Source organism: Nothobranchius furzeri, chromosome 13 (assembly GCF_043380555.1).
Source record: "Nothobranchius furzeri strain GRZ-AD chromosome 13, NfurGRZ-RIMD1, whole genome shotgun sequence".
NCBI lineage: Eukaryota > Metazoa > Chordata > Actinopteri > Cyprinodontiformes > Nothobranchiidae > Nothobranchius > Nothobranchius furzeri.
In genome coordinates, this window is record NC_091753.1 from 41,331,382 (window position 1) to 41,475,213 (window position 143,832).

At 41.7% G+C, this 143,832-nt stretch overlaps 7 protein-coding genes across 15 annotated transcripts; 2 read left to right on the top strand and 5 right to left on the bottom strand.

Moving 5' to 3' along the window:
• Nucleotides 1-17,325: 17,325 nt before the first annotated feature.
• Nucleotides 17,326-24,337, bottom strand: rhoub (ras homolog family member Ub). Its single transcript, XM_015951470.3, has 3 exons — nucleotides 23,923-24,337; nucleotides 22,590-22,648; nucleotides 17,326-19,205 (listed from the first exon to the last, which is right to left on the bottom strand). Exons 1-3 carry the CDS (start codon nucleotides 24,143-24,145, stop codon nucleotides 18,750-18,752), a joined length of 738 nt encoding a protein of 245 aa, XP_015806956.1. The 5' UTR covers nucleotides 24,146-24,337; the 3' UTR covers nucleotides 17,326-18,749.
• Nucleotides 24,338-25,603: 1,266 nt separating this feature from the next.
• Nucleotides 25,604-35,441, bottom strand: rtn2a (reticulon 2a). Of its 2 annotated transcripts, XM_015951467.3 has the most exons (10): nucleotides 35,338-35,441; nucleotides 34,640-34,693; nucleotides 33,640-34,185; nucleotides 32,929-33,126; nucleotides 29,946-30,153; nucleotides 28,830-28,968; nucleotides 28,154-28,223; nucleotides 28,008-28,054; nucleotides 27,859-27,917; nucleotides 25,604-27,713 (listed from the first exon to the last, which is right to left on the bottom strand). In XM_015951467.3, exons 1-10 carry the CDS (start codon nucleotides 35,366-35,368, stop codon nucleotides 27,608-27,610), a joined length of 1,458 nt encoding a protein of 485 aa, XP_015806953.1. In that variant the 5' UTR covers nucleotides 35,369-35,441; the 3' UTR covers nucleotides 25,604-27,607. The 2 variants fall into 2 exon arrangements, with proteins under 2 accessions (XP_015806953.1, XP_054599348.1); XM_054743373.2 differs by lacking the exons at nucleotides 32,929-33,126; nucleotides 33,640-34,185; nucleotides 34,640-34,693; nucleotides 35,338-35,441 and adding an exon at nucleotides 32,033-32,161.
• A 1,485-nt stretch (nucleotides 35,442-36,926) lies between these two features.
• On the top strand, nucleotides 36,927-43,097 carry ppm1na (protein phosphatase, Mg2+/Mn2+ dependent, 1Na (putative)). Of its 5 annotated transcripts, none has more exons than XM_054743371.1 (8): nucleotides 37,293-37,382; nucleotides 38,584-38,772; nucleotides 38,875-39,405; nucleotides 39,560-40,131; nucleotides 42,375-42,492; nucleotides 42,572-42,686; nucleotides 42,755-42,818; nucleotides 42,908-43,097. In XM_054743371.1, exons 3-8 carry the CDS (start codon nucleotides 39,000-39,002, stop codon nucleotides 42,938-42,940), a joined length of 1,308 nt encoding a protein of 435 aa, XP_054599346.1. In that variant the 5' UTR covers nucleotides 37,293-37,382; nucleotides 38,584-38,772; nucleotides 38,875-38,999; the 3' UTR covers nucleotides 42,941-43,097. The 5 variants fall into 5 exon arrangements, with proteins under 5 accessions (XP_054599344.1, XP_054599346.1, XP_054599345.1 ...); XM_054743370.1 differs by having other exon boundaries at nucleotides 38,584-38,759; XM_054743369.2 differs by lacking the exon at nucleotides 38,584-38,772 and having other exon boundaries at nucleotides 36,927-37,382.
• Nucleotides 43,098-49,792: 6,695 nt separating this feature from the next.
• On the top strand, nucleotides 49,793-52,943 carry LOC107380294 (amino acid transporter heavy chain SLC3A2). 2 transcript variants are annotated; one of them, XM_054743374.2, is made up of 8 exons: nucleotides 49,793-50,261; nucleotides 50,937-51,101; nucleotides 51,225-51,325; nucleotides 51,400-51,477; nucleotides 51,561-51,616; nucleotides 51,701-51,890; nucleotides 52,264-52,371; nucleotides 52,457-52,943. In XM_054743374.2, the coding sequence occupies exons 1-8, from the start codon at nucleotides 49,922-49,924 to the stop codon at nucleotides 52,841-52,843; spliced, it is 1,425 nt and encodes a 474-aa protein (XP_054599349.1). In that variant the 5' UTR covers nucleotides 49,793-49,921; the 3' UTR covers nucleotides 52,844-52,943. The 2 variants fall into 2 exon arrangements, with proteins under 2 accessions (XP_054599349.1, XP_015806951.1); XM_015951465.3 differs by having other exon boundaries at nucleotides 50,940-51,101.
• Nucleotides 52,944-54,200: 1,257 nt separating this feature from the next.
• ptgir (prostaglandin I2 receptor) lies at nucleotides 54,201-114,215 on the bottom strand. 3 transcript variants are annotated; one of them, XM_054743376.2, is made up of 4 exons: nucleotides 113,910-114,215; nucleotides 112,749-113,785; nucleotides 67,946-68,243; nucleotides 54,201-57,156 (listed from the first exon to the last, which is right to left on the bottom strand). In XM_054743376.2, exons 2-3 carry the CDS (start codon nucleotides 113,580-113,582, stop codon nucleotides 67,998-68,000), a joined length of 1,080 nt encoding a protein of 359 aa, XP_054599351.1. In that variant the 5' UTR covers nucleotides 113,583-113,785; nucleotides 113,910-114,215; the 3' UTR covers nucleotides 54,201-57,156; nucleotides 67,946-67,997. The 3 variants fall into 3 exon arrangements, with proteins under 3 accessions (XP_054599351.1, XP_070399634.1, XP_054599350.1); XM_070543533.1 differs by lacking the exons at nucleotides 54,201-57,156; nucleotides 67,946-68,243 and having other exon boundaries at nucleotides 99,675-113,547; nucleotides 113,632-113,785; XM_054743375.2 differs by lacking the exons at nucleotides 54,201-57,156; nucleotides 67,946-68,243 and having other exon boundaries at nucleotides 99,675-113,785.
• Nucleotides 114,216-132,315: 18,100 nt separating this feature from the next.
• Nucleotides 132,316-138,729, bottom strand: calm3a (calmodulin 3a (phosphorylase kinase, delta)). The gene is made up of 6 exons (XM_015951461.3): nucleotides 138,520-138,729; nucleotides 135,273-135,303; nucleotides 134,619-134,762; nucleotides 134,294-134,400; nucleotides 133,073-133,208; nucleotides 132,316-132,996 (listed from the first exon to the last, which is right to left on the bottom strand). The coding sequence occupies exons 1-6, from the start codon at nucleotides 138,520-138,522 to the stop codon at nucleotides 132,968-132,970; spliced, it is 450 nt and encodes a 149-aa protein (XP_015806947.1). The 5' UTR covers nucleotides 138,523-138,729; the 3' UTR covers nucleotides 132,316-132,967.
• A 2,122-nt stretch (nucleotides 138,730-140,851) lies between these two features.
• On the bottom strand, nucleotides 140,852-142,273 carry gemin7 (gem (nuclear organelle) associated protein 7). Its single transcript, XM_015951459.3, has 2 exons — nucleotides 142,191-142,273; nucleotides 140,852-141,483 (listed from the first exon to the last, which is right to left on the bottom strand). Exon 2 carries the CDS (start codon nucleotides 141,462-141,464, stop codon nucleotides 141,081-141,083), a length of 384 nt encoding a protein of 127 aa, XP_015806945.1. The 5' UTR covers nucleotides 141,465-141,483; nucleotides 142,191-142,273; the 3' UTR covers nucleotides 140,852-141,080.
• Nucleotides 142,274-143,832: the final 1,559 nt, after the last annotated feature.

A 143,832-nucleotide genomic window follows, 5' to 3' on the forward strand; every position in this document is an offset into this window, starting at 1 on the left:
CTGTTGGACAAAAATAGTATTACTTACAATTCCAGAAGCAACAAAGCTAGGTCACCATCAGTCCGAGATGTTGTAGCCTTCTTTAGCTCCCTCATACTAATGTAGGCCACGCCGATGTTCATTGGTTTTAGCTTTTTGCTTTGCCTCTAAAGACGTTACTCTCTTACTTTCACTTCCAGGCTCCACCATGATGCCAACAAAAAACTGAATTCTTAATTATTAATAAGATTATTTTAGTTTCAGACACGTAAGGTCGTGTTGTGAGTTCTTATTTTACGTTGACGCGTTTCGACCGAAACCCGTGAAGATAAAATATGAACTCACAACAAGACTTTATTTGCCTGAAACTAAAACAATCTTATTATTTTTCTAAGAAGAGGACATAATTAACGTTGTAAAGTATTTACAAGAAAGTTTGGGAACCCCAGACTGCTGTGGCCCCTAGACTCTGGAACTCTCTCCCCCTGAGCCTGAGATCAGTGGACTCAGTGGTCTCCTTTAGAAAACAGCTGAAAACTCACCTGTTCAAGCTGGCTTTTGCGTGACCTTCATCACCACCATCTCATTTTTCTGTTCTCATTCTGCCTTTCCCGGGATCCACTGATTTCCCTCTTTCCTATTCATTTTCTCTCTCCCTTTCCTTACATTTTTTAATGACAATATATATTATTATATATTATATATATTTTTTATTTTTATTTTATTCTCATTTATTGTAGTTGTTGTATGTTTTAGAGAGCGAACATCTACCGAAGCTAAATTCCTTGTAAATGTAATTTTACTTGGCCAATAAATCTGAAATCTGAATCTGAACCTGAAAATCTGAATATATGTTTCCGTTTAAACATATTTTTAATCATTTTTGAAATCTTTTTATACTTTAATTTTTTTGTTTTGTTTTTGTGAAGTGCCTCGTGATTTTTATCTTGATAGGCGCTATATAAAAGATTGTTTTCTTTCTTTCAAAAGTCTTCTTTGGCGAGCTAAAAAAGCTAACTGCTAGCATAACAGATAGTGCGCCCCTAGAACAACTACATGAAACTGTTGAGTGCAGTATCTGGCCAGCCAAGGGCTGCAGAGTGGTGTCAAATTTGAAACTGGTCAAGTCTCTAACTCAGCCATCACCGAGAGCAATGTTAAAGATCTAGCTTAAAGTAAAAAAAATTATTTAGTGCTACTTAAATTAAACAACACATAAACATATGTGGAAGAACAGGTGGGATCAGGTCAGCGGTCAAGTAAATGAGATGAAATCAGCACAGTCGTTTGCCCTTAATACATAAATAACTAGGTCACAAAAATTTTAATTAGCTTAGATCCACAAGAAGTCAAATTTAAAAGTTTCCCTTTGAACAATTATCTGAACAACTTCTATTCTCTCTTGTCAGGTTCTGCCTTCAGTTTCCCATCAGTCGGATCCAGACACTCAGTCTGGACAGTGTCTGGGGTCAAGGCCCCCATACCGAGCTCCTCTCTGAGGTCACATCCTGTCCAAATGGAGAGCAAAAGAGAACTCCTCCTGCCGTGGGAGGTGGGAGGCTGGAGGTCAGAGTTCAGGGCTACATTCTCAGGTTTCAAAGTTAGCTGCAGGCCTGGGGTCGCGGGGTCACTCTGGGAGGTAGTTCAGCTCTAGTTAGAGCCACTGTCTCGTGGATCACAGTAATGGTTTCCGCAATTAAACACTAAAAATGGAAGCATTTGTGTCCTTTTGTTGACGGAAGGGGACTGTCGGGTTATTTTGGTCCGTCCTGTGATTTGTCTCCGGGGTCTCTTTTCCTGTTGAGCATTGCAGAGCAAACAATGATTTTTATTTTGTGTTGTTTTTGTGGGATTATTGAGCAATCAATCATCAGGCGTTTGAATTCAGTGGACAAACACAGCCTTCAGTGTGAGCTCACTTTGGAGAATAAAGGGCTACGTCAGGCGGAATAAGGAGTGTGTCCATGCATGAGTGAAGGGGCTTATGGGAGGTCAGTACCTGAAAGCGTCTCAGTTCTAGTGGATTATTTGAGTAAAAACAAAAGCGATAATACGAGAAATAACTTTTATGAACTTGGAGGAGAAGAAGCAAAGCAAATGTTTACATGGAAGAGCCGAGAGAGAGGAGAAGGTAAAGGTCATCCTGCTGGTCCGTGGCTGATGAATGGGGCATTGTTTTTGCTTTTTCAATTGGAAAAAAAAATCAATGCAGATATTCACGAGTGGGACAAAGGACAACTCTGGAGGAAGAGTTGAAATGTGGGAGGAAAAGAACATGGAGAAAGAAGAGAATGTGCATCATGGTACAAAGAGTACAAGTCAAAGAACTTGCAACAAAGCGTGTGAAAGAAACAGCAGCAAAGTACAAAAAGTACGTCAAAAGCACAAGTCAAATCCTGCTGCTGTTTCCAGCGAGCTGTGAAAGTCTGCAGCACAGGGACAGAGAAGTGGAGCACTTCTGCAGGTGTTATCTCAGTTGCTGATAAAAAGCTTTAAGCACAGCGTGGCACAAGGAAAGAAATGCTCGGCTGCATGGGGAGAAAGGGACGAGCTTACGTAAGCAGTCCCACATAACTGCCAACAGCTGGATTGGTCCGAGCTTGCCGCCATAAAGCCCACATGGGTCCTGATCCAGATCTCGTGTTGTATCAGTAAGTTCCTTTTTTCCGCTCTAACGCTAGAGCGGAAAAAAGGAACAGAGCGTCCATGGCCGTGAGAGGTTCTGTTTCCCATCAAGATGAATCTCCTTGGGCTGAGCGGGACAGCATATGTGTTGATCGGATGCCAAACACTTGAAGAAGAGATCACAGTTGCTTTAGATACGCTCATATCCACTTATTCATTTTAAACAGCTGGAGGGCTGTTTCAGCCTCAGGTCCTGATTAAACACAGAAAAATGCAACTTCAGATAAACTGTATATCTTTGGTGATTTACTGCAGAAATGGGGATGTGAGCTAAGCTGGAAGGAGGAAAGGACTCTTAAAAATCGACCGTTCAGTAACTCGGCGATTACGCCCTGTTTAACCGTAGAGCTCATTTAGTCATAGTTTGAATTTCTTCGGCTAAATTTAGACCAAAATCTTTATGAGTAATTTACATTCTACACCAAGTCCCAATGCTGGAGGAAATGGTAGATGCTCACATTTAAATGTTTGAAACCAACCACAAAGTTCACATAAATCATTGCCCTGAAGGGAAGGTCAAAGCACTAGCAGCAGTCCTTAAAGCTTCAACATTTGCACCAATTCCAGAACTTCTGAGAATGACAACGTCTTTGTTTTCCACAAACTTTCATGACAATCTTTTGATTTTCTAGTCAAGACAAACTCAAGACCAACATTGTCATGCTTAAAGAGCAAGTCACCCCCAAATCAACGTTTTTTTGCTGATAAACTATATAAATGAGTGTCTAATCGTGCTGTAGACATGTGTAGTCAATAATTTGGCACTTTAGTGCATCTTAGTTAAAATTTAAACATTCTTCCTAAAACTGTCAGTGTTGTGCCGTCGTCAGGTAAAAACTCTGCACGACATTTCAATTTAAATCTGCCACCGCTATTAGCTAAGAGGTGCACAATGATGTTGGCTGGTACGTCATGATGTCACAATGCTGCTGTGAGCCTGTCTGTGTGTATAAACCCTTTTACTGTTTGTAAACAATATGACGTCAGCGAGAATGCGCGCGCAGCTTGGCAACAGAGAATGGCGTTGTTTCAGGCTTTATCAAGCTACGCTGCGGGGTTATCACCGGCAAATCTTGAATGTTATATTATTAAACTCACTTTAACGAATGGCAACAGACTCCCGGATCGCTGTGGCATTACGGAATGGGTGGAAGATGTAGGTGCGTGGCCAGATATCCAGTGGCCCGATATATATACGTTTTTAGTGGAGAGGCCCAGTAAGTACACACGTGAGAAGCTACGGGCATACAAATCGTTAGATGCATACAACTATGTTGTCTGTGGCCACGTACAGAAAGTAAAATATCACGACATAAACTCTGAGTTTTGCGTCTTGAAGGCAGAAGTTCTTCCTAGCCAAAGACAAGGACACAAGACTGCTGTGTACGAGGCTTGGGTCATAGTAAACAAACCAGAGAACTACGTCTTCACAGCCAACTGTACCTGCATGGCAGGGTGAGTATAGCATAGGTTTCTTTTTTTAGCGTGCTCAGAGTACAATCGTGTTAATTTTAGAGAAATATAGTTTATACTAATATGCAGTGGGGAAATACAGATGAATTAGAATGAAATGTTAATTTGAAGCATGAAATAAAGCGTATAAATTTATATGTAATCTTAGTACATAATTACCTTACCTGATATAAAATGGGCGCTACAAACTCGAGCATTTCGGATCGTGTTTTCAGTCCAGTTTTCATCAACCCTTTTGATGGCCTGCAGCCACAGACGCCTCCGATTTTGTTGAAATGGATGTGCTCCCTTTGGAATTCTGTAAAGCTTCAGTCCACTGCTTGAAGAGAATCGATTCTGGCATCCATACACGCAACAACCCGACATTTTTATGTGCTCAGAACTTCAAAACAAAGGGTTTAAAACGCTGTTTTAGTATCGAGTGTGAATGAGGAAGCCTTCACTCTCGTTGCCAGGCTGCGCGCGCAACTTTTGATGACATAGGTAGTAAAAGGGTCTATTTGTTAGCGGCTCCGCCCTCTCGGTCTGCCAGGCAATGGCATTTGTTGCATTTTTCAAACATGAAGCGGGAGTAGAGCAAGTTTCTTGTAGGGGGTGACTTGCTCTTTAACACTAAAACTCCCAGAGAGCCGCCATTTGGCACTGTTGTTTTCACCTAGCATTCTTAATCACTTATGAACGTTTGCCTTTGTTCTGTAAATCGCTTCAGGAGATGCTGGTGCTCCCCTCACCTCCCCCTCTTGCCTGTTTTTTTTTTTTAGCAGTCAGGTAAAGAGGCTGCTAGAGAAAAACCAGAGACACAAAACTACTCAACAAGAGTGTCTTCAGTCAGAGGCTACATGCAGGATATAATGACAGAGCATACAGGCATCTGTAAAACGTGATTTTTTTTATTACTATGTTTGTAGCCTTTATAGCTTATGTTGCATTCACAACTTGTGTGCTTCTCTGAAGTCTTCACAAAGTCAGTCATAAATAATTTTGGATGGGCAAGTTGACCAGATTCAACAGAAGCCCTTTTTACAAAAGGGCCACAAAATGCTCAGGCAATCCAAGAAAGCATTATCGTTTTATTAGAACAACAAACCTTCAAACTCACAAGCCTTTTGTGAATGTTTTGTATTGCAACTCAAACAATTTGGGGGGAATAATGCAGGTTATCCAATGCAAGCTTCGATTGTCCAGGTTCCAAAAGAAGGTTCATAGCAGCTGTGATGAAGCTGCTTTTCAGGTGTTGAAAACAAGCCAGACTCTTGAAAAGGCTTCAGATGATCAGCTAAATCTGAATAGAATTGATTTTTCAGGTTACCTGGCTGCAATTGCATGTAAAAAGAAACAGTGAAAAGTGAAACGTCTTCAATCCTTTGAGTTTTGACGTTCTCTGTCTCTGCTGAAGCCACGCTCCTTGAGTTTTTTTAGACAAACCCTCAAAGAGGTGGCGTCCGTCACAGTTCCTGAGAATTGTCTGGCTACTTCTGCCTCTGCTCGTAAAGACAGAAGTTCACAGATCTCATTGTCACTCCAATTAGCCATGTCTGCTGGTTGTTTATTAACTTTCCAATGTTTACGTGGTTTATATACTCTTTCCGGTCGGGGGTCGCCGCACATTTGCTACGTCATTTGACATCTTCCTCTGTTGTGCCAAGGCGCAATCGCTGTCTATTGGACAGACAACTACAGCAATATTACTAGCAAGCGAGGTGCAACAAATGCAGCAAAATTCGCATTCGTTTTATAAAACACACTGTTGCTGTAGAGCTACGCTGATTTGCCGGCACAGTGTGTCTTGTAAAAAGGGCTTGTGAGTCATTTTCTACCAGGGCTAAAGAGGCAAACAAAATGAGGCCAACCTAAATGACTGAAGTCTAAGGAGCTTTGAAAGAAAAGCGGTTGGACTTCTTTAGAGTTGCTTGAAGACGTTTCACCTCTCATCCGAGAGGCTTCTTCAGTTCTAAGTTGAATAGGACCCACACCCACCCTCACACCTTGGCTCATGTGTTTATGTAGAAGATCATCAGGGGGTCTTTTGTTCCCTCTTCGGGGGGAAACTCCCACGGGGTTTAAATCTGGGACTCTCCACCATTTGACCTTAGAACTGAAGAAGCCTCTCGGATGAGAGGAGAAACGTCTTCAAGCAACTCAAAGTCCAGACGCTTTTCTTTCAAAGCTCCTTAGACTACAATGACCTGGATGACTGAGAACCTTCACAGACCTAAATGACTGAAAATTTTCAAGTTCCCCAACATTCCTCCACATTCCAGTGGGATAATGGTTACATTTACAAATGAAAGGCAGCTAATCGTCAGTGATTGAGTTGTGATTTTCAAACCAAGGAGCCATTTGGCTACCTCTGGTAGAGCTGAGGGGGTCAGAAAATCCTGGTAGTTCTAGTGTTAAAGGTGAGGTTCCTTTGTGTAATCAATACATTTCAATTTGGTCTCTGGTAGGAAGGAATGCTTTGCAAGCTGCACTCGGGGGAAAAAAGCCCAGAAACACTTGGATCAGCACAGACAAGTCTGCTGCTGCAGAGAGTGGCACAACAACACAGGATTTGAAGTTCTATTTCCTGATATTTGGACATCTCCCCTCGGATTGGATAACAGCAACGTGACTCTACCACTGACTTGCAACATGGATGTTTTATCTCCACAAATAACACAAACCTGGAGGAGTTCTCCTGTGTGGTGAAGTTGCTAATGCTAACAATTAGCTTCTACAAGTTGGGATGATGTCTGCTGATTCTTGAACGTTTAAACAACAACAGCCTTCCGCCACACAAGCCAAGATGGCTTTGAAAGTTAAGTGACAGAGTGACGTCGATGAAGCTAATGCAGCAGATAGGTGTAAAAGATACAGTCCCATAGTCATCAAACACTGGTGAAATCCATCTCTGCATTTGACTCATCCCCGTGGGGAGAGGTGAGCTGCAGCTGTGGCTGCATTCAGGAACTATTTGGTGGTATTCCGGTCTAGCACGCTGGTCCAGAATCCATTTAACATTTAATGCTGGACTAGCATTGCATGATGGACCAGTATACCAGCATCCAAAACACAACATATGCTGGTCATGTCAGCAGGGGAGGCCCCCATATTTAAGAAACAGTTGGATTTGCGGACATTTGGTAATTTTTGTGCTCCATCCAAAGGGATGAGTTTATAGAATAAACCTACTGCTCATTAACGGTTCCATCATGAATGCACATTTTTATTACTGAACATGAAAAAGAAGTAAACATTTATTCCTCATGTAAAATGTTGATATTTTACTTAATCAACCAATAACTTTCATTTAAAAAGCAAAAGTTTGAATCTTTTGCCTTGCGGCTCAGCTGCAGTGATTTTTCCTCACGAAAACACATTCAGTGTACAAAGTCATGAGCACAACCTCAGTCCTGCATATATGGAACAACTCTGTCCATGTTTGCCTGGCAACAAGGAGCACTTTGGTCCAGCTGAGCCACTAATGAGTCACAGAGGCAGGTAAATATTCCACTTGTAAATAATCAGTGACCACCATTTGTTTATTCTGAAAGCAAAATTGCACACGTCTTTTTAATGATCATTTCGATTTCGGAAATGTCTGATAAGGTTGTGTGATCATTATAAATTGATCTGATGTTATCAAGCATGGAAATGGTCTCACCAATTGAACCAGTGGAAAATCACAATAAACACCAAGGCCAGAGAAAATAGGCCATAAATGTGTGTAAAACAAAACACAGATGTGTAGTTCTCTTATCTGTCCCACATGAGAGATCAAAGCGCCACAGGCTGTCAGCGCTCAAGCAGCGAAGGAGAAAATGGGCTGATAAGAACATAGTAGAAGCAAGAGATAGATGGAGGAAGCAGAGGATGAAGTGATACAAACAAAAGACAAGGGAAGAAGAGATAGAGGCATATTCACTCATGTCCTGGAGGAAAGGAGGTCGATACACCCATGAGCCATTTGTACACACAGAAAACAATGTGTGTGTCATTAGAGTCCAATCAGATAACACCAGCTGAGTGGGCTGCAGCTGTGCGCCAATCCCAGCCACTGTCAGTGGCATCAGCTGGATTCAAACTGGGAACATGATCGACTGAGAAAAACTGTTTCTCTTGGAAAACTCGAGCTTATTGAATTAAACCTCCAAAGTCCGAACGCCGGCGCTCAACTTTCATCGGCAGTATCACATTCACTGTAGGACTACTTTTCATGCCCCAGATAAAATTTGGCACTAAGCGCCGAAACCGAGTACAGCAGGAAACTTGAGACACTCAGAGAGCAGCAGATGTTCTGCTCATAAAGAAGCATCTGGTTAGTGTCTGAACTGCAGAGGACACAAATCCAAAATGTTTGTCTCTGAGCTTTTCTGTGACGACAAACGAAGCTCTGACATAACTCGAGTCATTTATTAACTGCAGCCCTTTGATGAGAGAAGCTTCCAGAAGAGCAGATAAGGAACAGATCGCCTCATCTTATCTGAAACTGGTTAATTATCTTCTCAACGATGCATTCAAGCATATACATTCAAATGACACAACCATCTTCTCTCTTCAAGAGGCGTTTTATTGCAGCGGACACGTGATGGCTGTTAACATTTATAATACTGGCAACAATAATGCTGAATGATGTCATCAAACTTTGGAGAGTTATAAAAACAATTTTTTTGAGGACTTTGACCCCAAGTGTGACCCAAAACTGTCAAGAGCTCATAAATAGTAATTCTCTTAAAAATATTTCAAGGCAAATATTTCTACGAAATTCTGTATAAATTACATTAATGTCATTCCCACCGTGTCACCTGCACACATTATTGATGTTTGTGTATGCTTAAAGCCACAGTGTGTAATATTTTTACTTGTTTTCTCTAAAAATCTGTGTATCCATTCACAAATTTGTCCTTTTTCAATGTCCAATCAAAGCATTCCTATTAGCTTGAAATTTTACATTTTTATAAACATAAACTGTTGTCGACCTTCCATTGTCGGGCCCGTGTTGTAAAACCCTTGCTGTTTAGGGACACAAGATATAATTCTCTGCCTTTTGCTCCTCGACTCTCCTCATCTCCTCTTGAAAATGCAGATCTTCAAGAAGTCATAGCGGTTCTCCTTCTCTCGCTGAACATTGTAGGGGATGGTGCCGGGTCTGTCCGAGGCAGCCTTGCTGGTTTAGGGGAAATTTAGCTCCTTCCACATAGAAAAGTACACAAAAATACAAACCGGATCGCTGGATAGAAAGATGGATGTTGTTTTGCCTTTTGGATGTATGTGAGCTACCATAGTTGCAATACCTACTCTGAACAGTGCTATCTGAAATCTGCTAAAGAGTGAAAAGATTTCACACGCTGGGTCTTTAGAATAACTGAAAGTATTAGACGGCTAATATTTAAACCTAAAGCAGTAAAGCAAGAAACTTGCAAATCAAATGAACTAAAAACCTGGAAAAAAAACAATCGAAAGTACATTATTAGTTTAATTCAGAACTAATGAACAATTATAACTTCTTAGTGGCTTAGTGGTAGAGTGTCTGCCCTGGGACTGGGAGACTGGGGTTCAAAAATGGTCAGTTCATACCAAAATACCTTCAAAATGGGACCAAATGCCTTTATACTTTACACTCAGCTTTAAGGGGTTGGATGGGGGGTTAAACCACCAAATCGACCCCGAGTACAGCCACCGTTGCAGCGCACCGCTTCCTAAGGGGATGGGTCAAATGCGGAAATGCAATTTAACCATTGACTACGTTTACATGCAGCCAATATCCGGGTTATGATCAGGTTAAGGTCGGTATTCGGGTTTCTGAGTTGATCAGAATAACCTGTTTACAAGAATAAATAGAAAGAGTTACCCCTAACTTGCATAACCTGATGTAAATGCGGACGTTGGGGTAGCGTCAGGACGTATGGACTACATCCAGACGCAATATGCGTCATTTCCAGTTCTTCTCGTTCCGGTATCCGTGAAAACAACAACATGTTTCCCAGTTCGGAAGAGATAGCGACCGTGTTTGTTTGCGCTTTAGTTTCCTCGTCACTCCAAAAGTGTGGTGCTGTGCCGCGACTCGCCATGTTGCTCCCAACTTGTTGTTTACTTCTGGTGTTCTGGCGCATACAAGACGTCTCGCTACTCAAAAGACCAAGATTCCTTGCGAACAGAGCATGCGCAGAACACACGCTTTGATGGGGATATCCCGATATGCGTTTACACGACCAAACATTCGGGTTAGAAAAGGGTTACCCCAGGTGTAGTAACCGGGTTTTTAAAACCCAGGTTATGAGCATATCCGGGCTTTTGGCGGTGTTTACATGGACCTGCGGAACCGGGTTATTGTGAATATTCGGGGTTTAAAAGGGTTACTGGCTGCATGTAAACGCACTCATAGTGTGATCATGACTAATGGGACTTAGGTGTGGCTCCATTTCTAAGGTCGAAAAATACTCTTCGGGGCGGGACTTCAACACCGTTGTGCAGTCAGCCACTGGGGGGCTTTCAATCTTACATGTTGATGGTAGAAACCAAAACTGCTTGGTGAGTGGGATTTTTAGCCTAGGAGCTGAAACTCAAACCTAGCTGCTGACATATTTCAATGTGACATTTCATGCTGGTAGCTTGGCTAAAACAAGAACATAAACAAACACAAAGTAGAAGATCAAAACACAAGTGAGTCATGAAGAGAAGAGAGACTCAAGGACAAGGAGCTAAGACATGGCTGCAATAATCAGTCTTCGTTGAAGCAATCAGTGATTTTTTTGTATCTCATTCATCAGCAGCAGGTGAAGCACCTTTTAGTCTGTTTCCACAGTGAAAGTGCACAAATCCAAGAGGTTTGCCACAGAGTTACTCACACATGTTACTCAGAACCACAGGACAGATGTTTTAGCACCAGAGCTGGGCCCCTTCATAGCAAAAGAGCGAGCTGTTCAAAGAGGCCCCGCTGACCCTGGGACAGAGCAACTCAATTAGCTTCCCATAATGAGACTGCACTGTGGGGGGTGTTTATATAAGCTTATTAAAACATAATCCTGCTTGTGCTGTCATACTGTAACATGCCAGACGGGCCACCCCTGCAACCTCAGAGTTAGCTAACAGCAGGTTGTGGCTTCAGTCCATTAAAGCTGCAGTGAGAGATTACGTCCTTTTTTCTTTTTTTCCATAAATCTGCACCCATTTTATCCGTTGCTGCATGTGTTCTGCATGTTGTGTAAGAATCCTATTTATGGGATTTAGTAACTATATAAGTGATGTTTTTCCAGCGTTGATTTTTTTTGCAAAGATTTGGCAAAACAATCACTTGCTGGAGCATTGCAGAGCAACAGTTAAAAATATGCATTTTAAGATTTGAATTAAAGGCAACAGATGATTGTTTTTACCTGTTTAGATCTTTGCAAAAGGAACGAAAAGCTGTTGAACATGTGAGAAAGGACATTTTAGTGTATATTTACAAACTTTAAATGAGGTTTACCTCTCTAGCTGCACTGCACTAAAAGCAAACCGAAACTTCTTGGGTTCAGTGACATTTAAGAGAAATAGCAGCAACATCATTTGTTAAATCAATGAGTAAAACAAATCTTAAAAGTTTTGCTTTTGGGTTCAACTCTCATGGGTTCGTTTATCATCATTTTCGTGTTTTTGTAAGGGTCACCCTCCACCTCCATCTGTGGTTTTTATGGACAAAGTCACTGAAAAGCATCAAAGACATTGTGATTGCTTTTAAACACGTTTTATGAATGTAGCACCACAAGTATTCTTCCTACAGCTCACTAAACAGGCTGATGTTTGACCTGGATTTGCATGAATTAATAAAACGTCAGAGTAGGCAGAAAGAAAATGTCCTCAACTTTATGACTTTAAATGGAGGACACACTTCCTTATCTACAGCCTGGAGGACTTTACACAAGGCAAAGATTTCAGGAGCGTTATTGAGCGAAACAGAAATCTCACAGACTTCCTCATTGAATAAAATGTTACATGTGATTTTGTTTGTTCCACTATATTGTTAAACATTGAGATTCCTTAAAAAATATCTCATTTCAAGTCAATTAAAGGCCAACTTTACTCATATTTTAACACGTTTGCAGTGGTCTCTGGTAGAAATGAATGCCAAGTTGTTGGTAACAAAGCTCAGATGCTCCTGTTTGAGGACATAGATGTCAGCCAGAGGAGAAAGCAGCTTCAGATGGCAGGATTATTTCCCGATATTTGGACATCTATCCTCTGATTGGCTTACAGCAATGCGACTCCACCACTGACTCTGTTTGCTTCGCAACGTTGATGTTTCAACTGCACAAATAACACAAGCCTGAAAGAGTTCTGCTGTGCGGTGAAGTTGCTAATGCTAACAGTTACCTTCTATGTTCTTTCCTGGATGCTCAACCAACAACCTTCCCCGTCGTGAGTCAAAACGGGCGAGTCCGTGAATGTTAGTGACAGTGAGATGTAGATCTGTCAGGCTTTTTTAATCCTAGTGTTTCACTGGAGTAATGCAGGAGAAAGGTGGAGATTATTTTTATGTTCAGCCTGCATTAAAAAACGCAGCGACTGATTATTTAAAAAATAAATAAATAAAAGTCGAATCTGGTTTTTCTGTGAACCCGCTCCTTAAGCAAACACTCACTGCCACATTTGTTTTATCTTTGTTTCATGAATAAAAATCAGACTCCTTCATCCGAATTCTTTGATATCTTAATATTTAGTTGGCAAATTCTGTAAGGAATAAAGAATAGTAATTCATAAATGTATGGATGCCTCCTAACCAGGCCATCAGACAAACTGCATTGTGTTACAAGATTTTCAGCAACTCTTAATCCCTGAGATTATGTACAAAGTGGACCACAAGTCCGCTGGTTGGATCCCTCGCCGACCCACAGGTCCGGTTAGCACAGTTTAACGTTTGCCAGTAATCCCACCCCGAGGGCCGAGCTCAGAGTCATTACGCTGGTAATTATCTGGCGGGTGCCAGAAAAATCCTTCATCAACTTCAAGACATCAAAACTGACTTCAGCAGCACGCTTTCATGTGGGGTCAGAGGCCATTTGTTACCTAAAATGATTTTCAGACGTTATGTAACAAAGTGTTTATAGGACTGGAAAGTTCAATAACCACTGGATATTTTACAGATAAAAAGGCTGCAGCTGACTGGACCACCCACTTCTCAGCATAATCTCACTATCAAGCATTCAGACGAGTAGCTGCAACAATTAGTTTTACTTTTATTTTAAAAGGTTTATGGAGTACATTTTTATTAATAAAATGTTGTTTTTGTATATTTTTTCTTAGGTTCTTGTGGTTTTGTAGAGAAGGAAATCCTCCACCTGAATGACTCTAAAACAGAAGTAATCGTTTTTAGTCCCGACAATGTTCGAGCAACCCAGCAACCTGACCTCCGCTATCTGTCTCCCAATGTCACTTCTGCTGTTCCCAACCTTAAATAGACCCGGTTCTGAAGATGGATGCTCAGGTCAATAGCACAGTCAGGTCCTGCTTTTACCACCTCAGGCGAATTTCTAAACTAAAGCCCATCCCGAGTGTCCGTCTTCTACAATCTGTGATTCACACCTTCATCGCTTCTCGGCTTGATTATTCCAACTCTTGCTTGTACGGCATCAGTAAAGCTGCTCTTTCCAGAATTCAGCAGCAAGGTTCCTGACTGGAGCTGACAGAAGACAACACATTACATCACTCCACTGGTTGTCTGTTCAGTTCAGGATCAATTTCAAAATTCTGCTTCTCGCATTCAAATCTTTGAACAGTCAGGCACCTCCCTATCTGTGTGAACTCCTCCATTACTACCACCCTCCTCGTGCTCTTAGGTCTGAGGATCAGCTCTTCCTAACTGTCCCTGAGGCACGTTTGAAGACCCGCGGGGAAAGGACTTTTTCTGTCTGTGCCCCAAAATTGTGGAACTCATTACCTCTTCAGGTTAGGCAAGCACCCTCTATTGCCGTTTTTAAATCCCGCTTGAAAACCCACGACTTCTCCCTGGCCTTCAGCTCCCAAACAATAAAGCTCATCCTTAGTTTTTCCACCTTCTTTGTTCGATTTTAAATTTGTGTTTTTATATTCTGGTTTTACTTGTTCTATTGGTTTTAGTATGTTGTTCTTTTAACTCTTTTATCTTTTTTACTTCATATAATATACAAGACTATTTCAGCTTGTGTTTTTTATTATTTGTTTTTATGTGCAGCGCTTTGGTCGGTTGTACTGCCGTGTTGAAAGCGCTCTACAAATAAAGTGGTATGGTATATGGTAAGGAATTGGAGAAAATGCCTGAATTAGATTCAAACATTCTATCAAACCAACTATTTTCCTTTTATTTTACTGAAACACTAGAAAATAAAATGTCACATTTTTATTGTAAAGACAATTCATACAGCATTAAGATTAGTAGAGCTCTGAGTTTTATTGGCGCGGGCTAGAGACGTTATATAAGATTAATTAGAATTTTAGACATTTGCCAGCTTTTACATGTAAGTAACAAAAAGAGAGGGTTGGTTGGTTTGATTCAGATCTTCTGGTGTCTTTCTGTGAAAAGGGTATGCATCATTGTTATGTTACCAACCGATGCTAGAACCCAGTTTGGAGAAGCAGATGTGACCGGACTGATGAGCTAACGGCTAGTCTAAGGGTGGTGTTTCTGTGGAGCTAGCTCTAATAGCACTTCTGACAAGATGTTGATTACAATTCTGGAAGGAGGTTAAAGGTGTGGAACACTGAAACCAAAAACAGTTTTTAACGGTTATCCCTGATAATAATCAGTGATTCTGAGTTTTTCATGCAGCTGAACATGAAAACAATCTCCTACACATATATCTCCTGCATTAGCTTCTGATTGAAGACAGACATTCAAACTCTAGGGTTTGAAAAGTCTGACTGATGTATGTCAAGAGATTGCATGGACTCACCCGTTTTGACTCGTGACTGGGAAGGCTTTTGTTTTAGCATCCAGGAACAGCAGAGAACATCTTGGCTAGCAAAAACTAACTGTTAGCAACCACATGACAGAAGCTCCTCCAAACTTATGTTATTTGTGGAGATAAAACATTCATGTCGCCGAGCAAACAGAGTCGGTGATAGAGCTGGCGTTGTTGTTATCCAATCAGAGGCAAAATGTCCAAATATCAGGACATAAGACTCTGTGTTTTGCCCCTCTCTGCTGCAGTAGACTTGTCCATGCTGATCCAGCTACTTCAGGGCATTTTTGACCCGATTATGGCTTTAAAGGCATTCTTACCAGAGACCAATGCAAATGTATTGAATAAATGAGTGAACAACACCTTTAACATATGACATTTTGGATCATATAAATGTTATGAAATATTGTTTGCACTAGGCTAGTGCTAGGCTAGGAATACTTGAGTGACTGGCCTTATTGTGATTAGATTTTAGGTAGCTTTTTAGATCACAGCTAATCCCTAGTCTAATCTATAAACTAATCTCCTGGAGCTGTCTGCAGTAGGTGAGATATTAGTTGAACGACGCCCGAAGGCTCTATGGAGTTTATAATACACAAATCCAAACACGTGGAATAACTTCTTAACTTCAGGGACAGTTTTGATTATTTTTGGGTGATTCAAAATCTAAAGCAACAAGAAGGCTTTGAACTGGAGACTGAGTGACATCAATCTTCCTAAACGTGAAAGATCTGTGGACCACTGATGCCAATACGCATCCTGTTTGTTAGTTTCATGTCTGACAAACGAGGATTTCGACCAGACAGTAACGTGCACTACTAGCAGACAGGCAGGTATTACAGTCAATCACACAAACCACAATACTAAATCACAGGGCATTTGGCAAGATGGCAGCCCTGCCAAGACACAACAATGGGGTTTTCTGCTAAAACATTTGTGGAAAGTGGAGTCAGCTAGACTCATAATTAAACCACTTGGCAAGGCTCACACCTTAGTTTCATCCACTCTGGGGCTGGACAGGACATCCCGCCAGGCAGCCAGACACTAGACATCTAACTTATTATTAGTGCTGCTAAACAATAACACAAGCTGACTGTAGCTCTCAGCCTTTTGTTTGTATACCACAGTGTCGACGTGCAGCTATGAAAAGGAAAAGACCCTATTTTGAGCAATTACAATCATCTGATCTGACACAAGCCTAGGGGCCGATGAGTGGACATCACGTTTAACTGTAACTTGACCAGAATGTGGATTTTAGGTTTTTCTTTAAAGGGATAATCCACCACAAGCTGAAAGTCTGTTGACATTTTCCCAGAGTTAGATAAGTGGGGAAAAGCATTTTGTTACCAGCCAAGTCATTCTCTTAATCTGGCAGTATTCTGTTAGCTTTAGCTTAGCATAAATAATGTGAGTGAATGGTAACAACTAGTATTTCATACAAAAATCAAGAAAATTATTCAGTAATGATCCAGATTTTTCTCGGTGACCTCAATAATCACATCAATGCAAATTAAAATAACAATAAACACGGAGGAAGTACAGGAGTTGATTCTGACTTGGGACTTCATTACAACAAAGCACCACTGCACTCCATTGCTGCAAGGCATAAAGACATGACGCAACGGCCGCAAAACTCGCCATTTGCTATCATTAGGGTGAAATATTGCAAATGTTATACAGTAAACTCGGAAGTAACAAATCGTGCTAGACATCACGCTGGTGTGTCACGTCTTTGTGCCTTGCAGAACCATTCACTTACATTGTTTATGCTAAGCTAAAGCTAACAGAATACTGCCAGATTAGGAGAATTACTAGGCTGGTTACAAAATGCTTTTCCCCACTTTTCCAAATCGGAGGAAGCGGCATTGGACTAAATTCCACTTTGGGGTGGAAACATTTTTACTTTCAAATTTGTAAAATAATTTCTTCAGTGTTTTAGAAACCTGTTGATCAACCATAGAGTCAAACGTGCTGAGAGACATCTAAAACATGCGGCATGCCACAGATTTAGTTCTCACCTGCAAGATCAGCGGTACAGCGTTTCTCCATGCAAAAAAAAAAAAAAAAAAAAAAAAAAAAAAACTAAGAAGTTATAGCAGGTTTTTTTTTACTTAGTAACAGTTACATTTGTTCAATTTAGCAATTTAGGCTCTAGATTACCATTTAAAAATGCTGAATTAAATATGTAAATGTGTAAATTAAACGTATGCTACATATTAACAGAAGTGAAACCTACAACACATTCCCTATGTCTTTAGTAAAATATCTTTATTAAATAAACAGAATAAAACAAATGTAATATTTCACATTTGATTTATTTTCACTCGTTCACCTTAAAAACTTCTCTCATGCCATAACTGGACACTGAAACTGCTCAGTACCTTTTAGTTTGATCGAGCCACTTCTGTACACAGATCTATCATGGTGACATCATAATCATCTGCAACATACATAAGATTGGTTTTTATTTGTAATCAAACGTCTCCTCTGTGCCGGGGTGGATCTGTTTTTGGCCTTGATGAGGGGAACAAGAGCTTCTGAAAAATAAGAAGCAATCAAAGTCTCTTTGGTTATTTTACCCATCTGTTGTGTTTAAACTCAAAAGAGGAGGAGCGATAATTCTGCTCTTCTAAACACACTTCATCTGCTCTCACGCTCACGTTTGTTAAAGGATTTAGGTCCAAAGGTGGAACCTCAGAATCGACTTTGGATGGTGACATGAGCTCCACCTGTGTGTTCCTGCTGTGGAGCTACAGCAATAAAAAACACACACAGGTCAAGTCAATCACTGAAACGTCTTAGAAAACAAGAATTTCAACTTAAGATTTCTGACTCCAAAAACGTTGAGGGTCAATAAAGAAGCCATAAAAACTTTGAACTGTAGAAACATGACTGTGTCACAATGAGGCATATTAACACTCATACATTTGATTGGAAATATGATTAACCAGTGTAATTCTGGTACCACTAGAATAAAACTACCTTTATAAATCATTAGTTTATAAACCATTAATAACCATTTAAAATCTATTAAATATAAAAGGACAATAACCCATTAGCTAAACATGATATCTGCTTAAAATGTTTATTATAAACACTTATTAATGCTTTATAAAGCTATAAACTTCAATATCAACAGATCCTTTATAAGGGTAGTCCTATTGTAAAGTGGTACCAGTTTCTGTTTATTTTTGGACTTTGATTAAACTAAAAGTGTGCAAATTTTTCTCTTTTAACATGAAAATATTTCAACGTTTGATTCTAAGTCTAACATTTGCATCAACTTCCTGTTTTGTGGAAATATAAATTGGTCATCTTAGCTGTGGACAGGAGTTGAACACATGGACCATATAGATTTTATAAAAAGAAATCAGAGTAGATTAAATGAAAGGAGGAACACCTCGTCTCCTCCTTAAGTTGGCTCAAATTCCTTTGGATGATTCCAGTTTGATCTCCAGTCCGTGTGCCGCATCAGCACCAGTGGTTTTGGTTAAATGCTGGTCTCAGTCTTTTTATAGAAGCAGATGCTGGTGATGACCTTGTGCTGTCTTTAAGCATCAACAACGACCTTTTTTTTGGTCAAACTCAACCTGAATCAACCTCCTCTAACCGCTTTCTCCAACTTATTAGTCTTTCACACCAGCTCGTCTGAATTAGTCCATCTGGGTGTAAAAATCTATGATGTCCTCAAAATCGAGTTCAGGATGTTTTGTCTACTCCTTACTGGACGCACACATACTTCTTCCACCAGGACTTTGACAGCATCTTCATCTTGTCGGCCGTGCTGCGGACCTTCCTCTCCCGGCGCGCCCTCCTGTCGGAGTGCCGCAGCCCCATGGAGATGGCTGCATCGAACACCTCCTTCAGGTTCTTCTGTGTCAGAGCCGAGCACTCCACATACGTGACGGCCCCGACCTTTTCCGCCAGTGCTCGGGCGTCCTCCTCGGGGACAGGTCTCTCCCTCCTCCTCGCCAGCTCGATCAACACTTTGACGTCCTGTCGCAGGTCGCACTGCGTGCCCACAAGGAGGACCGGGGTGAGGGGGCAGCGGCGGCGGATTTCGGGAACCCACTTCTCCCAGACGTTCTGGAAGGAGGCGGGGCTGACCACGCTGAAGCAGAGCAGCAAGGCGTCGGTGCGGCTGTAGCAGAAGTGTCGGAGTTTGTCGAACTCATCCTGATGGAGACAGTTTGGGTTTAATATACAACACAGACTAATCCTGCCATCTCATAAATATCATCCACAGGCAGTCTATGAAAGTAGCACGCTGGAGACACACAGCTCTGACAGACAGGGCCCTCCCTCACCCCTGAGTACAGGAACCTGATCCTTAACCAACTTCATCTAATATCCAAACCCAGCAGAGATCCGCACACACCAAAGCTGTGGATGAGAATCTGATGACGTGAGCAGAACATACAGAAACATCAACGCTGTCATCATCCACCTTCTCATCTCGGCGTCGTTGGCACACCCCTATTTCTGGCACCCACCTGTCCCCACCACCAGCACCACCTCAGGAAAGTTGCATCAGTGTTTGTCGATGCTGATCTAACCTCATGTGCCCCAGCTTGCCTGCGTGTGAAGCTTTAACGCCGCGTACAGCTCGCAGCATACCGTGAGGTTTTACACGTATTTAGGGTTTTCATTCCAAGAGCCAAAATGACTGCGAGTCTGTGTAAAGAACTGGCGGCGCCCTCGCAGTTTTTCTGAATGTCAAATGTGCTGCTCACAGGGCGGGGTGCTTAGGAAAAAAAACAACACACACCCCAGAAATTAAAAAATTATGTTTTACAACCTCTGGTACCTGGAGAACTTTGTGCAGGTTTATGTTCTTTACCGGTGAGTAAACTGATTTATGTGTTTGGAGGCCAGAAACTTAAACTGCTTCTTTTATGACATCAACTCTCAACTAAAATGTCCTAAACAGCTAAACACCTTCTATATGTTGGTTATTTTAGACCAAATTTTGGCTAACAGTAAAAGTTTAGAAGATTTCTAAGTACAGACCTAACGGGAGGTCTATAATTCAACAGTTTTATTGAAAACATTTGAGAAGAACCCAGGTTCAAGCACCACAGATGAAACGGGACTTCTAAATGACAGAAGTCCATAAATGGTTTGCTAAAATATGTCCAAGTTTATTTATTTATTTCATTTTTTATATACAAATGTCTTCGCATTTCCAACTATATCATCTCTTTTCATTTTTTTTAATGAAGAAAAAGATCAAATTTGAGTTTTTGGAACACACTAACATTTAAACCAATGTATGTTTTAGTGTCCAATTGTTTATTTTTCAAGCATGTGATCAATTTTCTGGTTTCTTTGAATTCCCATTTTCCTCCTCAGATGGATGCTTGCGTATTATAATGTACCATTCAGAAAAGTAAAGAACCATTAATATGTTACCAGTCGTGCTCGGCCGACTTGTTCCACAAGCTAACATGTAGCCCGAGCTGGGCAAAGAACAAAAACATGCCACATTTTAAAGATCTTACAACGATTCATGCAAACTCTATTTCCTTGACATTGCAACTATTTTAGCATTGAGGTGCAGCCTGGAGCATCTATAACTGTGTAACAAACTGGTTTGAATGTAAAGGTTGATAAAACAGAGGTTGCATAAACTGCTGAATTTCTTTTTACTAACAGCCCCATTAGTACACTTTAAGAAAGGAAATGTTCAATTTACTTAACCAAGATATGTCAACTGGTTCCAGTAAACCAATTTTCTTAATTATAACGAGTAATATCAATTTTGGTACTCCCATACCTTACGTATTGTGTTGAAGTGTGGGGGAGTACTAACCATAACACACTACATTCTCTGATCATATTACAGAAAAGAACAGTGCGAATCATCCACAAGGTTGGGTTTCTAGAACACACCCATAAGCTGTTTACGCAAATATAATACATCAATCATTCTATACAAAGCATTCAATGAATTATTACCACCCAACCTACAACGTTTCTTTTTAATTCCTGAACGTGTTCATAACTTAAGAGGTTTTGGATAATTTTCATTGCCAAGAGTTCAAACTACTCGTAAATATTTCTGTATGTCGGTATGTGGAGTGAAACTTTGGAACAAACTGGACTTACAATACAAGCAATGCCAAGCAATTAATTGATTTAAACCGTTATACTAACATAAGTTCTGGATAAAGTATAGAGATGAGAATCCCTAATTTAATTTATTCTGTTGTTTTACTCTGTCTTATTGCATAAACATTCCTTGTTGATATTTTTCCTTTACCATCGTTGTTAATCTGTAAAAACTTTACGGTTGCCTGTGGTTACGCCATCACTCTTTTATACAGGAAAAGAATGCCTGAATAATCAACAGTGAAGCTCGAGGTTTACTCACTGAATGGGGATCTGGGGTGGGATTATATAAGTTTTCTTCTTCCCACTCCTTTTCAGGCAGAATTGCATGACCATTTATGTATATTCCTTTGCACTAAATGACTTATATGATTTAACTAATTGTTACCTTGTTTAATTGACTGTGCCATTGCCTGAAATAAAGACAAAAATGAAAAAAAAAAACATTTATTTTGAAAGGAATGCATTACTTGTTTAATCCATACATTTGCAGTGGTAAGGAATGAATGCCTTGCAGGCAGCACTCAGGGCTCAGAAAAGCCCACAAACCCCTGGCTCAGCAGGCGACATCACAGCTGAGCTTCAGACACAGGTTTTGGAGTCTTATTTCCTAAAATTTGAACATCTTGCCCCAGATTGGATAACAGCAATGCAACTCTACCACTGACTCCACAAATAATACAAGCTTGTAAGACTTCTGTCATGAAGCTGCTAATGCTAACAGTTAGCTTAAACTAGCCGGGATGTTCGCTCCCGATACTCAAGACATTAAAACAACAACAGCCTTCCCACTTGTGAGTCAAGTTGGGTGAGTCCATGAATGGTAATTAGTGTGACATAGATCTGCGAGGATGTTCAAATCCTAGATTTTCACCGCCTATTTTCTATCAGAAGCTAATGCAGGAGATACGTGTAGGAGGCAGTTTTCATGCTCAGCCTGCATGAAAAACACAGCGAAACTGATTATAATCAGAAAAAAAAAACATTTTAAAAAGATGTTTTTTTCAGTCAACCACACCTTTAACATGACAAAATATAACAATGCTTATTAGTCTTTACATTTAAGCTACTAGGTTTAGTGGAACCAGTTGACATTTCCTGGTTAAGTAAATTCAACATTTTCTTTCTTACAGTGTAAACTAGATTCAAACATTGTTTCTCCAAGCTGAAGTCATTCAAAGTCCCACCTAGGACAGGTAAGATGCTAAGTGTTCATAAACTTTACACTCACGCTAAATAATCTTAAACTTAGTTTATGACAACAATACTTCATCAGCAGCCAAACACGCCCACTTTAACCCATCTGAGGGTTTACACTCTGATCCAGATTAAAGGTAACCTAATATGTGTGTGTGTGTGTGTGTGTGTGTGTGTGTGTGTGTGTGTGTGTGTGTGTGTGTGTGTGTGTGTGTGCGTGCGTGCATGTGTGTGTGTGTGTGCAGTGCTCACCTGTCCTGCAGTGTCACACAGCTGTAGTCTCACTGGGCTCCCATCCACCTGAACCACAGCTGCAGAAACACAGACACACAGCTTCCATCTGAGCGTGTAACCAACACCTACATTCTTCTCTACAGTAAACCAAAGACAGACGGTTAAAAACACAGAGAGACCCCCTGCTCTGCCTTCCACCCAGCCGACAGACATGCTCTGCCTCGCCCACCCACCCTGCCCATTACTGTTGAGGCCATATAACACTTGACTTTGTTCTCTGTGTTTGGGCAGATTCCTCCATCAGAGGAGAGTAAAAGCAAAGCAGATTTTGTTTATCCAGACACTCTTCTTCAATAGGCCTCATTTCCAGATTGGAAAAGTGGATGAGTCATCTTACAGCCAGCTTCATTACAGGGCCATTTATTCTTTTCAGATGACTGAACACGAAAAGCAAAGCAGCGGGCACATGGAAGCGTTTACAGCACGTCCAGAAAAAAGAGAGAGGGATCCACCTGATCAAAAAGTTTGCTGGAAACATTTCATGCAGTAGGACAGCTCCCTGTTCTCAGTGAGAACATGAAGGAGAAAAAAGCCTGGGGTGGGGGGTGTAATCATTTTCTAATACCTAACATATGATACTCCTTTGATTTTCTGAAGCAGGAACACCCACCCCCCTTTCTGTCCTGCATCCCTGCCACCTGTGGGATTGCGTAACCTCTCAGAAGTCTGCTTTCAAGCTCTGATTCCTGGCACTGAGAAATTACATCACTATCAAGGGCCCCAACTGCACAATCACTCTCTGTCAGTCCCAGGGAGAGAGACAATCTCTGCCTCAGATGTGTCCATTCCAGAGTGGGGATGATGAGGACTCATGGGTCATGGCTGACAACAATGGGCTGAGTTGTGCAGCTGAAAACCTCTGACCCACAGCAGCAGCTCTCCGAGGGCGGTGTGTGGATGAGATTTCTACAAGCTTGAGGGAAGTTATTTTGCAAAAATGCGCCAGTCAGATAATTCAGCATATATTTTTTGCAAACAGCAGTGTCAGTTTGCACATGTGCTCATGAGTCAATGCAAGGTGGAGGCTCTGGTCTGGTGTTTCCATGCATGCACTGATAAGTGTAGGAGTGCATAAACAAGAGCTAGCAGTGGCTAGTCAGCCAAATGGGAACCTGGCTACTCCAGGGAGGATACCTTTCAACATTAGATAACAGGAAACACGTCAGAGGAATGATGGAGAGGATTTGGGTGGTGTGGAAAGAAACTGGAGTTTATTCTAAGAGGCTCAGTTAAAAACAAAACAAGCAAAAAAAAAACAAAAAACAAAAAACAGAAATCTTCATGATCTTACCTGAAAAGTTATCAAAAGCGGTGGGGACATATTTGGTTGGGTATCCGTTGGTGGTGTAGCTGACCACCAGGCTGGTTTTACCCACCGCTCCGTCACCGAGCAGGATGCACTTCAGCAGCCGCTCCTGCGTCTGTCCCGGCCGTGCTGGTTGGGGCTTGTGAGGCGGCACCGGAGGGGCCATGATGATCGTCCGTCCGTGATCCATCGAGTCTGCGGGAGACATTCAAACAAGCGCGCCGGCCACCGCCACCTCATCCAGGTCAAAGGGCAGATCAAAGCGAACCAGCATTAGAACTCCTGGTCGGGAATCGAACCTGCAACCTTCATGCGCTGTTGTCAAATCCAGTATCAGAGCACCGTTCCTACATCCTGCAGCCTTCGACCGCTCAGAGGCTGGGTCACTAATCATTTATACTCCCATGTACTTGACTAACCCCACCCACTACACCTCCCAGAGACCTCCTGACTTATTTTGACCTGAGATCTGAGCCTAGGAGGAGCGGTCTGACTATAATTAAACATACAGTTAAGCAGAAAACTACGCAAGTATTTAACTGTTTATATTATAAATAAATTAGCCCTCGAATAAGTAAATGAGACCTAAAAACTGCCTTCATATGATTTTTCTAATGAAATTTGACCTTGTTCGCCACCTTGTGGTGGCAGAAGAAATAACATCACAACTCCTCCAAACCAAAAGGTGGTGTTTTCAACAGCAGCTCATACGAAACTTTTAGCCAAAACCTACTAAAGAAAAGCTAATAAAGCACAAAAACATGTTTCTGTAAATAATTGGAGGTTTACAAAAAACGTGATTTCCTTTTATAATGATTTAAAAGCCACGAATAGATGACCAACTTTATTCAGCTCAAACAGAATGTGTCTATTTAGGGATTTTGTCATGTGCAGAGAGCAGGTTTGTGGAATCTTTTGGAAATTTTCAGTTTTTAGGGCAGCAGTAGCTCAGCAGGTGGAGCAGGTTGTCCAGCAATCACAAGGTTGCAGGTTCGATCACTGGCTCCCACCAGAGAATGTTGTGTCCTTGGGCAAGACACTTAATCCGCCTTGCCTGGTGGTCAGAGGAACCGGTGGAGCCAATGTATGGCAGGCCTCACCTCTGTCGGTGCACCCCAGGGCAGCTGCAGCTCATCATCACCAGCGTGTGAATGAGTGGTTGACTGATTGTGAAGCGCCTTGGAGGGCTGTAGAATCCTAAGAAGGCGCTATACACATGCAGGCCATTTACTATTTATCTGCTATACACTCAGATCTAATCCTAAATCCAGGATGGTTTTCCACTATTATGTAGACTGAGAATTTCCGAATGTGGGATTTTTGCAATAAATTATGGAGGTTTCTTTCTTTCTTTCTTTCTTTCTTTCTTTCTTTCTTTCTTTCTTTCTTTCTTTCTTTCTTTCTTTCTTTCAAGAAAACAGGATTGTATCCTTTAACCCTCTGGAGGCAGGCGTTGCAGATTTGCAACGTTAAAACCTACCTGGTTACTCCACATACATATTTCATGAGCATTTTTTAACTCAGAATACCCCTGAAGGACTTAGTTGTTCGTCCTTTTATCAAAACTCATTTTGAGCCTGAGAGGGTTAATAATCCAAAACATTAATTTAAACAAATAAAAAAATTAAGCTTTTAGTGTAAATGTTTACAAAAACACACCAAACACTTATTTTGCCATCATTTATTTTTCTTCCAAGGATAAAAGTCTAGCTGCTTTCAGGAATATAAAATAATTGGTGTTCCACTATAATGCATACAACACTGCAGGTTTTAAAGGGCCAATAAGTCACTTCCAAAAAAAGTAGCATGGTCAATATAAACAGATTTTGTGTTTGGTTTCAAATAATAAAAAAACAAACAAATGAAATGTAAAAATGATTGTCTTTCATTCTTTTTATTACATGCTCATTTTGAATTGGATGGCAGCAACAGAAAGCTGCAGTAACACTTTTGAAAACCCAGCGTCAGTGAACGCATCACACTGCTGCACCAAAAAATAAAAGCACTTTAAAATAGGACAAAATCAATAAAAGCAACACAAAAATGATGCAATCTTCTTGAATCCTTTAAGGGGGAAACGTGTTTTTTAATAAAAGGCATTGTTAACTCCTGACACCGATGGGTCTGACGTGTTTTGGAAAAATCCATGCCACAAAAAATGCAATCTAAAACTGTTCAACAGCTGAGATTTTATCCACCAATAGATCACATTTTGTTTTTAAATATACAAATGAGTTTTTCTAAATAAGATCAGACCTTAATCCGTGACCCACTTTTTTGGAAACATATTGTCGTCATCTGATTTCAAATAAAGAATTTTTCAGTTTTAAACATTTTCTTTCAATTATTCTTACTTATTAACAGGGCTTGGCAGATTTGGAATATGTTATTCTTTTTTCATTTTCATACAGAGATGGGGTTTGTCCTTACAGCGATTATAAAAAGACCCTAAATACCCGATAGTCTAGAGTTATTAATACAAGATGAGTCTGATTTACCAGCAGCAGAGTTTAAATACAACATTACATACAGATGCTAAAGAATGCATGCCGATCCATGTTGATACGTTAAATATGGTTAGAAATGTCTCCGTTCTCCTCAGTGAAACTCAATATTCTGGTTAGTAGGAATAAAAATAAGCACGTAAAGGCTTTGTGCAGCAACTGAGAGTCCATAAAAGGCATCACAATAACATCTGAGGCTAACATGCCGTCATGATTATGGTTTAGAAGTTGGTCAACAGTAGGGCATGGGAACAAAACAGCTGAAAGCATGACAGGAAGTTAAAAATCTGAAGGATCCTGAATTATTTAATCATTCCTGAAACTGATTTACTTACAATTATCTATAAGATACCTTGTTCACATGTACCGTACACACAGAAGTCATCGTTCTCCGGTGAGATGAAGGTCAGGTAAGAGTCAGGAGTGGTGCGTTCAGGGACGAGAAGAGACTACAGCGAATCGGACCGTCCACTTTAACCTGCAGTTAGAAAGGCACCTGCTGGATCTCAGTTTTCCCACAGCTGGAGATAAAAAAATAACTTAGACGAAATTTGTCCCACTACAATGCATCCTATCAGAGCTTATGGTCCATCCATCGCTTTCTGATCTTATTGCAGGACTATTCAGCCTTTATTAATTATTTACACCCTAAAAGGAGGGAAAGCAGCATCTGTTCGTGAATTTAAATCAAACTAATGTGTGAAGAAGAATGTGTGACAGCTGGGATAAAGGTAGAAGTTTTGGTGTCACACACACACGCACGCACGCACACACACACACACGCACGCATGCACACATACACACACGCGCATGCACACACACACACTCGAGCGCACGCACACACATTCCTGTCCTCCCACCTGTTGAGTCCCCATCAGTGAGAGACATTACCGCTATGAGGCTTGGACCACGTTTGGACTACAGCTCAATCTAAGACGCTGTGAGTTTTATGTTTAACACATTTAAATAATAACTTTAATGATGATGTTCCCATCTGACATCAGCACCAAGAGTCTCCAGTCATCCTTTAACTTCAGTGCATTTGGTGTAAACATGCATAAGCCTCATCATAACTTCCCTTTAACTCTCTGGTGTCTGTGTCTGCACGTGTCTCCGAGGACAGACTGCTGCTGTGTGAGACACCCGAGTGTCCCTCCGTAACTCTGCTAGCTTCTCTTTGAGTTGTCATCAAGTGTGCACTGGGCTTTGGGTTTGGCCCCACCGGGAGTTGGATCAGCAGGAGGGCCTCCGCCCTGGATAAGTCTCTGCAGACTGCACGAGGAGGACAAAGATGGGTCAGAAACGCTGCAATTTTAACAAACGGGGTTGTGTTGCAGCAAAAATCAGTTTTGAGCTAAATCATTGGTAGAAATACTGTTAGTGTCAATAATGAGAAGCTAGGTGGCGCCACACTCACAAATCCTTAATGCTGTCAACCCGAGCCTGGATCTTTGCAATAAAGCCATCCACCTCCTCCTGTGAAGTCACATCCAGGACACAGACATGCTTTTATTTTTCTTAGAGAATTCGTTAATTAGTTGACGTGGACATTTAAAACATCTTTACCTGATGTTGTTTGTAGAAAAGGGGCAAAGAAAAGACAGCAATCAGAGCTGGAGAGGGACAAAAACGAGAGAAGGAGCGATTGATCGGTAAAACAAACCACATATGTAGATTTCACATATCTGCTGTTGTTGCTTTTTGTCTCTTACAGATGATGAGAAGAGTAAGGCCATTGCTCAGGTCTCCCAGGTATGTCACCAGGTACATCAGAAACAGGAACTAAGACCAGAAATACACAAGCATGGAGACAACTCCATTAAACTTCAATAAAACCATTTCCTAATGTAGTTTAAATTGCTTTTAGGAAGCCGTCCATGAATGTGATGTCTGTTAGCGTCTCAGATGCTCTAAATGAGCAGCTGCCCTGACATGAGATGCCTTTTTCTCAGATGGAAAAAGACCCCTGCTCATCCTGGTTGTTATGAGCAACGAGGTCAGGGTTGGTTCTGTCTGTGATTCATAATCTAGGGAGGAAATGGCTACAACTACTATTTCATATGATCATTTGTGTAATTTATGAGCAAAACTGGAAAAGCCACAGGCTCTAGACCCTGACATGGATAATAAACGGCCACAAGTTTAATTAAAGCAGAAGGAAATGTATCTTTGGTATGAATGCTGTATCACATTCTTGGTTTAATCGAAGCATCAGTAAAGAAAAGCGACCAGAGCGCTGCAAGAAGCTGCAGAACTTTACCACAAAGCGGGGTTAAACCATGGGAGGAAAATACAAAAGCAGATTCAGACCCCGGTCAATGAACAAAAGAAAGAAGCTCTAAAAAACAAACACATTCATTCAAACACAAGCTAACACAGTTAGCTTACCTTAAGAGATTCAAAAAGGTTTCCTACAAAAAAGAGCCTCTTCAGAGATTCAGCAGCAGACAGAGTCATAACGATGACCCACTGCATGAAAAGGTCAGCCTGTTCTCCGCCGAAGCTGATGTCCTGCTGCAGGTAGGATCTGACGAAGCACAAAAACAAGAAAGAAGAGGTTCAAACTCTTAGACATGACTTAAGACACAGAAACACTCCTCAGCTGGTTCCAGCCGGCTCAACCAGCAGAGAGCAAACATGGATGAAGCTTTAATGCTCGGACTTTCTGATTTTCGGGTTTAAAACTTTACCAAGTCAGCAATCGAGATACAACCAGTCAGAGAAAAATATTCTAGAATAGATTTTATTTTCTGTTGCTGAAATAAAACAAAGCCGATTTATTTCAAATTTCTATTGTAAGGCCACATTTTTCACCCGCTTAGCAAAGTGCACCAAGCTACAAGAGGGTTTTTGCTACACGCAGCTCCCATCTGCTGGAGCTTCAGCTCTTGTTGGATGTGTGGACGGGACAGAAAAGTGCAGAGAACGGAGACGTGTTGGCTGAATATAGTATAAAACCAAGAATAAAGAAGAATAAATAATAGTGCATGTTGCTGTTTCTCATGCAAAATCATGTCATTTAAAGTTGTTTAAATGTTTAAGAAACATTTAAACAACTTTTTTTATTCTGTGGGAATAAAAATGTATGCATGTTTCTTCTGTGGCAAGAGCTGCAGCAGCAGCTGCAACACATCTGGTGCACCCCGGTGGTACCAGGAGGTGTAAAGGTTTACAAAGTAGATTTTGCACGAATCACATTTTGAGGCTGGAGTTGTTTCAGGCATCCATTGTGGTCCTGTCAGAACTAATCCCTGCTTCCTCAAACTCAGACCGTTCAAAGGGAAATCAATAAATAGGATTTTAATCGTTCATAAACATCCCACAGAAACCCACTTCAGGATATTTCCTGGCTCTTTAGAACAGTTTTCTTAAAAATCCATCTTAACTTATCAGAATTTACATCACATTACAATGTTACACTGATGTCTCATTATTCGTGAAGATGTGAAAAATGCAGAACAAAAGAAATCTGACTCCAGAAAACATGGAACAGAAGCCTCTTACTTGAAGGGATGTTCTCCATCACCCCAGCTGAGGATGTAGAGGAACTGGTAGTAGACGCGGACTGAGATGGTGAAGCACATGACAGCCAGGGAGACCGTGGAGATGACGGTGATGATGCTGAGCTGGAAAAGGGACAACAAGCCCACTACTAGTCCAGTGAGCACCATGCCGGTCCGCTCTGTGTCCTTCCAGTAGATTAGATCTATCACTGAAGAGAAGGTGGACAAAACAGTGGAGCAAATAGTGAAATTATGAAAATGTTTATGATTTTATAGGTTAGAAAACTTTTTGCAGGCTAGAAATTACTTTTTAGATTTCTGCACACAGCAGCAGCTGATGAGTCACTCTAACTCACCGGCTACGATATTTTAGAGAAGTGTGTGGAGTCAGGAAGAAAATAACATTCAGAGGTTGTGCTGTGGGGTTTAGGATGAAAACGAGAGTCCAGCGAGGAGGAAGTTCGAGTGGAAAGAAGGGATTTCCAACGTCAAGTCTGAGAGGTCAGAGGCCACAAGGATGTGTCAGGCTCCGGCCTCGGCTAAACTTAGCCCGTGGATGAAAGACTCTAAACACAGCCTTCAGCAGCACCTGCTGTCAGACATCAGGCTGTCAGCAGACATTTCTCCACACAACGCTGGTTTCCTCTTGGCCGCCTGGAGATGGAGGCGTCCTCAGAGGCTGGTTTAAACACACTCAGTTTAATATTTACCAAACACTGAAAGAGTCCATGAATGACTAAACTGCTCTTCAGTGTTAAGACCCAAGCACCTTTTCATCACAGGGAAGCCTTTCTGATCAGTTATTTAAAAGCATCGTTGGGTAACACCCACCTGTCTGGGTTTATTTGTGCCACAGCCGTTGTTAGACGGGAATCCTCGGCACGCGGACGCTCAGCAGGTGACCAGTTTAATTTAAAAAAGCAGCAGCGCTTAAATGCTGGAAGCATTCATATTCAGTGCTTCGTTTCAGGGCAAAGTGTGACATTTTAGGGAAGAAATCCAGAAAGCAGATCTGCAGAGACCAGCTGTGGTTTATTTTAGCTCCTGTTCAAAGGTGAAAGGTGACAGAAATCCTGCCTTTTAAAGCTTGTTAGGATATGGTGTCTAGTTTGTATTATCTGCACAAACATGATGCAGGAGTCCTGATCTGCAGAGATATTTTTGATTAATGTGCAGATTAACCAAACCAAGCAGTACTTTTTGCATTCTGTGCTTCAGTGTGTTTTAATGAATTAATTTACTAGCTTTCACTTGCATGCAGCTTTCATAATAGATGCTATTGATGTCTGCCAGGTGGAAGGGCTTTTCCACAACTTAAACAAAAGAAAAGTTCCTTCATACATCTTCATTTTGACCACAAATAAACATTTTATAATCTGCCAAATACTGTATGCATCATAAACTGGTGCTCCATGTTAAACAGAATAGAGAGGATGTTTTTCTAGTCATGATTTTATCTGAAGTTCTCTGTGAATAACCCTGTATTTGTGTATGGTGTATTTGTGCTGTCTCTAATCCATTTATTTTAGCAGAGGTCTTTGACCCCACTTAGGTCTCTCCAGCTCAATGCAGTGTCTAAAAATGCCACTGAGATACCTCTACACACACCGGTTGTTTGATTATACTACACAGGCAGATGCTTGTTTGAATAAAAGCTATCAGAGTAGCTGTTGCTTTTAAAGTCCAGCAGACCTGCAGCTCATGGAGGCTGTAAAATGATCAGAGGAGAGAAATCAGCTCCAGCTTCAGTCCCTCCACAGTCTGACCTTCAAACCCAAACAACAAAGCTGAAGATCGTGCGGCAAAAGATGAGAAAATTCATGAATCTGCTGTTTCTCTTGGATTTCTCCTGTTAGATTTGAACTAAAATCAATCACTCATTTGATTGCACACACACACACACACACACACACACACACACACACACACACACACACACACACACACACACACACACACACACACACACACACACACACACACACACACACACACACACACACACACACACACACACACACACACACACACACACACACACATACACACACACACACACAGCGTGTAGTTTAATTAAAAATGTCTCACCTTTACTCATCATTTTGCTGTCTGAGGACCTCTACTCTCAGTCCCTTTCTGCCAGACTCCCCTCGCCCCCTTCAGCTGTTTTCAGCTCTGCAGGTCAAAGGCCCGAGAGCCCAAAAATAATCCTGCTCACAGCCCCGCCCACCTCCCCTTCAACACCACCAGGGCGTCACACACAGAGAGATGACTCATACTTCAATTACAAACTACATCATCTGTTGATTTGGGTAAAAAAATACCATCGGGATTAGATAAAAAGCATTTAATTCATTTAAAGTCAGACTAGTGGTAATCTTAGAGAGTCACTGAACACCCAGAGCAAGAAGCTTTGGTTTTTTATGTAACCGAAGAAGAGCAGCTGAAAGCTCAGTGTTTTAAAACAGGCACATTTTTGGGGAAAAGCCACTTTTTGGGAATTCAAATGTTATTTAAACTAAAAAGCACAAAAAGGTCCTGTTAGGATTTACTGTGGCTGATGAAACTTTGACACTGTTCTTAATTAAATGTAATTTACTGGAAATGATGTTTATGAGCTACAGTATTTCTTCACAGCCCTAACCTCTACTAACAGAGCTCTGACCCCTGAAGTCCCTTTAAGACAGAACCTTGTCTCTCTTGTTACACCCAAAAGACATTTCCTTTGCTCTCACCCATTGTTGTCCTATTGTTTCTACAACTGGCCAAAATCCCAGGAGAGAGTTGCTATGGAGACACATCTGACAGCCAGGACTTGTGACACTGTGCCTTCTCCTGTCTGCTCCTCAAAGTGCTCGCTGAAAGCGAAATCTGATATTTTCTTTAATGAACATATTGACTTATGAGCTGATTGGCAGTGAGACACACGTGTGGTGGAAGTGGGCCAATATTCAGACGCTAACAGCAGAGCAGGGATGTCATACCTGCCCACACGGTCGGCTCCTCGATTAGATTAAGAGCTGAAAACCACTGATCTGCGACCAGCTGTTCCTGAGAGTTAAAGCTGACGGCAGCCGGCGACGATCCCACTTGGTCTGCAGGTCGCACAGATGTGAGAAGCTTGACCGAAACGGTTTCCATGGTGACTTCTGGCTTCTGCGTTAATGAAGCTGCTTCTGCTGCTGGGAAACAAAAGATGATGTTACTATTTGATGACATCACAATGACACCTTCAACACTTTACAATAAACTAAAAAGGTCCTTACTAATAAAGTAATGCTTCTTCAAATCATCTAGATTTGTTTACGAGTTTATTTCACCCAAGAAGTGGAAAAAATGTTTAATTTGTTGTGCCTAGAGTGACATCAGAGGAAACTAACTAGATGATGTCATTTCTGAACATTCCTCAGCAGAAAACTCATAAGATTCCTTTGGGTGTTTTTGGATTTGTCATTTGTGTCACATGGGATTATGTAGGCCTGGGGAACATGAAAAAGGTCACCATAAAGTCATCATGTGACCAGCTCTTGGCACATCAGAGGTTGATAGAAATGATGACAGACAGCAGGAAGGAACTGGAGTCCTAAAGTGCTGGGGAAAAGACTCGAGAACATTTAATAATGAGGCAGAACTAAATTTAGATGCTTATTTTTTAGTGTTTTACTTCATTCTGAAACTCTTTCCGAAGATCTCACCCTGAACTGTGGCAGAGGGCCTGTGCTGGATCAGGGAGGAAGGTTGGACAGTCTCTCTTTGGACTCCCGTGTCACTTCTTTGAGTCTTTGTGTCCATATTTTGGGGACTAGGCTGATTTGTTACAGTTCCACTCTGCTCCCTGACCGTCCTTCTGAAAGGACACGCTGTCCTGGGTTCAACCCTCTCCTGTTCTCTCCTCTCAGACAGTCTCTCCTCTTCCTCCTGATCGAGGAAGACCTGAGGGTCCCAGTCCACATCGGGCGAGTCCAACAGCATTTCCAGAGTGTCTGTTTGGATCAAAGGAGTACGACTTCCCCGATGGCCGCCCCTGCGCCGCTCACGATGCTGCCGCGAGGCACCGACCGCTTCGGCCTCGGCGATGGCAATGTAAGAGAAGGTCAGCTCAAAAGAGTTCTGGCGAGGGGTTCCCCAGATGGACGGAGATGAAGCCTGCCCTTCGTCATCATCAGGATCTGCCGTCTCCTCATCTTCTGACCACTCTCTGGCTGTTTGCAGCTCGTATATTTCTGACTCCTCATTTGGGCCTGGATGGAGGTAAAAACAGTTCATTTCAGTTTATTCTAGGGGCGGAAATTATTAATGATAAAAAACAATGTGTTAAAACTTTACCCGTTTGAGCCAGAGTTCCGTAATTGGGGGCCGGAAAAGTTTAGCATCACAATTTATGCCCTCTACATATCAATAAATACCATCAAGTTGCAACTCTGAAGACCTTTGTTATACAAATAAACGACAGCGTTGTTTTTCATGACTTTGTTTTGAATGTTTTGTCAGATGAAAGCATCCAAGTGTCGTTTGATTTAGAACAAAGAAAACTGACAACATCAATGAAAAATAGAAAGAAATCATCTTTGTCCAAAAAAAACAACAAAACAAAACAAAAAAAAAAACAATCAGGTGCCCTTTTCATACCTGTGGATCTTCATTATAAAGAAGATATTTAACAGCTGGAGAGATGAATGGATGAGTGTTTCTTACCATCGGTGCATGGAGGCGTTGAGTCTGGGGTGGAAGCCACAGAGCCATATTCCTCTGGAAGACAACAGTTTCACATAAATAAAAATATGAACATTATCACTCCTGCTAAGCTGCACACATTAAAAAAAATAACAAACAAGCCCCAACAGATGCTGCAGTAGTAGCGTGAGCAGGATTATGGTTTCATGTGATTTATAATGTCTTTGCAGCACCAGCTTCTGTAATATTAATGCTTTCATGAGTTCAGACCGTTAAACAGAGATATTCAGGCCTTCCCTATACGAGACAGCCAGCTTGATAGGCTGTGCAAACAAACACACACATTTTCTTCAGCAGATGTGTGACCACAAGCACAGACTCAACCGCTTTCATTTGTCGGATCAGCTGCATGCTGTGACCAAAAAATAAAAGATGCAATGAAGCATAAAAGAACAACAGCAGCTTTCAGGGAGATACATTTAGCAGTTCTAACATGCCTGCATGCAAATGGAATACCTGCAAATCAAGATGACGGCAACAAAAAAGGCTGCAGGCATCTGCTCGGTTCGGTGTTTATTAGAGGTGGAAACAGGAGAGGAAGGAGCTAACACACAAACGATGCTCAGAGCAGTTAGAGAGAAAAGACCCTGAGCTGGAAGAAGAGGATGACTCATGGACACACCAGATCACACATGGAAACAAACCAGAACCAGACTTACGGCAGTGGGAGAATCCTAAAACCTGGCCCATGCTCCATCAAGGCATTGCTGGGCCCATCCAGTCCGGAAGCCCCCCCTCCCTCCCTCCCTCATCAGCAGCCGGCTCTCACATTCAGTGGATCTACTCTCCTCCTCCTCTTCCTTCCTCAGTTTTCTGCTCGGATTTGTCCTTCTCCTGCCTGTGTTTCTCACATAGCCCCGCCTTGCCTCACTCCCCCACCCTCCGATTGTGCTCCCTCCACTCACCATCTCCTTTTGCATCGTTGTGACTGCAGCAGGAGGAGCGTGCACTACAGCAGAGGGTATCTGAGCTGGCTCTTCATCATCACGTGATCGCAGCTCAAGGTTTTATCAGTCATTAATAATGTAAAATATGAGAACCCACACACACACACACACACACAGAAAGAGAGAGAGAGAGAGAGAGAGAGAGAGAGAGAGAGAGAGAGAGAGAGAGAGAGAGAGAGAGAGAGAGAGAGAGAGAACAAAGCATTTCAGCTGAAGATCAGAGTTAAAACAAGCCAGCATGTAACATCTGTTTTCTGTCTTCCTACTGAACAGCATCGTTATCTACAGAGTGGAGCAAACTGAGAGCAACAGGTAGGGGGCAGTGGTGAGTGAGAGTAAAACTGGGGCTGTTAAATGTAATTATTATAAGGATAAGCATAAAAATATGTTTTGCAAGAATAAAATAATATGGCAAAATTAAACAAAAATAGTTAAACTATCATATGAAATGTCTTGCTGAGCAGAAACAAAACTTTTAAACAATTTGATTTTAAATATTAAGATTAAAAATTGTTACAATAAATTGTTTTATTACAGTTTGTTGTTATTTTACAAAAGAAATTTACATTTTGCACAATATAGCCTGGCAAGCCATCTTTTATATGTTCAATTCAAGTTTATTTCTATAACGCCAAATCACGACAAGAGTCGTCTCAAGGCACTTCACATAGTAGACATTCCAATACAGGTCAGTTCATTAAGCCAATCAGTAAAACGTTTACTATATAAGGAACCCAGCAAATTGCATCAAGTCACTGACTAGTGTCAGTGACTTGATGCAATCCTCATACTAAGCAAGCATTTAGTGACAGTGGAGGGGAAAACTCTCTTTTATCAGGAAGAAACCTCCAGAGGAGCCTGAATCAGTATAAGCAGCCATCCACCGCGACTCACTGGGGATCGAGAAGACAGAGCACACACACACATACGCCAACACCAGCCCACCCACACACACACATCTACACACACAACATATATTCCAAGTAGTGTTTCTATGGTTACATTGTGATTTCTTAGTAAATATTCTTGTCATGGTCTGTGTCTGCCCCCTCCTTTATGTGTCTCCTGATGTTTCTCCATACTCTCTAGTTTCCCTTCTGTGTCTCATAGCGCCCTCATGTGTCCTTTGTCTGCATCTCAATATTGTGTCTTCTGTTTGTAGGCCTTTTTATCATTCCCTCAGGTCCGGTGTTCATTTAGTTATCCTCTGTCCCTCCAGTTGCAGCTCCAGACTCTTGTTCCCCAGCCCAGTATATGTGTGTGTGAGTTATTTATGTCTGTGTGTGTGTGTGTGTGTGTGTGTGTGTGTTAGTCCTTCCTTTTAGTTTGGATTTGTAGTTTTAGGTTTATCTGTCCTCCTTTGGTTCTGTTTCCCCATTTAGGTAATTATTGTCACCTGCCTTCCCTCCAGCCCTCACTCCACACACCTGCTTCCTGTTCCCTTAATTGCTCCTCCCTGTTATTTAAGCCCTGTCTTGTCTTTGTCTTGTGTCAGTCCATTGTTGTTATTCTGTCAGTCTCTCGTTCCTAGCTCTAGTGTTTCTTGGTTCTTCTCGTGGTTTCTAGTATTTCTGATCTCTGGTTTATATTTTTTTTAGACATTTTGGATTTTTGGCTTTATGCCCTTTGGATTTATTTTTATTTTTGACTCATCCTGCAAATAAAAGGATTTTCTTTATACATGATCTCCTGCCTCGTGTCATCCTGGGTACTGCATTTTGGGTCCTACCAACACCGCATTGTGACAATTCTATTTGGTGAGAGATAAACTTTATTGTATTTATCTTAGTGAATCTATAATTAAAGGGTAAACCAGCAGTAGCACATTTAATGTCAAAGAAAGTGAAATGTTGTTATCAGGAGAGGGAGAATGTTGAAGTGGTTAGCAACTGTATTCTAGACGATGGCCCCCTCCATGAGGCTACCACATCTCAGCAGAACACCATTGTAGCTTCTTCTGGGGAGAAAAACACTTAGAGAAAAAATAAAGTTAACAGCTGAAATTGCAGGAAATTACGGAGCTCAGTACGGAGTAGCTATAGGCTTAGACTGCTGGAGGATACACTGACCACTTTTCACACTCGACTACTTTCTTCTACAATTTGCTCTTTAACTGTATTATTTCCTAACTACAGAGATAACTCTGGATAACCTGGCCTTTTAGATGGAGGCATGTTGGAGGCAGGGCAATATTTGTGAATATAATATGTAAATATTTGTGGAAGGCAAAATCATTTAGCTTTAACTGATGGTCTGAACTTAAAGGCTAATTGTGCAGCCGTTAATTCAGAGTTTGCACACAGAAAGACGCTGCAGTGCAAAATGAATTGTTTTGAATTGCTTTATAGGTTTTGTTGTGCAGTTCTTTGGTGCAATGCTTGTGTGCTTATAGAAAAGCTTCAGGAGTAAAACAGGTACTCTGCATGAATAAACATAATTTAGATGAAAATTTGCATAGATGCCTGCAGAAATGATGAGACCTCAGAGAAATGAAGTTCAGATTGAAGAAAACAAAGACCAGTAGTTTGTCTAATTAGGTTGCTTTACCCCGGTCATTGACGTGGTTTTGATAAACAGCTCCTGCTGGTTTAAGGTGGCATCTTTCAAGCAAGAAGCTTCATTTACCATCAGCTCAGGTACATTTTATTGTTATGGAAGACATAACAGTGTGTTCTTGCTTGTTGTGTGAGGTCAGTTGAGTTAAAGCAACACTTTTAATGTGATGAACTTCTGGCAGAGATAAACATAAGTTGATAAAAGGTTTAGTTGTATTTATAGCTGGATAAGAGGAGTGTCACACAGTTCTTAAGGCCACTTTAAAAGGTCAGTAAGCACAAATAAACAAATGTTAACAAGATTCTGTGTGTGTGTGTGTGTGTGTGTGTGTGTGTGTGTGTGTGTGTGTGTGTGTGTGTGTGTGTGTGTGTGTGTGTACAGACGTAGGTTGTTATTGGTCAGGAGATTACCCAGACGTGCTACCCAGAGATGTGAGGCAGTGCTGAGAGGAGGAAGACGTCACACGTAGATTAGGAAACAGAAAAGCACGACCGAATGAGGCAGGAAAAAGAGAAGGAGGGTGAACTGAGAGTCGGAGAGGAACCCTAATGTGACAAGACGCATTTTTTTTAAATGATGTAATTTCTACAAGTCAGTTTTAGGATGAACAAAGAGGCTTGATGCTCTTATTTTTATCCTTCTTTTTCTTTTATCAACATTCTTTCTGAAGTCTTTTACTTTTTGCCTACTCAGGCTGGCACAAACAAGCTGTTGCCCTGGACCTGCTGAGGAGAACACACAGCCGGAGGAGAGGCACCGGCAGGAGACTCACCGCTGCCCGTTCCAGCAGGGGGCTTGAGCTTAGGCTCCGTGGGGTCATGAGGACGGCCAGGCGCGCAAGTAACGTGGAGGTTCCCTCCTTCCTCCGTCAGCTGGTCAAGGAGACAGAGAAAATGGTGACTTTCTTCTTCAAAGGGGGACCCAGCGAAAGGGTTCCAGGAGAGGAGGAAAACCTAAACGAGGATGACACAATGCCGAGCCCCTACCTGGAACGTCCCATCCTGGAGAAGCACGTGTCCGAGGGGGGCTCTCAGCTGGGGTTGAACTATGCTGTGGCGAGCATGCAGGGCTGGAGGGCTCATATGGAGGATGCTCACACCTGTATGCCCCAGCTGAAAGGAGAGCTGGAGGACTGGGCTTACTTTGCTGTTTTTGATGGACATGCAGGCATCACGGTGGCCCAGTACTGCTCCAGAAACCTGCTGGATCACATCCTGACAACAGGTTATTAAAGATAATAATATTAATGCAAAACAATTCATGCATATGAATAAAGATTTCTCTGATGGAAAGGAAGTGTTTTAAGGCTTTAAAGCCACCCTGGCCACCCTGGGGGGTGTTTGAGTATATCCTAAATCTAAGATCTTCTTTCCAACAGGTGGGATCAAAGCAAACGAAGACCCTGAGCAAGTGAAGGAAGGAATCCGTGAAGGCTTCCTGGACATCGATCGCCACATGCACAAAATGGCTCGCCAGGACACCTGGGACAGGAGTGGCTCCACGGCAGCAGCTGTCATGATCTCACCACACCACATTTACTTCATCAACTGTGGGGACTCACGCACTCTCCTGTGCAACGACGGCCAAGTGATCTTCTACACAGAGGACCACAAGCCATTCAACCCCAGAGAGAAAGAGAGGATCCAGAATGCCGGCGGCTCAGTGACCCTGCAAAGAATCAATGGCTCGCTGGCCGTTTCCAGAGCACTGGGAGACTTTGACTTCAAGGAGGTGGATTGGAGGCCGGAAACGGAGCAGCTGGTGTCCCCAGAGCCAGAGGTGTACGAGCTGGAGCGCACGCCTGAGGATGAGTTCCTTATTCTTGCATGTGATGGAGTATGGGACGCCATCGGGAATGAGGAGCTGTGTGCGTTTGTGCGCAACCGTCTGCAGGTGTGCGATGACCTGAGAGACATCTGTGCACAAGTCATTGACCTGTGCCTGTACAAGGTAACCACAACAAACAAACACTGAAATTCTTAACTTATGTGACTTTTCAAGTGAATTGGCTGTTTTAATTAGATGCAGATCCTGCATCTAATTAAAACAGCCATTCGAACACAATAGATCTTAACGACATCAACAGCATATGGGGGTATTTAATGATAGTTTCAGCTCGTTATGCAATAACTCTCCCAGATTCCAGACTTGAAAAGCTCCTCTGATGAAAAACCAAAGAAGGATTGGAGGCATTAGAAGTTTTTGAACCCCTTTGGCTTACATTTTACTATTGCTTAAGTATATACAACTCAGAAATACTAGTTCATTATGCAAAGTACTTTATACTGGTTTGTCTTAGTTAAAGTACCTTGCATTTAAAGAGACAATATAGTTTTTACCATTATTCTCTGGATACATCCATCAAAATGTTGAAAAGCCCAGATATTAAAAAACACTGGCGACTTTGTAACATACAACCAAAAAAATTGGGTCTAAAATCCATGGGAGTGAGTTTAAGTGCCTGGGTGACGACATTTTAGATGCCATGTTTTCTTCTACGGTAGCTCATGAGGACAAAATGCATTTACTGATTTGTAACGGTTACAATTCTTTCACCATTCATGAACATTGTTTTACACATTTACCTCCTCACTCTTTGCCAGCGATGAAAGGGAGTCTGATGAGTTTGTCATTTAGCTGGAGGTTGCGCTCCCATGGCTTTTTGACCCTAATGGGCATCCGTTGGTAAGGTCTTACTCAAACACAAAAATACCGCTTTCTTGCAATGATTTAGGTATGTACTGTCCTCTATCGTTAGGGAAAATACACACTGTAGCTTTAAGTTCTTTTTTTTTGTATTATCAGACCCAAAATAGTGCTGCACACATATAATTTTAACAGCAAACAGTTTGCATATTAACAAGTAAGCGGAATGGATCCAATTTTACAGTGTAGTAATATTATTTATAAATCATAGCTCACATATTTTTAAAATCAAAGCCATCTGACCAGTGGGAGGACATTCAGAAAGTCCATCTTGTACCAAGCCTGATAGGCTTCATTTTAACCATTCATGAGTCACTTTTTTAAAACAAAAGGCAATCAAAGTTGCACCAATATTAAACAGTTTGCTGTAAAAGTAAACAAAGGTGTGTATGTGCATGTGTGTGTGTGTGTGTGTGACCTCTTATTGGGTAACGTTAGGGTTGATTCTATCACTCAGAACGACTGGATAAACATTTACAGGAGCCATCCTCATCCACGATGACTGCCTAAGCTAATCAACACAAACACAAACATGGCTACAGAGAGCTCATATCTCATGTGGAAGTAGTTGATAGTCATTCACAACATGCAGTTGTTGAATCAGCTTAAAATGTGAAATTAGGCCTAACTCTGTTTCAGTGATGGAATGTAATAAGTACAAGTACTCTGTCACTGCATTTAAAGTAGATACAGAACAAATTGTACTTAAGTAATTTTGTTAAGGTCTACGTTTTACTTTTACTTCATTACATTTTAAAGTGATTATCAGTACTTTCTACTCTACTGCATTTTCTTAAAAGTTTCAAAAGTGAAAGTGATTTCCTTTGCGTATTACTTTATGCAGCAGTAAAACTTAGCTGGGCATCATAAACGTTCATTACAAACGCAGATTAGCTCACATTAATGTAAGAGAAATATCCACAGAGCTGCTTAAATCAGAACACACGACCCTGCTGTGGTCTTAGTCATTAAAACTTTCCACCATGACTCAATGCTGCAGCAGGTTACTTCATCCCAAAGAAGAGTGACGAAGTATTGTGTAACCAGATTATGCTGCTGGTCTTATTAACAGTTTCAGCAACTGTGCATCTTAATGCTAACAAGCTCTTTTACGGACCTATGAATAGCTGCACTGAGACTTCCTGGGACATGAGATTGGTGAGGGAAACCTGCACATGGGTGGGATTAGAGCTGAGTGTGAGGGCTTAGCATCACCGCTCAAGACAGATCTTTTCAAAGGCCTAATCCAGACCGCCCGTGTGTCTAATAGACTGCATGTTCCAGTACACTCTGACCTGAACATGTGCATGATTCTAAAGCCAGGCTGCAGAAACATGAACTAGATTAACTGAGCTATGAATCTGATTAAAACTATCAGAAATGATTTTTTTGGGTGCAGCACCTGGTAAATGAGAAAATTTTGATAAAACAACAGGAAGTGAAGATTGTGTTAACTTGCATGAAAGGTGTGTCTTTTTCCTCTGCAGGGCAGCTTGGACAACATCAGCATCATCATCGTGTGCTTCCGAGGAGCCCCCCAGGTGTCCCAGGAGGCGCTGCAGCAGGAGGCAGAGCTAGAGCAGCACATTGACATGAAAGTGGAAGGTGATTGAGCTTAAACTCAATCAAATGTTTGACTACGTTTATCTCCCAGGAACAATAAATAAATGATTTCTCTTATCAGAAATTATCCAGAGGATGAGGTCCAAAGCTGAGAACCCAGACCTTCTGTATGTGATCAAATTTCTGGCAGAAGAAGAGATGCCAGGGCTTCCACCAGGGGGCGGCATCACAAGCAAGTGAGTCAAAGATGATCATGAAACCCAAGCTGAAATGTTGAATCCTGAACTTCTGTGTATCTTTGCAGAAGAGACTGTATCATATCAGCTTATCAGAAACACATCTCAGCCCTTCGGACTCACGAGCCTATGGTGAGAATTAAACAAGCGCTCAGGTTTAAGTAGAAGAAGAAATCCAGTGAGGTCTAGTGACACTAACTAATCCTCTTGTTGCCTTTCAGGACATCGGAGGATCAGAGGAGGACTCAAACTAAAACTGTAACCAAGGAAACCAAAACAAAACCAGCTTCAATAATGATTTAAACTGGTTTTGTTTCACATTTTAGATTTCTTTCTCTAACTTGTTCTTTTTAATCCTGGTCTCAAACATCTGCTTTCTGTTAAACGGAAATAAAATTTGGATTAAACGCCTGTTGTGTGTGGATTTTTTAGACATGTTTCTTTAAAATACTGGAGTTCAAGCAATTTTGGTCAAAAGGCATCAAATGGTAAATGGACTGTACTTGTACAGCACCTTCTTAGGGTACTACAACCCCCCAAGGCGCTTCACAACACAATCAGTCACACACACATTCACACGCTGGTGATGATGAGCTAGAATGTAGCCACAGCTGCCCTGGGACGCTTGACAGAAGCGAGACTGCCAAACACAGGCGAGGCAAGGTAGGTTAAGTGTCTTGTCCAAGGACACAACATCAGCATTCTCTGGCGGGAGCCGTGATCAAACCAATGTCTAAAATCATGCACATCTAATTAATAATATTGTGTTAGATTTAGTAAACAAGTAAAACTTACTTGTATAAAGGGGTAGGGACATATAAGTTCCCACTTCAGCCTACTCCTTTTCAAACAGAGAAGAAGGGATGATGATATGTATTTTTTCTGTTTGTGGTATTTTAAAAAAAATTATGTATGTTTTCTTTGTTTGAAATAAACTAAACTAAACAAATATATCTAAATGTTAAAGAAGTAAATGACATAAACACAAAAAATATATATTTTTTTTACCTCTCAACATTTTTTTTCAAATCTCGCTGGATGGAACATTTGAGTGATTTAAAGAGACAATGTGTAGTTTTTACCGTTAATCTCTGAAAATATCCATCTAAAGGTTGTTGAAAATGAATTAAATGATGCCAGTTGTTGCTAAATATTATCAGCTTTGTAACATATAACCATAAAAATGGGGTCTAAAATACATGGGCCGGGTCTAATCTCTGGGCGATGCCATGTTTCCTTATACGGGAGCCCGTGAGGACAAAATGCATTTACTGATTTTTAACAAATGGTTACAAAACATTCGCTATTCATAAACGCAGTTTTACATATTTACCTCTTTACTCATTGCCAGTGATGAAAGGGAGTCTGATGTGCTTATGTTGCTGGAGGCTGTGCTCCCAGGAATGGTTGACCCTAATGGCCATCCACTGATATGGTTCAACTCGAACATCGCCAGGAAAAATACACACTGTCACTTTAAAAAGCTTTAAAGAGCAAGTCACCACCAAATCAACTTTTTTTGATAAACTATATAAATGTGTGTCTAATCGTGCTGCAGACACGTGTAGTCAATAGTTTTGCACTTTAGTGCATTTTAGTTAAAATTTTAATTTTCTGTTTGAAACTGTCAGTTTTGTGCAGTTGTCAGGTAAAAACTTAGCACTGCATTTGAATTTAAATCTGCCATCGCTATTGGTTAAGAGGTCCAGAACGTTAGCTGGTACCATATGATGTCACAATGTTGTTGTGAGCCTGTGTGTGTTTATTTGTTAGCGGCTCCGCCCTCTCGTTCTGCTATAGGCAACAGCATTTGTTACATTTTTCAAACAGGAAGTGGGAGTGAAGTAAAGCTCTGGTAGGGGTGACTTGCTATTTAAACATATGTATTTACCTCTCATGTTTACTATGTTGGTTTTTTCTTTCATGAAACTTGTAGCTAATTAGTTTGTTCTCACAAGCAATAAAAGTCACCATCACAGCACATAAAACTTTAATTTCCAATACCATGACTTGTGCTGTTTAAGCCCTAAGCCCTGTGGAATGATGTATTAATGTGATTCATATATGTTAAACACTTCTGTTCATTCTGTTCTTAATAAAGTTGGAAGTATTGATATAAACTGTAAACCAAACCTAACGTGTACTCTGCCTAAGCATTTATTCCTCAAGCTGAGCAGCAACTTTATGAGTTAATGTCTCACAGCTACTGGTTTGTTTTTAACTAATTTTGACTTATCAACTAATTAACCCTCTGGAGACAGGCGTTGCAGATTTGCAACAGTTAAAACCTACCTACCTGGTTACTCCATGTATGTATTTCATGAGCATTTTTAACTCAAAAGTACCCCTGAAGGACTTAGTTGTTCGTCCTTTTATCAAAACTTATTTTGAGCCTGCGAGGGTTAAACACCATTTATTTTTATTATTGAAATGGGTATATATTTGTTTTTTATTAAGTTGCCTAATAATTATGCACAGTACATGGACTTAATTTTTTTTTTTGGGGGGGGGGGCAGGGGGGACATGTCCCCCCCACTTTTTCCAAAGTCAAGGTTTGACCCCTGCACTTTTTACCATCCAAAAACAACATTACGCTATATTAAATTTACACTAGTTGAGCTCTAGGACCAAGCAGAAAACAACCGTTTGTGTTGAAGCCTGTTTCCCATTAGAGCATACTGTAAAGATTCACACACCCCCTCCCCACTCCATGTCCCCCCCACTTCTAAAGTGAAAATTACGTCCATGACAGTAATAGTAACCTGCACACACAGATATCCCCCTAAAATTGCTAAAACTACAAACAAACTAAAAACTACTTCCAAAAACATTCAGCTTTGATATTAATGAGTTTTTTGGGTTCATTGAGAACATGGTTGTTGTTCAATAATAAAAATTATTCCTCAAAAATGCAACTTGCCTAATAATTCTGCACTCCCTGTAGAGACTTTCTTGTCCGTAAAAAGTTCATCAACTCTGCATCAGCCGAGGTATTCCTTAAATTTGAAGCGTCTAAGCGGCAGTCTAACTCTATTGGTTAGTTCTGGTTGGCGCTCAGTTTCCTATGGAGCTCTGCCGGGCAGGGGGCGTGCTTAGCAAAAAAAAAATAAATAAATAAATAAAAATAAAAACGTATTGCTTATATCAGAGTACATGATAAGATAATCACTTTTACGGATTTCTGACAAACCATACATAATTTCTGAAAGAGGAAAACTCCAGAAACCAGCTTTAATACTGATGCTTATAATTTGAGCTAGTTCAGTAGACTTCTACTGCCCTCTACTGACCACTATCAGAACTTACACAGGACGTCCAAACTGGCTTTTTCACTTATGATTTTTGGACTATTTTTGTTAATCTAAGCACAAAACTGAACAAAATAATCAATATTAGCAAAAAAAAACATACTTAATAGGCCAAGGACATGTTCTAGCAGCATTCTTTTTTATATTTTAGGTAAAACAGGAGAAAGTAGTGAACTATGGATAATTGTGGGTTGCTTGACACGTTTTAGACAATTAAGAAAAAGAAAAACTAAATTTAGGCAAAACAAAAAAATAATCCTAAATAAAAGAGCTTTGATCTAATTTTTTTCAGAGCTTTCAAAGTGACAAGAGCAGTTTTAGTGGGGGCCAGAGTAGGTCACAGCCACCCCACACCCCCCTGTGGGCCCCCTGCTGAGGTAGAACGTCCAACTCGGACAGAACCGGGAGGAGGAGTGGCCTGGGACAGATGCAGAGAACCAGGCGAGAATTCATCTTCAAATGTACATTTCTTTAACCCTCTCAGGCTCAAAATAATTTTGACAAAAGGAAGAACAAGTAAGTCCTTCAGGGGTACTTCTGAGTTAAAAAATGCTCATGAAATACATATGTGGAGTAACCAGGTAGGTAGGTTTAAACTGTTGCACATCTGCAACGCCTGTCTCCAGAGGGTTAACATATTTACGGGCCACCAAAAGGAGAACACCACCACCTAATGTGCATGGTCCATGCTCAGCTTGAGGTGGAACTGGCCCAAACCATTTTAAGATGAATCAAATTGCTACCACACAATCACGGCAAAAAGTACTAGATTCAAATGTATGGTTATGAAAAAATGTATACAATTTTTAAAAACTGGCTTTATTTCAACAAAAAACATGTTTTCTTGCAAGAAGAAAAAAAGGGATTTTTTCTATATTGCACCTCTCAAGATAACAATCACCAGCCACAAGAAACAATTAAAAATAAAACAAAACTGAGTAAGATAGAGCATAATAAAAAATGGGGAGAATGAAAAATTAAAAGAAAAAAAGAATTAGAAAAATTAATTACATAATGCAGCTTTAATGTCGGCTGAGAAAAAGGTTCCCTATTATTCTGATGGCATTTTAGTGTAATTTTTCTTTTAGGAAATAATTAGAATATATTTGGGAGAAAAATATATATCTTAAACGTTTTTGTTAAATGCCACTGGGCTCTTGAAGTGTTTGGGGGCCAAGGTAATCTTGTGCCCTCGCCAAAAAGTAAGTCTGCCTCTGTTCAAATGTAAAAATGTACCTAGGTTAGTGGCAGTTCCATGGACTGTTGACTATTAACTCAGATCTACAAGGATTGAAAGACAAAATTTCCTGGCATTTCTAGTACGATTTGAGGGGAGGGAGCAAGTACAGTAACTGTTTCTTAATGACGAAACACTGATTCTGGCTCAGGCGGCACATGGAATAAATAATCTGACTCGACACAATCTGAGGCAACCGCAATCATACCTAAGACAAGATTTTCACCAAAAAACAAACACTGTCCTGTTTATCTCTAAATAACTAGTTTGCACAATGTCGACATGGAACAAAGGTGGTGGGGACAATAGGGACTTGTTGAAGCAACATAAATGTGCACAGTAAGTGAAGACGGGTGAGACACAAAGGGGAGGAAGAGCGAGAGAGTGAGATTAATCAGAGGAAAGGAGGTTGCATGAGTTGTTTCCAGGAATTAGTAAACACTCTGTAAAAATGTAACTCATGACACTTCTGATTCTGGATTTTGAGGTGGTCTGTCACAACGTGCAATGACTCTGCAGTAAAACTCATACAGAGCACATCTGTGCATTCTGACAGAGCTCTGTGAGTAAGCAGAGGTAAATACTGGCATTTATTATTTAAGACTATTACATTTTAATAAAAAAAAAGCAGATCTCCACTCCTTATTCAGTAATATTAGTTTTTTCAGAAACACATTAATTAACAATTAATTCAATTAACTGTTTATTAAGCAAGAAGGGGGGGGGGCATAAACATCAAAATATCCTACAAATAGCACCCAAAAGAAAACAATCTTAAAATATTAAACCTGAAATTTCAAAAAGGCATTTTACAATCTTTGTGTAAAAACCAGAAAGATATATGAGACTGAACTATGTTTAGCAGTCATGGGTTCTGTAGAATGTGTTGCAGTGGTGTTGTGAGCTTCTGCACCTCTGTATTAATTGACCCAGAAGCTCCTCCTCAAGTCTGACAGCTCAGATCACCAATATTCAGCTCAACTGGAGACACTCATGGGCAAAAGTGAAACGAGGTGGGCGCAAAGAAAAGAACCTGGGGAAAAGGAGATTGTGAGTATTGACTAAGTTCTTTAAGCTTTTATGTGCAAATCAGCTGCTGTTGCGGCACGTCCAAAAGGTTGTGCTTCTGAGCCTCAGCTAAACAGATACGTGAAGTCTCCGCTCTATTTGTTCACAGTTCACAGAGTTCTGTTGGACTTAAACCATTTTCACCTCACATTGGTGTAACTGACATTTTCTGACAGAATAGACAGGTTTCTGACTCTCATACCGCGCTCTGACCTGCTAGTACCACTTCTGGCTGACTTTTGTTTATCTCAAAGAATTATTTATTTACTTTCACGTGGAAGATGATGTATGAATTAGCCCAGTCATGTAGAGATATACTGGACCATGTAAGCCGGTGGTTAAAAACATTATAAAATGATAAACAATGCTTGAAACAATTATTCTGATTCAGTCAAGCAACAATAGGACATTAACACAAAGCCAGTGGGTAGTTCTGGCACTGATGAAAGAAAGACAAGACCAGCTCATTTTCATGTACTGTAATCAAAATCTGATTAAACTAATCTTTTTCTTTACAATGCTCCTACAAACCTGTCCCACTCAGTGTTTGATTTGGTTAGGCCTAAAGTTTAAAAGTTCAGACAGTGAACCTTTAACGTTGTTAAAATATAAATCCTTCCTGGTTTCTCCTGCTAAAGAACCAAAGAGGAATTTTGGTCTTTGAAACGCTTAATGACCACATTAAGAAGGAAAAGTAATAAAGATTTAATTTTAGCTGTTAATTAGCATTAGGTTAGGTTATTAAGGGAAATAATATTAATGTCGTATTGATGTAAATTAATAAATATTTAACTCCACATCGTACAATATATTTTTTAGAATTTTTAGTGGCTTGTTTTCATTTATGTATTTATTTTTATTTATTTTATCACTTTCGTGATACCAATCAAGGTGGTCCAAAGAGCTGAACACAACAAACCTACAATGACCTAAAAGACAAAAGTGAAGATTAAAATAATTATGCGTAAGCAACAACTAATCAAAATATAAACGGAATCAAACGCACTTTTTAATAAATAAATAAATAAATACAAAAAGCATTGGGCCACTAACGGACAGAAAACAAGAGGAGGTGTAAAAATCTACTGCAGTTAGACAGCCAGTCTGTTTTCAGTGCTTCGTGTGAATAACGGGTTAAAGCAGCGGTTCAGACCCACTGGGGTCTTGAGATGACCTCCATAAATATAATAAATTCATATACTTGTCCTATAAATAATGTAACATTTTAAAACTAGTTCCATTTGGTAGAATAAAAGTGCAAAAACAAAGCATTAACCGCCTATAGTTATTTCAGTGGTTAAATTATATTTTATTGGGTAAGAAGCTGAGAATGATCTGTTTAACTAAGTTGAAATGTTGGAGATCTTAGGTTTTACTGTGAGAGACCGTTCAGGACGAAGGCCACTGGACCTCAGTAGAAACAGGACGCCCTGACTGATGTTGAGTCTTGGAAAAAAACTAGACGAGAAACCTGATTGATTTGGTCTCACGTGACCAGCGGTTGATTAGCCCGAAGAATAAACACCTGTGAGCGTTGCAATAGTTCTGAGCGCACCCGCGTGAGGAGAAGGGAGCGCGCGCTCATCTCAGCCCTGTTTCTGTTTGTTCCAGTCAGGCTCCGGATGCCTCTGAACGCAGGAAACCACGACCCGGTCCAGGGCAAAGCTCTGTCGGACGCCGAGGAAGCCTCTGAGACGACTCCTCTGCTCCCGCCGGCTTCCGTCTACTCATGGCAGCCTCTGACCAAACAGGAGCTAGAGGCCGCGGCGGGAAGTCCCGAATGGAGAGCGACACGTCATTACCTGGTGCTGGCGTTCTGGCTCACCTGGGTCACCATGCTGGCCGCCGCCTGCACCATAGTGGTGCTCAGTCCGCGGCCGGTACCGACCTGTCTCAAATGGTGGCAGAAGAGCCTGTTCTACCGGCTGCAGCCGGAGCTGACTGGGTCAGAGGGCAACAACGGTAAATCCATCTGAAGATCTATGCTCAGTTGTCATTTTGAGTGAACGAAAAAGTCATGCACAACTTCCTGGATGATCTGGTGCCTTTTAGATAATTGTTATATAATCCCTTCAGCATCTATCACAGAGCACTAAACTCACCTCAGGAGTTGACCCTAAGCTCATCCTATTTGGGTCAGAGGTGAGCCCCTGTATAGTCCAGCCGTGTTGCGGAGGGGCTCTATGCTGTAGAGGCTTCTCTGATTTTAACTCCTATATTATTACCGTTCTTCTACAGAGCTTAATGAAATGCTGGGGAGGTAATTCAGCCAATAAATTAGTGTTGTAAAAAAAACCTAAAACATGCTGGATGGTGTCCCTCAAGGACCAGTGTTGGACACCCCTGATCCAGGTCTTTGTATCAGGACAGTGACTCCATAACAGAATTCCTGTAAGAAAAGCAGTGTTGCCAAGGCCTGGTCAAAGTCCAGGATTATGTCTACATCCCAGTGACATGTGATTCCTCCAGAGATGTAAAACACTGATGTCACACAGGAGATGATTACTTCAAGATGCTAAACTTGCTGCTACTTCTGGTTTACAGTAGAATCTAATGTAGTCCAGTGATGTGTTTACTCAGCTTGTCAATTGAATGTAAATCAGAATCTGATTAAAATTCCCATTTATTTTTCCTAAGCAGTGAGTGATCACCTCCTCCACCTGCAGTCTTTGGGTGTAGGAGCGCTGATCCTGGAGGGTGTGTTTCATAAAAAAGCATCTCTAACAAACCTCAGCACCCCCACTGAGAACCTGGCAGCGCTGGCTCAGATCCAGCATCTGTTCATGGAGAGTAAAAAAGCAGGTGAGTGAAGACGTATCCACGCCGTGGCTCAATATTTGTTTATGCGAAGACTTTTTCAGTTCCCATTGTCTCAAAAATCACATTTGAGCCGCTGTCAGTGTTGACACTAATTTGGGCTTTTAGGTCTCAGAGTGGTGTTGGATCTTTGCAAAGCGACTTTGCTGGAGCTTGAAGAAGCAGCCTGGAACTCAGACAGGCTGTCAAACTATTCATCTGCAGAAAAGGTCAAACGCATTCTGGCAAAGCAGTTGTGTCACTGAAACTCTGAATCTCAACAGTGTTGTTCTCTGCGCTGCAGCACGCGTTAAGATTCTGGTTGGAGCAAGGCGTTGCGGGGTTTGTCATCTGTGACACAGATGAAGCGTATTCGGAAGAGGTAAACGCACTGATCTTCATACAGACATGTCACATTTTTTGTTTAATTGTGCTACAAGTTGTTTACCTTTGCCAACATTTCAGACTCTATTAGAGTGGAGAGGTGTACTGGAAGAATTCGGCCACCGGGGTGTCAAAAAGTACAGTTTGAATGCAGGTGTTTTAATTTAAAATCAGTGCTCCGATATGTGTGCATAATCATGTGTCCATGCATCTCTCTGCAGGATTATAGTGGTGAAACAGACATCAGATGTTCTGCGTCCAATACGTGGCTCCAACAACGTTACGCTCGTGAACATGGTGTTGAAGTCCATCTTGCCAAAATCCCATCACCATCTGTCTGCTGATGAAGTGGTTCATGCTGTAGAAGCATGGCTGCAAATGAGCCCAGAGGAGGCGTGGTCGGGCTGGAGCGTAAGACATGATTTCTGTTGTTAAGGACTTTCGTTTTCCCCAAACAGGACAGAAAAGAGTAACATTCTATAGCAAAACAGAAATGTAAACAAAACGGACCCAAGATTTTAGAATGGCTACATGTCCAACGGCTATTTATCAGGTTTTATTTTGCTTTGCGTTTTTGAAAAAAAAAAAAAAAAAAAAAAAACCATTAAAATTGATTTGTCACGTTAACTTAACATCAGCCTGTCTAAATGCCACCAAACTGCATTCAGGAAAAAAGTTTACAAGGAAGGGTAAATGTGTGCATTTCATGTAGGAAATCTGAGGTTTCACCAGTTTAGGATTAACCAGTAGATTACAGTTCTCTGTGCTGTGATGCTTCCTGCAGATTGGAGGTAAAGTGTCTCATGAACTGAAGCGGTTACTGCTCGTACTGATGATGACTCTGCCTGGATCACCTGCTCTCCAGCATAAGGACATTATCAACCAGACAAAGGTTTGTTCACACAAACAAATGAACCTCTTCTTCACATTCGTGCATAAATTGCAGCAGTGTTTATTCCCCTCCATCCCTTCTTCAGAGCCAGAAGACAGAACACTCTGCCACTGTCGCTCTCCTCACCACTCTCAGCCACTCCAAAGCCAAAGAAGAAGCTCTCCTCTACGGTAGCTTCACCTTTCTCCCCGTCAACGGCTCCTCCAACTCTTCTTCCAACTCCTCTTCCTCCCCCGCTCCAGTCTTGGCCTTCCTGCGCTCATGGGGCTGCGTTCAGTTCCTCATTCTGCTGAACTTCGGCTCTGATTCTTACACTTTGGATCCCGCTTGGGCCTCAAGTCTGCCTGAGAAGGGGGTATTTGTGGCGAGCACGGGGATGAACCACTTAGGCTCGATGAGTCTGTTCTCGTTCAATCTGCAGCCTCGTGAAGCCATTGTGGTCAAACTGTTCAAGGCTGGAAGCTACTCGTAAAGCTGCTGAGTAAATAAGTCGTCTTCTCAAAGACATAAAAACATGGGAATCATTTTTTAAAGTTCTGACTTGTGTACTGAAAATAAATTGTGGCATAATTTCTTGTCTAAAGTTAATATTTATGGGATGATTTGGAACAAAGGATTTGTGATTGCTTCCTCTATGCATGGTAACAAAAAGACAATGATTGGTTGCTTTTATGCTTCAATTCCATTGAGGGGTTTGGGAGGGGCTGCAGCAGGTCGGCATGCTATTTTTCCTTTCAGTAGTAAGAGCGAGACATAAAACCAACCTGGACCGTGCCGTTGACTGGCACCTTCAGTTGTAGCTCCATAGTCTCACACAACGGACCATGGACCGGGGAGCAGAAAAACATCTTTAACACCAGAGTGCTGTTATTTGTACATGGAAGAGAGAAGAGGCCAGCAAGTAGTAACAAGGTTTGATCGGCTTCAGAGCTACAAACATACCTCACTATGTTCAGCAATGGTATGGGATGGTATGTATGTCGATGGTTTAACCACGTACCTGTACTAACCCGCTCCATCACATCCTGGAGCCCTCACCAGAACCAAAGCATTAACGATGCACCAATGTGAGCTAGTCCATATTTCTGTTATGGCCAAGAGGCAATATTTACTAATAAGATTTATATTTCTGATATGATTACCATCACGGTCACATGACAAGTTCCCTCCAGTTTGTGTATCCCAAAGAGAAAACATAAATAGCCTAGATGAAAAAAGTACAGGTTAATATCAAACCCGATATGTTAACATCAGCCATAACTGATGTGGATATATCGTGCATCCTTGTTACCGTACAGATGATTGAGGTCGATACATAAATACAGTGGAGCTATCCACTATCTCTGAACATCTATCCAGTTACTTGAATAAAGCCCCCAACCTGCCACACACACTCTTGGCAGTGGTTTAGCAGTTATTTAATCCAGCTGCTCATAAAACAAACCGAGCCGCATCCTCACCGCTCTTGCATCTCAGACGTTATTGCTCTGAACCATCCGTGGCATGTTTAGTTGATGCAATAAAGTTTGAGAAGCAATTTCGGGGTTGTGATGATTTATGTCAGATTTAGTCGTTTTCACCAGAGAGCAAAGAAGCATAAATGAGGACATACTTGCACCAGCTGCTGCAAATTACTTTTGAATGCATTAAGCATCCACAAGGTGGTGCTGGAGAGCCACACGGCTCTGCTGCTCCAAACTGTCCTGCTGCTGCTGCAGATTAGTTTTAAACTTGAAGGGCTCTCGTTTGACTTTTGGATGCATTTAGTGTAAAAATTACAAAGATGCTGACATTAACACCATTAGTTAAATTCAGAGCCACCACTTCAATATTTTTCTTGGTACTTTTATTTCTTATTTTAATCCAAGATGTTTGTATTTTTGATGCTTTAACTAGTAAAACAATATTTAGCATGAATTAAGTCTTAAGTTGTGCAGAAAAAGAGCTGTCACAGCAGATCAGCAAACGTGCAGGACAAAAAAGCACATTCTGTTGCAAAGGTCTTACGTATACACACAGACAATCTGTAAGTTTGCTTTCATTTTGTATTTCACATATATTGTCATCTGTGGTACAATTTAATTCTAAAATGGCATTATTTCATTCATTTACACAGAAGAGCTCAAACAACCATTCTCTCAGAAAAAAACGTGCAGGTTTGGATTGCGTTTGAATCAGACTGTTTTATGCTGAACTGAGTCTAAAACATAAACAACAGAGGGAATAAAGCAGCTTGTCCAACATTGTGAAACAGTGAAAAACCCACAAAGTTAAATACATAGTTCACAAATTTTACATTCTTGCAGTGCAGGCTTTAGCAGCAGACGCTGTTCAAAGCAACATGCCCTAAAACAGTCATTAAAGGTGATTTAGAAATCAGTGACAACAAGAGAAGGTCAGTGTTTAAATATGAAACATGCACGGGATTGCCTCGCTTCAATTTGGACTACCTAGGGTCACTTTACATAGAAACTCATCTAAACATTATCTTTTAACAAAGGTTTGGTATTTCACATTTATCCTTTGAACATTTTTAGAACGCAATTAATTCTGCTTTTAATTTATTATTAAAATCAGATTGCAGCTGAGTTAAAGTTAGAATATGGAACATTTTAATAAAAAGCTATATTTAAAAAAAAATAATACCTCCACAGAAGTGTGCAGAATGAATGTGGAGTTTCTCCTTTTAAAGCTATATTTAAAAAGATAAATAATCTAAAATTTATTCTGCCGGGCACAACACTGTTTATGTTTGCATCTACCTGCCACTAGAAGGCACCGTTGCACTAAAAAGTCCACTCAGCAAGGCAAGGTTGGGACTTTGGCAGACTTGACAAGTCAAGCAGCTGATTCTGAGCCCAGAAGATGTTCAAACAGTAAATACTGTTGTAAACTAAACACATTAGTAGAAATTAGTCCTTATCCTGTACGATTTGTCTCTGAACATGGTGCTGGAACGTGTCAGCAGTGAACCAACATCTCAGTGGCTGGAAAATCTGTCATGTTGTTTCAATACCACCCCTGACCACCAGAGTTCGCCAGATTGTCCGTGTTCCATAGTCAACCTCTAATCCAAGCAGTATGTCCCTTCCGGCTGTCAGAGTAATACTAAATGATTCTTTGCAATAAAAGTCAAATGTATTGTTTTGTGATTTAGAAAACCACTTAAACCCTCCTTTTTGGTTCGCTTGACTTTTGCAAATGCTGAAATATTGAATAGTCATTAAGTCCTCTATAGAAATTAAACTTCGTTCCTCTTAAGCCACCATTAACCCTTTAGAACCCAAACCCTTTTGAAATAGAAAACAGATTAGAATAAATACATAAAAAAATAAATAAATAATTTAATCAAATGAAGAAGTAAACTAATTTTCAATAAATGTATGGAAAGAAAGTCAGTTGGAGGTTTCAAATTTTAATACGACTCAAGAATAAATTTGCAGATGTTTGAAATGGAATGTGATGTGAGGGTCTCCATGGGTCCTTAAGGGTAAAAATACAAATTTAACCTTCAGAAACGGAGACTTCTTGGATTTTTGTACCTAAGGTGTACACGAAGGGGGCGCGGCCTAAAACTCATGCTGCAGCCAACCACTAGGAGGCACTCGTTCTATATCAGCTTCGACTCCTGTGGTATATTTATGTCGATGTGCTACATTCATGTATTAACACATATTTCGAGAATACATGTTGTACTGTCGTGTACTATGGAAAGCCAGAAAGGATAAATTAACAGCTTTTTGTGTTTCTGCTTGCTCTGATTGGAAGGGGAATCTCCTAATAAGACATAATTTTCTTTTAAATCAGCCACACATTCATCCTTTACACTTGTATTTAAAGTGTCAAGAAAATAATTTACATGCCTTAATGCTCAACAAAGTGTATTTTCATGAACATACGTTCATTTTTTAATTGTTCACTCTGAATCACTCCATTTTAGGCAGCAGATTCAATCCAAAAGAACCCGTTGAAAACATGGAACTTCTTAATAAACTCCTGAAATGGAGAAACTTCTAATTGTTTAATGAGTCCAGTGTAGGTAAAAGTCTAAATAACTGCTGGGTGGATTTTTACAAACATTTATAAACTCATTTTGTGGATTTGGCAGATTGTGTTAACTAAATCGAGAAAAAAATGTACGATTAAATTTCTGAATGATAGACGGGTGCTGCAGATGTGCAAAAAGAGCTTTTTGTTTTAGAAAATAAGATGAAAAAGAGAGAATACATTCATGCATGTTAAAGGGCTTTTTCTGAGTGCACGCACATTTATATGTTACAGTACATCATCCACAAACGTATGATTTCATCCTTCCTTTTGCTCACAGTCACTGTGCTTCATTTTATGGCACAACTCCTATTGTAATATTGAGTATTCAGGATAATGAAGAATACTTCTTTGTGTTTGAATATAAATTAAGAGTTCAGGAACCCCAATCCCAAGTTCTGGGATTTCTTCCAGTGTTTTTCTGACAGGACGGTCAGTACCTGGAGTCCTTTGTCCTTCACAACCAACGGCCCAGTTGAGTCTGTGGATCCGTCACAGTTGACGGTTGTGTGGCAGAACACTGTCGAGAGGTAGCGACAAAGCGCAGTGTGCCGTTGTCTTTACAGCCTGTTTACCGAAGCGGCAGTTCAGCAGAGAGCCCAGGTGACGAAACACAGACTTGCGGAAGAGGATGAAAATCCAGGGATCCACGATGGGGTTCAGGGAGTAAAAGCGGAAAGCTATCAGGTTCTCGTCGTCGCCACGATATGGATGAATGGCGTTGATAAAGCCTGCAATCTGAAGAGAAGAAGGTGTGATGAGATACTGTTCAAAACAATTAATGCATAAATCACCTAAATGCAAAAGTTTCATATTTTTAAGTACTTTTCTTGAGCCAGTATGTGCCGAAATGACTCTTTACAGCAGGGAGATTCGGCCTGGAGGGCCAGTATCCAGCACATTTTAGTTTTAAATTTGTTTCAACACACCTGACTTCAATCAGCAGGTGATTAGCAGACTTCTGCAAAAGCCTAATGAGCTGCTGCACTGGTGATTCATCGACTGAATCAAGTGTGTTGGAACAGAGAAACCACTAAAAACGTGCTAAGAACCAGCTATATAGGCCCAAATTCGAATACCCCTGCTTTACAGGGTTAAAGAAATGTCACTCAGTCCAATCGTCCTCTGTGGCAAGAACACCGCACTTGCAACATCAGAGTGCCGGTCCTGTCCCTGTTGGACTTTGTAAAGTGGAGTTAACATGCCTGGAGCGTGAGTCTGCTTCCAGCATGTTTCCTGCATGTTTTAGATTGTGAACACAGCTGATTTGTTTGATTTAGTGATGAATCACTCCTTTAGACACTAATGAAGGCTGGGGAGACGTTTCAGCTGCTGGATGAAGGCGTTAAAATGAATGCACAGCGAGGAGATGGGTTTCACTTTTAGGTTTCACTTTTGGTTTTACTAAACGAACACCAGGCGGTGCTAAAAGCAAGCCTAAACTGCTTGGTATCCCTTTAAAACTTACTCTTCCATAAAGAATGTCGCCAACTCTGCATCAGCGTAGTTACGTCCGCAAATGTGTGCACATACAGATGACAGATTTCGTTTGCTTTTGACTAGTGCTCAGTGGAACTCAATTCAAATTGTGTGTGGTTCTAAGAGACAGGGGCAGGTTTAGCAAAAAATAAAAATAAATAAAATAAAAAAACACCATTACAGTTCAGGGTCTGACTATCACCATTACAGATATCTAAAAAAAATCCTACATAATTCCCGAAAGGGGGAAAATTCCAAATCGCTGCATCAAGATGAGAATCCTTCAGTCTAGATATTTCTGAGATACTCTCTGAAGGTAAGATTAAATATATTTTAGAAACTTTAGAATTAAAAATGTGTTGTTTTAATTTTAGAGCGGATTCATTAGGCTATAGGGGTCATGAATGCTTGTCCTGGAGGGATTCTCCTATACAATGTCAGGAATGCAGAACTGTCAAGTACACAGGTAGCAGGAACGGTCTATCACGCGTTAGCAAGTATCAGCAGAGCCAAAGGTTGAGCTTATGAAAGGTTCTAATGGGAAACAGGCTCCAACACAAGTGATTGTTTTCCGCTTGGTTCTAGTGCTCAACCAGCATTTATAATATAGTGTAATATTGTTTTTGTACAGTAAAAAGTGCAGGGGACAAAAAGTGACTTTGGAAAAAGTGTGTGTGTGTGTGTGTGGGGGGGGGGGGGGGGGGCATAAACTACGTCCATGGTTGGGATCCAGGATGTCTTAGTTGTTTTCCCTCTTCAATACACCTGATTATGAATATGTAGAGATGCGCATGCGCTGACGGCCGATTACCGGACACAGCAGCGTTTGAAGCTGATGGCAGCTCGTTAGCAAACATTCACAAACAATTCAGATGCATTTTTGCCTAATTTAAAAACTGACAACGCAAAAAAATAATCTGGTAAGTATAACTCGCTCAATCTGGAGGTAAGTGAAGAAAATTTAGAAAGTTTACAGAACTTTATTGACGGAGTTTTCGAGTTATTTGTTATGGGTCCGAAGAAATCAGCAGGTGAACCTGAAACACCTGGGACGAAGCGGAGCCGCCCTCAGGACTCGCCTGAGGCCTCATCTCCCCGGAAGGACATATTGGAATTATTAGAATCCATAGATAAACGGCTTCTGGGATTTGAGGGGCGTCTTCATCTGCTTGAGGTTCTGCACCAGGAGTTTCAGAACCTCCGCCAGTCCCTGGAATTCAGCCAGGAGCAGGTGGAGCGGCTCGCTGCTGAGAACGCGTCTCTGCGGGAGTCCGTTTCTTCCCTGGAGGAGGGAATGACGCGGATCACCCAGGACAACAAAACTCTGAAGGAGACGGTTTTGGACCTTCAGGCCCGTAGCATGAGGGATAATTTGGTGTTTGCAGGTCTGTCGGAGGAGGTGGGAGGGGCCGAGGACTGCGAACGCACTGTTAAACACTTTCTCCAGACCCAAATGAAGATACCCGAAGAAACGGTAAAACACATCACCTTCGACCGAGTACATCGCCTTGGAGCTAAAAGAGGGGACAGCAGACGACCTCGTCCCATCGTGGCTAAATTTGAACATTTTAAGCAGAAGGATCTGGTTAAAAGTCACGGAAGAGAGCTCAAAGGCAAAGACTTCAGCGTTAATGACCAGTTTCCTAAGGAAATCCTGGATCGGCGCAGAGTTCTCTTTCCGCTGCGTAAAAAGTTTATCCAAGATGGGAAGAGAGCTGTCATCTCAGTGGATAAGCTTTATGTGGATAATAAACTTTACAAGGAGCGAGGAGTGACAGACTGGCTGTATTAGCCCAACATCAGGTCAGACCTTTATTTTTCTTATCAGATTCACTGGGTTTGAGCACGTCAGTAATAAACAGCTGCTAGATCCGTGTTTTAGATGATGAGTTCACCTGTTCATCATCACCTCACACCCCATCACCTTTTCTTTTTAGTTCTTTCTTCTTTTTTAATCTGTTTCTGTATTTTCCTTTCCTCTTTTTATCTGCTTCTTTACACCTGTATGGCACAACCACACAACTTTCCAACACTGCGTCAGACTCCACACACACACACACACGCACACGCACGCACACACACAGACACACACATGCACACACAGACCCACACACACACACACAGGAACACGCACACACACACACACACACACACACACACACACACACACACACACACACACACACACACACACACACACACACACACGGATATATTTAAGTCACAACACAATATCATAATTTATGCGTCAAATAATACAACCACAAACACTGTTGAATCCTTATTATTATTTACTTTTCTGTTATTTATTAACATACTATTTTATACATTTAGATACTTATTCCATCTTATTCACATGAAGGCGTCATATTTTAGCTACTCACACACACATCTATGGGTGCACTAAGATTTGTCTCATGGAACGTACATGGAACTGGCTCAAGAGATAAAAGATTAAAGATTTTTGATCAGTTAAAAAGAATGCAAGCAGACGTAATATTATTACAGGAGACTCATAGATCTGCCACATCGGCAGATGAACTTAAAACACCTGAGTTTCCCAGCATGTTCTCTGCCTGCTATAACTCTAGGCAAAGAGGGGTAGCTATTTTAATACACAAAAACATCAATTTCACAGTACTGGACACAGCTTCTGATCCAGAAGGTAGATTTATAATGTTAAAAATAACTATACAGAACCAACGCTTATGTATTGTGAGCATATACTGTCCAAATATTGATGACCCTCCATTCTTTCATAATTTTTTCTCTGTACTCTCCGAACACTTGGACTGTCCACTTATACTTGGAGGTGATTTTAATTTTTGGATGCATTCCTTAGACAGGCTCAGTACAGCTGGGACTCGGCGCAATTGGCAATCCACTTATATAGTTAAACAGTACATGAGTGATTATGGGCTTTGTGATGCATGGCGATCTCTTCATCCTAACCGTAGAGAGTATACTTTTTTCTCACACGTCCATCACTCTCACTCACGTTTGGATTATTTTCTAGTCAGCAGCTCATTGCTGGCTGACATTTCAGACACTGAGATACACCCTATTGTTGTCAGCGACCATGCTCCGGTTTCTTTAACTCTAGTAAACAAGAAAGCAATCCCACCAAGCAAAAACTGGAGGTTTAATACATCACTGCTTAAAGATGAAGGTTTTATAGAATTTTTTAAAAAGGAGTGGGCTTTATATTTAGAACATAATGACCTGCCTGGAACATCAGCATCTATTCTCTGGGAGGCAGGAAAGGCAGTGATGAGAGGTAAAATAATCTCTTTCTCATCACATAAGAAAAAAACAGAAAATAAACGTATCCAGGAGTTAGAAGAAATCATTAAGTCTTTAGAGACATCCACAGAAGAAGAGTTACTGAGCAAATTACGTAAAGCTAAATTAGAACTTCATGGAATTATTGACAAAAAAACACAATTTTTAGCACAAAGACTACGAATAGAAAACTTTGAACATAGTAATAAATCCGGTAAATTTCTGGCCAGCCAATTAAAAATTAATAAAGAGAAAACTACCATATCTGCTGTTAAAGACTCAACTGGGAATATAGTTTATGACCCTGAAAGAATAAACAACACTTTCAGAGACTTTTACCAAACTTTGTACTCACCACAGATAAACCCATCAGATGACGAGATCGATGAGTTCCTTGATAGGATAACACTTCCTAAATTAACAGACAGCCAAGTTGCAGTCCTGGACTCGCCACTAACATCAGCAGAGCTCCAGGAAGCCCTTAAATCCATGACTAATGGGAAAGCTCCTGGTCCAGACGGGTTCCCAGCAGAGTTCTACAAAGAATTCTGGACCATTTTGGCTCCAACATTTTTCAGAATGGTGAGGGAAATCGAAGAGAGCGGCAGATTACAGCCAAACATGAACTCAGCCAATATTAGTCTCTTGTTAAAACCAGGCAAAGACCCAGCATTTCCAACCAGCTATCGCCCAATTTCTCTTATTAATGTTGATCTCAAAATAATTTGTAAAGCCCTGGCAAAAAGATTAGAGAAGGTAACCCCCTTCTTAATACACCCTGACCAAACTGGTTTCATAAAGGGTAGACAGTCGTCCACTAATTCGCGTAGATTACTTAATTTGATAGATTTCTCTTACAGTAGAAACATAGAAACTAGTATATTATCTCTAGATGCAGAAAAGGCTTTTGATAGAGTTAACTGGAAGTTCTTATTTGCAACTTTACATAAATTTGGTTTTGGGAACTTCTTCATAAACTGGCTACAAACATTATACAGTTCGCCAATTGCACGTGTTAGGACGAACGACCAAATATCAGCTAGCTTCTGTCTTCAGAGGGGGACCAGGCAGGGATGCCCACTCTCCCCCTCACTGTTTGCTATCTTTATCGAACCACTAGCAGCAGCAATTAGGCAAACAACAGGTATTAAAGGGATAAAGTGTAATAAAATAGAACATAAGATCAGTCTTTATGCAGATGATGTTTTACTCTTCCTCCAGAATTCTCAATCGTCTCTGTCTCATTCAATAGAACTGATAAACTCTTTTTCAAAAGTTTCAGATTACTCTATAAACTGGTTAAAATCAACAGTTCTACCAATTAATTTCTCTTTTGTCAATTTACTTAATACTCAACTGGAGTCAGGTAATATCACATACCTGGGAATTAATGTCTCTCCCAAGTTAGCAGATCTAACCAAATTAAACTACATCCCACTTTTAAAGAAAGTGGAGGATGATCTTGCTAGATGGAAATCCTTACCAATATCACTGATGGGAAGAGTTGCTACAATTAAAATGATGGTCTTACCCAGAATAAATTACTTATTTTCAATGATCCCAAACAAACCACCAGCTGACTGGTTTAGATCTCTGGACTCCTCAATTACCAAATTCCTCTGGCAGGATAAACCTCCACGAATTAGCTTAAAAACGCTTCAGAAGAGCAAAGACAGAGGAGGACTGGATCTACCCAACTTTTATTATTATTTTTTAGCCAACAGGCTGCAATATATACCAAGATGGTTGCAAGATAACCCACTAGATGAGTCCTGGTTAGACATAGAACAGACAATTTGCAATACGATAGAGCTTTCAGACTTACCATTTATTAGCTCAAGCGTAAGAAAACATGAAGGCTTCAAAAGTATTAGTATCAGCACTTCTCTGACAGCATGGTGGGAGTATCTTAAAATGACAGAGTCTTCACTAGTACCATGCAGACGCACACCTATCTGGAATAATCCTGATATTTTGCAAAATAATAAAATGATGAACCTTCTGGACTGGAAAAATAAAGGAATCCTATACCTGGAAAACATATATGAAGGATTGGACTTCATCCCATTTAATAGAATAGTCTCCCAATTTGGAATAGAAAAGAATAGCTTTTTAGAATACCACCAAATCAAATCTGTAGTCAAACAAAAATTTAAGCTCAATAAAATAGAATTACAAACCCCGCCAAGGGTTTTAGACTTCTGCAATCTCAAACCCCCTAAACTACTGTCTAAAGTATATAAGACACTGTCCAAAATAGACGATAGAATAGCAATCCCTATTGAAAAATGGGAGGTGGATCTATCAGTCAGCTTTGACCAGAACTTCTGGTCCCAAACTTGTTTAAAAACTTTTAAAATGATCAGACACCCCAATTTACAATTAATTCAGTACAAAGTTCTACACAGAGTACACTATACAGGTCATCGGATGTTCAAGATGGGGTTTGTGTCGTCTGACATCTGTACACACTGCACAAACAACATTCCTGACAATTACGTTCATGCACTGTGGTCCTGTCCACCTGTCCAGGAATTTTGGGGTAGAGTATGTGAAGACCTGTCAAAGTCTCTGAAATGTCATATCCCAATCACCCCCTCTCTTTGTTTACTGGGAAACCTGGATGATGTCCCGATTGAAAAATCTTTGGTTCATGTGGTTCTGACTGCCATATGCATCGCTAAGAAAACTATCCTCTTGAATTGGAAAAATAGAGAAAATCTCTGCATTAACCAGTATAGAAATCTTTTGTTAGATCATATTGCACTTGATTTAGCCTCTGCTTCCACTTCAAATAAATCTCTCTGGGCTCCTTTGATCGGTTCCATCACATAGCGGTGATGGGGGGCCGTTGATGATGTCCTGCGGGATGATGTGGGTGGGGGGGTGGAGGGTCTGAGTTTGGAGTATCTGGATGTTCCCTGGGGATGGGTTCACTGGGGATGTCTGGCACTGGGGGGCTGTCCCCCCCCTCTGGAGGTGCTTGGGTTGCCTCGGGGGGTGTACTGCTGGCGGTTGTGAGTGGGGCCCCTTGGAGGTCTTGGCGGCGGCCATGGGTTACTGCCTGGCGGCTGCATTGCCCCTGGGTGGGTCTGGGTGGGGGCCTGGGGGCTCGGGGTGTTGGGGTGGCCGGCCCCGTGTGGGGATCTGGGCTGGGCCTTGGGGGTCGGGTCCCTACATGTACGCTGCCGGGAAGAAGGCAGGAATACGCAGAAGTACCTGGCCCGGGTTCGGGGGCGTAGGGCAGGCCCTGGCTCCTCTGTTGTCCCATCACAGGGGAGGGGGAGGTCCAGGAGGGGGAGGACCCAACCTTACCTGGATGTCTTATGTCTTATATATTCTGGAAGTTGTGCAAATGCAGGGATGGGCATAGATATTCTGCTGGGGTGGGGCTGGGTCGGCTCCCTCGGGCTCTGTGGGGCTCTGTGATGCTGCTGCTTTGGGCCCTGGCAGGATGGGCTGGGGTCTCCATGCCCTGGGCGGCGGTATGACAACGGAGGTGCCTATTGGGGTCAGTGGGGGAGCTGGCTCCCTGGAGGGCTAAGCCCTACCAGCCATTCCTCCCCATCCCCGTTTATTTCTCTCCTCCTGCTCCCTCACATCATCACACAAACATGCACATAGGACCTTGGGGGGTGGACAAGTCGAGGAGTGCGGGTATGGACCCCATTTCCGCATTCCTGTGGCTTCCTGCCCCCCAATTTTATTTGCACCTTATGCACTTCCACCGACGACATTCCACGCAAACATACACTTAGGGCCTTGGGAGTGAGCACATTCAACGGCACTTGGCAGGGGGAGTTCTCAGCCTCCTCCCGAGTGCCGGTGCCCACTTCGAATTTTAAACTGCATTTAGACACCAAGGGCTGTGGGTGCAAGTAGGGTGGTGCAGTGGCATCAGCTGGCATAGGCCAGAAAATGCCCGCACTGCCCGCTCACCACAGCAATAGAATACACCTCATTAACACACAACACTATGTTGGAGCAGGTGGAGGGAGACCAGGGGGTCTTAGCACACCTCTGTTGTTGCTTGGCTGCCTGGGGCTGGAGACTAGGAGGGAGATCTGGCCGTCTGGTTGGGGTCTGGGGTGGTGGGTTGCTGTGCTCGGCGGTGGGCGGGGGAGCCTGCTCATCAGCACCCCAGCAGAAAGGGTCAAACTCTGGTAACCGGTGGTGGTTGTACCCCATGTGCAGCATTACCGGGACCAGAGTGAATAGGGTGTGTATGGGGAGCATGAATGGGTGTCCGGCGTGTATTTTTGTAAGTCTTTGGTTGTATGTGCATGTGTGAGCATGAGGGAGGGAGTGTGTGACTGTGTTTGTGTATGACTGTATATGTCAGGTGGGGCCTTTGACTCCTCCCTTCTCCTGGGACCTCCTTTGATGATATAGATCTTCGTCTCCCCTCCCCCCTGTCACACCTGGTGGGGGTGTGATGCCTTGGTCTGCCTGAGTGTTCATGGCTCCCGGGTCAGGGAGTTTAAGATTTTTGGCATCTGCCTGATCAATCCCGGTGGCGGCCTGGGGGGGTCTGGGTCCCTGGGCTCTGCTGGGTCCCCGGCGGGGGTGGTCGCCCCTGGGTTCCGGGTCGCTGGGTCCCGGACTCGGCCGGCTAGGGGGTGGGAGGCTGCGGGCAGGCCTGAGGACTTGCCGCTGATATCTCCCGGGGCTCTGCCGGCTGCTGGTTGTGGCCCCCCGGGGCGATCCTCTGTGCCTCTCGAGGGGGGCGGGGGCCTTTCTGGTTGCGGGCTCCTTGGGGTTCCTGTGTTCTGGGGCAGCGCCTGGATCTCTGGGACTTGGAGCTCCCCCCCGTCTCCTACGCGTCTTTGGGGGGCAGATCTGTGGTCCCTCACACTCTCTATTGGACGCTCCTATAGATAAACCTTACATAAACAAGCGCGTGTACACACACAGGTGCTCACATGGTGCTCTCATAAGTATGGGCTTGGGCACGTTCAACACATGTCTTAAGACTATGGTGGGCACTCAATGCACTGTGGTATATTATCGTGTGACTGTTTAGTTAAACAATGATTGATTATATATTTCTTCATCAAGTTGACGCAGTGATAGCTTGATTTTGTTATATTGGTGTTGTGTCCCATTTTTTTGTTATGTTTTGCTTTTTTCTCGTCTCATTTTGCAGGTCTAGAAGCAGACTCTTGTTCATTATTGTTTATTTTTGTTGAATCCCCCCCCCCCACCTAACCCCCTCTCTCCCCACCTTTTCTCTTTTCCTTTCTCTTTCACCTCTGTCTCCGTGTCTGGTCGAAATTACAAAGCATTCAAAAACAATAACAATAAAGTTTTAAATATCAGGTGCGACATTAAAAGCAGACTCTTTGATGCTCCACCTGAGACATTAAAAGCAGATGCTCTGATGCTCCACCTGAGAGTAAAACTGTAAGGCTTGTTACCAGCATTCAGACATCAATTCTGCTTGCTTCACAGCCAGACAGGACACGTTAAAAAAAAAAAAAAAAAAAAAAAAAAAAAAAAAAAAAAAGTCCTCTATAGAAATTAAACTTCGTTCCTCTTAAGCCACCATTAACCCTTTAGAACCCAAACCCTTTTGAAATAGAAAACAGATTAGAATAAATACATAAAAAAATAAATAAATAATTTAATCAAATGAAGAAGTAAACTAATTTTCAATAAATGTATGGAAAGAAAGTCAGTTGGAGGTTTCAAATTTTAATACGACTCAAGAATAAATTTGCAGATGTTTGAAATGGAATGTGATGTGAGGGTCTCCATGGGTCCTTAAGGGTAAAAATACAAATTTAACCTTCAGAAACGGAGACTTCTTGGATTTTTGTACCTAAGGTGTACACGAAGGGGGCGCGGCCTAAAACTCATGCTGCAGCCAACCACTAGGAGGCACTCGTTCTATATCAGCTTCGACTCCTGTGGTATATTTATGTCGATGTGCTACATTCATGTATTAACACATATTTCGAGAATACATGTTGTACTGTCGTGTACTATGGAAAGCCAGAAAGGATAAATTAACAGCTTTTTGTGTTTCTGCTTGCTCTGATTGGAAGGGGAATCTCCTAATAAGACATAATTTTCTTTTAAATCAGCCACACATTCATCCTTTACACTTGTATTTAAAGTGTCAAGAAAATAATTTACATGCCTTAATGCTCAACAAAGTGTATTTTCATGAACATACGTTCATTTTTTAATTGTTCACTCTGAATCACTCCATTTTAGGCAGCAGATTCAATCCAAAAGAACCCGTTGAAAACATGGAACTTCTTAATAAACTCCTGAAATGGAGAAACTTCTAATTGTTTAATGAGTCCAGTGTAGGTAAAAGTCTAAATAACTGCTGGGTGGATTTTTACAAACATTTATAAACTCATTTTGTGGATTTGGCAGATTGTGTTAACTAAATCGAGAAAAAAATGTACGATTAAATTTCTGAATGATAGACGGGTGCTGCAGATGTGCAAAAAGAGCTTTTTGTTTTAGAAAATAAGATGAAAAAGAGAGAATACATTCATGCATGTTAAAGGGCTTTTTCTGAGTGCACGCACATTTATATGTTACAGTACATCATCCACAAACGTATGATTTCATCCTTCCTTTTGCTCACAGTCACTGTGCTTCATTTTATGGCACAACTCCTATTGTAATATTGAGTATTCAGGATAATGAAGAATACTTCTTTGTGTTTGAATATAAATTAAGAGTTCAGGAACCCCAATCCCAAGTTCTGGGATTTCTTCCAGTGTTTTTCTGACAGGACGGTCAGTACCTGGAGTCCTTTGTCCTTCACAACCAACGGCCCAGTTGAGTCTGTGGATCCGTCACAGTTGACGGTTGTGTGGCAGAACACTGTCGAGAGGTAGCGACAAAGCGCAGTGTGCCGTTGTCTTTACAGCCTGTTTACCGAAGCGGCAGTTCAGCAGAGAGCCCAGGTGACGAAACACAGACTTGCGGAAGAGGATGAAAATCCAGGGATCCACGATGGGGTTCAGGGAGTAAAAGCGGAAAGCTATCAGGTTCTCGTCGTCGCCACGATATGGATGAATGGCGTTGATAAAGCCTGCAATCTGAAGAGAAGAAGGTGTGATGAGATACTGTTCAAAACAATTAATGCATAAATCACCTAAATGCAAAAGTTTCATATTTTTAAGTACTTTTCTTGAGCCAGTATGTGCCAAAATGACTCTTTACAGCAGGGAGATTCGGCCTGGAGGGCCAGTATCCAGCACATTTTAGTTTTAAATTTGTTTCAACACACCTGACTTCAATCAGCAGGTGATTAGCAGACTTCTGCAAAAGCCTAATGAGCTGCTGCACTGGTGATTCATCGACTGAATCAAGTGTGTTGGAACAGAGAAACCACTAAAAACGTGCTAAGAACCAGCTATATAGGCCCAAATTCGAATACCCCTGCTTTACAGGGTTAATGAAATGTCACTCAGTCCAATCGTCCTCTGTGGCAAGAACACCGCACTTGCAACATCAGAGTGCCGGTCCTGTCCCTGTTGGACTTTGTAAAGTGGAGTTAACATGCCTGGAGCGTGAGTCTGCTTCCAGCATGTTTCCTGCATGTTTTAGATTGTGAACACAGCTGATTTGTTTGATTTAGTGATGAATCACTCCTTTAGACACTAATGAAGGCTGGGGAGACGTTTCAGCTGCTGGATGAAGGCGTTAAAATGAATGCACAGCGAGGAGATGGGTTTCACTTTTAGGTTTCACTTTTGGTTTTACTAAACGAACACCAGGCGGTGCTAAAAGCAAGCCTAAACTGCTTGGTATCCCTTTAAAACTTACTCTTCCATAAAGAATGTCGCCAACTCTGCATCAGCGTAGTTACGTCCGCAAATGTGTGCACATACAGATGACAGATTTCGTTTGCTTTTGACTAGTGCTCAGTGGAACTCAATTCAAATTGTGTGTGGTTCTATGAGACAGGGGCAGGTTTAGCAAAAAATAAAAATAAATAAAATAAAAAAACACCATTACAGTTCAGGGTCTGACTATCACCATTACAGATATCTAAAAAAAATCCTACATAATTCCCGAAAGGGGGAAAATTCCAAATCGCTGCATCAAGATGAGAATCCTTCAGTCTAGATATTTCTGAGATACTCTCTGAAGGTAAGATTAAATATATTTTAGAAACTTTAGAATTAAAAATGTGTTGTTTTAATTTTAGAGCGGATTCTTTAGGCTATAGGGGTCATGAATGCTTGTCCTGGAGGGATTCTCCTATACAATGTCAGGAATGCAGAACTGTCAAGTACACAGGTAGCAGGAACGGTCTATCACGCGTTAGCAAGTATCAGCAGAGCCAAAGGTTGAGCTTATGAAAGGTTCTAATGGGAAACAGGCTCCAACACAAGTGATTGTTTTCCGCTTTGTTCTAGTGCTCAACCAGCATTTATAATATAGTGTAATATTGTTTTTGTACAGTAAAAAGTGCAGGGGACAAAAAGTGACTTTGGAAAAAGTGTGTGTGTGTGTGTGTGTGGGGGGGGGGGGGGCATAAACTACATCCATGGTTGGGATCCAGGATGTCTTAGTTGTTTTCCCTCTTCAATACACCTGATTTTGACCTGCAGAGCCTGATGAGCTGCTGAACAGGTGATTTAACCACTGAAACATGTGTGTTGGTGCACAGGAAAAAACAAAATAAGCTGGATACCGGCTCTGCTGCTCGAGACAGTCTCCGGAGTTTCGTTTGTCAGAAAATCTCCATTATTCAATCTGAGGTGGAACGAGTAATAGAGACAGGAAGACCCAGCTGGTTTTAAATTAATATCAAACAGGAGATCCATGAATTGAGATGTTTTCAAGCAACAAAAATGCTTGTCTTCAGACACTGGAAAAATATATTTATGATGTAATATATGAAATAATACATTATAGTTCATAGAACTGATCCTACATGCAAGGACACCTTCGTCAGAATCAGAGAGGTGCAGCAGTAAAAATGATCAGACAAGTTTTATTCGCCCATCACATTTAGAAAAAATAATCCTATCTGCTTCTGTTTATGCAGTCAAAAACACAACAACCCTTTCTGCTTTTCAGCTGGTCTGTTCGTGGGCATCCAGCCTTTGCAACTCGTTTGTTTGTTGTGTCTCTAAATCGTTTTCCCTTTTTGTTTAGACAAAGCATTTATTATTTTTGACATTTCTGTTAAATAAATTGTAAAATATTCCAATTTTAATTAGACAATCTGTTCTGGCTGGGGCTGAGTTAAGCTGATTCTGGCTCCTGTAGATGCAAGAGCAGTGCAAACCTCTGTTAGACTGTGCTGACGACGCCGTGCATGCTCAACATCAGTGTCAGCTGGGACTCAGCTTCACCTGGTTTACATTGACCACATCAGTAAAAATATGCATCTGCAACACGTACCGCAAAATGTCCTGAATTCAGACCAGCAAACGTTTGCCTGAGCAAATAAATGTGTTGTTTTTTCTTGCATTGACCTTTAAAGTAGAGCAGTCTGCAGACAGTTGGCTGGGCAGAGAGAGAGCAGCAGCTGGCTCAGGAAGCTCGTCGCCTCTTCTCTATCAACAATTCTCCATTTTCTTTATGAAATATCCAACAAACAGTAGCCTAATTAATGGCTTGTGGTGACTGAGTGGCTTTGTCCATTGGTGTAAATGTTTTGTTGTTGCTAAGGTCTTCACTGAAATCTAATAAGGTACGAGGGGCCAAAGGGAACACGTACGGAGCTGGGACAAATGAAAGTACCGGAGGGACAAGACACAGGCCTGATTACATCCACTTCCAATCTCACACGCAGTCGATCGTTCAGCCATTGATCCACGGATGCACCGAATAAAAGCCAGTGAGGAAAAGTCTTATGATAAATGGGTGTTTAACAACAGAAACAACGTGATTTCATTCCAGCTGGGAGATGAAACTCTGAAACAGTCACCGGTTACACCAGGAGGTTAACTCAGTTTGGATAGATCTGAGTAAAGATTGTACTTCAGGTGGGAAACAGTCCAGCTCGGAATATTTCATTTAGGAGCTGATCCAGAACTGGATCTGGATCAAGAATGTGTCCTTGTCCAGCCTTGGCTGGGATCTCAAACATGAGTCAGGAACAAACGTCCAGATGTTTCTGACTTTTTAGGAACTAATCATGTTTTCTACACATTTTTCAATTGCAAAACTCTGATTGTGTAACTTGGACATTTATTTAATAAATAAAAGCTAAAACATCTCTTAGTACTATAAAGCTGTAATACTCAAATCTGCTCAAAAATAATGGCAAATACTTATAGCACCAAAGATCTCTGGTTGACCTGTATGAAAATTGTTAAAGTAAATAATGAAAATACGTATATAATAAAGAAACAGAGTGCTTTGTCTACTTGTATGCTACAAAAGTTATATATTTGTGACTATTATTATTAGTTTTTGCATCAGCTAAGGTCAGACATAAAACAATCAACTTTAAGTATTTAAATTTAATTTACTGTATTCGTTCAATGTTTACTGATAATTTTTCTTTGTTTGAAATGATCTTAATTTGTATTTAATCAAACAGGAACAAAGACAATAACAGCCAGGTAACATTAGCTAAGTAGATGTGTAAGCTGGCCGTGTGATACAGTATATTAACCGTTACAAATATTCTTCATTTGTGACTTTTTAAAATTGATTTGTAGATTTAAAATAGAATATGTAAAAAAAAAACTAAATACAAGACAATTAAATATATTAAAATGAATGTTTTAATTTGTTTTCCGAGGTAAAGGAATATAACTCCAACTAGTTAGCATTAAATAGCATCATTAACAGAAGTTGACAAGAAGATCAAATAAAATTATTATTAATTACAGTCTGGAATGCTGGCCTTATATAAATGAACCACCAATGGAGTTCACTGCTTCTGGAGATAAAATGTGGTGAAAATATTTGATCAATGTTACTGATGTTTAGCATCCAGGCTAATGATTACTTATTAAATCAGTGCTGGTTTCTGTCCTGCGCTGCTTTCAACAACTGGCCCAGGAAATTTACTAGAAAACTTTGCATATAACTTATAATCCAAGGTCAACCTGAAAATGAGAGAAAACTAACTACTTGAGAAGAAAGGGTGGATACTTATGGAGCTCTTATGGGATTATGGAGTAAGACGAGTTATCATCAAAAACACGAGCTGTGGGAGAAAGGAAAGGGCTGAACTTATTTCACCCCTAAAATCAGCTGTAGAGAAGAAACATTCCCAAAGATACTCTGGGACTTAAATCCTGCTCTAATTTGCCACATGGCCCCAGAAACAAAATTCAGTTAGTGAAACAGTTCAATGATTTATCTTTTCTTAAAAGTAAACGCTCTAAAAAATAAAGATGATCCATTCCCTCGCTTGGCTTTGGCTCAACAATGAGCTACCAGCAACAATTTGTTCCTTCAACACAAAGTTATGATCCCCTTAATTCATCGCGCAGCATTGCCAGAAACCTTTCCAACAGACATATAAAGTCAGGCGCTGTGCCATGATCATCTCCATTACCGTCTCACTGCACAGCACCACCCTCAACATGCACAGATGCTCCCACATGCCACCCTGCCTCTTATGGTGCTGTCAGCTGAACCGGAGTCCTGCAGAAAGGGAAACAAATCACGAGCCACTCTCTCCAAGCACTCCAGACTGTGGGGCCAAAATTGATGATGTGTTGGGTTCTCCTTAAACAGGAGCATAATAATATATCAGTGTATAGTTATGGAGCAGACACAGTAAGATTGTAGCGAGGAGAACTGGGTTGTGGAGGTGAAGAAAACTTTAAGGCTTCAAAGTTGCATTGCCTCTAAAGGTTGTACATGTAAACAAGTAAATTTACCAGCTTTGTGTCAATTTTCAGCTTTATAAAATCTCACCAAAGTAACATTGATTGCTTCATGCTGGCAAGGGCACCCCCAAGGGGTGGCCACGGCCACCCCTACATAATTTCTGCCCCCCCCTCACAGGTGTTAACAAATCATATTACTGTTCAGTTAAACCATATATTGATCATGTTTATTCAAGACGTAATTGTAAAACAAAATGAACATATTACAATTAATGAGTAAAGAAATACCGTCACCTTATCGTGGTGGAGGAGTTTGAGTGCCTTAATGATCCTAGGAGCTATGTTGTCTGGGGCACTGTGTGCCCCTTGTAGAGTCTCCCATGACAAATTGGTCTTAGGTGAAGGGTGAGACAAAGAACGGTTCACAGGATCTTTCATGGAAGTTAATTCAAAGAGTCGGAGTACCCGGCCCGGAGGGTTACCGGGGTCCCACCCTGGAGCAAGGCCTGGAGTTGGGGCCCGTGAGCGAGCGCCTGGTGGCCGGGCTTTCGCCCATGGGGCCCGGCCGGGCCCAGCCCGCACCGCATACATGGGCTCATCCAACTGTGGACCCACCACCCGCAGGAGGAACATGAAGGGTCCGGTGCAGTGTGGATCGGGTGGCAGACCAAGGCGGGAGCCTTGACGGTCCGATCCCCGGACAAGAAAACTGGTTTTTGGGACATGGAATGTCACCTCGCTGGCGGGGAAGGAGCAGGAGCTTGTGGCAGAGGTTGAGTGGTACCGGCTAGATATAGTCGGACTCACCTCGACACATAGCATTGGCTCTGGAACCCAAGTCCTTGAGAGGGGTTGGACACTCTCCTTTGCTGGAGTTGCTCCGGGTGAGAGGCGGAGGGCTGGGGTTGGCTTTTTGTTAGCCCCAAGACTCTCTGCCTGTGTGTTGGGGTTTACCTCGGGGGACGAGAGGGTAGCTTCCCTGCGCCCTCGGGTCGGGGAATGGGTCCTGACTGTTGTTTGTGCTTATGGGCCAAATATCAGTTCAGAGTACCCACCCTTTTTGGAGTCCCTGGGACGAGTGCTAGATAGTGCTCCATCAGGGGACTCTATTGTCCTGCTGGGGGACTTCAATGCTCACGTGGGCAATGACAGCTTGACCTGGAGGGGTGTGATTGGGAAGAACGGCCCGCCTGATCTGAACTCAAGTGGTGTTTAGTTATTGGACTTCTGTGCAAGCTGCAGTTTGGCCATAACGAACACCATGTTCGAACATAAGGATGCCCATCAGTTCACTTGGTACCAGGGCAGCCTAGGTCGCAGGTCGATGATAGACTTTGTAGTCATATCATCTGACCTGCGGCCGCATGTTTTGGACACCAGAGTGAAGAGAGGAGCGCAGCTGTCAACTGATCACCACCTGGTGGTGAGTTGGATCAGATGGCAGGGGAAGATGCCGCGTAGACCTGGCAGACTCAAACGCATAGTGAGGGTCTGCTGGGAACGCCTGGCAGAAGAACCTGTTAAGACGGTCTTCAACTCCCACTTCCGGCAGAGCTTTGACCGCATCCCAAGAGCAGTGGGGGACATTGACTCCGAGTGGGCCTTGTTCCACTCTGCGAGTTGTTGAGGCGGCTGTTGCTAGCTGTGGTCGCAAGGTGGCCGGTGCCAGTCGTGGTGGCAACCCCCGTACCCGCTGGTGGACACCAGAGGTTCGGGGAGTCATCAGGCTGAAGAAGGACGCCTACAGGGCGTGGCTGGTCTGTGGGTCTCCGGAGGCAGCAGACAGGTACCGGATGGTCAAGCGGGGTGCAGCAGTGGCAGTTGCTGAGGCAAAATCTCGGGCGTGGGAGGAGTTCGGTGAGGCCATGGAGAAAGACTATCGATCGGCTCCAAAGAGGTTCTGGCAAACTGTCCGGCGCCTCAGGAGAGGAAGGCAGCAACTCGCTCACACTGTTTACAGTGGGGATGGGGAGCTGCTGACGTCAACTGGGGCTATAGTCGGATGGTGGAAGGAATACTTTGAGGAGCTCCTCAATACCACCTATGCGCATTCCAAGGAGGAACCAGAGCCAGGAGACCTGGGGATGGACTGTCCAATCTCGGCGGCAGAAGTTGCTGAGGTAGTCAAATAACTACACAGCGGCAGAGCCCCGGGGGAGGATGAGGTTCGTCCTGGGTATCTCAAGGCTATGGATGTTGTAGGGCTGTCATGGTTGACACGTCTCTGCAACATTGCGTGGTCATCGGGGCAGTTCCTGTGGAGTGGCAGACCGGGGTGGTGGTCCCTATCTTTAAGAAGGGTGACCTGAGGGTGTGTTCCAAACTATAGGGGGATCACCCTCCTCAGCTTCCCTGGAAAGGTCTACTCCAAGGTACTGGAGAGGAGGGTCCGATCGATAGTTGAATCTCAGATTGAGGAGGAGCAATGTGGTTTTCGTCCTGGCCGTGGAACTGTGGACCAGCTCTATACCCTTGCAAGGGTGATGGAGGGGGCATGGGGGTTTGCCCAACCAATCCACATGTGTTTTGTGAATTTGGAGAAGGCTTATGACCGTGTCCCCAGGGGCACCCTGTGGGGGACGCTCCAGGAGTATGGGGTGGGTGGCTTTCTGTTAAGGGCCATTCAGTCCCTTTACCAGAGGAGCGTGAGTTTGGTCCGCATAGCTGGTAGTAAGTCGGACCTGTTCCCGGTGAGGGTTGGACTCCGCCAGGGCTGCCCTTTGTCACCGGTTCTGTTCATTACCTTTATGGACAGAATTTCTAGGCGCAGCCGTGGTATGGAGTGTGTCGAGTTTGGTGGCAGGAGAATCTCGTCTCTGCTTTTTGCAGATGATGTGGTCCTCCCAGCTTCATCCAGCTCTGACCTTCAGCTCTTGCTGGGTAGGTTTGCGGCCGAGTGTGAAGCGGCTGGGATGAGGATCAGCACCTCCAAATCTGCGACCATGGTTCTCGACCGGAAAAGGGTGGCTTGCCATCTCTGGGTCGGGGGAGAGGTCCTACCTCAAGTGGAGGAGTTTAAGTATCTTGGGATCTTGTTCACGTGTGAGGGTAGGAGGGATCAGGAGATCGACAGGCGGATTGGTTCAGCATCTGCAGTGATGCGGACGCTGAGCCGATCTGTCGTGGTGAAGAGGGAGCTGAGCCAGAAAGCCAGGCTCTTGATTTACCGGTCGATCTACGTCCCAATCCTCACCAATGGTCATGAGCTTTGGGTAATGACCGAAAGAACGAGATCGCAGATACAAGCGGCCGAAATGAGTTTCCTCCGTAGGGTGGCCGGGCTCAGCCTTAGAGATAGGGTGAGGAGCTCGGACATTCGGGAGGGACTCGGAGTAGAACCGCTGCTCCTCCGGATCGAAAGGAGCCAGTTGAGGTGGTTTGGGCATCTGGTCAGAATGCCTCCTGGACACCTCCCCGGGGAGGTGTTCCGGGCATGTCCTGCCGGCAGGAGGCCCCCGGGGTGACCCAGGACACGTTGGAGAGGTTACATCTCCAATCTGGTCCGGGAACGCCTTGGGGTCCTGCCGGAGGAGCTGGTGGAGAAGGCCAGGGAGAGGACAGTCTGGAGCTCTCTAGTTGGGATGCTGCCCCCGCGACCCGGACCCGGATAAGCGGAGGAAGACGACGACGACGGAGAACTAATTAGAATTTAAAAAATACGTATGTTTCTGCTGCTCACCGTTTAAAAAAAGATTTTATCTCCATAGTTTTTATTTTTTGTGAACACAAGTGAATTAACCTTAATTTTTTTAATTAAATTTGGGATAACATTTTACTTAACTGAAATGTATTTTTCTAAAATGTTTGTGTTTATAAATTTTAAGTTAAATGTTTTGAATACGTACTGTTATTTTAATATAAACATATAATGGTGCAATGCATGTATACACAGGTTGAAATGTGCATGTGGTATATGCATGAGCTCAAAGTGGTGATCAGTTTGTAATATTCTGATTTGAAGCTGTGCAAAGCTACAGTGAAACTACTATTTCTACCAAGCCAGTAAGTAAGCAAAGCTTTAGTCCAGGGGTGTCAAACTCAAACTCACAAGGGGCCGAAATGATACTCTGGGACGGAGTCGAGGGCCAAATTTAATATTTTTTGAAAAAGTGACGGCAAATTTGCACATGTATGCAATTTCGAACCTTTAAATTTGGAAACAAACATATTTCTGCATTAACACTGAATGTGGAATAACCAAATTACACACGAGCAAGTCAGTTACAAATAAAACACATCAGTGGTATTCATTACTTGTGGTATATTCAGCATTTTTAAAATCTATTCAGGATTTATGTTTTCTTGTTTATTCATTTTTCTTATTTTTTATTCTTTTTTTCTCCTGTAATAAGTGTCATCGCTGCTGTGACATCTAGCTTTCCCCACTGAGGAACAATAAAGGGATTTTCTATTCTATTCATCTATCTGCAGCCTTTCCACTTCCTGTTTACTGTAGGTTAAATCTTTTCTCACGGGCCAACAACAAAATAAAAATATCATTTCATCTTAAATGAAAATGCAACATCTCACCTGTTAACTTTCATGTTTTGGAGTAGAAAAAGAGCATAAAACCAACATATTTAAAGCTCAGTTTGCTCCACTGGTTTACTGTGATGCTCACCTGTTCCAGCCAGATACCTGTATCATGGGGTTGATCTGAGCTGAGGAGGAGACTCCTGTTGTTTTGTTCATCTTCATCATAATAATGACAACATTAGATGACAACAGGTGCTCGCATTGGTTTGTGCTGATGAACATGTCTGAGCAGCTTGACCACGTTGTTGTGAGTCGGGGAGGAAACACAACCACAGAGCCGTGCTGGTTTGAGCGTGTCGCTGCTCGCTGGAGTTATATCAGCTCTGTCTGGACGTTAGTTTGAAAACTTTCTCTTTAAGTCGCGAACACATTACTGAGCGGCTAGAATCTCCGTTTCTGGGCTTCAACGTCAGAAAACAGCTGTGTGAACTCGGCGCTGAGAGAGAGGATTGTAGTTTATCCGAGACAGCGGAGCTGCAGACACCCAACTATCTCTGACTACCTCGGCGCTGAAAAAAACACAAAGGAAGGGGCGCGTCTGCTCCGTGCTGGCGCCGCAAAGCATCATGGGAGTTGTAGTCTTTGCGGTAAAATCGGCCAGCGGGCCAGTTTTAATATATTTTTGATATTTATCTCGCGGGCCACATAAAAATGCTCCGCGGGCCGCATCTGGCCCGCGGGCCTTGACTCTGACATATGTGCTTTAGTCCATAGTGAGATGAAATATCAGCCTCCTGGACCATAGGTGCAACGTAAAACCCAATAGAACTGCAGCACTCAGAGAGATCCACATTATTATGTAATGGGGGTTGTGTGTAGAGCAGGGCATTTTGGCCATTTCAGTGTGGGAGGGGCAGCATGGTGTTCTAGAGCATGGGAGAAGAAGCGATTGCAAAACTTAGCAGACCTTCTCCTGATGCTCATAAGTTGTCTACCAACTGGGAGGGGGTAAACAGTTTGTGGAAGGGTTGGTGGGAGTCCTCCATCAAGCTGGTGGCCTTTTGGATGCAGTGGAAGGTGTAAATGTCCTGCAGGCAAGGTAGAGGGCTGGCCGTGATGTGTTTAGTAATCCACACAATCCTCTGGAGAGGTCAGAGTCATGGCGTTTCCACACCAGACTGTGATACAGCTGGTCAGGGCGCTCTCCTCTGCACAAGGAGGTAAGAGTCGATTTGGGGAGGTGTGCTTTGCTCAACCATAGCGCAAAGTGCAGGAGTTGCTGGGCTTTTAATGTCAGGGAAATGGTGTTGTTGGTCCAGGAGAAGTCCTCTGTAATGTGCACTTCCTTTGTCTTTCCTGCCAAAATAACTTTTCAGTTGCAAGTAGAGCAATACATGAATTAATGGAATTTTGTCTGCTTTTTGTTCAGTCTTCATTATTTGATGTGATTCTTTTGGATTGAAGAATATATTCATATTGAGCTTGGATGTCTTCTACAACCAAAAGCTAACAGGAACAAACTTGACTAATTATTCAAGGAAATGTTTTACCACCTTAGCAAATGATCTTTCTTAACACTTGGAGGTAGTGAGAGGCTTGTGTCTGTGGGTCCAGCTTGTCTGGTGTAAATGAGTGCATCCTGTCAGTGACACAATTTGCGTCTGATAACTACAGCCAGTGTCAGGAAACAGACCACATAATGGATGCCTACATTTGCGACCCATAATTTTCCATCTAGCGGTCCTGGTGGATCAGAGGCAGGACTGTGATACTGATCAGAGAAGACAACAGTGAGTGAGGAAGGAGAGAAACCAATCAGCGATGACTGATGACTTGTCTTGTGAGATCGATTTTAATCGTGTGTGTTAGTGTGTGTTTTTAGATGACAATAGAAAAACTGACTTGACTGCTTTAACACAAATAACACAATATAGTTATCGATCAGTCTATGTACAACTAAAATTAAGCTAATTGTTAATGCATTGCTGGACTTCTAACCAAAGGACTTTTAAGCTCAAACAGAGTCAAAAAAAGGAGGAATTCTAGCAGTCAGGTGGTTATTCCGTGTTGGTTTGTCGCACAACATTGTTATCACCGCACAAAAATAACTCATTAGCTTATTTACACACAACCCGGTTATGAAGACAGCTAGGAAAGTTGGTACAACATGATTATAAAGAGATTACAGTCATCTGTAAATATTGTCAACCACCAAATGTAACAAAATTTGGTCGTTTTTAGTTTGATGATGTTTTATGCTGATGTTTCTGAAGACAAAAGTTATGTCTGGGTGATATTATTGTCGGTTCATAATTCAAAATCTCAATTCATGTTTTGAAAGAAAAGCGGCTGCAGGGGCTGCAGTGTCTCATAAACAAAAGTTAAAGACTCAGAAGAGCCAGAGCACCAATCCCCATCATGACCACTTTCTACTGAAGGAACACCAAAAGCATCCTGGCCAGCTACATTACTGTATGGTGTGGAAACTGCACCGCATCCTGTCCAATAGTGACAGCAGCTGAGAAGAAACTCCTCTGTTTACGCTACCTACTTGTACCTTATCTACACCATTTCAATTGTGTTTGTCTAGCACAAATGTCAGTCTCAACAATAAAGAAAAATTTAACAGAATTGAATTTACACTTCCCTAAAATGATAACTGCTAGCAGGAGATCAATTCAAACAGCACTCACTTCACGGGTAGGGGATCAGTGTCTTTTCCGCTAGTTTGCCGCCCTTTCTGGTGCAGGATCGACTCTGACTCAAGGCACACAACCATGCATTTTTTTACACCTAGTGTAAATTTAACAGTAACCTGTATCTCAACATGCATGCTTTTGATGGTAAGAGAAATCTGGAGCACCAGGAGGAAGCTTTGCTAAGAGGAAACAGCTCCAACCTGCACTAATCCACCCTGAAACAGTCAAACTTGTGATCTCGCCTCGGACTGGATAACAGCAACACGACTCTACCACTGACTTGCAACACTTATAGTTTTTCTCCACATATAACCCAAACTCGGAGGAGTTCTGCTGTGTGGTGGGGCTGCTAATGCTAACAGTTAGCTTCCACTAGCTGAGACGTTCTCTGCTGTTTCATGGACATTAAACCAACAATGGCAATCTCCGTTGTGTGTCAAGATGGGTGAGTCCATGAATGTTAAGTAAGTAGATTTGTCAGGTTTTTCGCATCCGAGCATTTTACCATCTATTTTCAATCAGAAGCTAATGATGGAGATGGGTGAAGGAGAGTTCTTTCATGTTCGGCTTGCATGAAAAACTCAATTATAATCATTAATAATTAATTATAATCAGAAATAAGATTTTAACTCACTAACTGCCATTGATGACAAAAGTCGTCATTTGCATTTTTTCACTGTGTGGGCGCCGGAACAAGCTCTAAAGCTGATCTTCATCCACGTACGTCACACGTCACGTGATCAGGAAGCAGAAAATCCTTGTGTTAGGAGATTGTTTTGGGCTGCTGCTGTAAAAAAAAAGTGAGGAGCGAACCGGAAAAGATTCTGCCGATCACAATTCGATAACGGAGTATGAAAGAACGGATAACGCTCAAAACACGCGGGTTCTTCCTGATGTAAGAGGTGAGTCTCCACTTTGTTTTGGTAATTTTGGTGTTGACATCATCCTAGAGCGCAGTGTTCTGTGACTCTTAAAAAACAGTGAAAATGCTGAAAAATGCTGGCAGCGAAGGGCTTTTCTGATCAGGAAACGGCTGGCAACGAATAAGTTAAAAATGGATTTTCAGCATTCCACAGCTTTAACTCTTATGATGATTATACAACAGACAGTATTTGTTATATTTAGAGTTGTAACGTCCAGAAAGGGTCATTTTTCACCTATATGTTAACTGACATTATCTGCATGTATAAGCCCACTAACTAGGGGTTGCCTGACTTAATTTTTTTTAAGTCGATAGTTAAGTAATGAAAATCAAGTTGACTTTGACTCGTCGTTGATGACGTCATACACCTGAAGCAGTGGGGGTGGGGGTTGGGTCAGTTGGTTCGCTGGAGTTTTTGACAATTAAAATTGCGCCCACATTTTCAAAGTTAAACTCATCTCTTTTAACAACGGTAGTTTCTGCATATATAATGTTCCCGCTTCAGCCCTCTCCCCCCTCCCCCTGCGCAGCGGCCGCAAACTCACTGATGTGCCTGCAGCCTCTCGGAGTTCCTGTTGCTCTAAACATTAAAATAATTATTTCATTTTCTGTTCCTCACTTCTGACTACCTTCAATGGTGTCTGTTTGTTGCAACCACCAGGTACAAAAACTAACTTGTTTTTATTTGACTATTTTTCTGTCCTGTCTGTTTATTATCTTCCTGCATCTCCTCTCAATCCTAAAGAAAAACTGCTACCTGGGTTCATATATTCACCTCATGAGTTAACTTTGAACTGCAGTTCTAAAAGATCTACCAACCGCAAAAACAGCGGAGTGCGTGCTGCTCGCTGGCCGCAGTGCATCACCGGAGGACAAAACAGGTGATGCGCCCCGCTCCACAGCAGCGGGGTGCATCAGGCAAAAATGAAATACAGAAAACATAAAAGGAAATGAGCCAACATGAACGATCGCGTTACATTTGTTTTTGAGTGGTGACACCTGATTTGATAATGTTACTGTGGCCGTGCTCAGGACGCAGATGTCTGGAGCGCGTCAACAATCAAAGCTTTGCATGCGCAAGCTGGTTAAGGTTAGGATGGGGTGAGGGGAAGGCTAAATTGCAAGAGGGAAAAGGTCACAATTTGGTTAAATGTCCATTTTACGGCGGGTGTCAGTACCGACGCTCTGGCACAGCACGTCGCCTCCGCCTCGATTTAGACGTGCAGGGGCTCGTCACCTGCTGTCTTTTCCGAGGACTGCATCTTGTCATTATCACATGACAGCAACTAGTCGATGACAGGCATAAAAAGTCACTACAGAGCAGTGAAGCCGACTAGTTCATACAACCCCTACAACTAACTGGGTAGATTTTCTTTCATATCTCCTAAAGTTCAGGCCTCTACAGTGCTTGGCACACAAGATAACATACTGTCAACAATCTGTTCTTTCCAAGGCCTCAGCTTTCCTCCTTATTGCTTCTACAGGAGTCCACACTCTTCACACAAAAAGTGAACTTTTACAGCTCATATGTTTAATTGATCATATGGCTGAATGAACTGAATGTTATATGAGTAATAATATTAATGTTTGGATAATCATTACGTTACAGATTTATTTGTTTTTTTCTAAACTATACATAAAATATTTTGCTAACTTGATAATGGAACCCAATCCCCCCCCACCCCCATTAGCTAAACAAAAGCTAATCAGAGAAAACTAAAACATAAGTTGCAAAGTTTTCACAAATATTGAAATTTCCCTGTGTTGAATAATAATGCAGCACTTTAAGGCTGCAGTACTCTAAAGAATGGGCTGCTACAGTACGAAAAATTATTTAAGGGACAATTGTTCTTACAATTCTGCCATATTCCTCAGAAATTTGCATCAGTGAGTCAAACCCATCGGGAATTTCCCTGTACTTATCTCTGCAAGAAAGGAGGTCACTGAAGAGGTGGTTTCTGACATCAGATGCAGAGGAAAACATATAGAGAAGAAAAATAAGTGGGTGTTTGCTGGAAAAATTGCCTGCTACCATCAGACTGAGTCCTTGAGTTTTCATCTGGGTTTTTTTTTTTCCAGAAATGAAGCATTTTTTTCTTGTTCAGCTAAGAAAGTTGTCTAGGGAACAGAAAATACTAGATTTTTATTATGTGGGAGCAAGTGCTTTAAAGACAGCCATTTGTCTTTAATGTCTCGTCAGGGGACAATTAGTGTCTGAAAGTCCATTAGAGAGCTCTTTTAGGGAAGAGATTGAGGCTTCCTCGAGCTATTAGAGCATTTCCTAGAAATGACCAAAATGGATTTTAGACAGAAGACCGTTTGACACACCATCACTCAGGCCAGTCAACTATCTGAGGATAAGTGACCACTAGAAACATAATATGTTGTCTGATGTGCTGTCATTCTTTTCTCACTTAAACACAAGCTCACTAAATGTCAAAAGCAGAATTAGCTGCATTTAGCTTGTGACACATGTGAGGTAAAGATTCGGTTCCTCTCGTCGGTTTTATGTGCTTGATGAAAAAAGCCGAAGGAGTCACAGAAAGAAACTGCTGACAAACTGTGAAGAAAAACAGAAGCAGCCCTAAAGAGGAAGTGGAAGCCCAGCTTTTGATGAAGAAGTGTGCCAACCTCTCAAGAATACATAAGAAAAGAACTAGTTGAACTTTTGGCATGTTGCAAATGCATTGCAACAGAGCAACTAAAACTCCCTAATTTCTCTACTAACAGCAGCTTTGAGATTGTTATCAGATTATTGTCTATACGAGAACAGTTTACGGGCTGATTTACAGCATTTCTGGTCATTGTGAGATTTGTGTTTTTGATGATTCTATGGTATATTGACCAATGGATGTCTTATACCTGACTGACTATACAATACTGACTGACCCAACCAGTGCTTGGAGTTGAGCGTTTGCTGTTTTAGTGGTCACAATTGTGTTTCAATTTTTTTTGTCTTTGTCCTGCTTTATTATCATTATTTTTTGTCTCGAGTCAGCGTTCAATTATGAAAAAAAAACATCTATTATCAAGACTATGTTTCATGTAAAGGATGTTTGAATGCCGCTCTAATATTCAAGCGTCAGTGCCCTTGAGCAGAACTGTGAGTCCGCTTCCTTGGATGAGAAGCAAGCCCACACACGTGAGTGGTCTGAGGATGCTTTAATGTTGGTATGACTCAAGACGGATGCTGATGCTCACCTTTCCTTTTTTGGATCAGTGTTTTTCCAGGAAAAATATTTGACCCCAGGCCTCATCAGTTTAGTCAGAATAGCCGTTTCTCTCTGTTTTTCTTTCTTTGGCTTCTTTGCTGCCCTTTCTCACCAGATCACCCAGACCACAAACTCTGGAATTCAACTTTAGAAGATGATCCCAGTGCTTTCCAGAACTCCTTGGGCATCCTTCATCAGAGATGCAGTGGATATTTTCTTAAGATTGTGTTTATTTTTTATTGGAAAGGATTTTGCCACTGATTACAACATTATGGGGTTTGTGCAGACTTTCATCATCTCCGATAATCAATGTTTGTGTTTTTCCTCAAAATGTTTGGCAACTGAAAAACGTTCTTTTAAACTAAAAAAGCAGTTTGCAGTGAATTAATATGCAACTGATTACTTTGAACAACAATCTAAAATAACATTGTTATTTTTTCACCAGAAAAACTAAAGCTGCAAAGTTTCGGTAGCTTTATCAATCAGATGAGTGAAGAACGTGACAGGGTTTGTAGTAAAGGTTTCTATCAGATCCTACTTTATATCTACACGTGTTCATGGTTGAGTCAAAGCTGAACCACCAAAGAAATTATTTCTGAACAGAAAGAAGCAGAGTCTGATCTTTGCATGGAAGGACTGAATGCATCTGCATAGCCGGCAGGAGAATGCTCATCAGCCATTGTCAACATGTATTTTACATGCATTCCCCACCTGAGTGCTGCTGAAATATGTACAGCAAACATGATGTCTGTTTTGAAAAGACACATCTGGGTTGACTTGTAAGATTTGAATGACAAACGGGTTTTGTTTTTACGCATATATCGCAAAATTACAATCTCAAAGCAGGAAAACGAGTCAGACGATGAGATTTGCTACAAAAAAGCGAAAGAATTGTGTAGTTGTTTCAACCTCAGACACCAGAATCTGGTTGTTAAATATTCCAGACACTTTCTGTAACATTTAGACAAGAGCAGAGTCTGCACTGAAAACTGAACCCAGTATTGGTTTAAACACCCTCGATGCTTGCTTGATGTTGATGCTTACATGTTTAGTCAGATCTTTCATTATCTTCAAGTGTTGATTTGTTGTTTGTTGTGTTTCGACCTGCAGGTTTTTCTGCTTCAGACTGATGGATTAGTGAGAGGCAGCAGCTACAGCAGCGTCTGAGGCAAACGGAACTAAAACGGATCTGTGCATAAAAAACAGTCAACTGTTTACTGTTGGCAAAAAAAGTCTTGCTGACTGATTTCATTTGTACTGCAAAAAATATCTTAACATGTCTGATGTGCTCATCTGTTTCATGAATTATTCTGTTTATGTCACACATAAATAACAATCGCTCTCCCAAGCTCCCGATTCCACAACTACAGGTGGCACAGATGATAATTGCTCATTTAAAACAATCCACCTGAGGGCCGACTCGTCAGCATCAGTAGCTCTAAATGTATTTTTAGTTTGGTCCCTGAGAGCAAAGGAGAAACATTTCTTCCCATCATTTACAGTAAACAACATTTACTGTTCAGTGGTCTGTAAAATCCCAAAACCATGAAACCGGCTGTGTCTGGTTGCGATTATCTCATTAGTTGTGATGAATCCCCAGTGTTGGCATGCTGCTTCGGCTCTTTGAAGAAGTCGCTTGATGTAGCAATGATAAACTTTTTTAACAATCAAAAATATGTTCTATGATGTCTCTTGCCAAAACAAATATGTCAGTGAAATTGAAAATCCAGTGAAACTTTATGGCAGAATGACCCCTCATCGAGTTCATCTCACAGCAGATGAGTTTTGTGTAAGGAGAGTAAAATGATTTATTACCACTGTGCAAACATTCATGTTCCCACTTTTGTGACCAGTTACATCATATGTAACATAACTGTTTAGATAAATGTTTATAGGGACTCTTTCTATAAAAGAGGACTCTTATTCTGAAAGCCTGATTAGGCAAAAGCTCATCACAACTTTTTGTTTATTACATTTTATAATTTTATTGCGCGAGAATGTTAACGGATTTTCTTTTTATGGTCCCCTCAGCACCTTCAGTAGATAATCTGTTTTATGATTGGTTTATTGTGTGGGTGTTGTGTTTCACAGCTGTCCCAATCAAGTTTTATTAGGTGATATGTATCCTGACACGGCTACAAGTGGGGAGTGTGTTTAAAAATGACTGTTTGTTCTGTTACTCTGAAGATGTCGTTTTCAAGCTACCTCTGAGAAAACTGAGTGGTCATGGTCAAGGGATGAATGTTTATTACCAATTACATCAATTTTGAGCTGATAGTTGATGGAGCAGGTGGGTTTTTTTCAGCAGCAAATGTGTCTGTCAGGCCGTCTGAGAAAAGTCCAGTTATTGATGAAGAGGAGAAGTAAGAAAGAGAGAAAACTTCAAATAGTCCCAAAACTGCTCAGAGTACGTGTATTTGTCTCATTCAGCATGTGTACCTGAACAATACCCGCTTCCTCGTCTACTTCAGATAAGTAGAACAAAATGACATTCTGTCAGATTGTTGGGGACAGTCAAACCACGAATCATCTAAATATAAAAAAAAACTGCAGAATGTCAGAAATTATCTCAAGACAATCAGCACACCCACACAAACTGCCAGTGTGTGTGTGTGTGTGTGTGTGTGTGTGTGTGTGTGTGTGTGTGTGTGTGTGTGCGCGTGTGTGTGTGTGTATGTGTGTGTGTGTTTGTCCTCAATTTGGTGTAGAGGAAGCTGAGTTCAGCTCATATGTGACAGATGCTTATACAGAAAAATTTTCGTGTAAATGGCCTGTATTTGATATAGTGCCTTCTAGAGTCCTGGAACCCCCCAAGGCACTTTACAACACTATCAGTCATTCACCCATTGTTTACCAAGTAAAGTTGGGTGTTCTGATTAGTGCACAAGAAATAAAATGTGGTACTGTATAATTATTGAAATAAGAGATTGGCAGCATGAAAATCACTTACAAGCTAATGAAAGCTTCTGTGTTGTCATCAGCTCTTGACATTTTTTTGAGTGCCATTGTAATTTAGCAGAACCGTATCTTTCAGAAAATCCCCATTCTTGTTTTTTTTTGTTTGTTTGTTTGTTTGTTTTTGTAAATTGGGTTTCCTTATCTTAAAGTAGCTGAAGCAGCAAAACATTTGTGGTGTACCCAGCGACACATATACTGGACCAAATAACGTTCACTGGCAAGAATGTTTTTGATATAAAATGGGAGGTTCTCACCACCACCATTTTGACTGTAACACACATCTCGTCATGCCCAGATAATCCAAAAATGGGAAAAGAGGTGGAGCTATTACGATTGGAACAAATGAACCAATGTAGCTACTAGCTAACTTAGCTAACCCAAGAAGCTAAGAAGTGGCTCTGGGGTAGCCGACCCACGCGACCACTTGGCTTCCATGCAAGGCTGTAGTCAGGCTGGTCGCCTGTGGAGCTATGGACTGTTAAAATACAAGCAGAGCCTCAGTCCGCTGCAATCGGAGCATTGCACCCTGGCCTCTTACACGAGGTCATGCTCCGCCTCGGTCGGAGTGGATCAGAGCTCAGTGGGAGCTACGTGCTAACTCAAGCTAACATAGGTTTCTTGGGCACAATTAGCGACAGAAACGCAGTACAACGACTCCAAAATCAACTCAAAGAGCAGCTGTGTTTCTGTAAACTCCTTCAAAGAGCTACACATGAGCAGCACAACTAAAACCATGGAAGCAAGGCAGACGCGTGGCGCGTCTCTGACCCCCAAAAGATAGGAGCTTGTGGCCGCCTGCATGTAGCAGCTGTCCCTGACTGAGAGACAGGAGGGAATGCCTTGCTGGGCTTGTTCCGCAAGGACAGGGTAGCAGATTTGCACATCTCTGATTGCAGGACTACCACTGCTTTTAAAGGTGGAGCCACATTACTAAATGATATTTGTTGTAAGGACAAATGTACAGAGGATCAGCTTTCTTCTCATGCTGTGATCTAACTCCTCAAAATAGTTTACAAAGACCCAGAAGAAAAGAGGGAGAACGTTTTTGTTTTACCAACAATGAGCTGCGGCTTCCTTTTCAGAATAACAGCACCAAAGAGTCAGGATGGCACCTATTGACCAAAGAGCTCTTAAATTGCCGTCTTTAAATTTTCCACATAAGACAGATAGACTAATAGCTAATGCTATTTGCAAAAATCAATAGGCTTTTATTTGTTAGTCGATAAAATCGACTGGTAGGTTTGCGTCATAAAATGCTGACGCAAATTTGAGAATTCAAACATAAAAAAGGGGAAAATTGTTTAATTACATTTAACCCTCTCAGGCTCAAAACAAGTTTTGATAAAAGGAAAAACAACTAAGTCCTTTGGGGGTACTGAGTAAAAAAAATGCTCATGAATTACGTATGTGGAGTAACCAGGTAGGTAGGTTTTAACAGTTGCAAAACTGAAACGCCTGCCTCCAGAGGGTTAAACAAACCTCAAAATAAGAAATGCTACTAAATTAACAAAGAAGCTGTTTATCCAAATCTCTGTATTTTCCTCGTTACCACAAATGATCTTCCACCTGCCTGGGCTGGGATAATTGTAATGTTTTTCCACAGAATAATTATGTTATCATTCAGTGATCACAACCATCTAATTAAAGTGCTTCCACAGCTGATAAGAAATATGCCATTTATTTTGAAAACAGCATAGTTAAGCGGTCCATTCAGACTTCACTCCAAGTCTCCGTTTTTTTTACTAATGTAGCATCACACTTTATAGCGCAACAACTGCATATTTAATTGTTACCAATGAGATGTGATGATTCCATATAAATATGAAATATCAACCTGATTGATCTTTGAATGTTTAGCCAGAAGAGTTTAGGATTCGTTGCTTGTTCAGGGACCATAAACACACTTTGTATTACTTCAGGCAGAGTCAAGTATATAATTAAAAGGAATTTTATTCTTTCCTAAACTAATTATAATACATTACAAGCTATAAATAATGATATGTGATGGAGTGTATATGTGGTGATGAATGTGATGTGTAGGTGGTGTGGTGTAAAGTAGATACAGTATGTATCAGAACCTTTGTATCTGAAAGAGATTGTGAATCCTGGGTGTAAAATAATTTGTTGCCTGCTATAAACTACAGAGTTGATTATTAATAAAACAACATCAAACACAATATGTTGTGTCTACAAACTCTGATCGGAGACCCCCGGTCAGATCCGGAATGTCAGGAAGTCGGATGGACCTCAAGGCACCGAAGTTCATAGAATAACTGCAGTGTGACCAGTCCAGTCTCGAGATGTCTCCAGGTCACAACAGGCAGGAAAGCTTGTTGCGTCTAACACGGATGGGTTTTTAAGGAGCCGTACGGCTGTGTCAGCTGGCAGTGTGCCAAGAGGTTTGACTGTGTGTCAATAGAGAAAGGTGTTTTAAGGAGGCTTGGCAACTTCGGAGTTCCACTCGAAACTGAATAACTCAGGAAGTCACTCCAGTTTTAATAATCTAGAATTTATCATTTCTGCGAATCAGAATTTGACATGTTTGTCGGCATTACCATACATCCCTCAGAAAACCACACCTTCCAGATACAAGATGTTCTAATTCTGTGGATAAAGAATGTGATTTGACCTTAACCTTAATTTGAATCTAATGAACATTGTGTATGAGTGTAGATAATGATTAACTTGTTAAATCAAACAGTACTGATCACAAGATATAAATGGATCATTATAAGAACAATATTCATTTCAACTTCACTGAATTAGGCACATATTATTCAAACATTTCATATAACATCTGGTTTGTTCAACTCTATGATTATTTAACTTATAAGTTGTAAAAGTTCCTTTCTTATTCACAGTGTGGAATCCAGCAGTCTGAGATAAGAGGACAGCTTTTGTCTGGAGACCTAGTTTGACAATCTTGTGTTCATGGAATGTCAACAAGCACAGCAGAATCTTTTGGGTGTTAGAAGATAGAATAGAAAAAGCACCTAGATAGTGGAATCATTTCTGTAGATGACCGGTCACTAGGTCAATAAATAGGTCAAAAGTGACCCTTTCAGGACATTACATTAACCTTGTCGATATTTTCAGTTTGTGAAAAATTGTGGTAAGCAGTTTTCCTGGAAGTAAATGAAGATCATTCAAGGGGCAAAGAATAAAAATAATGCATTAAACAGGAAATCTCGACCCCTCCAACTCTTCCCCAAAATCTGGTTCTGTTCAAAGTTTAGACATAAAAACAAATACACAGCTGGAAGGCACAACCTCACAGAGAACCGTCTCACTAGGTAGTCTCGGCTCTGACTGAGTGACGATTGAGTTTCGTTCAGCTCAACGTTGCGTTTTTTTACCCTTGGATCTCGTGACAGATCTACAGGGTGTGACTTTAGGGCCCCACAGTCAAAATGGGGCCACATCTGGACCCTGTTAAAAGATTTGTAAATATTTCTTTTGATGTTTTTGATCATTAGACTATCAGAAAAGCAGTTTTCAAGTATGTGAATTCGTTTTTAACCGGAAGTGGTTTTGGGTATTGGACCAGTTGTTGCCAAGTTTAGCATCCAGCAATGGTCAGTTTGGGTACAGTCTGACCTTTTACCATCTATTCAACATCTGGTCAGAAAAGAGACACAATATTGCATGTGTTCCCTTTAAATGAGCCTTCACACCAGCTGGGATTTAGACTCTGCAAGTCTGAATCATAAACAATAACTTTCTTTCCTATCTTTGTGCCTCCAGAAGGAAGAAGAACTCCAGTTCTTCATAAATTCAAGAATGATTATAATAAATCAATATAAACTCCTTCTATGACTTATAATCCAGATAATCATTAAATAAACATTTGTTTATTACTACTTATGATAATTATAGTATAATGAAATGCTTCATTAATCTGTGCTAACTGAATGGATGTTAAGTTTGGCTACTAGACTGCAATGTGTTCACCATGTTTTGACGACAAGATCCTCACACCTGCACATCCACAATAACAAGTACGGTTAAGTTAGACTACAGCACGACTTGTTTTCTTCACCAGGCAGGACTTCCATATTAAAGAAGGCGTGTTTCTGAGTTGTCTTGGTAACATCGTCTTTCCTGTCAGCCTCTGATTGGCTGTGAAAATCATAACATAAATTCTTTAAAACTAAATCACTTTGAGTGATTTGCGAGTTCTAGAGAAAGCTTCAGACCGGCCATCTTTAGCATATCTCTTTAACAATCAAAGATTTTGACACATCGTCAAAACCTTTTTGCATCTACAAAGCTGAGACAGCAAACAGTTCCTGCAGAAACAAGCTGATATTGTTCAACTCCTTAAAGAGCAAGTCAACCCTGTAATGTTCTGTTCTCAAACTTATAAATAATTCTTCTTAGACCGCTTCATGAACCACCATTTCACTTTATTTACCGCTCGTCGGAACCACATAACCACTCCCACTTCCGGTAGCAACTACGGCAAACACGCAGGACAATATGTATGGCATGCAAACATTATGAACAATACAACATCTCCCTTTTTTTTTTTTAAGTCCACCAGTGACATAGCTAGTATGCATTTAGAATGGAACTTCTTGAACATGAAAGCACGAAACAGCCTGCTCAACAAGGTAATATGTCAAGTTACTGCCACATAAAACTAACAATAACAATGCAACACAGGATATGAACACATTGGTACATCCGCTTGACATGTTGTTTTTTTATTTTTTTATTTTAGGGCAGCGATCCACCTACACCCTTTACAATCACAGGTCAAGAATGACCCTTGGTTTGACCACTCGTCCTGATCTGGTGGTCAGGGTAGAGCTAGTGTCCCTGGTTGGTGTTGTAATGCCTCTGGATGGCGACAGGGGCTCTGCTTGCTGTTGAGCTGCACTATCTGGCTGGGTTACCAGATCGGATGTTGGTGCTGGAGGGGCCGCTTTGGTGCCTCTCAGGTGCCGTCGGTTACGCCGTATAGTCTGTCCTTCGCCAGTGCGGATCAGGAAAGAGCGGGCGGTCTCTGCAGGTTGGATGATGACAGCCGGTTTCCAGTTTCCAGACTCGTGCTGAAAACGAATGTGGTCACCGTGCTGCAGCCTCGGTAGTGGTGTGGCGCTGCGATTGTAGTAGTGCCTCTGACGCTCTTGCCTTTCCATCCGTGTTTTTTGCACGGCCGTCTGGCTTATGATGCGAGGCGACAGCTGGTGTCCCGTGATGGGAATCACTGAACGCAGACGTCGACTCATGAGGAGCTGCGCAGGTGATCTGAAGCCGTCGACTGGCGTGTTCCTTTGCTCCAACATAGACAGGTATGGATCAACTCCCTGTGCATGAGCTTTATCCAGAACTGATTTGGCCGTTTGAACTGTTCTTTCAGCAAGGCCATTGCTTTGTGGGTACAAAGGGCTTGAGGTTGTGTGGACAAAGTCCCATGTGACTGCAAAATCCTTGAACTCTCGACAGCTATACTGTGGTCCGTTATCCGAGACAAACTTCTCTGGTATGCCATGCCTGGCGAATATGGCCTTGAGCTTTTTGATGACGGACCCTGCGGTGGTAGTGAATAGCCTTTCAACCTTGAAGTAGCGGCTGTAATAGTCCACAACTACTAAGTAGTCCCGTCCACGCCATGTGAAGAGATCTGAGGCCACGACCTGCCATGGTCTCTCAGGAATCTGGTGTGGAATGAGAGGTTCTTTGGGATTTGCTGCGCGCCGCTCCTGACATATGGAACAGTTTTCCACCGAGGCAGTTATATCTCTGCCCATGCCTGGCCAGAAGAGGGCGTCCCTTGCTCTCTGCTTACTCCTCTCCATCCCCATGTGCCCAGTGTGGATTCCCTCCAGCATATTGTTTCTTAGGGCTGTGGGCACTATGATTTTGTCACCTTTAAAGATGATGCCATGGAAATGCGAAATTTCATCTCGGAAATTCCAGAAGTCCAACAGGGTTTTGGGGCATTTTTTTCTGTCCTCAGGCCAACCATCCTGCACGGTTTGCCTCAGCAGGGTGAGCTGCGGGTCGCATCTTGTTGCAGCCTGTATCTCTGAGAGTTTTTTGTCACTTACTGGGAGGCTGTTTATCACTGAGTGGATCTGATCTTCCATGCCTTCGCTCAGCGTGCTGTCTTGGTCGAGCAATGGTTTCCTGGACAGTGTGTCGGCCACAGGTATGTCTTTTCCGGGCCGGTGCACGATCTTTATGTCGTATCTCTGCAGCTGTAACAGCATGCGCTGCAGACGAGCAGGGGCTACAGAGATCGGCTTCTTCAGTATGTGCTCCAACGGCTTGTGGTTCTGCCGTATATGTAGGTGTGGAAACGCTTGCATCCAAACAACACCGCAAAGAGCTCCTTTTCAATCTGTGCGTAGTTAACCTCTGTTGGGGTCAGTGTCTTTGAAGCATATGCTATTGGGTGTCCGTCCTGCATCAACACAGCTCCCAAACCATACTTCGATGCATCTACCTGTAGCCGTATCTCCTTGGTTGTGTCGTAGTATGCCAGTATGGGGCCTGGTTCTCTGGTTATGAGGTCTTTCATTTGCTGGAAGACTCTGTCGTGATTCTGATCCCATATGAACTCCGAATCTTGCTTTAGCAGCTGACGCAGTGGTGCATTTACTTCTGATAGCCGTGGTGCAAATCTGGACAGGTAATTAGCCATTCCCAGAATTGTCTCGAGCTCGTTCTTGTTCTCAGGAGGTGGCATGTCTTTTATGGCCTGCAGTTTCTTTGGGTCTGGCTGGATGCCCTCGCGGGTGAGTTTGTGTCCAAAGTAACTAACCTCTGTGGCTCCTATGACACATTTCTCTGGATTGAGACGCACTCCTCGCTCCCTTGTGCACTCGAGCATGGCACGGAGGTTGTCGTCGTGTTCCTCCTTTGTCCTGCCAAACACGAGGATGTCATCCACAATGGCTACCACCCCATTGAGCCCTTCATATGTCTCATCGATTTTTCTTTGGAAAATGTCCTATGCTGATATTATCCCAAAAGGAAGGTGCAGAAAGCGGTACCTGCCAAAGATCGTGTTGAATGTGGTGAGGAGCGATGACTTGGTGGTTAACTGGATGGCCCAATAGCCGGAGCGAGCATCCATGACACTAAAGTACTGAGCTCCTGCCAGCTTTGGTGTGATGTCATCCAGTGTTGGAAGCGGGTAATGGGGTCTTTTGATGACTTTGTTTAACTCGCGAGGATCAAGGCACACTCTGAGATTCCCATTACGTTTCTCTGCGACCACCAGTCCGTTCACCCATTCTGTGGGTTCTTTTACTTTGGTGATTATGCCGTTTTTCTCCATGTCGTCCAGCTCCTGTTTCAGTCGTTCCCGCAGTGTGAAAGGGATTCTCCGTGGGGGGCACACGACGGGCGTGGCGTCCGAGTCAATGTGTAAGTCGCATTCTCCTGGGAATTTCCCTATGCCTTAAAACACATCAGCAAACTCCTCCATGACGCCTGTGATCTGCACTGACATGACCAGCTTGACTAGGTTTAGATCTAGGCATGCTCTCAACCCTAGGATGGGAGGCGCTGCAGTTTCTACTATATCAAAGGTCAGCATCTTGTGAATGTCTTTCCATCTGCACTTCAACTGGCAGGTGCCTTTGATGTTGAGTTTTTCACCTCCATAGCCAGATAGTGTGTGTGTGGGCGGTGCCAAGCTGACCTGCTTGAAACGTTTCTTAAACAATCGGGCAGGGATGACGTTAGCAGTGGCTCCTGTGTCAAGCTTAAATCTCACGGTGTGATGACATGAGCCTATTTCTACGTCAGCGTAAGCCTGTTCATCAGCCTCCCCTTCATTGCACTTTGTTATGGAATCTATGAATAGCTCTGCTTCCTCGCTTGGAGTGTCAGGGTTGATAGAACACACCGGGTTGCGTTGGTTTTGTGCTTCTGAACGGCATGCTTTGGCAAAGTGGTTCATTTTATTGCACTTTTTGCACCTCCTCCCTTTTGCAGGGCACTCCTCCTTCTGACTGTGTGCTAGTGCACATCTTCCACACACTTTTCCCATGTTATTGTGATGAGGTGCCCTCCTATGTTTCTGCTGCATACTCTGGCGCTTATTGGATACTGCATGCGCAGGCGCTGCTCCCTGCAGGTTTGTGTGTGGGTCGACCATGGCTTTCAATTGGGTTTGTGCGATCTCATACGAGCGTGCCATGTCTATGGCTTTTTCTAGGGTTAAGCCTGATTTATGCTTCTCCGTCTGCGTCAGTGCGGAGACACGCAACGCCATTATCCGTCCTTGCGTAGGGCTCCGGCAGGCACGCAAGTACGTACGGAGTCGAGCCCACTTTTTTAAACATCCGTCGAACGAGACGGATTACGCAAGCTTGTGATTGGTCAGGACGCCGCTGTTGTTTACAGCGCCGCCATTGCAAAGAGAGCCGAGGATAACTAGCGGCAGACACGGAGAAGCTTGAAGAATACCTAGCGAAAAAACTCTAAAAATATGAACGTTTAATTCTCCCGTGACTGGAGGAGTGAAAAGATGTGCATCAAGCGTTTTATTTGTGGACGTAAATGACAGGAAACATGGGTTTAGAGGTGGCGAGCGCATGAAGCGGTGGGAGAATGAGAGACAAATATGTCCGTGTCTCTTATAAACACAAAAAACACAATATAAACACACTATCTTGGACCGATACATGACAGGACACCACAGAACAGCGCTACGCCCTCTGCTGTCCTGCCGGCTAATTGCTTTGCAACACTCTCCAGGAGACGGAGAAGTATGAGAGCAAAACGCTTCCGTCAATCCGTGCGTGTCTGTCCCTTGTGGAGCTGACGGAGAAGCATAAACCAGGCTTTAAATCTGACCCTTGACTCAGCAGTTTTTCTCTGACTTGTGGGAAACTGGTTGCAAAGACAATCCTGTCACGGACCATTTCATCACTGTTCTCATAGCCGCACTGCTTGACGAGTAGCTTTAACTCCGTCACAAAGTGTTCAAATGACTCCCCTTCACCTTGGAGCCTTTCGTTAAACTTGTATCTGGCAAAAATGGTGTTCGTTTTAGGCATGAGGTACTGTTCAAACCTGTCGAGGTAGGTGGTCAGCTCTTTAGCTTCCTCCTCAGATAGCTGCCATGTGTTATAAATGTCTCTGCCTCTTTCTCCTACCCACAGAAGGAGATAGCTGCACTGGGTCTCCTCGGACTTGCCGCTTAGCGGGCCGCTAAACATTAGCTTCACATGTTGTACGAACCTCCGCCAGGCATCGGGAAGATTAGCTGAATCCCAGTCCATCCGTGGTGCAGGAACTCCTGACGAATCCATTTTTCGCGCTGACAGTGGGCGTTTAGTTCGATTTACTCTGACACCATGTAATGTTCTGTTCTCAAACTTATAAATAATTCTTCTTAGACCGCTTCATGAACCACCATTTCACTTTATTTACCGCTCGTCGGAACCACATAACCACTCCCACTTCCGGTAGCAACTACGGCAAACACGCAGGACAATAGGTATGGCATGCAAACATTATGAACAATACAACAAACCCCTACCAGAGTCTAACTCCACTCCCACTTCATGTTTGAAAAATGCAACAAATGCTGTTGCCTGGCAGACCGAGAGGGCGGAGCCGCTAACAAATACACACACACTCAGGCTCACGACAGCATTGTGGCATCATAATGTACCAGTTTACATCATAGCATACTTCTTAGCCAATAGCGGTGGCAGATTTAAATTAAAATACAGTGCAGAGTTTTTACCTGACAACGGCACAACACTGCCAGTTTTAGGCAGAATATTTAAATTTTAACTAAGATGCACTGAAGTGCCAAATTATTGACGACACGTGTCTGCAGCACGATTAGACACTCATTTATTTAGTTTATCAGCAAAAAAAATTTTATTTGGGGGTGACTTGCTCTTTAAGAGTTATTCCTGAGACGCAAGCTGATTCCAATCTGTGCTGCCTGGTGACATCTTTTGGACTGGAGAAGTCTGTGCTTGCGGTCAATCTACCGGACCTGGGTGCCCAGAGGTCATCCGACCTCTCTGACCTCCGGATCCGTGACGAGGGTCATCAAAAGGGTGAGGCAGAACACAGAGAGATTGAGTCTGAATGTGCTTCTGAAGATAACATCCTAGTTTAGAGCAAACCAAATTCTTTTTCATCCGGAGACGCCGCTTTCCGGGATTGGAAGTTCTGACCAACACCGCATTTACACATAGGTTCCTACATCACCTTTAGCTCCATCCATTCACAGTAAATGCTTAGTTCACTTGTCGTGTTTTAATTGTTTCTAAAATAAATTCTTACATTTATAAACTTGACTCTTTCTTGAAGTAACACGAAGTGTGGTTGATCACTGAAAAAGCAAAGAACCTAGATCTTCTGAATTAAATCCTAGAAACTTCTGAATAACTACAATAAAGACATTGCAGGTTAATATTTTATATTTATATAGAATATTACTTCTTCATGGTCATAACAGATAAAATCATCAATTTGCCTCTGTTACACAAGTATCAAATGGAACATAAATGTTACAAAAACTCACATTATTCACACCAAAACACTAAAAGGTAGGACAGATAGATCGATAAGTGAATCAATAGACTGATATTTCCTTAAAAACTAACACAATAAAATAACTAATTCTGACCATAAGTTTAACACTGCATTGAGGATTTTGCTGTCTACATCCCATAATAGGTAAGAAATCATTTGGATCTATGCTGTTCCAGCCAGGTGATCACCTCCTACTCTCCTTTAATTGAAACCTAAAGCCATGTTCCCGAGCACATCTAATTTAGAGAAGCATTAATTAAATCCATCTCCTGTTAATAAGAACAATCAGATGTTGTCTACCTCCCCCTGTGTGCCTCAAACCAAAGAAAATGTGATGGCAAGGCAAGATAAAGTGGTTGAGCTCAACAAGTGAACGTGAAAACACACACAAACGCACACACACGTTAGGAAGAGGGCTCATTGTTCCTTCAACAAAGAAAGCTGCCGATTGCCGAGCATCGTCTTTCTTTGGACGCCGGCATGAGAGGTAAAAATTGCGGCATCACCTGGAGAACAAAAGCAGTTAGGTACACAAAGCAGTCACAGCATGTGTGTCTTTCCTTCTCCAGCCGCTCCACTCCCACGTTGCAGGGACTCACCAGACACCTGAAACTCAAGCAAAGGTCATTGGATCTCACGCCGATGTGACTTCCATTGTGTCTGCTTCTTACAGGTCTAAAATTAGTTTAGCTGCCACCATCAATGAGGATGTTCTGTTCCCTTAAATGAATCCACACGGAGGCAAAGGAATGAGGGAAGGAGGTGGGAATGCCTGGATGAAAACATCATGAATTACTTATACAGCCAAGAGGGTTTTATTATTCTTATTTTTGGTTTATTGTTGAAAAGTGAGTTCAGGAGATCCCTCAGGAGGTAACCTAATATGTTTGCATGGTGCGCCAGATCCAGACTGAGGATTTCTGGTTTTGTTTTAACTTTTGTTTTGCTTTTTAAGTCTTAGTCGAGGTTGGAAGTCTTGCAGTGCTTGTTTTGAAAACACCCACATGATTGTTTTTTCAATAAAAATTTTTACTATTCTGACTCCTTAAACACCACAGACTAATGGGCTCGATACACGGGAGGCGACATCAACTCTCCTCCATTCATTTTCAATGAGACATGCGCGACAAAGCGATAATCATGGGTCTCCCTCCTACTAAGTGAAACGCGACAAACTTGCGTGTGAAATTTTGCACAGGCGACCCAGCAATGCGTTCCCAGAAAGTTGAAATATTTTCAAACTTTCATCGCTGTCACTCGGACGAGGACCAGTCAACGGAGGTTTCCTTCACTGACCAATGAGCGGATGCTCCGTACATCTCCGAGCAATATATAATAAGAAAATACACTCACCTAAAGGATTATTTGGAACATCATAGCAATATTGAACAGGTGTTCCTAATAATCCTTTAGGTGAGTGTATATGACAATATAATTATTGTTTATCATATTAACTTACCTTAGACAGATAGCAAGTCGTTCTTTTGGGCTTATTGGTTCTCTCATGTTTGTGTGAATCTTCTCTATCTTTGGGGTTACCAAGGTGAGAAGATGGACAAATAGCTCTAGGCTGAGGTGAAAGTAGGTCTGGAATTGATCAGGATCATCCTTGAGGTCCCTCATTAAATGATGGTATATATATATATATATATATATATATATATATATATATATATATATATATATATATATATATATATATATATATATATATATATATATATATATAATCCTGAAAATGGGTTCATCCCATATTACAAACCAGAGAAAGAAATTGAGAATACACACACACATATATATACATATATGTGTATATATATATATATATATATATATATATATATATATATATATATATATATATATATATATATATATATAGCAAAATCAGAAGTAAGATTTCATATTAACTCTAGCAGTACCTTGTGAAACATCATATCTACTGCTTTTGTAAATCTGAACCACTTAAATAACCTTAATTCCCTCCAACCTGACACAGCCAATCAAAACAACGGAAGATTCGATTTTGCCATGGAACTGAACGCGTCGACGGCTTTGCCTCTGGCCGGGGTTCGTCTCCCGTGTGTCAGGTAATAAAAGCGACAGCGACAAATTTCGCTGCTCGCGGTTGTTTGTTGTCTCCCGTTTATCAAGCCCATAACAAACAGCCAAAGCTGCCGTCGCTCATCATCACGAGCTGGACCACAACAGAACAAACCGTCTCATCTAAGCTTTTAAGGCTTTACAGTGAACATTTACAGCTATTTATACACCATGCTCATTTCTGTTCTTTTTTGATTTTCCCAGTAATAAAACAATTAGATGGATTATGATCAGTAACCTTGTCTGACACTTTTATGCTGAACGTCTGTATTTGTGTTGGAGGAGCGTTCGGCCATTACTCCTGCTCAAGTCTGCTCAACATAACCCTGAGTGGAGATAAAATACGCAATTTTGTAAGAAAATAGCCATTAAACATTGTTTTTCCATGTTTTCTTTTTGCAAAAGAAGACTTGTTTGAGTTCTGCTCTTGTAAGATTTGAGGTGACCTCAGCTTGGAGCTTTAAGGTATCTGGAGAGGGGGAGGGGGTTCCCTTTGATGTGGATCCCTTTGGGAGTGTGTCTGTGAAATTCTGCATTTTTTCATGTTTGGGATCTGACCAGACCTGTTAAGGGTCTGAAGAGCTCCTGGCTCTGTTCGACCTTCTGTAATGTGAATTGGATTTGTTCTGATTGGTGGGGGAAACAAACACTCGTTTGTGTGAAAACTGAAAAACAAAAGTTGTGTTGTCCAGCGAATGATATCCTGAAATCTCAGAAGTAATAAACAAGTAATTGCTTCTTTTTTGTTAAATTGCTCAACAGGCTTTTCTTGTTCTGTTTTCAGATTTCTGAGAAGCTGCTCTGAATCTTTGAGCCCTGGGTGAATGAAGCCTTGTGACTGCGAACGTGTCAGAGCTAGTGGTTGTTTCTTTAAAAACAGAAATTTACAGAGTTTTGGACTTGTTGTGAAACAGTCACAGGTTTAATAGTTATTGTAGTAAAACGTCCTATGGTGGTAAATGTTAGCCTGGCAAGCCATCAGAATCAGAAGAGTTTTATTGCCTTATGTGTGAGAAATCACAACTTTAGGAAATTGCTGCAGCCATCCTATTATGTGAATATATAGTCTGACCATTATCCATTAATGGTTGTCACTCATGGGGCGGGATCTGCAATTGTCTTTCAAACTGTCCACACATGCTATTTGATAATAGGGATGTAAAAAAAAATATCAATATTGCAATATATCATGATATTTTTTCTGGCAATATTGTATCAATATTCAAAAGCTGTGTATCAAATATATCAATATGGCAATTTATTGTGACATTTTTCCAGTAATAATATATCAATATTCAAAAGCTGTGCATGTAATTTTTTGAAGAATTTACATGCAGACATTTCTGTCTTTTCTTTTTTTAAATTTTTTTGGTGCAATTCAAACGCCGACTGCTAGTTGGCAGCAATGTGTAATGGGTTTAATTTCCACCATTGAAATGGAAATCTCTCGGTTGCGGTTCAGATACCTCATGTTTAGCATGTTAAGTACCTGTTTGGACTGTTTATTGAATTTTTCTACAATAAATTAAGTCCGAAAAAATTTGCTAATAACATCTGACTGTCTCCCCTGTATCTCTATTGGATAATAAACACAGTGATGTACTCACCACTACAGATGTCAGTCAACAATAGTCCGCCACACTCCAATATTTTATCAAAGAAGATGCAAACACATCCTTTCTCTAAATAAACTTAAGAACATCTATCTGCTCTTGACTCAACGAAAAGCCCAAGTCAAAATAGACCAAAGTTGAAGCCAAAGCCGTTTCAAACAAGCTGCCTCCATCTTTGCTTTTTCAGTAACATCCCGCCCACCGAGTGCTGCGATTGGACCGCTAGGGACTGTCGCCATCTTAGTTCAGCTTATTTGGACTAACATTCCATCCACCTGACCTGTGCGCTGTGACTGGCCCATTATGGATGTCAGTAAACGTGGCAGTCCTCCATTCTTACAAAAAACATAAAACAATACATTGTTTTTCTAAATAAATGCGCTGTGTTTGGTCAGCCACAATACTGGCCCGGCCTATGGAGATTCCAATGGAGCATGCCTAGACCAACATGCAAAGCAAAATTAATTTGCTTCGGCAAATGACGGTCTACATTCTAGGCTATAGTAAATGTTGGTACGATGGTTTTCAATCAATCAATCAAAGCTAAAGCGCCTTCAGTGACCCGGTCGGGAAGCCCAAGGCGCTGAACAGGATACATGAGAAAAGTTAAATATGATGAATAAATCGAAAATAAAAGCAATTCAAATATTACAAAAAAGATAAAACATTAAAGTAGAAGACAAATGGGTGAAACAAGGGATAAAGAGACCAGTGAAAACAGGGAAATAAAATCAACATAAAAGAGGGCCAAATTCAAACACGTTCAGGGAACGCCAAGCAGAGGAGGTGGGTTTTTAGGCGATTCTTCAAGACTGGCAGAGATGGGGACAGCCTAACTGAGGGTGGCAACTGTTTCCAGAGTGACGGCTCTAGGACTGAGAAAGCCCGGTCCCCGCGAGTACGGCACTTATGGGCCATTCCCATCTGTACCTGGTCGGCCCGGCCCGGATAGCATAGCTTGCTTACATATCTTGGTGGCCTGCCTTTTTTCAGGGTGCAACAAGACTGTTTTTCAGACCTCTTTCTGAGGTGGTCTGCGTCAGGCTGACCAGGGCCAACACGCCCACTGCTGACAGCAAATTCACACCTGCCATTACAGCAAGCCTCTGATTGGTGGGTCGAATCAGCCCACATGGGCTTGAAGGTTGGTTTATACTTGACGCGTCCGCGAGGTCCGCACGGCTCCGTGTGGAAAAGTTGCGTCATTTTGCGTCATTTTAACAACCACGCCCCTCCACCGCGCCTCCGCACGGCCCAGAATTTCCGCAACGCGCACCTCGGAAAATTTCTAACCACGCGGATGGACGGACGCGGAAAAACATGGCGGACCGGCAAGAACTAGTATGGCAGAGGTTCGTAAATAGACATTTGTATGATTCAGCTCTCTGAGATCACCGTGATCAACATGTTGTTAATAATTCTTGGAGAGAAATAGCTCGCACTGTCAGAAAAGACAAGAACGCTGTTAAATATGCTGAAATGCCATGTTGTAAACAGTCATTTCTACTTCTACTATGGTGTAGTATTGGATGCATGCTGCAGAGCTCCATGCTGCCCCGTTCAGTTTGGGGGAATATTGGCTCACCGCAGAGACGAGCCGCACGAACCATAAACGCTGCGAGTTGTGAAGCGCGTTCCATCCGCGAGCCGCATCACCAAGCGGAAAGTGAATGCGTCAAGCATAAACCAAGCTTAAGGCATGCTCAATTCATTATCATTCATTATCATGCTGATTACCTAGAAGCTGAAAATGTCTCTGACTGCATTCCTTGCATACCTAAGCAAGGATGTGTGGAATCAATCGGGCCAGGCTGGGGCCGACTGGAGCTATCCGGGCAGGGCCGACCAGGTACAGATGGGAATGGCCCATTAGAATGAGGGACAGCGAGCAGGCCTTGGTCAGAGGAGCGCAGAGCGTGTGATGGGGAATGTCTGTTCAGGAGTGTGGCTAGACAGGGGGGAACACCACCCTGGAAGAAGTTGTAAACAAAGACGAGGAGTTTGAAGTGTGAACGATAACAAACCGGAAGCCAGTGCGGGGAGGCCAGAAATGGACTGATGTGGTCCTGTTTCCTGGTCCCAGTCAGGAACCTGGCTGTGCTGTTCTGCACAACCTGTAGGCGACGCAGTGATGACTGACACAACCTTGCATATAGAGAGTTGCAGTAATCAAGCATAGAAATTACAAAAGCATGGAGTATTCGCTCCAGGTGGGCTCTTGACAGCATAGGCTTGATTTTTGCAAGGCGTCTCAGATGAAAGAAACTGGACCGGATCACAGAGTTGATGTGAGCATCAAATTTAAGTCCAGCGTCAATTTTCACCCCCAGACTGGTGACAACTGGTTTTGAGAAGGGAGAAAGAGGGCCAAGATCAACATAACGACCCACAGCCCTGCTATTGGGGTGAAAAACAAATGAGCCGTCTTTCCCTCATTCAGATGCAGAAAGTTGGCCATTAGCCAAGACTTTATCTCGTTAAGACAGGACACAAAGGACTGGATAGAGTGACCTTTCTCCTGACACAATGGAGAGTGAATCTGGCAATCGTCAGCAAAGTAGATATGGAACGATAGGCCATGTTTACGAAAGATTGACCCCAGAGGAAGCAGATAAATTGCAAACAAAAGAGGACCAAGGATCGATCCCTGCGGGACCCCCCAGCGGAGCCCCTCCCAAGAAGAAAAAACATCACCTATTATAAATTTGATATTGCCCCACAGAAGCAGCATCTTAGATGTGAGACAACAAGGGAGCTCTGGAGGTTTATAAGCCTCCACAGTCCTAATCTATATATTAGGACTAATAAAACTATATATAAGTGGTGAAGAAGATCTTTGTCATTCCATTTGAACAAGAGAAAAAACAGTCAGAGCAATGAGGAGGTAACATGGATCTAACATGACAGCTAAAGAACAGTTGGATATTTTTTTAGGCTGCTGCAGTCCAAAAATGAGGTTTTAAATCAGTTTGATTCACAGCATGCATGTCAAAATCAGTTCATTGTTGTAACCAGATGTTTTGGTTTTGCAACACTTGACAGACTTGCTATAATACAAAGAGATAAGGTCCTACAAAAACCCTTCAAAATAAGAGCCCTGGTTAAAGCTGCTTTGCTGAATCTACAAAATAACCTTTTTTATTCAAACATAGTCATGGATCTCTGACCCCTCCAGTCAGTTATCAAAGGCCATCAGAGGGCCATGCCCTTCAAACATGGAAACGTGAGTTTCCAGAGAAAACAAAAGAGCACTAAACACCTGTCGCCGTTTTCTAGGTTCAAACATCTTTTGTTTTCTGCAACTTTGTCATGGAAAAATATATGTTTATTAATTCTTGATCATGGACTCAATCAACTGAATGTAAATGTATTGCTCTATGCCTCTCTGCATGCTCACTTATTCAGACACACACACACATGCCACTCACACACACACACACATTCTTGACTTCCCACACACAGACTCTCTCTCTCTCTCTCTCTCTCTCTCTCTCTCTCTCTCTCTCTCTCTCTCTCTCTCTCTCTCTCTCTCTCTCTCTCTCTCTCTCTCTCTCTCTCTCTCTCTCTCTCTCTCTCTCTCTCTCTCTCTCTCTCTCTCTCTCTCTCTCTCTCTCTCTCTCTCTCTCTCTCTCTCTCTCTCTCTCTCTCTCTCTCTGATGTTTGGTGCATTTTGCCTCGAGCATCTTGCCACAGTTATAACTCCTTCTCTCTTCACTACAGGAAATTGGTTATTGATAAACATATTGATAAAATCCATGACAAACTTAAAGTAGCGTTTTTCTTTTTGAAACTGGTAGTTTCATTTTTAAGTTGAAGTGGTAGCAGCTGGTTGTTTCTCCATATCTGATATTATTGAGCGGAGAACCTCTCATATCAACAATGTTTTAAGCAAGTTTGTTTTGCAGATTTGTTATTGTTGCTTTAAATGCATTAACATAAAAATGAAGCATCTCTCATTTTGTTTTGAAGATGATTAAATTTCTGTACAGCCTCCTTTTCACTCATAAAAAACATCAAATAGGATAATTTTGTAATGCTGGGTGCTTCACATTTTCCTCCTGCAGACTGTCCACAATAGATAACTTCTGTATTTGTTTTATATGTTTATTAAATGGGAATCATCTAAACTTTAAAGCCATACTTTGCAACTTTTTCATATTTTTTAATCACTTTCTTAAGCCAGTATGGGCTAAAATAACTCTTTACAGGGTTAATAAAAGGCAACCAAGCTGATATTGGCCCCTGTGGTCAGAATATTCCCCTTGCAACTTCAGACAGGAGGGGCCGCTCTGTTGGGACTTAAAAAAATTGAGCTGACATACCTGGTGCTGCAGTCTGGTTCTAACTTGTTTCCTACATGTTTGCACATGAACTGAGCTGATTTGTTTTATTTAATGATGAATCTCTCTTGTAAACACTAGGGCTGCACAATATAATGCAAATATATCGTTATCACGATATCAGCATGCACAATCAGGGGTGGACATTAACTTCAAAACCAACCGGCCAGCCGGGCCGGTAACTCTGAATATTTACCGGCCCCGCCAAGAATTGACCGGCCCCGCTGGTCAGCTGCCAAAATGAGTCAAAATAACAACTGAACCGTTTTAAATGTAATAAATCTTTATTTTGTACACATTCACAAACATAATAACGTATTCAAGTTTGAATTTGTTTGTTCCCTCAACAAAACTCGATTTTGTCGTCACATACTTCCGGCATACAACGCAGTACATCACCAACTCCGCTTTGCTGTACTCGAGCCATTGGCTGTGTTCGAGATGAGCCAGATCTGCGCAGATTAGACCAGCGGTGATCAGCGAGCAGTGCATGCCGGTTAGATTTGTGTGCAACTTGACGCCGACTTGCTCTGACATCATGCATACGTAGGCAAAGATAACCTCGTGAGATCGAGGCGGCCGCAGATTTTGGAGCAAGGCGCTGCAGTTGCTCTCCCTCGGCTGCAAAACCTAGAGGATGATGGGAAACGCCTGGCTCTCACTTGATCTAAGATCTGATCGGTTCATATTTTGATCCAAACATCCGGTGGTAGAACATGAAATGTTAGTTGTTCACATGTATTCTGTAAATCATGTTATATTGATGATGACAACAATATAGGCCATAAGGAGAAATGTGTTTTGTGTTCTTTTGTCACGTTTCCTATGAACACACTGAACCTACAGCTGATAACCTTTACTTATTATTACAGTCATGTCTTCATATGCAATATATGATCCACAAGCATGTGAGGATGTGTTTCAGCTGCTAACAGGCACCAGAATTAAAATTGAAAATTGAACAAGTGTGAACGCTAACGCGATATCTTCAGCCATCGTCACCCCCGAGCTACACATGCAGGGAAATCTGTCCGGCTTAAACGCCGGCTTTCAGCCACTCCCCCTGCAGCTTCCGTCTGCTCTCGTCTGTTTTCCAGGCGAGGCGCTGCTCAACTCGAACACGGCCATTCTCTGCACCTCCCGTCTTCTTTAAACCGCCAAGAATCATTCCACCTACGCACACGCCTCTCTGCTTCATACCGTTTCGAACTGTTTCGCTTCACCTCACCAGTTTTAAAGCATTTTGCCGGAGATTTCATCAAGAAATCCCATCCCTGTGGTGGCGCCATCTTCCTGCGTGCTTGTGTGTTTCTAGCGTGGTTCCACTTCGTCTTTAGTAGTGAACTTATAGTTCAAGTGACTATAACTACAATCGTGCAGTACATGCACGAATCGTACAAGTGCAGTACGTGGCTAGAGGCGCACAGGTTCACGCGCGCAAAACGAAAACGGCGGCTTCCTACAGGGCGCGGCCATGATGTAGGTGAAAGCCGGTGTGTAAATGACAAACAAGGCTTGAGCGCCACCCGGGCGGTAAGTCGTCAAGTATTTACCGCCCGACGAGAAAATTTAGCGCCATTGGCGCTTGGGCGCTTTAAAGGTCCACCCATGACAATATGCATATCGCAAAGAACAGACAAATATCCCAAATGAATGGTTAATGTAGCTCAAATGCTTGCCACACATAATGCATTCTGTCAAACGGAAGCATGATTTTTTTTTTACAAATCAAATAGAGCTCTTCACCCATTCGGCCAACTGGGTAGGTTCTCATTGGTTATACGCCCGCCCCCGAGGCAGACAGCACTTAATTTTGATGGTTAGCAAACACCTGAGTTAGCTTAGTTCTGCTCTTTCTGTTGATTCTGCTTTTCCTGGGATCCACTGATTGCCTTTTCTTGTCCATTTTCTTTTTCCCTTTCTTCATATCTTTTGCTTTTCTCATTTTTATGATTTTTTTGGTCATATTTATTTCTTTGATTTGGATTATTTTTGTTCCTGAGTTAAGTTTTTCTTTATCGCACACAATATCGTCATCACAATATTAATCACTGTTATCGCATATCGCAGGTTTTCCTAATATCGTGCAGCCCTAGTAGACACTAAGAAGGGCTGGGGGCATGTTTCAGTTGTTAGATTAAGGTTTTAAAAGATGAACGAACAGCGAGGAGAAAGGTTTTGCTTTACATTCTACAAGCAGACACTAGGGGGTGCTAGAAGCAAGCCAAAACTGCTAGTTCCACTTTAAACATAAAGGTAAAATTATGGCTATTATTCCCTTGCAGTCAAAGACAGAACATATACATTTGATCTGCTAATTGAGAGCTGATTACTTCCTTGAAAATGAGATAATTTTTGCATCCAATTAAAACTTTGCTGGTGTGGAATTATTTTGTCACAAATACAGATTTGTCTGTTAAAGCTCCGAGTGGTCCCATTTATTTTATAGCATCAGAGCTATTCCTATCCATGTAATACCTTGTTTTAAGCTCATAGATCAATATGTTCCTTGTTGATGTCTAAACTACTTCACATTCAGAGTGTGCTGACACAGACCCAGATAAGGTATCTACACTAATGGAAACCTTTCAGGTCAGAGCATTAAAAAGGAGCTCAAGATTAAATTATCAAAAGCATCTAAAAGCATAGAAGCTAAATCTGTCACGCTGGTGCGCATTTAGTTTCATCATTTCCTCCTTCGAAAAATACATGTTTCAAACGTGCAAAAATGCAGCTATGCAAGTGCAGCATACTGACTTGTTCCCTAGGAAGCTGTGTGGTTTCCATGATAACATTAATTCAATTCAATTCAAAGATACTTTATTAATCCCAGAGGGAAATTAGAGAAGGGAAAGTGGTGGGGGAAGAAGTAAACAGATTGGTGGGGATTAGAAGATTTAATTTAAAAGTAGTTTTAAACTAGTTCAGGAATAATGTTTAAACGTGCTACTGTTTTAAACACACTGTATTTGTGTGTATAAATGTGCGGACATGGCCTTCCTCCAGTGGTACTTTAATTATGTTTATTCTCATGGAGAGTGGAGGTTTTAAGGGATGACCTGCAGGTAAATGATTGACTTTAACAGCTTTAGTTTAACACATTTAACAAGTAGCGGTCATAAATTACATGTGGCTGTACATTTTTTTATGCATCAATATCCTGGCTGAGTGCAGATGGCATCAGATGCAACTACAACGGGCGACGGTGGCACAGGAGTTAAGTGCTCGCCCGGTAATCAGAAGGTTGCAGGTTCGAGCCCCGCTCAGTCTGTCGCTGTCGTTGTGTCCTTGGGCAAGACACTTAACCCACGTTGCCTGCTGGTGGTGGTCGGAGGGACCGGTGGCGCCAGTGCTCGGCAGCCTCGCCTCTGTCAGTGCCCCAGGGCAGCTGTGGCTACATCGTAGCTCATCCCCACCAGTGTGTGAATGTGTGTGTGAATGGGTGAATGACTGATTGTGTTGTAAAGCACCTTGGGGGGTTCCAGTACTCTAGAAGGCGCTATATCAAATACAGGCCATTTACCATTTACCATTTACAACCTGCTTAAAACAAATCACACAATAGCTGCAGTAATTAAACTCAGCTTCTACTGCTGAATGGCTCTTTATCTCTCCCTGCTACTGTTGAGAACAACAGCGATAGGTGGTGTGACAAGCCTGGGAAACCAGCGTGATCAGGACAAGCATTTGCAATAAACTGATTATCTTTCGAACACACATGCACCCACACACATAAACACACACACACTTTTCAATATGAAACATCGGAATTTTCTGGGAAATTTCCACAAATCACTAGACCTTTAAACACTTCCCTAAACTCACTCAACACCACAAAATGTGAACTCTGAACTTTTTGCAAAAGTCTTTTTTTTAGCTCAACTGCCGGGAGCAACCACACCTCAGAAATGTGCTATCCGTCAAAAGGTTGCAGAGCAAAAACAAGGTTGGGAAACTAACTTTAAAGTCTAAAAACTGTATTTTCACTAGTGGCTAAAGACAAAGAAAATGTAAACATTTTCTCTCACAAGCTGTAGACTGACCTTTGAATGACCAACGTTTGGAGACTCAGGAATGCCTTTGCATCTGATTAATGAGCTACAGGAGTAAGGAACAGGAAACAACTTCTGAACTAATATTTCTGCAGGAATAACTGTTTAACAACAAAAACTCAAACCTTAACATGTCTTAACATGAACCACTGAACATGAACCTTCGGCCATGACCCATTGACAGCTCTAAGTTGTGGGGCAAGATCTACTGTTGTCTTTCAAACACACAACACGATGTTCTTACTGCTATGTCGGTCAACGGGGCGGCCCCCCCACCGTCAAAGAAGATGCAAACACATCCTTTTTATAAATAAAAGACTTAAGCATCTCTAACTGCTCTTGACTCAAACAAAAGCCCAAGTCTAAATAGTCCAAAGTTGATGCCAAAGCCGTTTCAAACAAGCCATTGCCATATTTTGCTCAGTCGACATAACACCAAACCCATAGAGCACTGTGATTGGCAAGCCACCAGACTGGCTAAGAACATTCCAATGGAGCTTGGCTGGACCGACAAAATGAGTTTGCTTCTGCTAATGTCTGTCTAAATTTCTAGGCAACCTCTATGCTCAGAAAATTGAGTTCTAGTTGCAAGTCTGAAAAGCAGCAGGATTAAGTCATTCTTGTGTTCTAGTGCCCTGGTTAATTAGTGCTAGCAGTTAAAGCAAATAAACAGACTGATGTATTGGTTGGCCGATATATTGAGCAGATATTTACCATTTTCACATGTTGACATCAGCCAATATACCTCTTCAGTAGGGCTAGTTTAAAGTCAAGCACACTCATGGATAGATAGATTGATGCTGCATTTAAATTTTATTTACAGGGATACTTTACAACTTTTTTTAAAATCATTTTCTTGAGCCAGTATGTGCAAAAATGACTGCAGTTTTTTTTATCTGTTTGATTAACTTTGGTTAAATGTTTGATTTTAACACTGAGAAGTCAACAAAACTATGATCAACAGTTGGTTAAAATCTGTGGTCGAAGACTGATTAGGTTCAGAAATGTTGTGCATCCATCAATGTTATTAGTGATGTGTTGGGAAGCAGATAGGACAGAAAACATCTAGATATTGGCCAAAAAAACTGACCTCAACAAAATCAGCAGTAAATTTCCGCCATTCAGTGACTATGACCTCTACATGTCGGTAGATCTCCTTTTCTGTGCATTCAAACACACGATGCTCACTAACAACAGTTTACCAGTATGAGAGTAACAGAATTACAAAAAGTAAAAAACAGCAGCTGAAGCATCTTCTCAAAAGTGACGCAGCTCTCTTGGATTTTCAGGTCCAGTCTGGTTGAGAATCTCCAACTTTCTGTCAGAATTTCCACTTTGAGAGGCATTCCTTATAATTCGTCCAACTAGGAACTCAGCAATTCCAGCTTCCAATTGCAAATGGAATGCACCACTAGCCCTGCTCAGGCTAGCTTTAGTTTATTTCAGATAATAAAGAAACCATTCACTTTCCTGCCTTTCCCATCTCCATTAACACGAGGACGGTGCTGATGAGAGAGAACTAAAGACTGATCACAGCACAGGAGTGCAAAAGATTGTTGACGAAAACAAAGGAGCTGGAGCACTCAGGTGAATTAAGTTTGTTTTAATAGGTGCAAATTTGAAAAAAATATACTATGCACTAGTGTTTCGATGCAACCATGAGCTACCAAAGGATTGTTCTGGACTGCATATTCTGCTACATCAAAGTGCTTTAACGAGATCCAGAAAAAACACTTTTGTTTACAGGAAAAGGAAAAATGAATGCAACTTGTACTTTATTAATTCAATTGAATTCAAAAATACTTTATTAATCCCAGAGGGAAATTGATGAATGAGAAAATGTGCTAGAATGACATAAAACGAAGCAACAACCCCTCATAAAACCAATTTCTGTCTTGGTATTGGTGCTGCTAGCATGTTTGTGCTTTGAGCAAAACCACCTGGTGTTAATCAAGAACCCTCAGCTGTCTGGAAACATGAAGACTACACTCTCATGCTTCAACACCGCTATCTCAGCCACACAGGAGTGCTCGGTAACAGGCACCAAGGATGGTGACAATACATGAGTGTTTACACAAGTTATTTTGATATCATGTTAGATCTGACGCCATCAGTTAAAACATTTTCCGATCACTATTCAAGGGTCTCAAGCTGCAGAATGCATATTTACTGGTTCTATTTTGAAATTAACCGCCGTCTGTGATAGGCCCAGAACACATGTGGGTTTGCAGCCAGCAAATTTGAGGTTTCCTGACGTCTTACTCAGATGGCAGAGAAAAACATTTCATCATCGCTGTTCATTCCCCTCGCGATTTTCACAGTCATAATGTGGGTCGGTGGCAACAGTGTGCACCGGAGGTGAGTCAAACCTGCAGGGTTCGCGTTGCAACAAGCATCCAGACAGCTGTGAGTAAATGGTGAGAACTAAACCAACCAAACAGAAAACCTCTCTTTGGGTAAGACCAGTCCTCAGATGGAACAAATAGGAGGCTGGGTAGACACACACACACACACACACACACACACACACACACACACACACACACACACACACACACACACACACACACACACACCGCAGCAATAGACACACACCAGTTGCCAGGCCTGCTGAGTGTTTTGCGTACATGTAATGATTTCAAAATGAGGGGAAAGAATTAATTTCATTAGTGTCCACACATGAGGACAAGGAGGAAATTCTACCTGCTCTGATGCAAAACAGCACACTTAGAAGCGCATTTACATGAATCGAAGGAACTGATTTCATCACAGTTCCTTCTGCAGTTTCACTTTTAGATAAAAACTTTCTGTGACTTGTTTCCCTTTCGTTGTTTGTTTGAACAGAAAAAAAGACCAAATGTGGCGATATATCATAGGTAGGAAAACGTGAACTCACAATCAGAGGCAGGGAGAACACCACAAAGATGATAGTCATGAGTGCCAGTAACACCAGGTGATCTATTTCTTCTTCCCCCTGTCCAAACCAGGCCAAGCTCAGCCTCTTCTTCCTCCCCACGGACACCACCGAGCCTCGCCGGACTATCTGGCTGAGGTGCATCTTGCACAGGCTGACGATCACCGATCCATTGCAGATAAACACGATGAAGATGAGCAGAGCCATGAGGGACGAGTAGGACAGGGAGAAGGCCTGCACCAAGTTGGCCTGGGCATCTCCTGTGGCATCCATATCAATAAAACACCACGTCCCAGGGCAGTACTGTCTGAATTTGCCAAAGCCACTGTATGGCAAGAGACAAAATGCCAAAGAAAAGAGGTAAATAAAGATGAGAGTAAACTTTGCAAAGCTTTGGCGGATGTGAACCGAGTAAAAGTACGGGTGGCTGATGGCGAAGCAGCGATCCAAGGCCATGGTGCAGAGGATGAGCGTGGGCGCCAGGCCAAAGAAGCTCACAACAAAGCCAAAAAGGTTGCACAGTCTTTCACCACCCAGAGCGATGAGGGACAAGTTCCGAGCATAGCAGATGAACACAGGTGGGCTCAGGAGGCAGGTGCCCAGCAGGTCAGTAAGGGCCAAGCCCGTCACCAGGATGCAGAAGATGGACGACCTGGAGCGACGTTTCTTCTGGTGCATGACCAGGATGAAGAGGGCGAGAAGGTTTCCCACCACTCCAGCCAAAAACATCATGATGCTGATCTTCAACTTGCCCCCATTACCCACAACGTAGGTGGTGTTGCTGCAGGATGTGTTAAAAACAGAGCTATGGTTCATGTTTACCTCTCTCCCTGAGGTTTTTTTATGGTAGTCTTTGATGGCTAACCTTTAAAACTTGCCAGACAGTAGGAGAAGTGATGTCCTCTGTTGATGATCACATGACAACGCAGGCAGCAAGGATGTATGGAGAAATCCATGCTGCTGCTTTAAACGCTACTCAGAGCTTTCCGTCATGGTCCTGTCTCTGTTTAGAATTATTTCTGTGGGGGAAAAAAGCATGAAGGCTTCAGATTACTTACAGACATTTCACACACATGAATAACTAATTATCTATTGAATCAAATGGCTCCATAGGCTCATAAAAAATAAATAATGACAACTCACATTTCACTAGAGCCAGGAAAGCGGCCAATCCTGTAGCTTTAAGTTGTTTTTATCCCACGGTCTCTGTTAATAAATCAGAATGCGAAACCGGAGAAATATTCCATCAAGGTAGATGGACGCGCGCGACGGTCCGATCGGAGCGCGTGGCTGCTCTGTGAAGGAGCGTGTTCTCCGGTGAAGTTTGTCTCTCAGAGCGCCTCCAGATCTGTTTCAGATCGATGCAAGTCCCTCCCACCTCTCAGTGCGTGTCACCGAGCGCTGCATGGAGCTGAAACGGAAATAGTGCATTTAAATCCCAAACACGATCGTCCTGGTTTCTAATGTTTCCGTCATTTTAGGGTGTGTTTGACTTTGTCTGCTTATTTTTTCCTTTAAGATAAATAACTCAACATTGTCTCTACAAACCAAAACTAGCAGACATGACATTTAAAAAATGGCAAAAGCACTGAGCATACAGATCTTCCAGCAAGCTCTAATTGGCTCTTTATTAATAACTCCCAGGTGAGGATGGCGCATAGTCTGGACTGTGTCAGTGAAACAGCAGACACAGAAACTCAAAACAATTATTGATAGATGTGCACATCCCTCCCAAAGCAGTAAACAGCTTTTTGAGCTGACCCCACACAAGGAAGAGTTCATGATGGTTGGTAAATTTACACAAGTTGTGATGGTGATGGACGGGGAGTTTGCCAAAGTTGCAGTGAACAGTTGACTTACTGTAGAAGTGATCCAACAGGTTCAGGTGAGTTCAGCACAGAGCTTTTGGAAAAGTAAATGAACAACTAAATCCTGGATGGGTGGATGAACATAAGTGATAAGGTGCAAAGGTCTTTAGCCCCTTGTTTGTTCCTTCAAATCAGCCAAATGTTCTCACCATCTTTAAAATGGTCTTATTTCAAATTTTCTGACTATTTGAAGGTATATTTGAAGTTTTCTTTCAATCTAAGCAGATGTTCAGTTATTTTCAGATCATCCATCCATCCATCCACAGTGAGGAAACCAAACACCCCAAACATTCGTCTCCTTGGATTGTGTCCCTAAAACCTACAGAGACCACATGGAGGCGTCTTAATCCAAACCACCTCAGCTGACTCCTTTCAGAGTGGAGCGAGCCCCACCACCCCACAGAGCAAATGGTTTTCATCCGCTTGTATCCTTAATTTAGTCATGATCCAAGTGACTGGTGATGGTCAGAGATGGACCTGCGCAACACTCTCATTGCTTAAACGTTCCCATCAGTTGTTTAACTATTGGAACTAAACACCAAGAAAATTCCTCTGTTTGAGGCAATGGCTCATTCCCAACCTAAATGAAGCAAATCACTTTCCAGCTTCTCAGACCTCATGGAGCTGATTCCTGACCCTTAGTCCACTATCTGATCAACCAGGGGGGGGGGACCATGACTACCTCTGGAAAATTGTACACCCCCCCCCCACCCCCCCCCACCCCCACCCCCGCTTAAAAAAATCCTGTAGATGTTTCATATTGGTCTATTTGAGCCAAGACAAACTGAAAATGACCAAGCCAATCAATACATTTAAAGCTGCCATATCAAATATGGAAAAAAAAAACTAGCTTAAAGTAACAGACAGCAGTTCCCTGCTCCTCTGCCCTACTGGTTGAAAGTGGAATTACAATTACAGTAAACAACCCTGCAGCAGCCTGCAGTAGCTAGCACTAATGTGCTAACACTAGCATGAGCTATGTCTTACTAAACAGGCCACAAATCAAAAAGATCCACACTATTAGACAAACATTATCACTTATAACCAACAAAGCCAGGTCATCATCAGCCCATGATTTAATAGCCTTTTTCAGCTTCCTCAAACTAGTGTAAGTCGCACCGATGTTCACTTCAGTTTTAGCTCTTTGCTTCGCCTCCAAAGACATTACTCTCTTACTTTTACATCCAGGTTCTGCCATGATGCCAACAGAAAAAGCAAGCTTCTTCTTGTGCTTTTTATTGACAATCAGCAAACTGAAAAGGCAAAGTGAACAGAAAATAGCTAACAGCAGTAACGCAGGTATGAGAGTGCACCCTAGAACACGTGCAACTCAAAACCATTAAGTGCAGTATCTGGCCAGCAGAGGGCTGCAGAGTGGTGTCAGATATGAAACTGGTCAAGTTTCTAACCCAAAGGTGGGCAATCCTGGCCCTTAAGGGCCTCTTTCCAGCAAGTTTTAATTGTTTACCTGCTCCAACACACCTGATTTCTGAGTAAATCACCTGTTCAGCAACACGTCAGACTCTGCAGCAGCCTGTCAATCACCAGCAGATTCAAACCAGTTGTGTTTAAGCAGAGAAACAACTAAAACCTGCTGGATAGTGGCCCTCAAGGACCAGGATTGCCCACCAAGCAATCACTGAGATCAATGATAAAGCTCTAGCTTAAAATAAAAAATATTTAGTGTTACTATAAGACATATTTTCATGTTCTTAACAATGTTCTAACATAGCATATCTATAAATATAGTGTGGAGATTAAACAAACAAAATAATAATAAAGTGGTTCTCTTGCTTTTTTCTAAAAACCTTCGCCATTTGGACCAAAAGCAACTAATGGACCATCCGGTTGTCGGTCGCTAAATCGCTGCACTTCCCAGTCCTCCACACTTTACACACTTGCATATTTTGTAACAGAACACCACTGGTGTGAGAGGTTCTCAGCTCAGCTCGGCTGCTACCACTTCAACTCTAGGACAAACTAGAGTCCCAAAAAGAAAAACACAATTTGAAGCCATGGGCAGCAAAAGATGTTTGGACCTAAAACGGCAACTCTTGTTTTCTCTGGTGTCATAGGTTTCTGTTTCAGGTAGAAGCATCTCAGGGAAGATGCTGGAGGGGAGGGGTGAGTGCTCCCTGTTCGTGTTTGCACTCAAGACCTAGCTTGTTCTGTAGATTCGCTATAACAGCTTTAATTTCAAATCTATAAAACAAGGAATTTTGAAATAATAACTAAAATAATTTTTTGAAATGTTGACATTTTCTGTTTCTCAAATTTGAGATCAATGTGTTGGATGCATAGAATTCCTTTATTTATTTTTATAAAATAAGGAAGTATGCAACACACAGCTACAGGCTAACCCCCCCCCCCATCCCCCCCACCCCCCCCAGAGCTACCACAGGGACCACTTTGGTGTGCCACCACAAATTTTCCACTGGCCCCCCTGTGATTAAACTCTGGAGGTGCTACTCTATCTGATCATACTTAGAGAAACGAAGCCACTTAAAGTTAAAGTCCCATTCCTTACTTCCTTACATCATTCAGAGATAAAAATAAATAAATAAATAAGTAAGTAAATAAATAAATAAGAAACTTAACAAAGAATCAGGTTTAAATATGACCATTTGGCATTCTGTTACCAACAGTCTGTCACAAATTCTCAAATTATTATGATTTTCTTTGTTCAGTTCACAAACAAATATGACAAAAACAGAATTTTTATTTAGATCCATAACTGATTATTTGGCCATTTGATACCAGCTGAGGTTCAAAAAGCATGAAAATGAACCAAAAACCACAACACTGGAAAAACCACAAGTCTGACTTGTGTATTTTAAGAGTAAATCCTATTGAGGTTAAAACCCAAACATGTATTCAGTTTCAAACTTGGTTTGAATTCTGAGAATACCATTGGATTTAACACGCAAAAGTTTAGAATTTCTTTGAACTTTCAGCTTATTGAAAGAAGATATAAAAAACATCCAGCCCAGATAAATGTGGTTCGGATTGAATTTGGTGTACGGTAATCATCCATCACTCATCTGTTTCTTTGAATTATATTCAAAAATTGACCGAACATGAGTTGGAACGTCCTGAGACGAATACACTGCGATAATTTCCTCTATTGTATGAAAACTTTAAAAAACGACACTTAATCTGACACTTAAATCATCTTCAGCTGTGAACATGAACAACAAATGTCCCTTGAGAATTGTGTGGGGAGAGAATTTCCTGAAGCAAGAGAATCATTTACAGGAAAAGGTTTTATGCCATTTAAAATTTACTAACTCAGAATTCACTGGAGATTGGTGCAAATATGCAGGATTTCCACATAAGTGGAGTCTTTGATTCCTAATTGAAAGCAGAATGCTGATGGTGATGCAGAGGTGAGTAAATAATGTGTGGAAATTATCTAGGAATGTTCGTCACACAACAATTATATTGGGTTTTGTTTATTTTCAGCCGTGCATGTCATGAAGAAGGAAATGCACCGTTTGCTTTGGTTTTTTTTTTTTTGTTTTTTTTTAGCTTGCCATCCTTTATTATTGGTTTTGCATTCAGTGAAGTAGAACAGATATTGGTATAGATGACAGTAAATAAGCTTTAATGAGCCAAAGCTGAAGCACAGAGATCAGCTGTATGTAGGTAAACAGGCCTTCCAGAAATAGCTCTGGTTCTCTGGCTTTCACAATAAAAAATAGAGCTGTTTTATTGTTTAAAGTAAAAGTTTGTGAGAGGGTTTCTATAAAACAGTTTATGAACAAATAGATTTTTTTACTAGTTGTGAAAAAAATACTTTTGAATAACCTCAACATGGAGAAACAGACATTAGATTGACCAGATTGATAAGCTAGTGGCTAGTTTGAGTCAGGTCAAGACCAAAGTGAACTGATGCCATTTTAAAACAGATCCAAACTGAAATTGTTTGTAGCTGCTCAAGCAAACACTTTAAGGGTCATGATATACTTGTTGTTTAATGATGCAAAGGTGTGTTTAAGATGGCTGCCACACATTACTTGCGTTGATTTGAAGCGTTTGTGGATGTCCCTCAAAATTAACGCAGCGTGTCCAAACACTGCACTGTATGAGTACCCAGTAGGTGGAGTGTTTTTTTCTGTTGAGATCTAAAAATGAGCCAGTTGGTGAGCTCTTTTATGGACGCCATGTTTGTTTTGGTTGCGCACCCACAAATCCGACTCTATCTGGCCTGAGTTCTCTATGTCGCCTCCTAGTGGAACACTCCAGTACTACATGCAGTGCCGTGCTATGTAGCAGCAAGTATGTAAACAAAGACGCAGTCTGCTGCCTACGCCAGTGCGAGGTTAAACATCAAGTATATTCCAGCCCTTAGACTGCTGGGAGTCTAACACTATTCCACAGTTTTGCAGAACTATCCTAGGAGGACATGTCTCAGGCTGAGCCTGACATGTATGTGTAACATGAAACTGATCATCACCTGGACACACATGACATGTTGGAGCTCGGAAATGCTTTGACCTCAACACAGCGGTGACTAGCTGTTAGCACTTTCATCGAGATCAAGGACCTCTAATTAGATACAGAAACGGAACCCTGAAGTTGAGCAGTGTTAAGCCCCGCCTCCTCCATATGAGCTAATGGGACATTTTAAAACACTAAACCTAAGATCTTTTTTGTTTTCTAGGCGGTGACTCCTGCTGATTGTTGCTACACGTTCAAATATTATTGTCTAAAACATTTAGTTAATTTTAACTTCTTCATTTCGTTTATTTATTATTGTGGTTAAAATGCTCAGGAAACCACGGTGATACTCTGGCGGTTGAAGCCAACCAACCCTCATGTGAGTCTGAATGCAAAGAGGAAAATGTTTGGTTAATAAATGCAGTCAGACGACCAACTGAAGACATTATAGATTTGCTAAACTGCACTTTGACTTCCAAGTGAAAAAAAAAAGACACAGACATCCAGAATGCTTCTGCTGAACTCTTTAAAAAACCACAGAGCAACAGAAAGATCAGCAATAGGTGATGCAACAAAAAATAACTGCTTGTGGTTTTGCTGCCTGTTACCTTCACTGACTGGAAATTACACTAAACTTTCCCTCTGTCAGCTACAAGTCTCACAAGTGTTCATGTGTCTTTAGGATTCATTTATGTGTAACTGTTCCTCAGGTTGTTAAAAACGAGCAGGAGCAACATCCTGTGATGCTTTATTTTAGAACAAATGTTGCTGTTCATGTTGAGAACATCAGGCTGGCTTTTACAATTATCTATGATCATTACTCAAAATATTTAAAATATGTGTTTGAGAATGTATTACAGTTCAGAGGCTGACAGGACAGGAAGATGCAAATTGTCTCAGTGAAATCAAAACTTGAAATCCTCAGAGGAGCTTAAAGAGCAATCATGTTTATAGTAGTTATATAGTAGATGATCAGAAAGCAACATAAAAGCTTGTTAGAAATAGAAACCTGAAGTATTAATTTATGCTAATTATGAGATTTGTTGTTTTAGTCTTAAAAATGAATATTTAAGATTTATAATCTATGGTCATTAATAGTAAACAAACCTGCTGTCTCTACAAATATACGGAACGCTGATCGTAAAATCATATATATTTTTTAATTTACAGCTAATTCTGATGACATTCAACTCCAAATAATGTTAAGACAAAATATTTGAAATCGCATCTAAATATTAAAAATAAAGAAATATTTAAAGTTAAAAACCTACAGGTAAATCTTAACGCATGTCTAAATATTACAAGAACCCACACGAACTATCGGCGGTTCCGAGAACCACCCGACATTCTACTTAATTGGAGTTGTAAATTCAAGTCGGTTCTGCGTTTTCGCTCTGCGTTTGGTCTCTTTTCTTGTTTCCTGAAGCATCTTGTCCTTTCGTTATATTTATTTTACTTCATGTTTTATCAGTTTTTAACTTGTCTTTTATGGTTTGAGTGTACAGAACTTTGGGCCAACTTGATTGGTTAAAAAAAGTGCTCTACAAATAAATAAATAAATAAATGATGATGATGATGAAATCTAAATGTAGATGCTAAGTTTTTACCATAATGCCTTACCATCGGCGCCTCATACATATAAGACAAGGCAATGTGGCAAGGTGGAGAAACAAGGGCCCAGGCGGGATCCGATCCCTAGACTCCCGGGTGAGAGTCACACGCGCTAACAGCCAATGGCCAAGTAGCCAGGGCGCATGATCAATCGGGTCACAGTGACGGGATGCTCACACTGTTACCCAAGACTTATCTCACTTAAGGTTTTACCCCTGGGCCTCTGATTCATTTGAACGTTGTCACAACATTCTCCTCATATTTTCCAAGGTTATCTTGGGTCACTCCACACAGTCAAACCTAAAAATGCAACAAGACTTGAACAGGAGTTTCCAAAATGAGACAAAAGAGGAAAATATTTGCTGAAACTTTATGCCTACCAGGATCTAGATGCCACTTACAACCCTGCAGCCATCTGTGGTGGATATGTTCACCTGAGTGTGTGTGTGTGTGAGAGAGAGAGAGAGAGAGAGAGAGAGAGAGAGAGAGAGAGAGAGAGAGAGAGAGAGAGAGAGAGAGAGAGAGAGAGAGAGGAGTTTGCAGAGAGAGTTATATTCACACATGATTTGCAAACACTAAAACTGAAGGGCGCTCATGCTAATTAGAAAAAGGTCCTTGTGGGAATGTTTCATTTAAACCTCTTCCAGTGGTTTATTGATGGATTAACAGTTCACAGAACAAAACACTTTAGGCCAAGTGATGATTTTCTCCAAAAGTATCCAACATTTATTACAAGTGTTTTCCGTAAGTGATTCCTCAATAGTCTGATGTAAGATGCTGTCATCCAAACAGCAGAATACCACCAATGCTATTATACTTTTATTTGTTGTCGTATGAGTTGCAAAGAGCTATAATTCATTAAAAATACATAAATGTCTCATTAGCGCGGACATCTCCTTTTGCTTGGACATCAGCATCTTGTCACGAAGCGAGCCAGGAGGAGGTTAGGACCCAAAATGCAGAACCCAGGACGACACGAGGCAGGAGTGGAGATTAAGTAAAATCCTTTATTGAGGATGGACCAAAACAAAAATAAAATCCAAAGGGCAGGAAACCAAAAACCAAAAATATCCAAAAACACTAGAGACCTAGAGACTCAAGACGCACTGGAAACACTAGAGATCAAACGAGAATGAGACTGACAGAAACAATGGACCGACAAACACACAGACCGGGTTATATACACTGGGGAGGATGAGGGGGAGACGAACTGTAGGTGTGTGGGGAGAGAGAGACCAGGTGAACTCAATTACTAATTAGGGAGGAAACAAACATGACCTAAGAATAAAAACTAAAGACAAGAAGAGCAGGAACATAACTAATGATCTAAGGAGGGGGAAAAACCTCAAACACCGATGGGAAAAAACATACTAGAGAGACTAATAACATGAACAGCTGTAACTAAGGGAAAATGACCTAAGAATAAAACCTAAAGACCTGAAGGGCAGCAAACTCAACTAATATTCTAAGGGGGAAGCTGAAACTAGAGGAAAACACTACAGAAAGAAAAACTACAGGGGCGTGGCTAAAAGGGGGCCAAGGGAGCACAGGACATGGGAGGGGGATGCCTGAGGAGGAAGGAAACCTAGAGGGGCTGCAGATCTGGGAACACAGAAAGAGTGACTACAGGGGCGTGACTAAGGAGGACCACTGGGAGCACAGGACCTGGAGGGAGATACCTGGGGGGGGAGGAAACTTAAGGTTGGTTTATGCTTGACGCGTCCGCGAGGTCCGCACGGCCCCATGCGGAAAAGTTGAATCATTTTGCGTCATTTTAACAACCACGCCCCTCCACCGCGCCTCCGCACGGCCCAAAATTTCTGCAACGCGCACCTAGGAAATTTTCTAACCATGTGGACGGTCAGACGCGGAAAAACATGGCGGACCGGCAAGAACTAGTATGGCAGAGGTTCGTAAATACCGACATTTGTATGATTCAGCTCACAGAGATCACCGTGATCAACATGTAGTTAATAATTCTGGGAGAGAAATAGCACGCACTGTCGGAAAAGACGAGGACACTGTTAAAAATGCTGGAATGCCATGTTGTAAACAGTAATTTCTACTTCTACTGTGATGTAGTGTTGGATGCATGCCGTAGAGCTCCATGCTGCCCCGTTCAGTTTGGGAGAATATTGGCTCAACGCAGAGACAAGCCGCATGAACCATAAACGCTGCGAGATGTAAAGCGCGTTCCAGCCGCGAGCCGCATCACCGCGCGGAAAGTGAATGCGTCAAGCATAAACCAGGCTTAAGAGGGGCTGCAGCTCTGGGAACACATGAGGAAGACATAGACAATGACAAAAAAAGGGGGGGGGGGGGCTAGGATACACAACAGGAGAACCTAGAGACGGATCGAGAACACAAGGAGACACATGAGGGAAGGGGCAGACGCAGGTCATGACACATCTCTCAACCTTAAAGACGAAGACAACAAGTGGAGAGACGCTTCAGCAGCTTATTTCTGGAAACAAGGCTTCTTTTCTCTGTTGTCCCAGAAATAGTCTGAGCTGTAAAGTGCAAAAATACTTTAAAAGGCACCTCCCCGACAACATGATCTTCTTGTGCCGCTGAATAATTTATGTTTAATGATGTGTTGCTTGTGGGTTTTCTGCAACTACTCTGATTTTCTCCCACAGAGCAGCAACATGCACGCTAATCTAATTGTGGCCCTAAATTGACAGTAGGTGTGAGCGTGCAATAACACATTTTTGACCCTTCAATTGCACGTTTCCTGCCAGGGATGCGAGTATGTAGGGTGTCTCGATTCTCTCGCCTAAACACGGTTTTAATTGTTTTCTACGCCTTTTTATCTTCCTTTTAATCTCTTTTTTAAAGAAGACTGGTTTTAACCGATTTTAGCCCAAGAAAGCTTTTAAGGACCTTCTTTTATCTGGCACATTTTAACTGGAGTTCGGTCTGCTTTTTACCTCACAATGGCTCCAATCACCTGCAGTCCTGGGCGTGATGGATGCCACAAACTTTCTCAGAAGGTTTTGGAGCTTGAGCGGAGGATCTCCACGCTACATCAGATCCAGGACCACGAGTGGGACGTGGATATCATCTTCGGCCATACACTCGCCGCTGCCGATAGCGCTCAATTGGCGGATACCATCCTGTACCAGCCCGGTGGGGCTGTGGAGGGTGGACCTACCGCTGGTTGTCCAAGCGGCCTCGGGGCACAGGAGGCCCGTGAAATAACAACTGCGGAGGAGGCAGAAGGGGCGCGCTGGCTCCAGCTGGGAGCCAAGCCGAAATTCCCTCTTTGCTCCACTCCAACGCTCCAGGGTGCCTGGTCGACGGTTGGCCGCGGTGGGGGGGCCCGGAGCTCCAGCCATCGATCTGCTCCATTTGGCCTCCCACTCACCAACCGGTTCGCGCTACTAGAGAAGGACTTCCCTCCGCTGACGGCCTCTGGGCCCCGTAGCTCCACGGTACCATCCTCCGATTCCATCGAGCCGCCGCGGGAGCAGTTGTCGGACGCCGTCGGCCATCCACGTTCCGCCCAGCCCTGGGCTGCAGCCCGAGCACGACGAGGAGTTGCCACCTTCACCCCAAACCCACGGAGGGAGCCCTCGGCCCAGGGGAACCGCTGCAGTACCGGGGAACCGCTGAACAACACCCAGCAGGTCCCGGACGGATCCTCTGCTCCAGCCGACCTGCCACCAAGGACCCTCATCATCGGAGACTCAATCATCAAACACATCAGGATGAGTGGAGCCGTCACTCACAGTTTTCCCGGAGCGAAAGTCATGGACATTGCCAAACGGATCCCAGACCTCATCCACAATCACCCAACAGTGAGTAAAATTATAATCCACGCCAGCACCAATGACACCCGCATGCAGCAGTCTGAACTCCTCAAGCGTGATTTTACCCATCTTTTTAACCTTTTAAAAACCACCCGTCTGTGTTTTTATCTCTGGCCCCATCCCCACGATTGATAGAGGAATTGGACGTTTTAGCCGAATTTTATCTTTGAACACCTGGCTTTCTTCTGTCACTGTGCAGCACAACCTTGCTTTTATTGACGATTTTAACATCTTTTGGGGCAGGAAGCATCTTTTTGGGCCTGACGGACTCCATCTAAATAGACAAGGTACCCACACACTTAAAATGAGCCTGGCCTGCCCACGACCACCTTTACCCACCACACCACCCCCAGCTACCTCCACGCCCCAACCTCCTCCCCCCACATCATGATGTCCCACTGGTCCAGGATCCAATGAACCCAGTTATGATTTTAACAGTAACCCACATATTGGACTTGGACCCTTGCACACCTCTCACATACCTGTCATCAGCAGAGAGCGATCACATAAACATAAAACTAACCGGTCTAATCTTAATAATCTTAAACAGTTGTCAAGAATCTCACCCCCGGTAAATCACAGTCACTCCATCTTTAGTTACTATCAATATGGCTCTTTTAAATGTCCGCTCTCTGCTGAACAAAACTTTTATTATAAATGACCTAATTTTAGATAATCACCTTAAATGTGCATTTTTGACAGAAACATGGCTGAGTTCGGATGCTCCTGCTGTTCTCACAGAGGCCTCCCCACCAAACTTTAACTTTACTTATTCAATAAGAAATGGAAAAAAGGGAGGCAGAACTGCTTTTATAAGCTCATCTACACTTTACGCAAAACATGTTTTATTTGGCAACTTCACCACTTTCAAATGTAGTGCAGCCATTTTTAGCGATCTTCAGATTTTATGTGTTACTGTTTATAGGCCTCCGAGGCACCGTGCACTTTTTATACAGGAATTTTCCGAGTTTTTATCAATCCTGCACAATTCTTTTGATAGTATTATTTTCGCTGGTGATTTTAATTTACACATAGATGACCCTGCAGACCCTTTTACCACTGAATTTTTAAACATTTTGAGTTATATGGATTTTACACAACATGTTGCACAACCAACCCACGACAGAGGACACACCCTGAACTTGGTCATCACATATGGTCTGTCCACCATTGTGTCCTCTGTCGTGGATTTAGCAATCTCAGATCATTTCTGTGTGTTTTTTAGCATTACCAGCATAAATCAGCAGGAGACTGTCTTCGCTGCTGCCGTGGATCTGTTGCTGTCAGGGCAGATGGCTCTGCTGATGATGTGTCGTTCATTACCTGACCCATCTGAACTCAGCCTATTGCTTCCTCTGTAGTTCACGTGTGTGTGTGTGTGTGTGTGTGTGTGTGTGTGTGTGTGTGTGTGTGTGTCCACTTTGCAAGTTGGGTGCGGGAGGGGAACCGTAATTGTCAATTGTTTTATACTTGGGGAGGGGGGCTGGGATGGGAATATGGGATCTATGTGGCCATTTTAATCTGTGAAGCACTTTGAGTTGCATTTTTTGTTTGAAAAGTGCTATATAAATAAAGTTTATTTGATTTGATCTGTCCTGATTGTCCTTCAATAGCTGAGACAGGACCCATAACCTCCTATTTACCTAAACCAGGTGTGGACAAGGCTGCAAAAAGACAGGTTAGTCAGAATGTTTGGAATGTACAGATAGAGAAGTGGAGGTTCACAAAGGGGAACCACCAGAAAGGTTCTAAAAGTGGAAAGACGACACATCTGCATCCTGCAGAAAGTTGGGAGAGGTTTAAATCGGCTGACCTGGCTTTAGTTTCACACGTTTAGAGCTGAAGCATTTGTAGATGTGAAGAAAATGAGGGGTGATGTTGGAAGAGTTGGATCAAGAGTAAAAGCAGCATGAACTCTTCTTCTCCAGGATTATCCAGGATGGAAGGACGCACTCGGGTGTTTCCTAGGCATGGAGGGGATTACGTTCCCATGCAAAGTGGACACAATTATAGGTAGTGGGTGTGGTGTATTCAAACACTCAACAGCCAGTTTGTCACACGCCTGCATCAACTGAATGGTTTTGTTTCTGCCTCCTAAACATCATCATCACATTTCCTCATTTCTTGGCTTTTTAAATGTTTTTGTCCATTAGTTAAATTTAATTCTCACAGTTCTTTATCCACTTCCTGTCTCAAAGGCTGTCTGTTCTCAACTCAGGCAGAATTTGTAAAAGAGCACCATCTGGTGGTCTAAATATTTTAAAATGATACATTTCTTCAGTACCAGTATTCTTTGCTGCTATTACTTTTTCTCATGATTTTCCTTAAAGATTCAAAACTAAAGGGAAAATAAAAAACTTAAAGCCACAGTGCTGAGTATAGCATGAACTACTGGTTTAGATCCAAAGGAAATGCAACGTATGAAACTTGTGAGCTGACAACTCATAGAGCTGTTATTCTAACTTAAATTTTACAGTTTTATACCTCTTTATACCTTGAAATCCTCTTAACACAATTAGTCACCCAGTCTCTGGCCAGTTTGAACTGAGGGCTCAGCAACGGTGGTGCAGCTGCACAGTGTTTGTAAAGAGAAAACCAAACAAAACTCAAAGTAGGTGTGGATTAATTTCACTGTGAATCATCAAGTCCAGGAAATCTGGAAGGTTCTGCTGCTGAGACATGTCCAGACTTTTGTGGCAAGCCGTTTTAACATGTAATCAACAATTGGACGTCTCAATTAATTCCTATTATGTATAGAAATATTATCGTATATCCTAGTACCAAACGTATTCTTACTAGTCAAAATTACAAATGAAGATAACAGCTATTTGTTACTAGAAGATATTATAACTGAGGATAATCATAATAACTACACAAGTAGGAAGTAAGTTTGAGATATCTCAAACTTCCTAAAAACCTAAGGTGGCCATTTTAAACAGGCAGTGTGTATTTTACCTAGCAATAGGGGGCAGTACATACCTAAATCATTGCAAGTAAGCATTATTTTTGTGTTCAAATAAGATCTTACCAATGGATGGCCATGAGGGTAAAAAATCCCTGGGAGTGCAACCTCCAGCAAAATGAAAAGCACATCAGATTCCCTTTCATCACTGGCAACGAGTGAAGAGGTAAATGTGTAAAACAACAATGTTTATTATTAGTGTTTTTAACCATTTGTTACAAATCAGTAAATGTGTTTTGTTCTCATGGTCTTCCGTAGAAGGATACATGGCATCAAAATTGGCGCCGCCCAGAGACTTAGGCCCAATCTCAATACTTGCACTGCGCCCTGGGGTCTTCAGGAAAGTGTACTTGGAGAAAGTGCACAGTAGGGTTTGAGTGCATAGTACACAAGTGTGTAAATAATTGCAAAAACAAATGTCAGGATGCTGGTCGCTGTGAAACTTTTTAAAAAAAACCTTTATGAACAACTTTCAAACAAACAATAAAGCAATTATTTGAAATACATTTAACTTCATTGCTGCTTTGTCTAAAACATTTGTCAATTAAATGCTGAAAAAAATAAACAATACATTAATGAGGCAAGAACTTTTTAAACTTGAACATACCTACACCCACAAGTCTGTTTTTACCTGGTTAAAACCATCTAGCTTATGTGCACTTTTTAAAACACTGCCCAGCAAACATTCGGACGTTTAATGACAGTTGAATGGTCACAACTGTAAAATAATATCACAGGAATTAGGAAAGAATAATATGACATCAACTCTATGTTACTTGGCCAGACTCGAACCTGGATCTTCCAGAGTGAGAGTCACCCGCTCTCCCAGCTGAGCTATGACAGCAACTGCTGAATCTCAGATTTTTTTATATAGATAGGTAGAGAGTAAAATGCGGGGTAAACTAACCAATCAGAGGACAGGGAAGATCTGCCACAGGCCACGCCTCCAGAGTGCCAAAACTCCTCACAGCCGAGCGAGCGGAATTAGAAACCGAGCGCGCAGAGGCTGCAGCGCGCGCACGTTTTCCTCTGCCGTGTGCTCGTTGGCAACGCGCGCACGCAGGTTTGTCACTTGTGCACATCCTTGTGCGCTCACAGACACAGTTTGCTCCCTCTCAGTGCACAAATGACCTCTCGCCATGTATATTTTCGCTCGCGAGTCCCGTTCACACGCGCGCTGTGGACCCAATGCGCGTGCACGGGTTGTGGCACGCTTTAAACGCCATAGAATCGAGACACCCTACGCACTCGCACGCCTGGCCGGGAATGCGCAAATGAAGGGTGTAAGGGTGCAAGTGTGAGTATTGAGATTGGGCCTTAGACCCGCTCCCATGTATTGTAGAACCGATTTTTATGGTTATATGTTATGAAACTCCCAATATTTTTCAACAACTGGGCATTTTTAAATTAATTTCCAACATTTTGATGGCTATTTCCTGAGATCAACGGTAAAAACTACACATAGTATCTTTAACATGTTTTAAGCAGACTGGATATGCGTTCTAAATATTTAGAATTCTATTGTTCCTAGTATAAATTAACATTCCAGATATCCACAATAGCATACCTACGATCAGCAGTAGTTCAGGAGGTAGAGCGGGTTGTCCAGTAATCGGAAGGTTGCAGGTTTGATTCCTGGCTCTGACCAGAGAATGCTGCTGTTGTGTCCTTGGGCAGGCCTCGGCTCTGTCAGTGGACCCTAGGGCAGCTGTAGCTATAACTCATCCTCATGAGCGTGTGAATGGGTGGATGACCGATTGTGTTGTGAAGCACCTTGGGGGTTGTAAACCCTAAGAAGGTACTATACAAACACAGGCCGTTTACCATTCAGAATGAACATTGCGGATATCTGAAACATAATTCTTCCTATGACAACTGACATCACATTTCCCATTCATGTGTATTGGGTTGATAGCGCTGCCCATTCACAAATACATTCTTCCTGTCAAGAATGAACACGGAGGATATATATATATATATTTGAGTGTTGAGTGTAATATATATATATATATATATATATATATATATATATATATATATATATATATATATATATATATATATATATATATATTTGAGTGTTGAGTGTAATATATATATATATATATATATATATATATATATATATATATATATATATATATACACTCAACAGTGATAGTAATACATATCAGATATTGGTATTGGCCCAAAAAACTAATATCGGTGCATCCCTATTTATAACGGCTTGCCACAGTGACTTGGGATTTTTTCTGAGATAACTGTATATGTTGACTTTGTTTTATTAAATAAATGAATATATATTTTCTTGTGTTTATTTCTCATCGCATAGTAAAAAGTTTGTATTTTTCTATTATTTTGAATACAATTTAAGATGTAGATCTGCTTATGTCGTGTAAAAAAAACTAACTGAATTAATTCTACAGATGACGTGAGCTCGCAGCCATTGCTGCAAAAATCAAGCTCAGTTTCTACCATGTGAAGTAAAACACAAAAACCTGTCAAGCCCTATAGAATACATGAAAACCTTTGTGCAACTTTCTTGACTGCTCAGATAAAAGGTGCACTAGCATGAAGGTTTTGAGGGTGGTAGTTTGATGACACATAATTCTTGCTTTTTTCCAGCATGATGATTCCTAATAACATTCTGCATTCATCATAATCACCGTGGAAAGTCCTGTCCTGCAGTGGAAATGTGTCACCTGCTGGAAACAATTCAACCCTCAGACAGAGGGAGGCCAGCCCAGTTGAGCTGCTGGAATCCAGTATGATGCAATAACGAGAAAGCAGCTTTCTGTTTTGGCTCCTCGGTTTTTCTTCTCAACACCAAATTAAGAGAGGTCGTCATAGCAGCATGTTTACCAGAACTGTGCATGTACCAAGGAATACGTCCTCCCAGGAGGCCGTGCTAACAGCTACGATATTACTCTAAAGGGTGCAGCTGAACGTTAACAACTCAAACCTGCAGCTTTGTTTAAAAAAAAAAAAACCTGAAATGTTCATTTTCTCCTCATACCTTTTTAGGTTGATGCTGATTATTTGTTGGCTTCATCGTGCTGCAGTGGGAATGTTTGTGTTGAGTCTCCAGGTAACGGTCATAACCGTTTGCTGACTGGAGCAGCCTGGAGAAATCTGACCAGTGTGTGGTGATGTCCACATCAGAGCCGGAGATGATAAACAGCTGAGACTAATGCAGACATTCGACACGAGTCTCAGAGCTGATTGCATCTTTCCTCGTGTCTTTAGCATTGCCAGACTAATATGGAAGACGTTGGCAGAGCGCAGTGTAAGAGTGTCTGATACGGTTCTCTAACACCTTTGAGGTTCAAATAAAAAAGGAATTAACACTAAAAGAATAATCGAAATTAAATAAAAAATGATTTTATGCTTATTAAAACCATTATGACATTTCAGTTAAGTGTTGCTGTTTAAGACATTTTAAGTGATTAAAAATGAAGCAGCTGGAGTTCTAATTGTAATTATTACCAGCCGAGTGTGATCCAGTTTCTTATATTTATCTACTTAACACCAGCACACGCACACATCCAGTCAGACACAGCTGGTCCAGACTTAAGGCTTTCCTATTGGCTCTCAGCACTGTCAGTCAATGGGACCACGTGCCAAAGGTCATGACCCCAGCTGACCTGGATTACCACAGGCTCCTGCAGCAATCTCCTGAGTGGCTAAATATAATTTGCACCTGAGACAGTTTCTCTAGTGAGGAGCTGTGGGTGACCTGCCATGACCCGGTCTGAGGCTGTCTGGATTAGAGCTCTCCACTCAAGCACACACAGGAACCCATTTCAGTGTCAATCAGCGTGGAAATAAGAAACCACTTTAAATTAAACCCATCACACAAATGCAAGTGAAGTAAAGCTCAGTCAGTTTATTGATTTATGGAAAATATTTCACATCTTAACATTTGTGAGATACTTTCAGCCCGTTGGTTTAATTCCAAACACCCGTCTCCAAAAACATCCCAAACGAAGCAGTATTAAAAATTTGCATAAATCATAAGATATCCCAGCTAACTTTGTTTTTTCTAAACTTTTGGATAAAAAAAAACAGATCACTGAAACCAACTGCACATCTACAACTTTGCTACACACCATCTCGCCCTCATCTGCTAGTACCCCTCAGAGCCCAAATTAAATACATCCACCCCCCCACGAGTAGTACTGGAGAATATACATGTATTCTGTTGAGTTGAACAACAAGCAGACTGAAGTTGGATCACTGGACTACAAATTGAAGAGCAGACACCAAGAAATACAGGAAATGTGTGAAACATATGCATCATGTAGCAGCAGTAATAGTGGCATTTGGTTTCTTTTTTAACATTTTTAAACATCTATGTGATTTACACCAAAGTGCAAACATGTTAGACTGCAAGTATTTTTATATTATAAGCAGGTTTATTATATTGGGATGAACTACGAGCCTTGCAAAAAAGGTTGCGTATTTAAAAGAGTATTATGGCACATTTCAAAACCAAAGAGAAAACATGTCACAGGTCATTTACTACTATAGGCAATGCAAACTTTACGATACACTAATATATAGAGATATATTTTGTAACCAAAGTTTGTTGTCAACACATTAATATATATGAACACATTTAAAAAGCATTACATCAATATTTTATATCATCATTTCTGAACAAATATATTAATTGCAGTCCTCAAGTGTGTTTTCACAATGATCATCCTGGAACAGAACATCACACAACTGTCTCCAATCAGCGCTGCGGGACACAGAAAAGCCCACAACTCAAAACACAACAAAATTACATCCCACGGGGAAAAAACCAGCCTCCAGCATGTTTCAGGGTCTCGCTCTTTTTCCGAACACTTCCAGGTTTGCTAACCTCCAGCCGAGCACCAATGAACACCCTACATCTCTACTAATTGCTCTTGCAATAATCAATAGTGACACAAATTTTACAGATATATAGCTATATGTTTATGTATATACCTCCAGTGTGTACACGATCTGACCACTACCTCGGATGGGTTTGGTCTCCTTGCTGTTACAAGAGACTGCCACAAAAAAGGTGCATGCAAGAAGAGTACTCAATTCGGGTTTTTTTTTTTTTCTGAGTCACTACAGATTAACATTTTTTTTTTTTGGTTGATAATCTGGACAGAATTAAAAAGCCAACTAACTTTCTTCTACAGATTATAGCCTGATTTCCTATCCGTTTGCCTCTTCAGTGTTACTCCTTCCTTTAAATTAATCAGGAGCTATAGGTGACTCAGCAGAATCTTGGTCTGAAGGAGGAGGACTTTGGCCCTTTTAAAGCTTGGTCCATTCACTTCTTTAGGGATTATTCTGTTGGTGTTTGCTAAACAGAGACCTCAGAAGTACTTGGATGTATTGAAGCACACATTCAACGGGTAAAAGATTTTAAGGGGGCAATTTATCGTTTCATGTTTGTTCCTTTTTTAGTTCTTAAAGACAGTAATTTTAGTAGGACAAGCAACACAGAGAAAAACGTCAGAGTTCTCTTCACTTGGCAGTCATCATCTGGACAAACTCTGGAAAGAAAAGAAAAGGATTAAATGACGAATACAACATAAAAAACAACCACTGGATGACAATAACAATTCTCACCCTCATAGTTGACCTGACCGTCGCCGTCAATGTCAGCCTCACGGATCATCTCATCCACTTCCTCGTCTGTCAGCTTCTCACCCAGGTTGGTCATGACGTGCCGTAGCTCGGCTGCGCTGATGTAGCCATTACCGTCCTGCACAAAAAGAAAAGGGAAAACATTTGTATCCATATTTGTACAAATTCCTGTTTATGGTATTACAACATAATAACCACTGAAGTTTGTCTTTTAAACAGACAAACCGCTACATTATTGCCACCAAATGGACTGGAGTGTAAATGGCAGACATCAAACCTCATACAGTATGTACCACCACTGTCCAGTTTCAGGTTTGTCAAGATTACGTTTAATACATTTTTGTAACTAATCAATATCTGTCAACTAAAACTAGCCACAGCAGCTAACTCAAGTTCTAAATAAACACCAGTTGTTACGACTAGGGTTGCAGGGTTCAACCAGTTTGGCTATTAACCTTGGTTAACCTACCGGAAAGACCTCTCCAACACCACCAATAAAAAACAAAAAGACAATGGCGCGACCCACATTGATAAGGACAAAAGTGAAACTGGTCACATGCACGCAATACATCTAAAATATTATCAAAGGAGACTTCAACAGCTTCTTAGGTAGAAATGGAGCAGTCCCAATGGTTGTTGTCACAGGTGCTCTTTCTGCTGCGTGTATGTTCATTTTCACTTTCACCTTTGTCGGTGAGGGTCGCGCAATTGTCTTTTTGCTTTTTATTGGTGGTGTTGGAGACATCTTTGAGGGGTTAACTGGGGATAATAGTCAAATCGGTTAGTCCCTGCAACCCTAGTTACGACCAGACTCTTGGGACCGTAACATAAGGAGGAGGTCTGGACGCATGGTGTGTCGTAACATATGGGGGCTCGTCCAGGATGAAACTGATCAGGGGAAGCCCCTTAGGGAGCACTCACCTGTGTGGCATGTTGGTGAGGCCTTTGGAGGCTGATTTTAAAATGAAAATACTATGAAACTCACACCATGTGTCTAGGCTTCCTCCTTAAGTTACGGTCCCATGAACTGGGTCATAACATATGGAGGCTCGTCAAACCCGGGATCTCTCATCTAATATGTTAGATTTGGCTATACCTATTGCACAAACGGTGTTTATTTAAACACACATACTGGTAAGAGACCAACAAAGAATTCCCAGTTTATATGAGTGCTAATAATTTATCTGCAGAACTCTTTGGTACCTTGTCAAAGACTCTGAAAGCTTCTCTGATCTCCTCCTCACTGTCTGTATCTTTCATCTTTCTGGCCATCATGGTTAGAAACTCAGGGAAGTCGATTGTACCGTTTCCTATAAATTCAAGCAGAAATAAGTTAGTAAAATTGTATCAATTTAGCAGCAATGTCATCTGCAAAGAATATGGATGCAACTTTGGTGACGCTTTTCTTTGAATTTATATAAAATAAATGGTACATCTACACTAACAATACATTTACCTGAAAAAATCTAACCTAAAAAAGGGCAAAAGGAAGGAAATAGAAAAATTGTAATTTGTTTCGGTTGCTCACCATCTGCATCCACCTCATTAATCATGTCCTGCAATTCAGCCTCGGTGGGGTTCTGTCCCAGAGAGCGCATCACAGTGCCAAGCTCCTTAGTAGTAATTGTACCATCACCATCCTTATCGAACAGTGAGAAAGCCTCTTTGAATTCTGCAAGTCAACAAAAAGGCAATTCCTTTTAGTCTTCCTTTTCAATAAACATTTACTTTTTAAAAACGTGAGAGAAATAAACAAAAATACCAAGCATCAACTTGATGTTTTTAATGGAAAATAATATTTAAAAATACTTGACTGGCTGTACGGATTTGCTCTGGTTCATACTAAACCAAATGCATTAAATGCTTTTAAGTAAAATGTCTCAAAATTTTTGATAATAAAACGTTACTTCCCCCTTTCTCAAAGTTTCAGCTCTGTTAACATTTTGGAAATAAAACCTGGAGAAGTGAATTTTTATTTAATATATATATATACATATATATATATATTTTTTTTTTTTTACTGTCGGCCTACAGCCAGAGTCATGCCTCAACCAGCAGCTAACCATCATTTTCAGCACCGGATTAACCTTTGTAACAGCTTAGTTTGTCAAATTTGGAGGTAAACTAATGTGCAGCTAAAGATAAAACAAACCAAACATGGTTACGGTATGCATGCACTTACCAGCAATCTGCTCCTCAGTCAGTTGATCGGCCTGTTAACAAAAGTACAAGACAACAATGAAACTCAGATCATCAGAAGAAACCCCTTTTCCAACCATCATCAAATGTTGAACAAACAATTTCATGGGTAGATGTGTCTGAAGAACAAGAAAATACAGGTGGTGTTTCCAAAAACGACACAGTAACATAAAAGGATTGTGTCTGCAGATTTCATTTGTGAAGGCGCTAAGCTTCAGGCTAAACTAATCATGGACAGCAGAATCACAAGAAGGCTGCTGAAAGGTGATACTTTAGTATTTGTTAAAAGGCAATAACCAGACCATCTGTCAAAGATCATTTCTGCATTAAAGGATCGAAATTCTTTAAGTCAACAAATAAAGGAGTCAAACCCCCAGCAGATCAAATGAAAATCACCTGCAGCAGGCGTACACAACCTGAACCAATCTCCCTATGCAAATATGCTCAAGACAAACTCATTCAAAACACACAGCAGCTGGACGGGCATTAACTGTGACCTTGTTAAAAGCTGTTCTTCCAAGATCCAAAGCTCTTAAACTTATCTAACTATTATACAACTTCTGTTTAATTTAGTTCGTTTCAATAGCACCAGTTCACCACAAACCCCATTTCTATCAGGTCCAGATTTCAAACCATTGTTTGCAATAAGGTCAACTCAGTTGTAATGAAATTAGACCCATTGCCATTTAGTTTGTCCCTAAAGGAACCAGCAGATCCGATTAAATCTTCACTTCAATGCAATCCCACATTCTGAGCAAGCACAGTAAAGGGTCACGGTGGACAGGAAAACTCCCCTTTAGCAGGATGAACGGGCCGGGCGGCCTTCTGCCATCAATGACTGAAGACAGACAATAGACAAAAACAAACAAGCATGGAAGGGCTGGGCTAATCATTATATCTATTGAAGATAAACAACGTAAACAGTTAGTTGATGGAAGTAATGTCAGCAAATAGAACATGGGGAGTACAGAGAGGAAGGACAACAGAATGAGGATGTGTGATCAGCATGTCCTCCAGCAGTCTAAATCTGGTTCCACAGAAGTGTCTCAATTACTGTAACCAGCTAGAACTTCCATTTTAATCTTTAAAAACTACAGTTTTACACACTAGATCAGTGGTTCTCAATCCTGGTCCTGGAGGGCTGGTATCCAGCATGTTTTAGTTGTTTCTCTGCTCCAACACACTTGATTCAGTGGTTGATTCACCTGTGCAGCAGCCATCAGGTGTTGAAACAAAACGCAGCAAAAACACACAGTGCATTTTGAATCCTTTATTAGTAAGGATGTAAAGTCTTAGCAGGCCTATCTAAGTAAGACAACATGCCCACTTTAGGCTGCGAAGAAAGTGTGATGAGGGATGGGTATAAATTCTCCACAGCCTGAAATACACATGCCTGCTATAATTAGTGAGACACGAACAGGGTCGCCAATGTAGCACACTGAATATTACAGCAACTAACTACCTCTTTGTATTCATTTTACCGAACAAATATTTGGCTCGGTTCAGAAACTGCTGGACAACTGTTAGGCGGGGCTCGCTGCGTTTCTGTCGTTATGTAGTCCTTCATACTGCCAGGGTAAATGTGCAATAAATAAAACAAATCCCTACAGGCTGACCAATCCTGGCTCAGTGGTGAGAATAAGTTGCTGTGGGTGTTGTTGGTTTGGAACATAAACTCTTTTTCAAGGTTAATAAAACCATCCATAGAGCCTTAAAATAACATAAAATGTTTTCTTTGATGGTGACCATTTCCTCCTTCACTGCAGATAAAGAATAAATGTACTGTTCGCCTTTTCAAAACTACAGAGATTAAAGTTAACATTTCCTCTCACCCGAGGTGTTAGTGATGCCATGTGTTCTTCGAATCAAATTCAATGAGTCACCATGTTGGTTGGGGCAGAAAGGGAGGAGGGGTAAGAAAGACTGCAGAGTATCCACTCTGTCAGAAGCCAAAAGATCTTATGGCGCTGAAGCAAGCAGTGTCTGCATTGGCGTGTGAGCTGCTGAAAGTGATCATAAAACAGCCTTACTGTCTTCTAACTCACTGGAAAACCTTACCACCGATTCTCATGGCGATCAAAGAAATTAGTATTCTTTTGTACATTGAAATGACATAAAAACCTTCATGCAACACGTGATTGAGGATGTGTGCCAACATTGTCACAAGTTTGCTACTTAAAAACAACAACAGCTCCTTATTTACAATAGAATGAAAGAAAAAATAAAAGATGGGATACAGGAGGAGGATTCATTAGAGCTCCACAGTGGGGCCATTTCAGATAGTTAGTACCCATTTTAGAGGATGCACTGCGGGTGCTGTCGGGCTGCTGCACCATGCATGTTTTGGTTCAATGCGGGGGGAAGGGAGACGCGGGAGGAGGGGTGGCAGAGAGGATCATTCAGCTGAAGCAGAATGCGGTTTAACGTTATGGCGCAATACGTAACGAAGGAGATGGTGTCATGGTGGGATATCGAGGAAGTCCAAAACGTTGCAGCTCCCGATCGACTGCATTCGCACCTGCACATTAAAACTACCTGTGAGCTGCATTCTTATGTAATCCCTCTCCACAGCGATGATTCTAACCGCTTTTCGCTTGTTGCGCACACACAACTACATCCAAACCGCCCTGCCCGTGCGCCTGCAAGAGGCGCTGCGATAGCTTCATGTGAGGGATGACAAAATGGTTGTTAGCAGGTCAATTAGCCGCAGCGGTGATGTCTTCCTTGTAAGATTAGCGAGATGGGTTTCAAGATTCACTGAACAGTCTATTTTTACACAGAGCACCCTTCCACCACCATCACCACCACGCCCACTGTCGAGTAAACGACAGAAAAAAATGCTGCAAACCTTTTAGCATGTAGGTTACAACCACGCACAGCAAACCAGCAAATGTATGGTATCGCATTTCAGCTCGCATACAGCACGTTTCTTCTCACATTTCTAGGTCTGCGCAGCACAGCTGAAAACTATAAAGGAAATGTGCGATATTATTAGCGGCCGATACAAATTAAAATGCTCAATTTGGCAATAGAAACTACAGCGTGAACCTTCAATGTAGGCCTGCAATGAGTCGTTTACTATTAATTAGCAAACCACGGGTCGAACTAAGTTTTAGGTCAGCTCATCCAAAGGCTATTAGTGGAAACACTTTAACGCGTACGGCTAAATGCAGCGATTAGCTGTTTAGCATTACCATTGCTACGCAGGTTGGTGCTAGCTCGTTACTCACCATTGTCCCGTTGACTTTTCAAGCTCTGTTGAGATGAAAAAATGGGTTATTTGCGTTGTTGGATATTAATCACCCACGAGAAGGGCTGCTGTATGTAAGATTTTAAATTATAACGGTCTCTAGACGTCTACGGTTCAGGAAATGCGAGAGGACCGATGCTGCTCCCGTGTTGCCGAGTTGCCCGGAAACCTCAATCCAGCGACGCCAGGTTGTGACGCGGTTTCTCAACAGCTGTATCCCTCCGCCTGTGTCCTACATCTTCATAACTAGTACGTTGCCAGAATTTGAAAGAAAAAGAAAAACTTAAAAGCTACTTATCCATTGTTTGTGTCTGGGTTATTTCTATATAAAAGCAGGTGTTGCTAACTTGCTATTTATTAAAGCTCCCTATTAGGAGGTGCTACTTCCAGAATGTGCAAAAAAGGCTTGAGTCATCCCATCCAGATGTTGTCCTTCCAAGCAGCCAGGCTTTCTAGTAATATTTAAAATGGTTCAGTGCAAAAGTTCTCTAGGCTGCTGAATTTGGCTTTGGACTTCTGCATTTGAATTTAGTTTGGGTTAAAAAGCAGAACAAAGTCATTTATCTCTATGGTCTGAAACTTTTGCAAAGTTATCCAGCAGTCACCATACTTAATTAGTTATATAAAAACTGTACGTTTAACCATTAACATTATCTAAGATGTCCAGATCCACGCCTGCTAGCATGCATGTTACTGACTGTTGTTCCATCAACGTTTTCACCCAACCTACTTTCAGTGCATCTGGTTTTGATGATGTAAAATTGTCTCTGAAAACTAATCCTGAAAAGCTAAACTTCTCATTCACATATGACACAAACACTCATTGCTGCTCGGTAAACAGGAAGTTGAGAACATCTCTCACTGACAGAATGGTTTCCAGAATCACTGTTAGCTCTGATCGATCGATCTTAAATGTCAACTTCTGTAAAAACATTTTATAAATTGTCCTTGGTGTGCAGCTTTTATGGTCTGAGTATGCTGCACAGTAATCTCTGTTAGAAATATCAGGAACATCCATGCATGGAAAGATCAGCTGCTACCATATACATCTCCTCCCTGAAAATGTGTTTCACCTTTATGCTCCAGACAAGAATACCTAAAAAAACATCTGCTTTTCTAAAGATGTTTACATTTGCTAATGGTCAGTGACTCAGTTGACTCTCATTAGAAGCAACTGGTTGGTACATTTGCCTTCCTACTTCCTGAGGAAGCAGTACGTTTTTAACAACAGTTTAGTAAGCAAACACCCTGTACTTCCCTTCTGTTCTGCTGTACATCTATTCTAGCACTCTGACAGAGCCTAACAGATGTTTCTTCCCTCTAAGTAGTTTATTATTGCCACTGTAGTATAACTGCGTCAACCAAAAGCATCTGCCAAATAAATATTTGAACCCAAAATGCATTCTTAATACAAAGTCTTCTGATATATAGGTTTACATATTTAACTCTAGTCATTCAAAAACCCCATCAAGAGTTCACCTAAACTTGCAGAGGGGTCTGAGGTCAGTCAGGTGCAGTACAATAATACTACAGCAGATGGCGCATTTACACACAATTACACAACGTTCATTTGCAAAGTTGAATGCTTTTAGGCATGTTTATGACTTATAAAAATATTTTTCATAAACTTTAAATGGGAAATGTTAAGGTTAATTAGGCCGATTTGACAGCTAATTATTTTCTACAAGGTCATAGTTAATGTACTGCCATGTAAGGCAACAATTAAACATTATTTTGCATGAAAATGTGATCCCAGTTTGTCTGATTCTTCTCAATCCAAACCATAAAATTTCGTTTATGTAAAAATAGATTCAAAGATGTTTCTGGTCATGCATTTAACTTAAATCCACGTAGAAACAAAGAAAAACTAAACAGACGGAACGTAAAAGTGTTTATTTTATTTTAACAAATTTGGGGACAAAGGAAAGTAAAATGAACAGCTGGATTATGATGATTATCCATCACATTTATTAAACAGTAATGAAATATTTTAGAAAACAAGTGCAATGTGTCTAAGAAAAAATGAAGTATTTTAATTTCTTCCACTATTCAGACCATTTGTACAGGATACAAAGCAAATACAAAAACAGAAAAAACTAAGTAATAGTTTTTCATTTGGTTCAGTCACGGAAACACACACACACACACACACACACACACACACACACACACACACACACACACACACACACACACACACACACACACAGGTTTTAGGACCAATTCAGAAACAAGCTTACTGTGTCCCAGTGTTGACAATGTACAAGGATGCTTCCTTCCTTCTCAGTATTTTTGATACAAAAAAGGACGGTTGTTGGGAGGGACCGATACTCTGCTTGAAGGGTTTTAGAACAATCACATGACTCAGACATAACATCATCAACCTTCAGGAAAAAGAGAGCCCAGTGAAAGTTTCAGGTTTCTCTTTAAACAAAAGTAAATGAGATGAAAACGTAACACAGGTGGATCTTTCGATTCAGCCAAAAATGCTAAAATCTGAACCTCAAAGCTTTTTGAAAGAACCAATACAAAAGCAAACAATCACATATCAAAAGTAAATGAAATCACATCCTGACACCTGATCAAAGCCTCTTTCTGCACCCCAATTGGAGTGTGCAGGTCTGACACCTGAAAGTTCAGCACATCGATGTCCGACGCCCCAAACGTGGCCTCAACATCCACCTTCTCATGCATGTGAAACTGAACCTTCTTGTTCGTCATGGTGAGCAGACAACGCAGGAAGCGCTCTCTGAGAGCAGAGCGTGCACGCTGCTCTCTCTGCAGCTCCTTTGCATCTGCCTCTGCAGCAGATGTTGAAATAGATGTGCGGCAAAGAGCAACGAAACGGGGTGAATTGGGGTCAAATCCTCGGCTGTTGGGATCAGGTCCTTTAGGCAGACGAAGGACAGACACTGGTGTTGCCATGGCGACTTTCTGCCAACACCTATGGAGGAAAAACAGGTCAGAAGATAAACAAATGTGAATTTTAGCTTTTTATGATTTTCAAAATTTCTTTCTTAAGTCCTAGATGGTACTGTTCGATGGCCCCTATAAACTTTAATCTGCTTTAATAGATACTAATGATTTTGTCCAATTCTAATTCTCACTGAACCCAATTGAAGCACATTGTCTACTTCTAAACGACAGAAGGTGAAATTTATGACTTAACTGTTAAATCTTGAATCTTCAAACCTTCATTGAACGTAAATAATTTAATATTTTTTCTTAGTCTACACAAACCCTCTTATAATAAAGAAAAAGACTTTTCTAATTGCATGAAACATGTTGTTTTCAAAGCTACTTGTTTTTAAACTAATACTTGGACTCTTCGCCGAGGATTAGTTTATTAAATATAAAAATTTCAAGTAGAATTTGTTCGAATGACTTTCAAAAAAAATTTTATCGCAAAGAAACTTTATTTTTATTTTAATTTCCCATAAATCTTCAGTAGCTGTTTGATGTTTTCATGAACAGCTAAGACGGCTTGTTCAAAGCTAATATTTAAAAGTAACTTTACAGATAAATAACATGTTAAAACATCTAGACAAAACAACCATGACGTGAGATTTTCCTCAACCTAATATTATCACAACAATGACTATAAATAAACGTTCGACAAAAGTAGTAAATTTAATTATTGTTTTTACTCACTAGCGGGTAACTCCTGTTCGTAGCATTAGCATTAGCATGAGACGCACGACTTCTTCGTTGATTTTATAATTAGCGACTCTTTGCTGCCATCTAGCGGCTAACATAAACAGTAAAACCTGTTACAGTTTTTCTCAGTTGCTTTGGTGCATTTCTCACTACAGAATTGACCTCTGCACCACTATTAAGGCTTTTCTCAGAACAATTAGTGCAAACTGCAAAACATGGTGGATAACTTGCAAAAGTGAGTCATTTCATCAAAAAGAAAAGTCAGTTGTTCAAAAGCAAGTAAGTTGCTCAAAACAGATAATATATTCATCAAACGCAAGTACTTTATATCAATCAAAGTGTCAGGGCTGTAAAAATTACAAGTCATTACACCAGCACCTTTGGTCACAAAATCAAATGGTTTGAACATGTTCTCATTGTGACGGATTTCTTTGTAGGTGCTTCCCAATGACATGTCAAGTCTGGACAGCATGCATGGCATGTTGAAAACCATAAATTGTAAAGAAAAATCAAGACACTTCATATGCACTCTTGATACTATTTAATTGAAACTGTTCACAGCATTGTGCAACTGGGGAAATGCAGTAAAACAAACATTTTAAAGTGAACATAAACTCACTTAGACAGTAAACCTTACTGCAGTAGTTATGAAACAAACAAAAAAAAACTGAACAGACACTGCTGCATATCAATCATTGATATCTAGACGTTCCCATCTGTCTGCCCACACATTTTCATCCACATCACAGGGAATGTCAGCTCTATCGATGCATTGGGGAAAGTATCTTCTGGAGTGTCGAATCTCTGCAGAACTCTGCTGTGATGTCATCACAAGCTGCATCCACAGCTGCTAGCAGGGCCATTTGGGTATGTGGATGCCTGTCATATACCTTCCACCTCCAGGAAGAGAAACTCCTCAATTGGATTTAGGAATGGAGTGTAAGGAGGAAGAAACTACATAAGCATCCTGGCGTGTGCTGCAAACCACTGCCTGACTACAGCAGAGTGATGGAAGCTAACATTATCCCAAACCAGTACATACATTGTCCGATTGTCACCAGGACACACACCGATTTTCATTAGTGTGAGATAAGGTTCACCTGAGAAAAGTCATTTATGGAGATTTCCATGGAAACTCCTTAAAAATAGGGTTTTCAAAATGGGTGTACAAATTGTTTGACAAGATGTTCAACAATTTTGAGTGCAATGACACAAGCAATGAAATGAAGACTATTAGTTGTAAGGACAATGACAATTCAGCCAGTACAAGTATAAATAATTGTGACATTCATGATAAAAGCAAGGAGATAGTGATGAATAGCAAGTCAAAAGTGACCATTCTTTAGATATTTGTACTTACTCAACTGCTTCATGTCATGTTTGCCTTCTCTCTCTCTCTCTGTGTGTGTGTGTGTGTGTGTGTGTGTGTGTGAAGAAGGAGAAAATATCATTTCTATAGCTCCTCTCAAGATAAAAATCACGAGGCGCTTCACAAAAACAAAAAATATAAAAAAAGAATTTAGAAAATGGTTAAAATAAATTTAAAACGAGCAAAAAATAGACAGTTGTGATTAAAAAATGTAAAGAAAGAGAGAGAGTGAGTAGGAAAGAGGGAAATCAGTGAATCCCGAGGAAG

Coding starts and splice junctions, on each gene's coding strand:
- LOC107380294 (XM_054743374.2), top strand. CDS start 49,922: ATGCCTCTGAACGCAGGAAACCACGACCCGGTCCAGGGCAAAGCTCTG. Junction 50,262..50,936: donor TGGGTCAGAGGGCAACAACG/GTAAATCCATCT, acceptor ATTTTTCCTAAG/CAGTGAGTGATCACCTCCTC. Junction 51,326..51,399: donor ACTATTCATCTGCAGAAAAG/GTCAAACGCATT, acceptor TCTGCGCTGCAG/CACGCGTTAAGATTCTGGTT.
- gemin7 (XM_015951459.3), bottom strand. CDS start 141,464: ATGGCAACACCAGTGTCTGTCCTTCGTCTGCCTAAAGGACCTGATCCC.
- ptgir (XM_054743375.2), bottom strand. CDS start 113,582: ATGAACCATAGCTCTGTTTTTAACACATCCTGCAGCAACACCACCTAC.
- rhoub (XM_015951470.3), bottom strand. CDS start 24,145: ATGTCTCCCGCAGACTCGATGGATCACGGACGGACGATCATCATGGCC. Junction 22,649..23,922: donor CGCTTTTGATAACTTTTCAG/GTAAGATCATGA, acceptor GTGTTTCTGCAG/CTGTGGTTCAGGTGGATGGG. Junction 19,206..22,589: donor TGTGTGACACTGCAGGACAG/GTGAGCACTGCA, acceptor TGTCTCCATCAG/GATGAGTTCGACAAACTCCG.
- ppm1na (XM_054743369.2), top strand. CDS start 37,307: ATGATCTCCTGCCTCGTGTCATCCTGGGTACTGCATTTTGGGTCCTAC. Junction 42,493..42,571: donor CATTGACATGAAAGTGGAAG/GTGATTGAGCTT, acceptor TTCTCTTATCAG/AAATTATCCAGAGGATGAGG. Junction 42,819..42,907: donor TTCGGACTCACGAGCCTATG/GTGAGAATTAAA, acceptor GTTGCCTTTCAG/GACATCGGAGGATCAGAGGA.
- rtn2a (XM_015951467.3), bottom strand. CDS start 35,368: ATGGGCCAGGTTTTAGGATTCTCCCACTGCC. Junction 34,694..35,337: donor TTTAGGATTCTCCCACTGCC/GTAAGTCTGGTT, acceptor GTTGTCTTCCAG/AGGAATATGGCTCTGTGGCT. Junction 27,918..28,007: donor TTTTCTACAAACAACATCAG/GTAAAGATGTTT, acceptor GTGACTTCACAG/GAGGAGGTGGATGGCTTTAT.
- calm3a (XM_015951461.3), bottom strand. Junction 134,401..134,618: donor TAATGAGGTGGATGCAGATG/GTGAGCAACCGA, acceptor TTGAATTTATAG/GAAACGGTACAATCGACTTC. Junction 132,997..133,072: donor CGGTCAGGTCAACTATGAGG/GTGAGAATTGTT, acceptor TTTTCTTTCCAG/AGTTTGTCCAGATGATGACT.